The sequence below is a fragment of the Oncorhynchus keta genome, chromosome 26, assembly GCF_023373465.1.
Source record: "Oncorhynchus keta strain PuntledgeMale-10-30-2019 chromosome 26, Oket_V2, whole genome shotgun sequence".
Taxonomy (NCBI): domain Eukaryota; kingdom Metazoa; phylum Chordata; class Actinopteri; order Salmoniformes; family Salmonidae; genus Oncorhynchus; species Oncorhynchus keta.
In genome coordinates, this window is record NC_068446.1 from 45,373,021 (window position 1) to 45,517,199 (window position 144,179).

At 46.5% G+C, this 144,179-nt stretch overlaps 1 protein-coding gene and 2 long non-coding RNA genes across 6 annotated transcripts; 1 reads left to right on the forward strand and 2 right to left on the reverse strand.

The window, feature by feature from the left end:
- Positions 1–3,387: 3,387 nt before the first annotated feature.
- On the reverse strand, positions 3,388–110,741 carry tle3a (TLE family member 3, transcriptional corepressor a). Of its 2 annotated transcripts, XM_052481084.1 has the most exons (20): positions 110,592–110,741; positions 108,791–108,897; positions 103,328–103,391; positions 91,894–91,938; positions 57,908–57,970; positions 54,555–54,659; positions 41,148–41,340; positions 40,572–40,582; positions 33,014–33,130; positions 28,344–28,394; positions 23,320–23,466; positions 19,434–19,566; positions 17,587–17,735; positions 13,380–13,450; positions 12,906–13,155; positions 12,136–12,383; positions 9,069–9,216; positions 8,020–8,170; positions 6,611–6,687; positions 3,388–4,051 (listed from the first exon to the last, which is right to left on the reverse strand). In XM_052481084.1, the coding sequence occupies exons 1-20, from the start codon at positions 110,613–110,615 to the stop codon at positions 3,944–3,946; spliced, it is 2,262 nt and encodes a 753-aa protein (XP_052337044.1). In that variant the 5' UTR covers positions 110,616–110,741; the 3' UTR covers positions 3,388–3,943. The 2 variants fall into 2 exon arrangements, with proteins under 2 accessions (XP_052337044.1, XP_052337045.1); XM_052481085.1 differs by lacking the exon at positions 40,572–40,582 and having other exon boundaries at positions 41,125–41,340; positions 54,585–54,659.
- Positions 23,479–26,918, reverse strand: LOC127912182 (uncharacterized). 2 transcript variants are annotated; one of them, XR_008081302.1, is made up of 5 exons: positions 26,678–26,918; positions 25,583–25,635; positions 25,360–25,398; positions 25,229–25,242; positions 23,479–25,161 (listed from the first exon to the last, which is right to left on the reverse strand). It is a non-coding gene; the product is annotated as an uncharacterized LOC127912182 (long non-coding RNA). The 2 variants fall into 2 exon arrangements; XR_008081303.1 differs by lacking the exon at positions 26,678–26,918 and adding an exon at positions 26,455–26,499.
- Positions 34,960–36,205, forward strand: LOC127912181 (uncharacterized). Of its 2 annotated transcripts, none has more exons than XR_008081300.1 (4): positions 34,960–35,464; positions 35,680–35,805; positions 35,932–35,994; positions 36,079–36,205. It is a non-coding gene; the product is annotated as an uncharacterized LOC127912181 (long non-coding RNA). The 2 variants fall into 2 exon arrangements; XR_008081301.1 differs by having other exon boundaries at positions 35,932–35,973.
- Positions 110,742–144,179: the final 33,438 nt, after the last annotated feature.

Here is a 144,179-nt window from a genome sequence, read left to right on the forward strand (position 1 = left end):
CCATCTCTACTCCTGGTCTGGTCTGGTCACAGCTCCATCTCTACTACTCTATACAGGGTCCTGGTCTGGTCACAGCTCCATCTCTACTACTCTATACAGGGTCCTGGTCTGGTCACAGCTCCATCTCTACTACTCTATACAGGGTCCTGGTCTGGTCACAGCTCCATCTCTACTACTCTATACAGGGTCCTGGTCTGGTCCTACAGGGTCCTGGTCTGGTCACAGCTCCATCTCTACTACTCTATACAGGGTCCTGGTCTGGTCACAGCTCCATCTCTACTACTCTATACAGGGTCCTGGTCTGGTCACAGCTCCATCTCTACTACTCTATACAGGGTCCTGGTCTGGTCTGGTCACAGCTCCATCTCTACTACTCTATACAGGGTCCTGGTCTGGTCACAGCTCCATCTCTACTACTCTATACAGGGTCCTGGTCTGGGTCACAGCTCCATCTCTACTACTCTATACAGGGTCTGGTCTGGTCTGGTCACAGCTCCATCTCTACTACTCTATACAGGGCTCCATCTCCTACTCTATACAGGGTCCTGGTCTGGTCACAGCTCCATCTCTACTACTCTATACAGGGTCCTGGTCTGGTCACAGCTCCATCTCTACTACTCTATACAGGGTCCTGGTCTGGTCACAGCTCCATCTCTACTACTCTATACAGGGTCCTGGTCTGGTCACAGCTCCATCTCTACTACTCTATACAGGGTCCTGGTCTGGTCACAGCTCCATCTCTACTACTCTATACAGGGTCCTGGTCTGGTCACAGACAGGGGTATTGTATGCTACAATCCACTAGATATTATGTTTCACGTGTTCCTCTCGTGCTTTGTTCAGTGCTCCAGTAGAAATGTAATTTTCTACGGGGGAGGGGGGGGTTAGATTATATCGTAATTACATTTCAGGAAAAGGTCAGGCTGGAAAAAGATCAAAAGAAAATAAAATATATAAATATACACCTTTTTATAAAGATCTTCATCGTCCTGAGAGAGGGAGAGAGGGGGAGAGAGAGAGACAGAGAGAGAGAGAGACAGAGAGAGACAGAGAGAGAGAGAGACAGAGAGAGACAGAGAGAGAGAGAGACAGAGAGAGAGAGAGAGAGAGAGAGAGAGAGAGAGAGACAGAGAGAGACAGAGACAGAGACAGAGAGAGACAGAGACAGAGACACACAGAGAGAGACACACAGAGAGAGAGACACAGAGAGAGAGAGGGAGAGAGAGAGAGACACAGAGAGAGAGAGAGAGAGAGAGAGAGAGAGAGAGAGAGAGAGAGGGAGAGAGGGAGAGAGAGAGAGGGAGAAGAGAGAGAGAGAGAGAGAGAGAGAGAGAGAGAGAGAGAGAGAGAGAGAGGAGAGGGAGAGAGGGAGAGAGAGAGGGAGAGAGAGGGAGAGAGAGAGAGGGAGAGAGAGAGAGGAGAGAGAGAGAGAGAGGGAGAGAGAGAGAGAGAGAGAGAGAGAGGAGAGAGAGAGGAGAGAGACACAGAGAGAGACAGAGACAGAGAGAGAGAGAGAGAGAGAGAGAGAGAGAGAGAGAGAGAGGGAGAGAGAGAGGGAGAGAGAGAGAGAGAGAGAGAGACACACAGAGAGAGAGGAGAGAGAGAGAGAGAGACACAGAGAGACAAGAGAGAGAGAGAGAGAGAGACACAGAGAGAGGAGAGAGAGAGAGAGGAGAGAGAGGAGAGAGAGAGAGAGAGACACAGAGGAGAGAGAGGGGAGAGAGAGGAAGAGAGAGAGAGGGAGAGAGAGGGAGAGAGAGAGGGAGAGTGGAGAGAGAGAGAGGGAGAGGGAGAGAGAGAGGGGAGAGAGGCAGAGAGAGAGAGAGAGAGGAGAGAGAGAGAGAGAGAGAGAGAGGGAGGGAGAGAGAGAGAGAGAGAGAGAGAGGCAGAGAGAGAGGGAGAGAGGCAGAGAGAGAGGGAGAGAGGCAGAGAGAGAGAGGGAGAGATCCAAGGAGAGCACAGAACATGTTTCATTGTTTAAATGTAACCTTTATTTAACCAGGCAAGAACAAACTCTTATTTACAAATGACAGCCTACTCCCCCCAGCCAAACTCGGACGATGCCGCCCTATAGGACTCCCAATCACGGCCCAGATGTGACAGTCTGGGATTCGAACCAGGGACTGTAGTGACTCCTCTAGCACTGAGATGCAGTGCCTTAGACCTCTGTGCCACTCGGGAGCCCAAATACATGCAGACAGAACCAATCACACAGGCAGAACCAGAGAGAGTGAATCTGGACACCAGAAAACAAAGGCCTTTTATTCCGCCGTCATGTACACCAGCTAAACTACTATGTACATTTGTAAACACATTTGACTAAACACAGGCTGCTTTTTCACGCTGAGTCAAACTGAACCTCGAACCTCTCTCCTCTGTACCCCTCTCTTGCCGCAGAGACACATAAAACAAATAGTGATTGAAAAACAATATTTTTCTTCTTCTCTCACTTCCTCTGGAGCTGCTTTAACTCGTTCCTTAGTCCTGACAAGGGAGGGCTGGCAGAGCCAACAGTCTGGTCACGTTTGGCCCAACTCAGCCCCGGCCCGGCCCTCCTACCCAGGTCAGCGAAGCGTCCCAGATAGCCGGGGGGCTGTGGGCCAGCAGACTCCAGAACGTCTGTCTGTGTGAGGGAGGATGGAGTCATCCAGTGTTCCTGAGCATGATGAGGTCCTCCACTCCACAATAATCCCATCTGAGGTCCTCCACTCCACCATAATCCCATTTGAGGTCCTCCACTCCACCAAAATCCCATCTGAGGTCCTCTACTCCACCATAATCCTATTTGAGGTCCTCCAATCCACCATAATCCTATCTGAGGTCCTCCACTCCACCAAAATCCCATCTGAGGTCCTCCACTCCACCAAAATCCCATCTGAGGTCCTCCACTCCACCATAATCCTATTTGAGGTCCTCCAATCCACCATAATCCCATCTGAGGTCCTCCAATCCACCATAATCCCATCTGAGGTCCTCCACTCCACCATAATCCCATCTGAGGTCCTCCACTCCACCATAATCCCATCTGAGGTCCTCCACTCCACCATAATCCCATCTGAGGTTCTCCAATCCACCATAATCCCATCTGAGGTTCTCCACTCCACCATAATCCCATCTGAGGTTCTCCAATCCACCATAATCCCATCTGAGGTCCTCCACTCCACCATAATCCCATCTGAGGTCCTCCACTCCACCATAATCCCATCTGAGGTCCTCCAATCCACCATAATCCCATTTGAGGTCCTCCACTCCACCATAATCCTATTTGAGGTCCTCCACTCCACCATAATCCCATCTGAGGTCCTCCACTCCACCATAATCCCATCTGAGGTCCTCCACTCCACCATAATCCTATTTGAGGTCCTCCACTCCACCATAATCCCATTTGAGGTCCTCCACTCCACCATAATCCCATCTGAGGTCCTCCACTCCACCATAATCCCATCTGAGGTCCTCCACTCCACCATAATCCCATTTGAGGTCCTCCACTCCACCACAATCCCATTTGAGGTCCTCCACTCCACCATAATCCCATCTGAGGTCCTCCACTCCACCATAATCCCATCTGAGGTCCTCCACTCCACCATAATCCCATCTGAGGTCCTCCACTCCACCATAATCCCATCTGAGGTCCTCTACTCCACCATAATCCCATCTGAGGTCCTCTACTCCACCATAATCCCATCTGAGGTCCTCCAATCCACCATAATCCCATCTGAGGTCCTCCACTCCACCATAATCCCATCTGAGGTCCTCTACTCCACCATAATCCCATCTGAGGTCCTCTACTCCACCATAATCCCATCTGAGGTCCTCCACTCCACCATAATCCCATCTGAGGTCCTCCACTCCACCATAATCCCATCTGAGGTCCTCCACTCCACCATAATCCCATCTGAGGTCCTCCACTCCACCATAATCCCATCTGTCCGTGCGTCTGTCTCTAGTAGATGACCTCGTAGACAGTAGCCTTCTTGTCCCCGGAGCCTGTGATGATGTACTTGTCGTCTGCTGAGATGTCACAGCTCAGGACTGACGAAGACTCCTTCGACTGTATGGGGGGGGGGATACAATACAACACATATTTAGTCACTTTCACTCTCTCAAACCAACGTTTAAAGTGGACAGCAGACCACAATGCTATATGTCGTGACTTAGATTTGACAGATGTCTAGAACTATTTCACACTCTCCCAAGCCTTATGTGTGTTTCAATACATGTAAACTGTTTCCATTGGGGAAAAAGGACGGCTGACTAAACCCAGCCAGGGTTCATCTTTAGAACTGTTGGATTCTGGGTGAAACTTGGAAAAGTGTTATACTCAGAAGCATTGTATATAAAGGAGTGATAGAGACTGGTTGGTACATCAGTAATACTATAGTATCTGAGGGGAGATAGAGACTGGTTGGTACATCAGTAATACTATAGTATCTGAGGGGTGATAGAGACTGGTTGGTACATCAGTAATACTATAGTATCTGAGGGGTGATAGAGACTGGTTGGTACATCAGTAATACTATAGTATCTGAGGGGTGATAGAGACTGGTTGGTACATCAGTAATACTATAGTATCTGAGGGGGGATAGAGACTGGTTGGTACATCAGTAATACTATAGTATCTGAGGGGTGATAGAGACTGGTTGGTACATCAGTAATACTATAGTATCTGAGGGGGGATAGAGACTGGTTGGTACATCAGTAATACTATAGTATCTGAGGGGTGATAGAGACTGGTTGTAGTAATACTATAGTATCTGAGGGGAGATAGAGACTGGTTGTAGTAATACTATAGTATCTGAGGGGAGATAGAGACTGGTTGTAGTAATACTATAGTATCTGAGGGGAGATGGAGACTGGTTGTAGTAATACTATAGTATCTGAGGGGTGATAGAGACTGGTTGTAGTAATACTATAGTATCTGAGGGGAGATAGAGACTGGTTGTAGTAATACTATAGTATCTGAGGGGAGATGGAGACTGGTTGTAGTAATACTATAGTATCTGAGGGGTGATAGAGACTGGTTGGTACATCAGTAATACTATAGTATCTGAGGGGTGATAGAGACTGGTTGTAGTAATACTATAGTATCTGAGGGGAGATAGAGACTGGTTGTAGTAATACTATAGTATCTGAGGGGTGATAGAGACTGGTTGGTACATCAGTAATACTACAGTATCTGAGGGGTGATAGAGACTGGTTGGTACATCAGTAATACTATAGTATCTGAGGGGAGATAGAGACTGGTTGTAGTAATACTATAGTATCTGAGGGGAGATAGAGACTGGTTGGTACATCAGTAATACTATAGTATCTGAGGGGTGATAGAGACTGGTTGGTACATCAGTAATACTATAGTATCTGAGGGGAGATAGAGACTGGTTGTAGTAATACTATAGTATCTGAGGGGAGATAGAGACTGGTTGTAGTAATACTATAGTATCTGAGGGGTGACAGAGACTGGTTGGTACATCAGTAATACTATAGTATCTGAGGGGAGATAGAGACTGGTTGTAGTAATACTATAGTATCTGAGGGGAGATAGAGACTGGTTGTAGTAATACTATAGTATCTGAGGGGTGATAGAGACTGGTTGGTACATCAGTAATACTATAGTATCTGAGGGGAGATAGAGACTGGTTGTAGTAATACTATAGTATCTGAGGGGAGATAGAGACTGGTTGGTACATCAGTAATACTATAGTATCTGAGGGGAGATAGAGACTGGTTGTAGTAATACTATAGTATCTGAGGGGAGATAGAGATTGGTTGTAGTAATACTATAGTATCTGAGGGGTGATAGAGACTGGTTGGTACATCAGTAATACTATAGTATCTGAGGGGAGATAGAGACTGGTTGTAGTAATACTATAGTATCTGAGGGGAGATAGAGACTGGTTGTAGTAATACTATAGTATCTGAGGGGTGATAGAGACTGGTTGGTACATCAGTAATACTATAGTATCTGAGGGGAGATAGAGACTGGTTGTAGTAATACTATAGTATCTGAGGGGTGATAGAGACTGGTTGGTACATCAGTAATACTATAGTATCTGAGGGGTGATAGAGACTGGTTGGTACATCAGTAATACTATAGTATCTGAGGGGTGATAGAGACTGGTTGATACATCAGTAATACTATAGTATCTGAGGGGTGATAGAGACTGGTTGGTACATCAGAAATACTATAGTATCTGAGGGGTGATAGAGACTGGTTGGTACATCAGTAATACTATAGTATCTGAGGGGTGATAGAGACTGGTTGGTACATCAGAAATACTATAGTATCTGAGGGGTGATAGAGACTGGTTGGTACATCAGTAATACTATAGTATCTGAGGGGGGATAGAGACTGGTTGTAGTAATACTATAGTATCTGAGGGGTGATAGAGACTGGTTGGTACATCAGTAATACTATAGTATCTGAGGGGTGACAGAGACACACACACACACACACACACACACACACACACACACACACACACACACACACACACACACACACACACACACACACACACACACACACACACACACACACACACACACACACACACACACACACACACACACACCTTGTCCTGTGCTCTAGTGTATTGATCAGTATACGTACCTGGAATATACTGGCTCCATATGGAGTCCTCCAGGCATTCAGCAGGTTGTCCTTCCCTGTAGACACAAACCATTTACCTGGAGGGTGGAGGAGAGGAGGGAGAGGGAGAGGGAGAGGAGGGAGGGAGAGGGAGAGGAGGGAGTGAGGGAGGTAGAGACGGAGGGAGAGAGAGGAGGGAGGGAGGTAGAGACGGAGGGAGAGGGAGAGAGAGGAGGGAGGGAGGTAGAGACAGAGGGAGGGAGGGAGGGAGGGAGGGAGGGAGGGGAGGGAGGGAGGGAGGGAGGGAGGGAGGGAGGTAGAGACGGAGGGAGAAGGAGAGAGGGGTGAGGGAGGTAGAGATAGAGGGAGAGGGAGAAGGAGAGAGAGAGGGAGGTAGAGATGGAGGGAGAGGGAAAGAGAGAGGGAGAAGGAGAGAGAGGAGGGAGGGAGGTAGAGATGGAGGGAGAGGGAAAGAGAGAGGGAGAAGGAGAGAGAGGAGGGAGGGAGGTAGAGATGGAGGGAGAGGGAAAGAGAGAGGGAGAAGGAGAGAGAGGAGGGAGGGAGGTAGAGATGGAGGGAGAGGGAAAGAGAGAGGGAGAAGGAGAGAGAGGAGGGAGGGAGGTAGAGATGGAGGGAGAGGGAGAGAGAGAGGAGGGAGGGAGAGGAGGGAGGGAGAGGGGTGTGGGAGGTAGAGACGGAGGGAGAGGGAGAGAGAGAGGAGGGAGGGAGAGGGAAGAGAGAGGAGGGAGGTAGAGACGGAGGGAGAAGGAGAGAGAGGGGTGAGGGAGGTAGAGATAGAGGGAGAGGGAGAAGGAGAGAGAGAGGGAGGTAGAGATGGAGGGAGAGGGAAAGAGAGAGGGAGAAGGAGACAGAGAGGAGGGAGGGAGGTAGAGATGGAGGGAGAAGGAGAGAGGGGAGAGGGGGGAGGTAGAGAAGGAGAGAGAGGGGTGAGGGAGGTAGAGATGGAGGGAGAGGGAGAAGGAGAGAGAGAGGGAGGTAGAGAGAGGGAGAAGGAGAGAGAGGGGTGAGGGAGGTAGAGACGGAGGGAGAGAGAGGGGGAGGGAGAAGGAGAGAGGGGTGAGGGAGGTAGAGATGGAGGGAGAGAGAGGGGGAGGGAGGTAGAGATGGAGGGAGATCAGGAAATAGCAACTGATGGAACAGTCACACCTTCACAATGCAGATAACAAGGTGGATAAGGACTAAGTCAAGTCGCCCCCAACCCAACTGGACTGGTATGTTCTCCTCCATCGTCCTTTTCAGCAACGTACCAGCCACTATGTAACCAGGTCAGCCCAGTACAACTTGGCAAAGTAGTGTGTGTTTTCAGTCAGGGCCGTTTGTACTGTGGGTGTGTGTGTGTGTGTGTGTGTGTGTGTGTGTGTGTGTGTGTGTGTGTGTGTGTGTGTGTGTGTGTGTGTGTGTGTTCTTACCGCAGTTAGCGAACTTGAGGGAGAGGACACAGCTCTCGTGGAGATGTAGCTGGTATTTGTCAGGCTTGGTGTGGTGAAGGACCTCTACATTACTGCTCTCCATCCCTACAGCCAACCATTCTCCTGTCGGACAGTATCCTAGAGAGAAGATCTGGGGGGGACGACTGGTCTCTATTAATACATTCCCCTGTCAGACAGTATCCTAGAGAGAAGATCTGGAGGGGGGACGACTGGTCTCTATTAATACATTCCCCTGTCGGACAGTATCCTAGAGAGAAGATCTGGAGAGGGGGGGACTGGTCTCTATTAATACATTCCCCTGTCAGACAGTATCCTAGAGAGAAGATCTGGAGGGGGGGGGGACTGGTCTCTATTAATACATTCCCCTGTCGGACAGTATCCTAGAGAGAAGATCTGGAGGGGGGACTGGTCTCTATTAATACATTCCCTGTCGGACAGTATCCTAGAGAAGATCTGGAGGGGGGACTGGTCTCTATTAATACATTCCCTGTCGGACAGTATCCTAGAGAGAAGATCTGGAGGGGGGGGGGACTGGTCTCTATTAATACATTCCCCTGTCGGACAGTATCCTAGAGAGAAGATCTGGGGGGGACTGGTCAGTATTAATACCATCCCCTGTCGGACAGTATCCTAGAGAAGATCTGGAGGGGGACTGGTCTCTATTAATACATTTGGACTCTGAATATGCTGAGCTTTTTTAAAACATTTTATTTTTATTTTTACAAGGAGCACATGTATCGCCTAAGTTGAAAAATGTATAAACACACAAAGATATTTAGGACCACAATGAAAAAATATTTGAGTTAATAAATCTAGAATCCTTCATTTTTTCCTTGGCACACTGGTGCTCCTAAATGAAAGTTACAGCTCTCTGAATATTTAGACACAAATGCACATAAAATGGTCACACTGTAGGGTTCTTGGTTTGAGGGTTTATAAGCCTTACTCAAAAGGCACAACGGCAGTAGGTAGACACTGGGATTTTGATACCAGTGTGTGTGTCTGTGTGTGTGTGTGAGAGAGCGTACCTGTGAGGTGAAGTCGTGCTGCTGTAGTTGTCGTCCCTCTCTCAGGTCCCAGGAGCGTACCGTGTTATCCAGACCTCCTGTCCACAGCTTGGTCCCATCGTGAGAGATATCTATACAGCTGGCCCCGTCCGTATGGCCCTGGAACTGTCTGTGAGAAACCACAAATGTTTTTTATTTATACAAAGCACGTCCTTATAAACCATGTATGTACAGATTATGTCCTTACAGACCGTGTCCTAAACCCACTGGTAGTCTCATATGTCCTTACAGACCGTGTCCTAAACCCACTGGTAGTCTCATATGTCCTTACAGACCGTGTCCTAAACCCACTGGTAGTCTCATATGTCCTTACAGACCGTGTCCTAAACCCACTGGTAGTCTCATATGTCCTTACAGACCGTGTCCTAAACCCACTGGTAGTCTCATATGTCCTTACAGACCGTGTCCTAAACCCACTGGTAGTCTCATATGTCCTTACAGACCGTGTCCTAAACCCACTGGTAGTCTCATATGTCCTTACAGACCGTGTCTTTACCACTAAACACCTGCAGACACAACCACTGGTAGTCTCATATATCCTAGGGGTCATGCCGGTTTAGCCCACTAGGGGTCATGCCGGTTTAGCCCACTAGGGGTCATGCCGGTTTAGCCCACTAGGGGTCATGCCGGTTTAGCCCACTAGGGGTCATGCCGGTTTAGCCCACTAGGGGTCATGCCGGTTTAGCCCACTAGGGGTCATGCCGGTTTAGCCCACTAGGGGTCATGCCGGTTTAGCCCACTAGGGGTCATGCCGGTTTAGCCCACTAGGGGTCATACCGGTTTAGCCCACTAGGGGTCATACCGGTTTAGCCCACTAGGGTCATACCGGTTTAGCCCACTAGGTAACATACCGGTTTAGCCCACTAGGGGTCATACCGGTTTAGCCCACTAGGGGTCATACCGGTTTAGCCCACTAGGGGTCATACCGGTTTAGCCCACTAGGGAACATACCGGTTTAGCCCACTAGGGGTCATACCGGTTTAGCCCACTAGGGTCATACCGGTTTAGCCCACTAGGGTCATACCGGTTTAGCCCACTAGGGAACATACCGGTTTAGCCCACTAGGGGTCATACCGGTTTAGCCCACTAGGGGTCATGCCGGTTTAGCCCACTAGGGGTCATACCGGTTTAGCCCACTAGGGGTCATACCGGTTTAGCCCACTAGGGTCATACCGGTTTAGCCCACTAGGGAACATACCGGTTTAGCCCACTAGGGGTCATACCGGTTTAGCCCACTAGGGGTCATACCGGTTTAGCCTACTAGGGGTCATACCGGTTTAGCCCACTAGGGGTCATACCGGTTTAGCCCACTAGGGGTCATACCGGTTTAGCCCACTAGAGGTCATACCGGTTTAGCCCACTAGGGGTCATACCGGTTTAGCCCACTAGGGAACATCCCCTATCATTTCCTTGTAACCATCTCTACTTTGTTTGTTTATGTATTTCTGTGATTATTTAGTTAGTTAATAAATAAATGATTTAAGACAACTGATGTATGGATGACTCATAGTGAAGACTGGGTTCGTGCAGATAACCAACCATTTACCACGTTTGGAATGAGACTTAACATGAGGTAAAGAATAATTAATGAATTAGAAGACTAATTGATATTAAGATATTAAAATATCTGAAGTTATATTAGGAGAATTATAACTTTGTAATCTGAATATTTTCCTTGGTGCCCCGACTTCCTAGTTTAATTACATTTACATGATTAGTTTAATCACGTAATAATAATTACAGAGAATTGATTTGATAAAATAACAGTCTTCATTTTAATGATGCCATTTTAATGATGATTTCTCTCTGCAGGCGGTGCCAAAGCCTACTCTCCTTGATGTTATCATGATGATAGGTATCAGTCTGGTGTTCTCTGTAATGACCTCAGTGATCACTGTTTACCAGCCTGTGTTCGTAATGGCTGCTCAGTGAAACGACCTGTCCTGATTTGTCATAGACGCTTGCTAAAAAAAACGGTAAAATGGTATAGAATCAGCTTGATCCCCTCTGTCGAAGACGCTTTGACCTTCTTTTCTGATATTTTCAGTGGTAATTGTTAAGAAACACGCCCCCATAAAGAAAATGAGAATTAAAAAAAGGTTCAGCCCCTGGTTCGACTGTGACCTAAAGAACTGCATTTGGCGAAAGGCTCGGCACACGCATACTCAAGCTGACTGGCTATCGTTCAGGAAAATGAGAAATAAGTCAGGAGATCCGGAAGGCCAAAGTTAGTTACTTTAAGAAGCAGTTCTCTCTCTGTGGGTCTAACCCAAAGAAGTTCTGGAAAACGGTTAAAGACCCTCCTCCTCACAGCTGCCCATGTCCCTTAATGTTGATGATGTGGTTGTTACTAACAAGAAGCACATGGCTGAGCTCTTTAATCACCACAACTAGTTTTAATGACTACAACCTAAGTGTATGTAAACTAGTTTTAATGACTCCAACCTGAGTGGATGTAAACTAGTTTTAATGACTCCAACCTAAGTGTGTGTAAACTAGTTTTAATGACTCCAACCTGAGTGTATGTAAACTAGTTTTAATGACCCCAACCTAAGTGGATGTAAACTAGTTTTAATGACCCCAACCTAAGTGTATGTAAACTAGTTTTAATGACTCCTAACCCAGTGGATGTAAACTCCAACCTCAGTGTATGTAAACTAGTTTTAATGACTCCAACCTAAGTGTATGTAAACTAGTTTTAATGAGTCCAACCTAAGTGTATGTAAACTAGTTCTAATGACTCCTAACCTCAGTGTATGTAAACTTCAGACTTCAACTGTATCTGTATTCTAGTCATGAATAACTTATACAAAAAATAAATCTGTATTATGTGTGTATTGGTTTTCTTTATTGCTAGGTATTATTACTAGGTATTATTACTGCACTGTTGGAGCTAGAAACACAAACATTAAGTTGCACCTGCAAGAGTGTGTACGTGACCAATAAACGTTGAATTTAATGCGCTCAGAAACTCCCACATATCAGTAGAAGCCACAAACACATCCCCAGCCATCCCATCTTCTCCTACCTGACGAGAGTCTGGTTGTGCAGGTCCCAGACGGCGATGTTCCCATCACTGCAACAGGAGAAACAGACCTTGGCGTCTGGGGAGATGGCGAGGGCGTAGCAGGCCGGGGCGGAGGACGTCAGCTCAGCCTTGATACGAGGCGTCTGGGAGGCCAGATCCCAGATGGTTAAAGTACTGGCCTCTCCTCCTACGATCAGGGTACGACCGTCAGGGAGCAGCTTACAGGAACGGATGTAGTTATCCCTGTTCTGGTAGACAAGAGGAAACAGACTAATCAATACACAACACCACAGGTCAAGAAAGAAAGAAAGAAAGAAAGAAAGAAAGAAAGAAAGAAAGACAGAAAGACAGACAGAGACAGACAGACAGACAGACAGACAGAGACAAACAGACAGACAGAGACAAACAGACAGACAGAGACACAGAAACAGACAGACAGACAGACAGAAAGACAGACAGACAGACAGACAGACAGAAAGACAAACAGACAGACAGACAGACAGACAGACAGACAGACAGACAGACAGACAGACAGACAGACAGACAGACAGTATAATATTGTCCTCACCAGACAGTCTAGTTGAGAGACAGGACTCTTGCTGCCCGGCTGAATGATGTCCTAGATATTCCATAGTATTATATAGTATTATATAGTATAATATTGTCCTCACCAGACAGTCTAGTTGAGAGACAGGACTCTTGTTGACTGGCTGATGTCCTAGATATTCCATAGTATTATATAGTATTATATAGTATTATATTGTCCTCACCAGACAGTCTAGTTGAGAGACAGGACTCTTGCTGCCCGGCTGGCTGATGTCCCAGATCTTGACACAGCCCTTCCCTCCTGTATAGACGTGTCTGGTTGGGTTGGATATAGTGACGGCACACACCACCTCGCCGTGGCTCAGCGTGTTGATCTGACGGGCGTGCCGGGGAATCCCCGGGCCTATCAGGGCGTCCGGAGGGAACGGTACCGGCTGCATCTGGCCGTCCGCACTCACGTGGAAGGAGTAGGCTCTGGAAGATGAGACATAGGCTCTCGTTAGTATATGGTACTCAGAGAGACAGACAGACTAAGAGCAGAAACCAGAGTGTATATGGTACTCAGAGAGACAGACAGACTAAGAGCAGAACCCAGAGTGTACATGGTACTCAGAGAGACAGACAGACTAAGAGCAGAACCCAGAGTGTATATGGTACTCAGAGAGACAGACAGACTAAGAGCAGAACTCGGTACTCACGGTTTTCCTCCAGATATAGACGTGAGACTGGCTGGAAGACCCGGTCTCATGTGGGGATGAGGATCAAATCCCTGCAACAGAACAAACACAGGGACAACATACTAACATACATACTACGCAACATACTCTGTACATAACATACAGAGTAGCCTTGAAGAGAAGCAGGCCTCCCTCCATGGACAGCCTGGTGAAGTCAATGGTAGAAAGGAGATGGGTGGAAGCACCGTTTAAATCAGTAACGCCTCGCAAACACGTCAAAACCAATCAAATGCCCTGCTTGGGCGGAGCTCCAAAGGTGCCCACTCATATAATGTGTTCAAACAGAGACGGTGTAATGCCTTCATCAACAGGAAGTTGGGTATAGACCTCATCAACAGGAAGTTGGGTATAGACCTCATCAACAGGAAGTTGGGTATAGACCTCATCAACAGGATGTCGGGTATAGACCTCATCAACAGGATGTCGGGTATAGACCTCATCAACAGGATGTCGGGTATAGACCTCATCAACTGGATGTTGGGTATAGACCTCATCAACAGGACATCGGGTATAGACCTCATCAACAGGATGTTGGGTATAGGCCTCATCAGATGGATGTTGGGTATAGACCTCATCAACAGGATGTTGGGTATAGACCTCATCAGATGGATGTTGAGAATAGACCTCATCGGATGGAAGTTGGGTATAGACCTCATCAACTGGATGTTGGGTATAGACCTCATCAACAGGATGTTGGGTATAGACCTCATCAACAGGATGTCGGGTATAGACCTCATCAACAGGATGTCGGGTATAGACCTCATCAACAGGATGTCGGGTATAGACCTCATCAACAGGATGTCGGGTATAGACCTCATCAGATGGATGTCGGGTATAGACCTCATCAACAGGATGTCGGGTATAGACCTCATCAACAGGATGTCGGGTATAGACCTCATCAACAGGATGTCGGGTATAGACCTCATCAACAGGATGTCGGGTATAGACCTCATCAACAGGATGTAGGTTATAGACCTCATCAACAGGATGTTGGGTATAGACCTCATAAACAGGAAGTTGGGTATAGACCCCAACAGGATGTCGGGTATAGACCTCATCAACTGGATGTTGGGTATAGACCTCATCAACTGGATGTTGGGTATAGACCTCATCAGATGGATGTTGGGAATAGACCTCATCAGATGGATGTTGGGAATAGACCTCATCAGATGGATGTTGGGTATAGACCTCATCAACTGGATGTTGGGTATAGACCTCATCAACAGGAAGTTGGGTATAGACCCCAACAGGATGTTGGGTATAGACCTCATCAACTGGATGTTGGGTATAGACCTCATCAGATGGAAGTTGGGTATAGACCTCATCAGATGGAAGTTGGGTATAGACCTCATCAGATGGATGTTGGGTATAGACCTCATCAGATGGATGTTGGGTATAGACCTCATCAACAGGACGTCGGGTATAGACCTCATCAACAGGAAGTCGGGTATAGACCTCATCAACAGGATGTTGGGTATAGACCTCATCAAATGGATGTTGGGTATAGACCTCATCAACAGGATGTTGGGTATAGACCTCATCAACAGGATGTTGGGTATAGACCTCATCAACTGGATGTTGGGTATAGACCTCATCAACTGGATGTTGGCTATAGACCTCATCAGATGGATGTTGGGTATTGACCTCATCAGATGGAAGTTGGGTATAGACCTCATCAACAGGACGTTGGGTATAGACCTCATCAGATGGATGTTGGGTATTGACCTCATCAGATGGATGTTGGGTATTGACCTCATCAGATGGAAGTTGGGTATAGAACTCATCAACAGGACGTTGGGTATAGACCTCATCAGATGGATGTTGGGTGGGTATTGACCTCATCAGATGGAAGTTGGGTATAGACCTCAGATGGAAGTTGGGTATAGACCTCATCAGATGGAAGTTGGGTATAGACCTCATCAGATGGAAGTTGGGTATAGACCTCATCAGATGGAAGTTGGGTATAGACCTCATCAACAGGACGTTGGGTATAGACCTCATCAACAGGATGTTGGGTATAGACCTCATCAACTGGATGTTGGGTATAGACCTCATCAACTGGATGTTGGGTATAGACCTCATCAACAGGATGTTGGGTATAGACCTCATCAACAGGATGTTGGGTATAGACCTCATCAGATGGATGTTGGGTATAGATCTCATCAGATGGAAGTTGGGTATAGACCTCATCAACAGGATGTCGGGTATAGACCTCATAAACAGGATGTCGGGTATAGACCTCATCAACAGGAAGTCGGGTATAGACCTCATCAACAGGATGTCGGGTATAGACCTCATCAACAGGATGTAGGTTATAGACCTCATCAACAGGATGTTGGGTATAGACCTCATCAACTGGATGTTGGGTATAGACCTCATCAACTGGATGTTGGCTATAGACCTCATCAGATGGAAGTTGGGTATAGACCTCATCAACAGGACGTTGGGTATAGACCTCATCAACAGGACGTTGGCTATAGACCTCATCAGATGGATGTTGGGTATAGACCTCATCAGATGGATGTTGGGAATAGACCTCATCAACTGGATGTTGGGTATAGACCTCATCAACTGGATGTTGGGTATAGACCTCATCAGATGGATGTTGGGAATAGACCTCATCAGATGGATGTTGGGAATAGACCTCATCAGATGGATGTTGGGTATAGACCTCATCAGATGGATGTTGGGTATAGACCTCATCAACAGGACGTCGGGTATAGACCTCATCAACAGGAAGTCGGGTATAGACCTCATCAACAGGATGTTGGGTATAGACCTCATCAACAGGATGTTGGGTATAGACCTCATCAACTGGATGTTGGGTATAGACCTCATCAACTGGATGTTGGCTATAGACCTCATCAGATGGATGTTGGGTATTGACCTCATCAGATGGAAGTTGGGTATAGACCTCATCAACAGGACGTTGGGTATAGACCTCATCAGATGGATGTTGGGTATTGACCTCATCAGATGGAAGTTGGGTATAGACCTCATCAGATGGAAGTTGGGTATAGACCTCATCAGATGGAAGTTGGGTATAGACCTCATCAGATGGAAGTTGGGTATAGACCTCATCAGATGGAAGTTGGGTATAGACCTCATCAGATGGATGTTGGGTATTGACCTCATCAGATGGAAGTTGGGTATAGACCTCATCAACAGGACGTTGGGTATAGACCTCATCAGATGGATGTTGGGTATAGACCTCATCAGATGGAAGTTGGGTATAGACCTCATCAGATGGAAGTTGGGTATAGACCTCATCAGATGGAAGTTGGGTATAGACCTCATCAGATGGAAGTTGGGTATAGACCTCATCAACAGGATGTTGGGTATAGACCTCATCAACTGGATGTTGGGTATAGACCTCATCAACTGGATGTTGGGTATAGACCTCATCAACAGGATGTTGGGTATAGACCTCATCAACAGGATGTTGGGTATAGACCTCATCAGATGGAAGTTGGGTATAGACCTCATCAGATGGAAGTTGGGTATAGACCTCATCAACAGGATGTTGGGTATAGACCTCATCAGATGGAAGTTGGGTATAGACCTCATCAGATGGAAGTTGGGTATAGACCTCATCAACAGGACGTTGGGTATAGACCAACTTCTGGATAAATCATTTTTACTACAGGTTTTCTTCCATTTTCTGCAATAAGTCTGCATTTTCTGAACAAGTCTCCAAATATGTTCCTATCTGGTCGTAAAAACAGAACATAATTTTTTTCTACGGGCGTGTGGGTGGGAGGGCTGTTGAAAGGCAAGATCCAATAAAAATGTAGCTGCTGGAATCCAGCTGCTCACTCTTAACAGTTTTGGCTAAAAAAAAACAAAAAAATTCTCCACACCTCCAAAAAGGAGACGTGAAGACAACGTAATTTTGGGAGATTTTGAGCAACATGAGACGAAAAACACCTACAACAAAAAAACAAAAAAAAACTAAAAGATTCAACATCATAAGAACCTCTACGATGACTCACACAAACCCACACCGAGATAGATAGGGACGCTAGGGATCAGCGTCCGGGTAATCTCTGGTAGTGAAGTGAGCTGTATCATAGTCCTGTCACTGCTTCACTCCCTGGCTACGCTGATGCTCTTCCTCCACGACAATATCCGTCTCGGGCCTCCTCTTCGCGTGTGTAGTGTATCTCACCATGGGCGTTCGTCCGTACGCTGCAACGGCAGCGCTCATCTGAGGGGAGAGGTGCAGTCCTGCGTAGACACCAGGGCTGGTCAGACCTCCGTTCATCTCAGGATGATGACCCATCATAACGAAGGGAGGGTACAGGGGAGTCCTCAGAGCTGTTGGAGAGGAGGAGGATGAGGATGAGGATGAGGAGGAGGAGGATGAGGAGGATGAGGATGAGGAGGAGGATGAGGAGGAGGATGAGGAGGAGGATAATTACCATCATATTACTGTTGTTGTTGTTGATGACGTTATGAATATACAGTATGTTTGGTATTATATATTGTCATGTGTCACGATCATTCTTTCATCCAAAATGGTTGAACTCAACTATAGTTTTGACAAAATTCCCAGAAGTTCGTAAGACCCTGGACAATTAGACAAAGCCCCCAGTCTGCAATACGTTAGTTCTTTACTCAGAGAACGTTCTGAAGTTAAAAAATAAAACATTGAAAATGAACTGAAATGAAAATACTATTAAATACACCCCAGGTCTCAGCAGAGGACAGAGAGAGGTGGAACACATTACTAATAAATACACCCCAGGTCTCAGCAGAGGACAGAGAGGTGGAACACATTACTAATAAATACACCCCATGTCTCAGCAGAGGACAGAGAGAGGTGGAACACATTACTAATAAATACACCCCAGGTCTCAGCAGAGGACAGAGAGAGGTGGAACACATTACTAATAAATACACCCCAGGTCACAGCAGAGGACAGAGAAGTGGAACACATTACTAATAAATAGGTCTAATAAATACACCCCAGGTCTCAGCAGAGGACAGAGAGAGGTGAAACACATTACTAATAAATACACCCCAGGTCTCAGCAGAGGACAGAGAGAGGTGAAACACATTACTAATAAATACACCCCAGGTCTCAGCAGAGGACAGAGAGATGTGGAACACATTACTAATAAATACACCCCAGGTCTCAGCAGAGGACAGAGAGAGGTGGAACACATTACTAATAAATACACCCCAGGTCTCAGCAGAGGACAGAGAGAGGTGAAACACATTACTAATAAATACACCCCAGGTCACAGCAGAGGACAGAGAGAGGTGAAACACATTACTAATAAATACACCCCAGGTCTCAGCAGAGGACAGAGAGAGGTGAAACACATTACTAATAAATACACCCCAGGTCTCAGCAGAGGACAGAGAGAGGTGAAACACATTACTAATAAATACACCCCAGGTCACAGCAGAGGACAGAGAGAGGTGGAACACATTACTAATAAATACACCCCAGGTCACAGCAGAGGACAGAGAGATGTATTTTATTTAACCTTTATTTAACTAGGCAAGTCAGTTAATTAAGAACAAATTCTTATTTACAATTGACGTCCTACACCGGCCAAACCCGGACGACGCTGGGCCAATTGGGATCCGCTCTACGGGACTACCAATCACGGCCAGATGTGATACAGCCTGGAATTGAACCTGGAACTATAGTGACATCTCTTGCACTGAGATACAGTGCCTTAGACCGCTGCGCCACTCGGAAGCCAACAGAAGAAATATAATTGTGCCGGCCAAAGCCCTTGGCTTCCTGAGAGGCCTGATGCCTCGTGGGTGTGAGAGCAGCAGCACTAACACACAGGCTCCATGCCAAAACAAATAGGCACTATTGTCATGACATAAACCATACAGAAACAGAAGGAGAGAGAGACACAGAGGGAGCCACACACTCAGTCACAGTAGAGAGAGAGAGAGAGAGAGACACACAGAGGGAGCCACACACTCAGTCACAGTAGAGAGAGAGTTTGGGATGCAGGCAGAGATTGCCAGTGAGAATGCAGTACTAACCTAGAGCCTCCATGCCAGGGGGTTTGCCCAGGATGGGCCGCAGCCCAGGAGTGGTGGAGGTGCCTGGGGTGGGGGCGTCGCTACGAGGGGTGGGGGTGGTCGACTTCAGGCCTGGAATTGATGACTTGTCATTCTGCACAAGAGGAGAGAGAGAGGGGGAGGGACGGAGAGAGGAAGATGGAGGGAGAGGGATAGATAGAGAAATGGGGAGAGATTAACAAATGTGGGCCCGCCAACTGATTTGCAGTCACTCTTCAGTGGCTTTAACTGTCTGTTTCCCTGTCCTGTCTGTTTCCCTGTCCTGTCTGTTACCCTGTCCTGTCTGTTTCCCTGTCCTGTCTGTTTCCCTGTCCTGTCTGTTACCCTGTCCTGTCTGTTACCCTGTCCTGTCTGTTTCCCTGTCCTGTCTGTTTCCCAGTCCTGTCTGTTACCCTGTCCTGTCTGTTTCCCTGTCCTGTCTGTTTCCCAGTCCTGTCTGTTACCCAGTCCTGTCTGTTTCCCTGTCCTGTCTGTTACCCAGTCCTGTCTGTTACCCAGTCCTGTCTGTTTCCCTGTCCTGTCTGTTTCCCAGTCCTGTCTGTTTTTCCCAGTCCTGTCTGTTTTACCCAGTCCTGTCTGTTTCCCTGTCCTGTCTGTTTCCCTGTCCTGTTTGTTTCCCAGTCCTGTCTGTTTCCCCCTGTCCTGTCTGTTTCCCTGTCCTGTCTGTTTCCCAGTCCTGTCTGTTTCACCCAGTCCTGTCTGTTTCCCTGTCCTGTCTGTTTCCCTGTCCTGTCTGTTACCCAGTCCTGTCTGTGTCCCAGTCCTGTCTGTTTCACCCAGTCCTGTCTGTTTCCCAGTCCTGTCTGTTTCCCCCTGTCCTGTCTGTTTCCCTGTCCTGTCTGTTTCCCAGTCCTGTCTGTTTCCCCCTGTCCTGTCTGTTTCCCTGCCCTGTCTGTTTCCCTGTCCTGTCTGTTTCCCTGTCCTGTCTGTTTCACTGTCTGTTTCCCCTTGTCCTGTCTGTTTCCCAGTCCTGTCTGTTTCCCTGTCCTGTCTGTTTCCCTGTCCTGTCTGTTTCCCTGTCTGTTTCCCTGTCTGTTTCCCTGTCCTGTCTGTTTCCCTGTCCTGTCTGTTTCCCTGTCCAGTCTGTTTCCCTGTCCTGTCTGCTTCCCAGTCTGTTTCTCTGTCCTGTCTGTTTCCCAGTCCTGTCTGTTTCCCAGTCCTGTCTGTTTCCCAGTCCTGTCTGTTTCCCCCATTCCTGTCTGTTTCCCTGTCTGTTTCCCTGTCCTGTCTGTTTCCCAGTCCTGTCTGTTTCCCAGTCCTGACTGTTTCCCCCATTCATGTCTGTTTCCCATTCCTGTCTGTTTCCCTGTCCTGTCTGTTTCCCTGTCTGTTTCCCCCAGTCCTGTCTGTTTCCCCCATTCCTGTCTGTTTCCCAGTCCAGTCTGTTTCCCAGTCCAGTCTGTTTCCCAGTCCAGTCTGTTTCCCAGTCCAGTCTGTTTCCCAGTCCAGTCTGTTTCCCTGTCCTGTCTGTTTCCCTGTCCTGTCTGTTTCCCCCAGTCCTGTCTGTTTCCCAGTCCTGTCTGTTTCCCAGTCCTGTCTGTTTCCCAGTCCTGTCTGTTACCCTGTCCTGTCTGTTTCCCAGTCTGTTTCCCTGTCCTGTCTGTTACCCTGTCCTGTCTGTTTCCCTGTCCTGTCTGTTTCCCCCAGTCCTGTCTTTTTCCCTGTCTGTTTCCCCCTGTCCTGTCTGTTACCTTGTCCTGTCTGTTTCCCAGTCCTGTCTGTTACCCTGTCCTGTCTGTTACCCAGTCCTGTCTGTTTCCCAGTCCTGTCTGTTTCCCAGTCCCAGTCCTGTCTGTTACCCTGTCCTGTCTGTTACCCAGTCCTGTCTGTTTCCCAGTCCTGTCTGTTTCCCCCAGTCCTGTCTGTTTCCCCCAGTCCTGTCTGTTTCCCAGTCCTGTCTGTTACCCTGTCCTGTCTGTTTCCCAGTCTGTTTCCCTGTCCTGTGGTCCTTCTGTAGCTCAGTTGGTAGAGCATGCTGCTTGTAACGCCAGGGTAGTGGGTTCAATTCCCGGGACCACCCATACGTAGAATGTATGCACACATGACTGTAAGTCGCTTTGGATAAAAGCGTCTGCTAAATGGCATATATTATTATTATTATATATTATTATTATATCATATATTACTGTCTGTTTCCCAGTCCTGTCTGTTTCCCAGTGCTGTCTGTTTCCCAGTCCTGTCTGTTTCCCCCAGTCCTGTCTGTTTCCCAGTCCTGTCTGTTACCCAGTCCTGTCTGTTTCCCAGTCCTGTCTGTTTCCCCCAGTCCTGTCTGTTTCCCAGTCCTGTCTGTTACCCAGTCCTGTCTGTTTCCCAGTTCTGTCTGTTTCCCCCTGTCCTGTCTGTTTCCCAGTCCTGTCTGTTTCCCAGTGCTGTCTGTTTCCCAGTCCTGTCTGTTTCCCCCAGTCCTGTCTGTTTCCCAGTCCTGTCTGTTTCCCAGTCCTGTCTGTTACCCAGTCCTGTCTGTTTCCCAGTCCTGTCTGTTTCCCCCAGTCCTGTCTGTTTCCCCCAGTCCTGTCTGTTTCCCCCAGTCCTGTCTGTTTCCCTGTCCTGTCTATTTCCCAGTCCTGTCTGTTTCCCAGTCCTGTCTGTTTCCCCCTGTCCTGTCTGTTTCCCCCAGTCCTGTCTGTTTCCCCCAGTCCTGTCTGTTTCCCTGTCCTGTCTGTTACCCTGTCCTGTCTGTTACCCTGTCCTGTCTGTTTCCTAGTCCTGTCTGTTTCCCCCAGTCCTGTCTGTTTCCCCCTGTCCTGTCTGTTTCCCCCTGTCCTGTCTGTTTCCCCCAGTCCTGTCTGTTTCCTGTCCCCCAGTCCTGTCTGTTTCCCCCAGTCCTGTCTGTTTCCCAGTCCTGTCTGTTACCCAGTCCTGTCTGTTTCCCAGTCCTGTCTGTTTCCCCCAGTCCTGTCTGTTTCCCCCAGTCCTGTCTGTTTCCCAGTCCTGTCTGTTTCCCTGTCCTGTCTATTTCCCAGTCCTGTCCGTTTCCCAGTCCTGTCTGTTTCCCCCTGTCCTGTCTGTTTCCCCCAGTCCTGTCTATTTCCCCCAGTCCTGTCTGTTTCCCTGTCCTGTCTGTTACCCTGTCCTGTCTGTTACCCTGTCCTGTCTGTTTCCTAGTCCTGTCTGTTTCCCCCTGTCCTGTCTGTTTCCCAGTCCTGTCTGTTTCCCAGTCCTGTCTGTTTCCCAGTCCTGTCTGTTTCCCAGTCCTGTCTGTTTCCCCCAGTCCTGTCTGTTTCCCAGTCCTGTCTGTTTCCCAGTCCTGTCTGTTTCCCAGTCCTGTCTGTTTCCCCCAGTCCTGTCTGTTTCCCAGTCCTGTCTGTTTCCCCCAGTCCTGTCTGTTTCTCAGTCCTGTCTGTTTCCCTGTCCTGTCTATTTCCCAGTCCTGTCTGTTTCCCAGTCCTGTCTGTTTCCCCCTGTCCTGTCTGTTTCCCCCAGTCCTGTCTGTTTCCCTGTCCTGTCTGTTACCCTGTCCTGTCTGTTTCGTAGTCCTGTCTGTTTCCCCCGTCCTGTCTGTTTCCCCCATTCCTGTCTGTTTCCCCCATTCCTGTCTGTTTCCCTGTCCTGTCTGTTACCAGTAGATGACTGTACATCAGCCAGAGAGAGGAGAGGTAATATGTAGCGAGGCTCCTGTCTTCTAGTTGCTGTAGAATCAGATTCTCGGTCTCTAACAGCTCACTGGATTCAACTAACCCAACATGTTATACTTACATATTTATGCCCTGTGAACAGAGTATTTGGGATTTCTTAGTGTCTCGGTCAAACGTATGTTGGGAATTTGATTCCATTTGGGAAGCAGTTTAAATTAATCTCAATTAATTAATTATTTATTTATTTATTACTATTATTATTAGTTCCTTACATGGTTTTCCTTGTTCTTGGAGGAGGGCGTGCTACTGGACGACGCTACAGAGGCGGGGCTGGTGGGCGTGTCCTTCTGGGGGCGGGGCTTACCGATGCCATTCCCCTCGGGCGAGTGAGCGGGACTAGCCCGAGGGGTAGCGGGGTCCTGGAGTAAACAAACAAATAAACAAACAATCACTCTGAGGACACGCCTCAGTAACTATGGAAACACACTTACAGGACAAACCACGCCCACTAACATCCAGCAACCACACCCCTTATTGTACTAAGTCACTAAGACGTACCGGGGATACAGTAAAGTTGAAGTGGGAAGTTTACATACACCTTTCGCCAAATACATTTAAACTCATTTTTTCACAATTCCTGACATTTAATCCCAGTAAAAATCCCCTGTCTTAGGTCAGTTAGGATCACCACTTTATTTTAAGAATGTGAAATGTCAGAATAATAGCAGAGAGAATGATTTATTTCAGCTTTTATTTCTTTATTCACATTCCCAGTGGGTCAGAAGTTTACATACACTCAAATAGTATTTGGTAGCATTGCCTTTAAATTGTTTAACTTGGGTCAAACGTTTCAGGTAGCCTTCCACAAGCTTCCCACAATAAATTGGGTGAATTTTAGCCAAATCCTCCTGACAGAGCTGGTGTAACTGAATCAGGTTTGTGGGCCTCCTTGCTCGCACACACTTTTTCAGTTCTGCCCACAAATGATCTACAGGATTGAGGTCAGGGCTTTGTGATGGCCACTACATAACCTTGACTTTGATGTCCTTACGCCATTTTGCCACAACTTTGGAAGTATGCTTGGGGTCATTGTCCATTTGGAAGACCCATTTGTGACCAAGCTTTAACTTCCTGTCTGATGTCTTGAGATGTTGCTTCAATATATCCACAACATTTTCCTGCCTCATGATGCCATCTATTTTGTGAAGTGCACCATTCCCTCCTGCAGCAAAGCACCCCCACAACGTAATGTTGCCACCCCCGTGCTTCACGGTTGGGATGGTGTTCTTTGGCTTGCAAGCCTCCCCCTTTTTCCTCCAAACATAACGATGGTCATTATGGCCAAACGGTTCTATTTTTGTTTAATCAGACCAGAGGACATTTCTCCAAAAAGTACGATCTTTGTCCCCATGTGCAGTTGCAAACCGTAGTCTGGCTTTTTTATGGCGGTTTTGGAGCAGTGGCTTCTTCCTTGTTGAGCGGCTTTTCAGGTTATGTCGATATATGACTCATTTTACTGTGGATATAGATAATTTTGTACCTGTTTCCTCCAGCATCTTCACAAGGTCCTTTGCTGTTGTTCTGGCATTGATTTGCACTTTTCACACCAAAGTACGTTCATCTCTAGGAGACAGAACGCGTCTCCTTCCTGAGTGGTATGACGGCTGTGTAGTCCCATGGTGTTTATACTTGCGTACTATTGTTTGTATAGATGAACGTGGTACCTTGTTTGGATATTGCTCCCAAAGAAGAAACCAGACTTGTCGAGGTCTTGGCTGATTTCTTCGATTTTCCCATGATGTCAAGCAAAGAGTCACTGAGTTTGAAGGTAGGTCTTAAAATACATCCACAGGTACACCTCCAATTGACTCAGAGACTTAATTTGGCTAAACATCTGTAAACAAAGTCAAGTAAAGTAAACAGACAGAGTGCGGAGTATTACACCTGTATGTTGTTATTAGTATAGACTACTGAGAAATACACCTGTATGTTGTTATTAGTATAGACTACTGAGTATTACACCTGTAGTATTACACCTGTATGTTGTTATGAGTAGAGACTACTGAGTATTACACCTGTATGTTGTTATTAGTATAGACTACTGAGTATTACACCTGTATGTTGTTATGAGTAGAGACTACTGAGTATTACACCTGTAGTATTACACCTGTAGTATTACACCTGTATTAATACACCTGTATGTTGTTATTAGTATAGACTACTGAGTATTACACCTGTATGTTGTTATTAGTATAGACTACTGAGTATTACACCTGTATGTTGTTATTAGTATAGACTACTGAGTATTACACCTGTATGTTGTTATGAGTAGAGACTACTGAGTATTACACCTGTAGTATTACACCTGTATTAATACACCTGTATGTTGTTATTAGTATAGGCTACTGAGTATTACACCTGTATGTTGTTATTAGTAGAGACTACTGAGTATTACACCTGTATGTTGTAATTAGTATAGACTACTGAGTATTACACCTGTATGTTGTTATTAGTATAGACTACTGAGTATTACACCTGTATGTTGTTATGAGTAGAGACTACTGAGTATTACACCTGTAGTATTACACCTGTATTAATACACCTGTATGATGTTATTAGTATAGACTACTGAGTATTACACCTGTATGTTGTTATTAGTAGAGACTACTGAGTATTACACCTGTATGTTGTAATTAGTATAGACTACTGAGTATTACACCTGTATGTTGTTATTAGTAGAGACTACTGAGTATTACACCTGTATGTTGTTATTAGTATAGACTACTGAGTATTACACCTGTAGTAATACACCTGTAGTAATACACCTGTAGTATTACACCTGTGGTATTACACCTGTAGTTATACACCTGTAGTAATACACCTGTAGTAATACACCTGTAGTATTACACCTGTAGTATTACACCTGTAGTAATACACCTGTAGTAATACACCTGTAGTATTACACCTGTAGTAATACACCTGTAGTAATACACCTGTAGTATTACACCTGTAGTATTACACCTGTAGTAATACACCTGTAGTAATACACCTGTAGTATTACACCTGTAGTAATACACCTGTAGTAATACACCTGTAGTAATACACCTGTAGTAATACACCTGTAGTATTACACCTGTAGTATTACACCTGTAGTATTACACCTGTAGTAATACACCTGCAGTATTACACCTGTAGTATTACACCTGTAGTATTACACCTGTAGTATTACACCTGTAGTAATACACCTGTAGTAATACACCTGTAGTATTACACCTGTAGTAATACACCTGTAGTATTACACCTGTAGTAATACACCTGTAGTAATACACCTGTATGTTGTTATTAGTATAGACTACTGAGTATTACACCTGTATGTTGTTATTAGTATAGACTACTGAGTATTACACCTGTAGTATTACACCTGTATTAATACACCTGTATGTTGTTATTAGTATAGGCTACTGAGTATTACACCTGTATGTTGTTATTAGTAGAGACTACTGAGTATTACACCTGTATGTTGTTATTAGTATAGACTACTGAGTATTACACCTGTATGTTGTTATTAGTATAGACTACTGAGTATTACACCTGTATGTTGTTATGAGTAGAGACTACTGAGTATTACACCTGTAGTATTACACCTGTATTAATACACCTGTATGTTGTTATTAGTATAGACTACTGAGTATTACACCTGTATGTTGTTATTAGTAGAGACTACTGAGTATTACACCTGTATGTTGTTATTAGTATAGACTACTGAGTATTACACCTGTATGTTGTTATTAGTAGAGACTACTGAGTATTACACCTGTATGTTGTTATTAGTATAGACTACTGAGTATTACACCTGTAGTATTACACCTGTAGTATTACACCTGTAGTATTACACCTGTAGTAATACACCTGTAGTAATACACCTGTAGTAATACACCTGTAGTAATACACCTGTAGTATTACACCTGTAGTATTACACCTGTAGTATTACACCTGTAGTATTACACATGTAGTATTACACCTGTAGTAATACACCTGTAGTAATACACCTGTAGTAATACACCTGTAGTAATACACCTGTAGTATTACACCTGTAGTAATACACCTGTAGTAATACACCTGTAGTATTACACCTGTAGTAATACACCTGTAGTAATACACCTGTAGTAATACACCTGTAGTAATACACCTGTAGTATTACACCTGTAGTAATACACCTGTAGTAATACACCTGTAGTAATACACCTGTAGTATTACACCTGTAGTATTACACCTGTAGTAATACACCTGTAGTAATACACCTGTAGTATTACACCTGTAGTAATACACCTGTAGTATTACACCTGTAGTAATACACCTGTAGTAATACACCTGTAGTAATACACCTATAGTAATACACCTGTAGTATTACACCTGTAGTAATACACCTGTAGTAATACACCTGTAGTAATACACCTGTAGTAATACACCTGTAGTATTACACCTGTAGTATTACACCTGTAGTATTACACCTGTAGTAATACACCTGTAGTAATACACCTGTAGTAATACACCTGTAGTATTACACCTGTAGTATTACACCTGTAGTAATACACCTGTAGTATTACACCTGTAGTATTACACCTGTAGTAATACACCTGTAGTAATACACCTGTAGTATTACACCTGTAGTATTACACCTGTAGTAATACACCTGTAGTAATACACCTGTAGTAATACACCTGTAGTAATACACCTGTAGTATTACACCTGTAGTAATACACCTGTAGTAATACACCTGTAGTAATACACCTGTAGTATTACACCTGTAGTATTACACCTGTAGTAATACACCTGTAGTAATACACCTGTAGTAATACACCTGTAGTATTACACCTGTAGTATTACACCTGTAGTAATACACCTGTAGTAATACACCTGTAGTAATACACCTGTAGTAATACACCTGTAGTATTACACCTGTAGTAATACACCTGTAGTATTACACCTGTAGTAATACACCTGTAGTAATACACCTGTAGTAATACACCTGTAGTAATACACCTGTAGTATTACACCTGTAGTAATACACCTGTAGTAATACACCTGTAGTAATACACCTGTAGTAATACACCTGTAGTAATACACCTGTAGTATTACACCTGTAGTAATACACCTGTAGTATTACACCTGTAGTAATACACCTGTAGTAATACACCTGTAGTAATACACCTGTAGTAATACACCTGTAGTAATACACCTGTACTATTACACCTGTAGTAATACACCTGTAGTAATACACCTGTATGTTGCTCACCTCATTGGACACATCTACGACCAGGTCATCACTCTTTTCTCCATCACTGTCCTATAGAGAGGAACATTGGAGAAACAGTCAACATGACATGATACACCTTTCTATAAACCAGCACATCTACAGCCTTCATACCAATCCATTATGTCTATCTACAGCCTTCATACCAATCCATTATGTCTATCTACAGCCTTCATACCAATCCATTATGTCTATCTACAGCCTTCATACCAATCCATTATGTCTATCAACAGCCTTCATACCAATCCATTATGTCTATCTACAGCCTTCATACCAATCCATTGTGTCTATCTACAGCCTTCATACCAATCCATTATGTCTATCTACAGCCTTCATACCAATCCATTGTGTCTATCTACAGCCTTCATACCAATCCATTATGTCTATCTACAGCCTTCATACCAATCCATTATGTCTATCTACAGCCTTCATACCAATCCATTGTGTCTATCTACAGCCTTCATACCAATCCATTATGTCTATCTACAGCCTTCATACCAATCCATTATGTCTATCTACAGCCTTCATACCAATCCATTGTGTCTATCTACAGCCTTCATACCAATCCATTATGTCTATCTACAGCCTTCATACCAATCCATTATGTCTATCTACAGCCTTCATACCAATCCATTATGTCTATCTACAGCCTTCATACCAATCCATTATGTCTATCTACAGCCTTCATACCAATCCATTGTGTCTATCTACAGCCTTCATACCAATCCATTATGTCTATCTACAGCCTTCATACCAATCCATTATGTCTATCTACAGCCTTCATACCAATCCATTATGTCTATCTACAGCCTTCATACCAATCCATTATGTCTATCTACAGCCTTCATACCAATCCATTATGTCTATCAACAGCCTTCATACCAATCCATTATGTCTATCTACAGCCTTCATACCAATCCATTATGTCTATCTACAGCCTTCATACCAATCCATTGTGTCTATCTACAGCCTTCATACCAATCCATTGTGTCTATCTACAGCCTTCATACCAATCCATTATGTCTATCTACAGCCTTCATACCAATCCATTGTGTCTATCTACAGCCTTCATACCAATCCATTATGTCTATCTACAGCCTTCACACCAATCCATTGTGTCTATCTACAGCCTTCATACCAATCCATTATGTCTATCTACAGCCTTCATACCAATCCATTATGTCTATCTACAGCCTTCATACCAATCCATTATGTCTATCAACAGCCTTCATACCAATCCATTATGTCTATCTACAGCCTTCACACCAATCCATTGTGTCTATCTACAGCCTTCATACCAATCCATTATGTCTATCTACAGCCTTCATACCAATCCATTATGTCTATCTACAGCCTTCATACCAATCCATTATGTCTATCTACAGCCTTCATACCAATCCATTATGTCTATCTACAGCCTTCATACCAATCCATTATGTCTATCTACAGCCTTCATACCAATCCATTATGTCTATCTACAGCCTTCATACCAATCCATTATGTCTATCAACAGCCTTCATACCAATCCATTATGTCTATCTACAGCCTTCATACCAATCCATTATGTCTATCAACAGCCTTCATACCAATCCATTGTGTCTATCTACAGCCTTCATACCAATCCATTATGTCTATCTACAGCCTTCATACCAATCCATTGTGTCTATCTACAGCCTTCATACCAATCCATTATGTCTATCTACAGCCTTCATACCAATCCATTGTGTCTATCAACAGCCTTCATACCAATCCATTATGTCTATCTACAGCCTTCATACCAATCCATTATGTCTATCTACAGCCTTCATACCAATCCATTATGTCTATCAACAGCCTTCATACCAATCCATTGTGTCTATCTACAGCCTTCATACCAATCCATTGTGTCTATCTACAGCCTTCATACCAATCCATTATGTCTATCTACAGCCTTCATACCAATCCATTGTGTCTATCTACAGCCTTCATACCAATCCATTATGTCTATCTACAGCCTTCATACCAATCCATTGTGTCTATCAACAGCCTTCATACCAATCCATTATGTCTATCAACAGCCTTCATACCAATCCATTGTGTCTATCAACAGCCTTCATACCAATCCATTGTGTCTATCTACAGCCTTCATACCACCAATCCATTGTGTCTATCTACAGCCTTCATACCAATCCATTGTGTCTATCAACAGCCTTCATACCAATCCATTATGTCTATCTACAGCCTTCATACCAATCCATTATGTCTATCTACAGCCTTCATACCAATCCATTATGTCTATCTACAGCCTTCATACCAATCCATTATGTCTATCTACAGCCTTCATACCAATCCATTATGTCTATCTACAGCCTTCATACCAATCCATTATGTCTATCTACAGCCTTCATACCAATCCATTGTGTCTATCTACAGCCTTCATACCAATCCATTATGTCTATCTACAGCCTTCATACCAATCCATTATGTCTATCTACAGCCTTCACACCAATCCATTATGTCTATCTACAGCCTTCATACCAATCCATTGTGTCTATCTACAGCCTTCATACCAATCCATTATGTCTATCTACAGCCTTCATACCAATCCATTATGTCTATCTACAGCCTTCATACCAATCCATTATGTCTATCTACAGCCTTCATACCAATCCATTATGTCTATCAACAGCCTTCATACCAATTCATTGTGTCTATCTACAGCCTTCATACCAATCCATTGTGTCTATCTACAGCCTTCATACCAATTCATTGTGTCTATCTACAGCCTTCATACCAATCCATTATGTCTATCTACAGCCTTCATACCAATCCATTATGTCTATCAACAGCCTTCATACCAATCCATTGTGTCTATCAACAGCCTTCATACCAATCCATTGTGTCTATCTACAGCCTTCATACCAATCCATTGTGTCTATCAACAGCCTTCATACCAATCCATTATGTCTATCAACAGCCTTCATACCAATCCATTGTGTCTATCTACAGCCTTCATACCAATCCATTATGTCTATCTACAGCCTTCATACCAATCCATTATGTCTATCAACAGCCTTCATACCAATCCATTATGTCTATCTACAGCCTTCATACCAATCCATTATGTCTATCTACAGCCTTCATACCAATCCATTATGTCTATCTACAGCCTTCATACCAATCCATTGTGTCTATCTACAGCCTTCATACCAATCCATTGTGTCTATCTACAGCCTTCATACCAATCCATTGTGTCTATCTACAGCCTTCATACCAATCCATTATGTCTATCTACAGCCTTCATACCAATCCATTGTGTCTATCTACAGCCTTCATACCAATCCATTGTGTCTATCTACAGCCTTCATACCAATCCATTGTGTCTATCTACAGCCTTCATACCAATCCATTATGTCTATCTACAGCCTTCACACCTATCCATTGTGTCTATCTACAGCCTTCATACCAATCCATTGTGTCTATCTACAGCCTTCATACCAATCCATTATGTCTATCTACAGCCTTCATACCAATCCATTATGTCTATCAACAGCCTTCATACCAATCCATTATGTCTATCAACAGCCTTCATACCAATCCATTATGTCTATCTACAGCCTTCATACCAATCCATTATGTCTATCTACAGCCTTCATACCAATCCATTATGTCTATCTACAGCCTTCATACCAATCCATTGTGTCTATCTACAGCCTTCATACCAATCCATTGTGTCTATCAACAGCCTTCATACCAATCCATTGTGTCTATCAACAGCCTTCATACCAATCCATTGTGTCTATCTACAGCCTTCATACCAATCCATTGTGTCTATCTACAGCCTTCATACCAATCCATTATGTCTATCTACAGCCTTCATACCAATCCATTGTGTCTATCTACAGCCTTCATACCAATCCATTGTGTCTATCTACAGCCTTCATACCAATCCATTATGTCTATCTACAGCCTTCATACCAATCCATTGTGTCTATCTACAGCCTTCATACCAATCCATTATGTCTATCAACAGCCTTCATACCAATCCATTATGTCTATCTACAGCCTTCATACCAATCCATTGTGTCTATCTACAGCCTTCATACCAATCCATTGTGTCTATCTACAGCCTTCATACCAATCCATTGTGTCTATCTACAGCCTTCATACCAATCCATTGTGTCTATCTACAGCCTTCATACCAATCCATTATGTCTATCTACAGCCTTCATACCAATCCATTGTGTCTATCTACAGCCTTCATACCAATCCATTGTGTCTATCTACAGCCTTCATACCAATCCATTGTGTCTATCTACAGCCTTCATACCAATCCATTGTGTCTATCTACAGCCTTCATACCAATCCATTGTGTCTATCAACAGCCTTCATACCAATCCATTGTGTCTATCAACAGCCTTCATACCAATCCATTATGTCTATCAACAGCCTTCACACCTATCCATTGTGTCTATCAATCTACCCTAGCCCCTGAGCACTACTGTAGATCTGACGATTGGATTGGTGTAAACAATGTGGTCATAGAGCCATCTTGCCCTCTGATAGGCCAGCTGGAATTGTTTCCATATTGCTTACCCCCTAATTCAGCCCTCTCAGATCTAGTGCCTAGGGGGCAAGGAGCTAGGAGCTAAGGGTGGATATATGGGACTTACGTATCTGCTCATACTGTCCTTCTCGTCCACTTTGCGTTTCTTAGAGTCCAGACTGTAGTCGGAGGAGCTGTGTTTCTCACTGGCTGTTCTCAGGCTGTCGGTCGGGGAAACGTTATTCTGGAAGAAATAATATATATATATATATTTAAAAAACATATAGCACATACATAACATCCCAAGTGATAATTCTGTCTTTAAAATATGTTAATTCCATCGCTGTTCCCACTTTGACAGCAAGTTAATCTTCTTTCTATAAAATGATTAACGAGAGATTTGTACTATAAAGGGAAATGACTGGTCGTTTCACTCTGTTGCCACAGGGATTAACACCACAGGAAGCCTAGTAGTTCAAGCGTTGGGCCAGTAACCCAAATGTTGCTGGATCGAATCCCCAAAAAACGGACATGGTAAGAAAAAGGAACATAGACAACCCACCCCAACTCACACCCTGACCATACTAACACAAAGACATAATAAAAGACAACCCACCCAACTCCAGCTGTCAATCGTTGTCCCTGATTGAGAACCATATTTAGGGAGCCTGTTTTCTATTGTGTTTCGTGGGTGATTGTTTTCTGTTGTGTGTCTGCACCAGCCAGAACTGTTTCGGTCGTTTCTCTTTGTAATTTTGTTATTTCCGTGTTCTAATAAGAATGGACACACACCACGCTACAAATTGGTCCGATCTATCTTACTCCTCATCAGAGGAAGACGAAAACCCACTATCGTTCTGCACCTGGTAGTTAACCCACTTGGGTGCCGAAGACGTCGATTATGGCAGCACCCCTACACCTTGCCCTCCTTGGGAACAGCAAGCCCCATCCCTGTCTCCTACACCCAGGCTGCTGTGGTCAGAAAGAGAGGTCATAAATTCCTGGAGGAGATGATCTCCTCATGGCCACAGTATAGAGACAGAGTGAAGTTTCATGGAGAACAAAGGAATTTCTTCCACCTCACAGAACTTGAGGTACGAACAACATTTATGTTCCGGAGAAAGTATAAAAGATCGGTGAAGAATCCAGCTATGAACTGGTCCGTTTGGTGAAGCTCATGGGAGACGGTTGTGGCCACATTACCATAACGCTGTTTATATAATAGCCTCAGATATGAGGTTTACATCTAATTGTTGTATAAGATGAATGAGTGAGTATGATACTGTTTGTAAAATTATGTAACTCCAATTCCCTTTTGAGTTTAACTAAATCAGAGGACCGCCCCTGAGCCCAGTTAGGGTCGAACATCCTGGGACAGGCCCTGTCCTGCAACTCCTGAATAAAACCGAACTTTGAGAATTTCTCAACAGACCATGTTTCCCTAAATCACGGGAGGACAAAGTTTGTAGACCATTGCTGAATTTTTTAACCACGTGGTTAAACTTAGACTATCGATACCAACAGAATAAGAACAAGTCTTTGATACTAATTACTAGTCTGCAGCTAGGAATTTGGTATCATTGAACGCGAAGAACGACAACCGCCGAAACATCTAATCTATAACGACATGAATGAATGTTACTCTGAACTATCCATTCTAACCATGACAGAGAGGGCGGACAAACTCTCCAACAGAAACAAACTCTTCAACAGAGACGCCGACGACACACTGAGCGTAAACATATGTATTGATTGCAATTATTCTCGAATGAGTGAGCGTTCATGTGCAAAGGATTAGCATTTCAAATGTTATAATTATCAACTGTGTGTTGTCTTATCGCAGTCGACCCCCACCTCCCTTTAAAGTCCGATGTGTTTTCTTTCTCTCTCTCTCTGTTTTAAATATCTCTCATGCCAATATCATGCAGTTTGGAGAGGATGTTGAGTCAAGCCTCTCTCTCTCTCTCAAAATGTTCGGATCTAACCCACAGCTCTGATCATGTCCCTCTGTAGTAGTTTGTTGTTGGGGGGGGACAAGAGGGAGGGGGGAAGGCTTCTGAAAACAAGCTGCCTTTAGTCTGGGATTGGAACAGAATGTAATTGAACCAGAATGACAATCTATAACAAAGATTTAATAATTCACAAAACCGTAATACTACAGGGATATCCCCCCGGCCTGCAGGCGTACAACATCTTGTATTACTGAGAGTCTGGACGTTTGGTATCGTTTCTAAAAGCACATTACTTAGGGTGTTTTTTGGCACTTTGGTTGATGTTTTATTCGAGCTGCAGAACACAGGGATGAGGGGAAAACTTCTCCTTTAAGGTCTACCACTTCTCCTTTAAGGTCTACCACTTCTCCTTTAAGGTCTACCACTTCTCCTTTAAGGTCTACCACTTCTCCTTTAAGGTCTACCACTTCTCCTTTAAGGTCTACCACTTCTCCTTTAAGGTCTACCACTTCTCCTTTAAGGTCTACCACTTCTCCTTTAAGGTCTACCACTTCTCCTTTAAGGTCTACCACTTCTCCTTTAAGGTCTACCACTTCTCCTTTAAGGTCTACCACTTCTCCTTTAAGGTCTACCACTTCAAGGTCTACCACTTCTCCTTTAAGGTCTACCACTTCTAATAATAATAATAATAATATAATATATGCCATTTAGCAGACGCTTTTATCCAAAGCGACTTACAGTCATGTGTGCATACATTCTACGTATGGGTGGTCCCGGGAATCGAACCCACTACCCTGGCGTTACAAGCGCCATGCTCTACCAACTGAGCTTCTCCTTTAAGGTCTACCACTTCTCCTTTAAGGTCTACCACTTCTCCTTTAAGGTCTACCACTTCTCCTTTAAGGTCTACCACTTCTCCTTTAAGGTCTACCACTTCTCCTTTAAGGTCTACCACTTCTCCTTTAAGGTCTACCACTTCTCCTTTTAGGTCTACCACTTCTCCTTTAAGGTCTACCACTTCTCCTTTAAGGTCTACCTCTTCTCCTTTAAGGTCTACCACTTCTCCTTTAAGGTATACCACTTCTCCTTTAAGGTCTACCACTTCTCCTTTAAGGTCTACCACTTCTCCTTTAAGGTCTACCACTTCTCCTTTAAGGTCTACCACTTCTCCTTTAAGGTCTACCACTTCTCCTTTAAGGCCCACCACTTCTCCTTTAAGGCCTACCACTTCTCCTTTAAGGTCTACCACTTCTCCTTTAAGGAATCATGTTGTAACGATTTTACTGAGTTCCAGTTCATATAAGGAAATCAGTCCAATTTAAATAATTTCATTAGGCCCCTAATCTATGGATTTTATGACAGGGAAGGGGCGCAGCCGTGGGTGGACCTGGGAGGGCATAGCCCCACCCACTGAGGAGCCAGGCCCAACCAATCAGAATAAGTCCGGGTTACTGGTCTCAGAATGATCCAGCAGGAGAAGAAGCCGGATGTGGAGGTCCTGGGGAGGCGTGGTTACACGTGTCCTGAGGTTGTGAGGCCGGGTTTTGCACAACCAAAGTATTTCTACACAAACTGTGTCAGAAACCGTCTCAGGGAAGCTCATCTGTGTGCTCGTCGTCCTCACCGGGGTCGTGACCTGACTGCAGTTCAGCATCGTAACTAACTTCAGTGGGGTATTGCTCACCTTCGATGGCCAATGGCAACGCTGGAGAAATGTGCTCTTCACGGATGAATCCCGGTTTCAACTGACAGACATGTCACCCATTGAGCATGTTTGGGATGCTCTGGATCGACATGTTGGACAGCGTGTTCCAATTCCTCCATACTCACCAGACATGTCACCCATTGAGCATGTTTGGGATGCTCTGGATCTACGTGCAGGACAGCGTGTTCCAGTTCCTCCATACTCACCAGACATGTCACCCATTGAGCATGTTTGGGATGCTCTGGATCGACATGTTGGACAGCGTGTTCCAATTCCTCCATACTCACCAGACATGTCACCCATTGAGCATGTTTGGGATGCTCTGGATCTACGTGCAGGACAGCGTGTTCCAGTTCCTCCATACTCACCAGACATGTCACCCATTGAGCATGTTTGGGATGCTCTGGATCGACATGTACGACACCGTGTTCCAGTTCCCATTAATATCCAGCAACTTCACACAGCAGTTGAAGAGGAGTGGGACAACATTCCACAGACCACAATCAACAGCCTGATCAACTCTATGAGAAGGAGACGTGTGGTGCTGCCTGAGGCAAATGATGGTAACACCAGATACTGACTGGTTTTCTGATCCACACCAGATACTGACTGGTTCTCTGATCCACACCAGATACTGACTGGTTTTCTGATCCACACCAGATACTGACTGGTTTTCTGATCCACACCAGATACTGACTGGTTTTCTGATCCACACCAGATACTGACTGGTTTTCTGATCCACACCAGATACTGACTGGTTTTCTGATCCACACCAGATACTGACTGGTTTTCTGATCCACACCAGATACTGACTGGTTTTCTGATCCACACCAGATACTGACTGGTTTTCTGATCCACACCAGATACTGACTGGTTCTGATCCACTCCCCTACCTTTTTGTTTTAAAGGTATCTGTGACCAACAGATGCATATCTGTATTCCCAGTCGTGTGAAATTGATTTATAATTATAATTATACGAACTGTAACTCAGTGAAATCTTTTGAAATTGTTTCATGTTGTGTTTATATTTTTGTTCAGTGTTTCGATTCAATGAAAATAGTAAATACTACGCATACTCATTATCTTGTAGTACAAAACAACAAAAAAAAGAGATTGAATTTGGCAAAACTCACCGTGCTCTCTGCCACATCCAGGAGAGATGGCAATCAGTGATGACCAGCCAAGAAAAGAAAAACAAGTCAGTTGGCGTATCAAAACACAAGATTAGACTGCAGGGCAGAACTCCTTTATCAGAATAGCTGTTCGAGCCAATCACAGCCTGAGAACGTACCAGCTCATTACCCAGAGAGAATTGTATAAAGGCTGTGCTTTCCTCTTAACGAGCTCGTGAGGAGTAAATATTTATTCTGTAAATAATACTCCTCACTTAGGCAACTTCATTCTGTAAATAATACTCACTCAGGCAACTATACTACTCATCACTTAGGCAACTATACTACTCATCACTTAGGCAACTATACTACTCATCACTTAGGCAACTATACTACTCATCACTTAGGCAACTATACTACTCATCACTTAGGCAACTATACTACTCATCACTTAGGCAACTTCATTCTGTAAATAATACTCATCACTTAGGCAACTATACTACTCATCACTCAGGCAACTCCTTATACAGAAGTAGTAAGGCTTCTAGAAGACTCCTGATACAGAAGTAGTAAGGCTTCTAGAAGACTCCTGATACAGAAGTAGTAAGGCTTCTAGAAGACTCCTGATACAGAAGTAGTAATGCTTCTAGAAGACTCCTGATTCAGAAGTAGTAAGGCTTCTAGAAGACTCCTGATACAGAAGTAGTAAGGCTTCTAGAAGACTCCTGATACAGAAGTAGTAAGGCTTCTAGAAGACTCCTGATACAGAAGTAGTAAGGCTTCTAGAAGACTCCTGATACAGAAGTAGTAAGGCTTCTAGAAGACTCCTGATTCAGAAGTAGTAGGGCTTCTAGAAGACTCCTGATACAGAAGTAGCTTCTAGAAGACTCCTGATACAGAAGTAGTAAGGCTTCTAGAAGACTCCTTATACAGAAGTAGTAAGGCTTCTAGAAGACTCCTGATTCAGAAGTAGTAGGGCTTCTAGAAGACTCCTGATACAGAAGTAGCTTCTAGAAGACTCCTGATACAGAAGTAGTAAGGCTTCTAGAAGACTCCTTATACAGAAGTAGTAAGGCTTCTAGAAGACTCCTGATACAGAAGTAGTAAGGCTTCTAGAAGACTCCTGATTCAGAAGTAGTAAGGCTTCTAGAAGACTCCTTATACAGAAGTAGTAAGGCTTCTAGAAGACTCCTGATTCAGAAGTAGTAAGGCTTCTAGAAGACTCCTGATACAGAAGTAGCTTCTAGAAGACTCCTGATACAGAAGTAGCTTCTAGAAGCCTCCTGATTCAGAAGTAGTAAGGCTTCTAGAAGACTCATGATACAGAAGTAGTAAGGCTTCTAGAAGACTCCTTATACAGAAGTAGTAAGGCTTCTAGAAGACTCCTGATTCAGAAGTAGTAAGGCTTCTAGAAGACTCCTGATACAGAAGTAGCTTCTAGAAGACTCCTGATACAGAAGTAGCTTCTAGAAGCCTCCTGATTCAGAAGTAGTAAGGCTTCTAGAAGACTCCTGATACAGAAGTAGTAAGGCTTCAAGAAGACTCCTGATACAGAAGTAGTAAGGCTTCTAGAAGACTCCTGGTACAGAAGTAGCTTCTAGAAGACTCCTGATACAGAAGTAGTAAGGCTTCTAGAAGACTCCTGATACAGAAGTAGCTTCTAGAAGACTCCTGATACAGAAGTAGTAAGGCTTCTAGAAGACTCCTGATACAGAAGTAGTAAGGCTTCGAGAAGACTCCTGATATAGAAGTAGTAAGGCTTCTAGAAGACTCCTGATACAGAAGTAGCTTCTAGAAGACTCCTGATACAGAAGTAGCTTCTAGAAGACTCCTGATACAGAAGTAGTAAGGCTTCTAGAAGACTCCTTATACAGAAGTAGTAAGGCTTCTAGAAGACTCATGATACAGAAGTAGTAAGGCTTCTAGAAGACTCCTTATACAGAAGTAGTAAGGCTTCTAGAAGACTCCTGATTCAGAAGTAGTAAGGCTTCTAGAAGACTCCTGATACAGAAGTAGCTTCTAGAAGACTCCTGATACAGAAGTAGCTTCTAGAAGCCTCCTGATTCAGAAGTAGTAAGGCTTCTAGAAGACTCATGATACAGAAGTCGTAGGGCTTCTAGAAGACTCCTGATACAGAAGTAGTAATGCTTCTAGAAGACTCCTGATACAGAAGTAGTACGGCTTCTAGAAGACTCCTGATACAGAAGTAGTAAGGCTTCTAGAAGAATCCTGATACAGAAGTAGTAAGGCTTCTAGAAGCCTCCTGATTCAGAAGTAGTAAGGCTTCTAGAAGACTCCTGATACAGAAGTAGTAAGGCTTCAAGAAGACTCCTGATACAGAAGTAGTAAGGCTTCTAGAAGACTCCTGGTACAGAAGTAGCTTCTAGAAGACTCCTGATACAGAAGTAGTAAGGCTTCTAGAAGACTCCTGATACAGAAGTAGCTTCTAGAAGACTCCTGATACAGAAGTAGTAAGGCTTCTAGAAGACTCCTGATACAGAAGTAGTAAGGCTTCGAGAAGACTCCTGATATAGAAGTAGTAAGGCTTCTAGAAGACTCCTGATACAGAAGTAGCTTCTAGAAGACTCCTGATACAGAAGTAGTAAGGCTTCTAGAAGACTCCTGATTCAGAAGTAGTAATGCTTCTAGAAGACTCCTGATACAGAAGTAACTTCTAGAAGACTCCTGATACAGAAGTAGCTTCTAGAAGACTCCTGATACAGAAGTAGTACGGCTTCTAGAAGACTCCTGATACAGAATTAGCTTCTAGAAGACTCCTGATACAGAAGTAGTAAGGCTTCTAGAAGACTCCTGATACAGAAGTAGCTTCTAGAAGACTCCTGATACAGAAGTAGTAATGCTTCTAGAAGACTCCTGATACAGAAGTAGTAATGCTTCTAGAAGACTCCTGATACAGAAGTAGCTTCTAGAAGAATCCTGATACAGAAGTAGTAAGGCTTCTAGAAGACTCCTGATACAGAAGTAGTAATGCTTCTAGAAGACTCCTGATACAGAAGTAGTACGGCTTCTAGAAGACTCCTGATACAGAAGTAGTAAGGCTTCTAGAAGACTCCTGATACAGAAGTAGTAAGGCTTCTAGAAGACTCCTGATACAGAAGTAGTAATGCTTCTAGAAGACTCCCGATACAGAAGTAGTAAGGCTTCAAGAAGACTCCTGATACAGAAGTAGTAAGGCTTCTAGAAGACTCCCGATACAGAAGTAGTAAGGCTTCTAGAAGACTCCTGATACAGAAGTAGTAAGGCTTCTAGAAGACTCCTGATACAGAAGTAGTAAGGCTTCTAGAAGACTCCTGATACAGAAGTAGTAAGGCTTCTAGAAGACTCCTGATACAGAAGTAGTAAGGCTTCTAGAAGACTCCTGATACAGAAGTAGTAAGGCTTCTAGAAGACTCCTGATACAGAAGTAGTAAGGCTTCTAGAAGACTCCTGATACAGAAGTAGTAAGGCTTCTAGAAGACTCCTTTCATCACCTCTGTGTTCCACGTCGTGATGATTCTTCTCATCCTTAACAGGGAGGTTAGCCTGGCTCCCCAGAGCTCCCAGGGCCAGCAGCCCAGACCCTGGGATTATCCCAGGAGGCTGGAGCCCGGAGGGGTGGGGGGCCAGGAGGGGAGGACCACCATGGGCTGCCTGGGACAGGTGCTGAGCCTGGAGCTGTTGCTGCTGTAGATGGGGGGCAGAGACGGAGCAAGAAGAGGACAAGTGGGTCAGAGGGTAAGAGAAGAGAGAGACGCCGTACACTAACCACTAACCACAGAACTACAGGATCTCTGTAACACAAACTGCTGTAGGTTTCCCCAGAGGATTCATTACTATAGTAGTATATATATATATATTTGCACAGATCTAGACTCAAGTCACTCGTTAAAAGAGGAAAAGTTCTTCAAGTTACAAATTGCATCCATTCAGTCATAGAACACGATCAAACATAGTTAATTAAAAATAATTGTTTTTACTTTGTGGCCGGCTGTTGGTCCAGTTTGCGGTGATAAGATAGTAATTTGCCTACGACAGGCTTTAGGGAAAACATAACTACGTTTAACCAAATGTACTTTAGAAACCCCAGCCACTAAACACACAGGCTGATCACTTAAACCGGGACTATTTGACCAGCACGGAGAGATATTAACATGTTAACAGGCCTATAGCTGTCTAGGATAAGAGTGGATGGACAGAGCTGTATCCATCACAGTGCTCTTCTATTTCCATACCAGGCTATGGAGCCAATAAGTCAGGTTTAACCAGGCTATGGAGCCAATAAGTCAGGTTTAACCAGGCTATAGAGAGATTAGATATTAACACATTAACACGTCTATAGACGTCTGGATCTGAGAGCAACAGAGCTATATCCCCCTCTCAGTGCTACAGAGCCACGCCCCTCTCAGTGCTACAGAGCCACAACCCTCTCAGTGCTACAGAGCCACAACCCTCTCAGTGCTACAGAGCCACGGCCCTCTCAGTGCTACAGAGCCACGGCCCTCTCAGTGCTACAGAGCCACGGCCCTCTCAGTGCTACAGAGCCACGCCCCTCTCAGTGCTACAGAGCCACGCCCCTCTCAGTGCTACAGAGCCACACCCCTCTCAGTGCTACAGAGCCACGCCCCTCTCAGTGCTACAGAGCCACGCCCTCTCAGTGCTACAGAGCCACAACCCTCTCAGTGCTACAGAGCCACGCCCCTCTCAGTGCTACAGAGCCACACCCCTCTCAGTGCTACAGAGCTACGCCCCTCTCAGTGCTACAGAGCCACGCCCCTCTCAGTGCTACAGAGCCACGCCCCTCTCAGTGCTACAGAGCCACGCCCCTCTCAGTGCTACAGAGCCACGCCCCTCTCAGTGCTACAGAGCCACACCCCTCTCAGTGCTACAGAGCCACACCCCTCTCAGTGCTACAGAGCCACGCCCCTCTCAGTGCTACAGAGCCACATCCCTCTCAGTGCTACAGAGCCACGCCCCTCTCAGTGCTACAGAGCCACGCCCCTCTCAGTGCTACAGAGCCACGCCCCTCTCAGTGCTACAGAGCCACGCCCCTCTCAGTGCTACAGAGCTATATCCCTCTCAGTGCTACAGAGCCACAACCCTCTCAGTGCTACAGAGCCACAACCCTCTCAGTGCTACAGAGCCACGACCCTCTCAGTGCTACAGAGCCACAACCCTCTCAGTGCTACAGAGCTATATCCCTCTCAGTGCTACAGACCTATATCCCCCTCTCAGTGCTACAGACCTATATCCCCCTCTCAGTGCTACAGAGCCACAACCCTCTCAGTGCTACAGAGCCACAACCCTCTCAGTGCTACAGAGCCACAACCCTCTCAGTGCTACAGAGCCACAGCCCTCTCAGTGCTACAGAGCCACAACCCTCTCAGTGCTACAGAGCCACAACCCTCTCAGTGCTACAGACCTATATCCCCCTCTCAGTGCTACAGAGCCACGCCCCTCTCAGTGCTACAGACCTATATCCCCCTCTCAGTGCTACAGACCTATATCCCCCTCTCAGTGCTACAGAGCCACAACCCTCTCAGTGCTACAGAGCCACAACCCTCTCAGTGCTACAGAGCCACAACCCTCTCAGTGCTACAGACCTATATCCCCCTCTCAGTGCTACAGAGCCACAACCCTCTCAGTGCTACAGACCTATATCCCCCTCTCAGTGCTACAGACCTATATCCCCCTCTCAGTGCTACAGAGCCACGCCCCTCTCAGTGCTACAGAGCCACGCCCCTCTCAGTGCTACAGAGCCACGCCCCTCTCAGTGCTACAGAGCCACGGCCCTCTCAGTGCTACAGAGCCACGGCCCTCTCAGTGCTACAGAGCCACAACCCTCTCAGTGCTACAGAGCCACGCCCCTCTCAGTGCTACAGAGCCACACCCCTCTCAGTGCTACAGAGCCACACCCCTCTCAGTGCTACAGAGCCACGCCCCTCTCAGTGCTACAGAGCCATACCCCTCTCAGTGCTACAGAGCCACGCCCCTCTCAGTGCTACAGAGCCACGCCCCTCTCAGTGCTACAGAGCCACGCCCCTCTCAGTGCTACAGAGCCACGCCCCTCTCAGTGCTACAGAGCCACGCCCCTCTCAGTGCTACAGAGCCACGCCCCTCAGTGCTACAGAGCCACAACCCTCTCAGTGCTACAGAGCTACGCCCCTCTCAGTGCTACAGAGCCACGCCCCTCTCAGTGCTACAGAGCCACGCCCCTCTCAGTGCTACAGAGCCACGCCCCTCTCAGTGCTACAGAGCCACCCCCCTCTCAGTGCTACAGAGCCACGCCCCTCTCAGTGCTACAGAGCCACGCCCCTCTCAGTGCTACAGAGCCACGCCCCTCTCAGTGCTACAGAGCCACGCCCCTCTCAGTGCTACAGAGCCACGCCCCTCTCAGTGCTACAGAGCCACGCCCCTCTCAGTGCTACAGAGCCACGCCCCTCTCAGTGCTACAGAGCCACAACCCTCTCAGTGCTACAGAGCTACACCCCTCTCAGTGCTACAGAGCCACACCCCTCTCAGTGCTACAGAGCCACACCCCTCTCAGTGCTACAGAGCCACACCCCTCTCAGTGCTACAGAGCTACGCCCCACTCAGTGCTACAGAGCCACACCCCTCTCAGTGCTACAGAGCCACGCCCCTCTCAGTGCTACAGAGCCACGCCCCTCTCAGTGCTACAGAGCCACAACCCTCTCAGTGCTACAGAGCTACACCCCTCTCAGTGCTACAGAGCCACGCCCCTCTCAGTGCTACAGAGCCACGCCCCTCTCAGTGCTACAGAGCCACACCCCTCTCAGTGCTACAGAGCCACGCCCCTCTCAGTGCTACAGAGCCACGCCCCTCTCAGTGCTAGAGCCACACCCCTCTCAGTGCTACAGAGCCACACCCCTCTCAGTGCTACAGAGCCACGCCCCTCTCAGTGCTACAGAGCCACACCCCTCTCAGTGCTACAGAGCCACACCCCTCTCAGTGCTACAGAGCCACACCCCTCTCAGTGCTACAGAGCCACACCCCTCTCAGTGCTACAGAGCCACACCCCTCTCAGTGCTACAGAGCCACAACCCTCTCAGTGCTACAGAGCCACGCCCCTCTCAGTGCTACAGAGCCACAACCCTCTGTGCTACAGAGCCACGCCCCTCTCAGTGCTACAGAGCCACACCCCTCTCAGTGCTACAGAGCCACACCCCTCTCAGTGCTACAGAGCCACACCCCTCTCAGTGCTACAGAGCCACACCCCTCTCAGTGCTACAGAGCCACGCCCCTCTCAGTGCTACAGAGCCACGCCCCTCTCAGTGCTACAGAGCCACAACCCTCTCAGTGCTACAGAGCCACACCCCTCTCAGTGCTACAGAGCCACACCCCTCTCAGTGCTACAGAGCCACACCCCTACAGAGCCACACCCCTCTCAGTGCTACAGAGCCACACCCCTCTCAGTGCTACAGAGCCACGCCCCTCTCAGTGCTACAGAGCCACGCCCTCTCAGTGCTACAGAGCCACGCCCCTCTCAGTGCTACAGAGCCACGCCCCTCTCAGTGCTACAGAGCCACGCCCCTCTCAGTGCTACAGAGCCACACCCTCTCAGTGCTACAGAGCTACGCACCTCTCGGTGCTACAGAGCCACGCCCCTCTCAGTGCTACAGAGCCACGCCCCTCTCAGTGCTACAGAGCCACGCCCCTCTCAGTGCTACAGAGCCACACCCCTCTCAGTGCTACAGAGCTAAGCCCCTCTCAGCGCTACAGAGCTACGCCCCTCTCAGTGCTACAGAGCTACGCCCCTCTAAGTGCTACAGAGCCACACCCCTCTCAGTGCTACAGAGCTACGCCCCTCTCAGTGCTACAGAGCCACACCCCTCTCAGTGCTACAGAGCCACACCCCTCTCAGTGCTACAGAGCCACGCCCCTCTCAGTGCTACAGAGCCACACCCCTCTCGGTGCTACAGAGCCACACCCCTCTCGGTGCTACAGAGCCACACCCCTCTCGGTGCTACAGAGCCACACCCCTCTCAGTGCTACAGAGCCACACCCCTCTCAGTGCTACAGAGCCACGCCCCTCTCAGTGCTACAGAGCCACAACCCTCTCAGTGCTACAGAGCCACGCCCCTCTCAGTGCTACAGAGCCACAACCCTCTGTGCTACAGAGCCATGCCCCTCTCAGTGCTACAGAGCCACACCCCTCTCAGTGCTACAGAGCCACGCCCTCTCAGTGCTACAGAGCCACACCCCTCTCAGTGCTACAGAGCCACACCCCTCTCAGTGCTACAGAGCCACGCCCCTCTCAGTGCTACAGAGCCACGCCCTCTCAGTGCTACAGAGCCACAACCCTCTCAGTGCTACAGAACCACACCCCTCTCAGTGCTACAGAGCCACACCCCTCTCAGTGCTACAGAGCCACACCCCTACAGAGCCACACCCCTCTCAGTGCTACAGAGCCACACCCCTCTCAGTGCTACAGAGCCACGCCCCTCTCAGTGCTACAGAGCCACGCCCCTCTCAGTGCTACAGAGCCACGCCCCTCTCAGTGCTACAGAGCCACGCCCCTCTCAGTGCTACAGAGCCACACCCCTCTCGGTGCTACAGAGCCACGCCCCTCTCAGTGCTACAGAGCCACGCCCCTCTCAGTGCTACAGAGCCACACCCCTCTCAGTGCTACAGAGCTAAGCCCCTCTCAGCGCTACAGAGCTACGCCCCTCTCAGCGCTACAGAGCTACGCCCCTCTCAGTGCTACAGAGCCACACCCCTCTCAGTGCTACAGAGCTACGCCCCTCTCAGTGCTACAGAGCCACACCCTCTCAGTGCTACAGAGCCACACCCCTCTTAGTGTTACAGAGCCACGCCCCTCTCAGTGCTACAGAGCCACACCCCTCTCAGTGCTACAGAGCCACACCCCTCTCAGTGCTACAGAGCCACCCCCCTCTCAGTGCTACAGAGCCACACCCTCTCAGTGCTACAGAGCCACACCCCTCTCAGTGCTACAGAGCCACGCCCCTCTCAGTGCTACAGAGCCACAACCCTCTCAGTGCTACAGAGCCACGCCCCTCTCAGTGCTACAGAGCCACACCCCTCTCAGTGCTACAGAGCTACGCCCCTCTCAGTGCTACAGAGCCACACCCCTCTCAGTGCTACAGAGCCACACCCCTCTCAGTGCTACAGAGCCACGCCCTCTCAGTGCTACAGAGCCACGCCCCTCTCAGTGCTACAGAGCCACACCCCTCTCAGTGCTACAGAGCCACGCCCCTCTCAGTGCTACAGAGCCACAACCCTCTGTGCTACAGAGCCACGCCCCTCTCAGTGCTACAGAGCCACACCCCTCTCAGTGCTACAGAGCCACGCCCCTCTCAGTGCTACAGAGCCACACCCCTCTCAGTGCTACAGAGCCACACCCCTCTCAGTGCTACAGAGCCACGCCCCTCTCAGTGCTACAGAGCCACGCCCCTCTCAGTGCTACAGAGCCACAACCCTCTCAGTGCTACAGAGCCACACCCCTCTCAGTGCTACAGAGCCACACCCCTCTCAGTGCTACAGAGCCACACCCCCTACAGAGCCACACCCCTCTCAGTGCTACAGAGCCACACCCCTCTCAGTGCTACAGAGCCACGCCCCTCTCAGTGCTACAGAGCCACGCCCCTCTCAGTGCTACAGAGCCACGCCCCTCTCAGTGCTACAGAGCCACACCCCTCTCGGTGCTACAGAGCCACGCCCCTCTCAGTGCTACAGAGCCACGCCCCTCTCAGTGCTACAGAGCCACACCCCTATCAGTGCTACAGAGCTAAGCCCCTCTCAGCGCTACAGAGCCACGCCCCTCTCAGTGCTACAGAGCTACGCCCCTCTCAGTGCTACAGAGCCACACCCCTCTCAGTGCTACAGAGCCACACCCCTCTCAGTGCTACAGAGCCACACCCCTCTCAGTGCTACAGAGCCACACCCCTCTCAGTGCTACAGAGCCACACCCCTCTCAGTGCTACAGAGCCACACCCCTCTCGGTGCTACAGAGCCACACCCCTCTCGGTGCTACAGAGCCACACCCCTCTCGGTGCTACAGAGCCACACCCCTCTCAGTGCTACAGAGCCACACCCCTCTCAGTGCTACAGAGCCACACCCCTCTCAGTGCTACAGAGCCACACCCCTCTCAGTGCTACAGAGCCACGCCCCTCTCAGTGCTACAGAGCCACAACCCTCTCAGTGCTACAGAGCCACGCCCCTCTCAGTGCTACAGAGCCACACCCCTCTCAGTGCTACAGAGCTACGCCCCTCTCAGTGCTACAGAGCCACACCCCTCTCGGTGCTACAGAGCCACGCCCCTCTCAGTGCTACAGAGCCACCCCCCTCTCAGTGCTACAGAGCCACGCCCCTCTCGGTGCTACAGAGCCACACCCTCTCGGTGCTACAGAGCCACACCCTCTCAGTGCTACAGAGCTACGCCCCTCTCAGTGCTACAGAGCCACACCCCTCTCAGTGCTACAGAGCCACACCCCTCTCAGTGCTACAGAGCCACACCCCTCTCAGTGCTACAGAGCCACACCCCTCTCAGTGCTACAGAGCCACACCCCTCTCAGTGCTACAGAGCCACACCCCTCTCAGTGCTACAGAGCCACACCCCTCTCAGTGCTACAGAGCCACGCCCCTCTCAGTGCTACAGAGCCACACCCCTCTCAGTGCTACAGAGCTACGCCCCTCTCGGTGCTACAGAGCCACGCCCCTCTCAGTGCTACAGAGCCACACCCCTCTCGGTGCTACAGAGCCACGCCCCTCTCGGTGCTTAACCAACACAAAAACATCCTATGCCGTTCTGCATTAGCATCGAACAGCCCCCGTGATATGCAGCTGTTCAGGGAAGCTAGAAACCATTATATACACAGGCAGTTAGAAAGGTTTATAATCTTTATGGAAGGCTGGACGGTCCCAAATGTCTCTAATAACGTTTTAATCATTTTGCACCCGATGCTAATTTTAGCCATTTTAATGTGACTGTAAAAGTGTACTAACTTTATTCCCGCATAACGAAAATTCAATTTTAAAAAAATAATTTTAATTGCATAACATTTTCAAAGTTTAATGTTTTTTGTGTGATTGGTTAAATTGGGTTACCTTTTAATCAATGAATGTGGTGGAAATTTACACTAACAGGTACTGCACACGCTAACAGGTACTGCCCACACTAACAGGTACTGCCCACACACTAACAGGTACTGCTACACACTAACAGGTACTGCCCACACTAACAGGTACTGCCCACACTAACAGGTACTGCTACACACTAACAGGTACTGCCCACACTAACAGGTACTGCCCACACTAACAGGTACTGCTACACACTAACAGGTACTGCTACACACTAACAGGTACTGCTACACACTAACAGGTACTGCCCACACTAACAGGTACTGCTACAAACTAACAGGTACTGCTACACACTAACAGGTACTGCTACACACTAACAGGTACTGCACACGCTAACAGGTACTGCCCACACTAACAGGTACTGCCCACACACTAACAGGTACTGCTACACACTAACAGGTACTGCCCACACTAACAGGTACTGCTACACACTAACAGGTACTGCTCCACACTAACAGGTACTGCCCACACTAACAGGTACTGCCCACACTAACAGGTACTGCTACACACTAACAGGTACTGCCCACACTAACAGGTACTGCCCACACACTAACAGGTACTGCCCACACTAACAGGTACTGCCCACACACTAACAGGTACTGCTACACACTAACAGGTACTGCACACACTAACAGGTACTGCCCACACACTAACAGGTACTGCTACACACTAACAGGTACTGCTACACACTAACAGGTACTGCTACACACTAACAGGTACTGCACACACTAACAGGTACTGCTACACACTAACAGGTACTGCCCACACTAACAGGTACTGCCCACACTAACAGGTACTGCCCACACACTAACAGGTACTGCCCACACTAACAGGTACTGCCCACACTAACAGGTACTGCTACACACTAACAGGTACTGCTACACACTAACAGGTACTGCCCACACACTAACAGGTACTGCCACACACTAACAGGTACTGCCCACACTAACAGGTACTGCCCACACTAACAGGTACTGCCCACACTAACAGGTACTGCCCACACTAACAGGTACTGCCCACACTAACAGGTACTGCCCACACTAACAGGTACTGCCCACACACTAACAGGTACTGCTACACACTAACAGGTACTGCCCACACTAACAGGTACTGCCCACACTAACAGGTACTGCCACACACTAACAGGTACTGCCCACACTAACAGGTACTGCCCACACTAACAGGTACTGCTACACACTAACAGGTACTGCTACACACTAACAGGTACTGCCCACACACTAACAGGTACTGCCCACACTAACAGGTACACACTAACAGGTACTGCCCACACTAACAGGTACTGCCCACACTAACAGGTACTGCCCACACTAACAGGTACTGCTACACACTAACAGGTACTGCCACACACTAACAGGTACTGCCCACACTAACAGGTACTGCCCACACTAACAGGTACTGCCCACACTAACAGGTACTGCCCACACTAACAGGTACTGCCCACACACTAACAGGTACTGCCCACACTAACAGGTACTGCTACACACTAACAGGTACTGCTACACACTAACAGGTACTGCTACACACTAACAGGTACTGCCCACACTAACAGGTACTGCTACACACTAACAGGTACTGCCCACACTAACAGGTACTGCTACACACTAACAGGTACTGCCACACACTAACAGGTACTGCTACACACTAACAGGTACTGCCCACACTAACAGGTACTGCTACACAATAACAGGTACTGCCCACACTAACAGGTACTGCCCACACACTAACAGGTACTGCCCACACACTAACAGGTACTGCTACACACTAACAGGTACTGCCCACATACTAACAGGTACTGCTACACACTAACAGGTACTGCCCAGACACTAACAGGTACTGCTACACACTAACAGGTACTGCTACACACTAACAGGTACTGCACACACTAACAGGTACTGCCCACACTAACAGGTACTGCCCACACTAACAGGTACTGCTACACACTAACAGGTACTGCCCACACTAACAGGTACTGCCCACACTAACAGGTACTGCTACACACTAACAGGTACTGCTACACACAAACAGGTACTGCCCACACATACACTAACAGGTACTGCTACAAACTAACAGGTACTATTACTAAAGGTACTTAACACTAACAGGTACTTACTAAATGTACTGATTAATATTATATATTACTAAAGGTACTGATTAATATTATATATTACTAAAGGTGTGATTACATAACAGGTATACATACTAACAGGTACTGCTACACACTAACAGGTACTGTGACATTAATAGATATATTACTAAAGGATTAATATACTGCACACATAACAGGTACTGCCCACACTAAATGGTGATTAATACTATATATTACTAAATGTACACATTAATAGGTATATATTACTAAAGGATTAATATTATATATTACTAAAGGTGATTAATACTAACAGGTACTGCTACATATATTAATAAATGGTGATTAATATTATATATTACTAAATGTGTGATTAATATTATATATTACTAAATGTGTGATTAATATGATATATTACTAAATGTGTGATTAATATTATATATTACTAAATGTGTGATTAATATATATATTACTAAATGTGTGATTAATATGATATATTACTAAATGTGTGATTAATATGATATATTACTAAATGTGTGATTAATATGATATATTACTAAATGTGTGATTAATATTATATATTACTATAATGTGTGATTAATATTATATATTACTAAATGTGTGATTAATATTATATATTACTAAATGTGTGATTAATATTATATATTACTAAATGTGTGATTAATATTATATATTACTAAATGTGTGATTAATATGATATATTACTAAATGTGTGATTAATATGATATATTACTAAATGTGTGATTAATATGATATATTACTAAATGTGTGATTAATATGATATATTACTAAATGTGTGATTAATATGATATATTACTAAATGTGTGATTAATATGACATATTACTAAATGTGTGATTAATATGACATATTACTAAATGTGTGATTAATATGATATATTACTAAATGTGTGATTAATATGATATATTACTAAATGTGTGATTAATATGATATATTACTAAATGTGTGATTAATATGATATATTACTAAATGTGTGATTAATATGATATATTACTAAATGTGTGATTAATATGATATATTACTAAATGTGTGATTAATATGATATATTACTAAATGTGTGATTAATATGATATATTACTAAATGTGTGATTAATATGATATATTACTAAATGTGTGATTAATATGATATATTACTAAATGTGTGATTAATATGATATATTACTAAATGTGTGATTAATATGATATATTACTAAATGTGTGATTAATATGATATATTACTAAATGTGTGATTAATATGATATATTACTAAATGTGTGATTAATATTATATATTACTAAATGTGTGATTAATATGATATATTACTAAATGTGTGATTAATATGATATATTACTAAATGTGTGATTAATATGATATATTACTAAATGTGTGATTAATATGATATATTACTAAATGTGTGATTAATATGATATATTACTAAATGTGTGATTAATATGATATATTACTAAATGTGTGATTAATATGATATATTACTAAATGTGTGATTAATATGATATATTACTAAATGTGTGATTAATATTATATATTACTAAATGTGTGATTAATATTATATATTACTAAATGTGTGATTAATATTATATATTACTAAATGTGTGATTAATATTATATATTACTAAATGTGTGATTAATATGATATATTACTAAATGTGTGATTAATATGATATATTACTAAATGTGTGATTAATATGATATATTACTAAATGTGTGATTAATATTATATATTACTAAATGTGTGATTAATATTATATATTACTAAATGTGTGATTAATATTATATATTACTAAATGTGTGATTAATATTATATATTACTAAATGTGTGATTAATATTATATATTACTAAATGTGTGATTAATATTATATATTACTAAATGTGTGATTAATATTATATATTACTAAATGTGTGATTAATATTATATATTACTAAATGTGTGATTAATATTATATATTACTAAATGTGTGATTAATATTATATATTACTAAATGTGTGATTAATATTATATATTACTAAATGTGTGATTAATATTATATATTACTAAATGTGTGATTAATATTATATATTACTAAATGTGTGATTAATATTATATATTACTAAATGTGTGATTAATATTATATATTACTAAATGTGTGATTAATATTATATATTACTAAATGTGTGATTAATATTATATATTACTAAATGTGTGATTAATATTATATATTACTAAATGTGTGATTAATATTATATATTACTAAATGTGTGATTAATATGATATATTACTAAATGTGTGATTAATATGATATATTACTAAATGTGTGATTAATATTATATATTACTAAATGTGTGATTAATATTATATATTACTAAATGTGTGATTAATATTATATATTACTAAATGTGTGATTAATATTATATATTACTAAATGTGTGATTAATATTATATATTACTAAATGTGTGATTAATATTATATATTACTAAATGTGTGATTAATATTATATATTACTAAATGTGTGATTAATATTATATATTACTAAATGTGTGATTATTATTATATATTACTAAATGTGTGATTAATATTATATATTACTAAATGTGTGATTAATATTATATATTACTAAATGTGTGATTAATATTATATATTACTAAATGTGTGATTAATATTATATATTACTAAATGTGTGATTAATATTATATATTACTAAATGTGTGATTATTATTATATATTACTAAATGTGTGATTAATATTATATATTACTAAATGTGTGATTAATATTATATATTACTAAATGTGTGATTAATATTATATATTACTAAATGTGTGATTAATATGATATATTACTAAATGTGTGATTAATATGATATATTACTAAATGTGTGATTAATATGATATATTACTAAATGTGTGATTAATATGATATATTACTAAATGTGTGATTAATATGATATATTACTAAATGTGTGATTAATATGATATATTACTAAATGTGTGATTAATATGATATATTACTAAATGTGTGATTAATATGATATATTACTAAATGTGTGATTAATATGATATATTACTAAATGTGTGATTAATATGATATATTACTAAATGTGTGATTAATATGATATATTACTAAATGTGTGATTAATATGATATATTACTAAATGTGTGATTAATATGATATATTACTAAATGTGTGATTAATATGATATATTACTAAATGTGTGATTAATATGATATATTACTAAATGTGTGATTAATATTATATATTACTAAATGTGTGATTAATATTATATATTACTAAATGTGTGATTAATATGACATATTACTAAATGTGTGATTAATATTATATATTACTAAATGTGTGATTAATATGATATATTACTAAATGTGTGATTAATATTATATATTACTAAATGTGTGATTAATATTATATATTAATAAATGTGTGATTAATATTACTCTGTGATCATGTGTAATTCACCGTGTCTGCTAACCGGTGAAACTGTTGTCAGGCCAGCAGCTTTTAGGTACTTTTAGACTAGACTGTTAGGGTAGTGGGTGGTCAGTACAGTAGGTAGTCACGTTAATGCAGATTTGTCCTAGCTGGTGTTTATTAAATGAAGATTTTAAAAAAATAATAATAATAATAATTTAAAAGAAGAAAGTTTACACACGGTGAGGGGCAGATTGGGAAGCCCACGTACCCCGATGGTGGCATTGAGCTCAGTCATGGTGACCTGTTTAGCTCGGTCTACTGCCTGGGCTACCTGCTGTTGGTGCTATAGGGGGGGGGAGGGGAGAGAAGCAGAGGGAACAGTTAGGACACTTCATTTATATTGACAGCTCTAGGGTTGTGAAATTCCCTGCTTTTTCTAGAAAATGTAATTCTTACTCCCATCCGAGAATTTTACAACCCTACAGTTGTAAATAACAAACAGAGTTGACCAATCATGGGTCTCATCTTCCCCACACACAATAACACACTTTACAATCAAAACAACACACTTTACAATCACAACAACACACTTTACAATCACAACAACACACTTTACAATCACAACACACACTTTACTTTCAACAACACACTTTACATTCACAATAACACACTTTACAATCACATTAACACACTTTACTTTACATTCACAATAACACACTTTACTTTACATTCACAATAACACACTTTACAATCACAATAACACACTTTACAATCACAATAACACACTTTCACAACAACAACATCAGAACAACACACTTTACAATTAACACACTTTCACAATAACACACTTTACAATCACATTAACACACTTTTACTTTACACTTTACAACAATAACACACTTTACATTCAATAACACACTTTACAATCACAAAACACACTTTACAATCACAACAACACACTTTACAATCACAACAACACACTTTACAATCACAACAACACACTTTACAATCACAACAACACACTTTACAATCACAACAACACACTTTACAATCACAACACACACTTTACTTTCAACAACACACTTTACATTCACAATAACACACTTTACAATCACAACAACACACTTTACAATCACAATAACACACTTTACAATCACAACAACACACTTTACAATCACAATAACACACTTTACATTCAATAACACACTTTACAATCACAACAACACACTTTACAATCACAACAACACACTTTACAATCACAACAACACACTTTACAATCACAACAACACACTTTACAATCACAACAACACACTTTACAATCACAATAACACACTTTACATTCACAATAACACACTTTACAATCACAACAACACACTTTACAATCACAACACACTTTACAATCACAACAACACACTTTACAATCACAACAACACACTTTACAATCACAACAACACACTTTACAATCAACAACACACTTTACAATCACAACAACACACTTTACAATCACAACAACACACTTTACAATCACAATAACACACTTTACAATCACAACAACACACTTTACAATCACAACAACACACTTTACAATCACAATAACACACTTTACAATCACAACAACACACTTTACAATCACAACAACACACTTTACAATCACAACAACACACTTTACAATCACAACACATACTTTACTTTCAACAATACACTTTACATTCACAATAACACACTTTACATTCAATAACACACTTTACAATCACAACAACACACTTTACAATCAACAACACACTTTACATCACAACACACTTTACAATCACAACAACACACTTTACAATCACAACAACACACTTTACAATCACAACAACACACTTTACACATCTTTACAACAACACACTTTACAATCACAACAACACACTTTACAATCACAACAACACACTTTACAATCACAACAACACTTTACAATCACAACAACACACTTTACAATCACAACAACACACTTTACAATCACAACAACACACTTTACAATCACAACAACACACTTTACAATCACAACAACACACTTTACAATCACAACAACACACTTTACAATCACAACAACACACTTTACAATCACAACAACACACTTTACAATCACAACAACACACTTTACAATCACAACAACACACTTTACAATCACAACAACACACTTTACAATCACAACAACACACTTTACAATCACAACAACACACTTTACAATCACAACAACACACTTTACTTTACAATCACAACAACACACTTTACAATCACAACAACACACTTTACACTTTTCAATAACACACTTTACAATCACAACAACACACTTTACAATCACAACAACACACTTTACAATCACAACAACACACTTTACAATCACAACAACACACTTTACAATCACAACAACACACTTTACAATCACAACAACACACTTTACAATCACAACAACACACTTTACAACAACAACACACTTTACAATCACAACAACACACAATTTACAATCACAACAACACACTTTACAATCTTTACAACAACACACTTTACAATCACAACAACACACTTTACAATCACAACAACACACTTTACAATCACAACAACACACTTTACAATCACAATAACACACTTTACAATCACAATAACACACTTTACAATCACAATAACACTTTACAATCACAATTAACTTTCAACAATACACTTTACATTCACAATAACACACTTTACATTCAATAACACACTTTACAATCACAACAACACACTTTACAATCACACCAACACACTTTACAATCACAATAACACACTTTACAATCACAATAACACACTTTACAATCACAACAACACACTTTACAATCACAACAACACACTTTACAATCACAACAACACACTTTACAATCACAACAACACACTTTACAATCACAACAACACACTTTACAATCACAACAACACACTTTACAATCACAACAACACACTTTACAATCACAACACATACTTTACTTTCAACAATACACTTTACATTCACAATAACACACTTTACATTCAATAACACACTTTACAATCACAACAACACACTTTACAATCACAACAACACACTTTACAATCACAACAACACACTTTACAATCACAACAACACACTTTACAATCACAATAACACACTTTACAATCACAACAACACACTTTACAATCACAATAACACACTTTACAATCACAACAACACACTTTACAATCACAATAACACACTTTACAATCACAACAACACACTTTACAATCACAACAACACACTTTACAATCACAACAACACACTTTACAATCACATTCTAGATGACAAAAGATAGATTGTGTTTTGAACAATTAAAAACATTTTTTTTTTAAACAAGACCATTTAATTCACACAAGTGGATAAACTTGAATTAGGGACAAGTGCCATACACAATTATTCAAAAGCATCTAACCTTGTTCAGACAGTACGACAGTGTCATCCTGACTAAATATGCACAATGACCAGCTCTACGTGGTCCCCTCTAACTTCAGACACTCCACAGTGTGACACGAGAAACCCCCAAAAAAGGCCATTTTAAAAAACACACTCACCTCTTGTGACAGGAAAGGCATAATTTGAGCTAGAATCGCGTTGAGCCGCTTGGCGATCTCGGTCTGGGAAAAAAAACACAAAAAGAGGACGAAATTCCAATTTAGAAAGCTGTAAAAGTACATAGATAGTAGAATGTATTCGTTCCTGTCGGTACGCTGATGTTTACAGTGATTATGGACAATTACTGCTGCGGGCGGAGAGAGAGAGAGACAGAGAAAAGAGAGAGAGAGAGAGGCGGTAGTGCTTGACTCAACATCCTCTCCAAACTGCATGATATTGACATGAGAGATATTTAAAACATTACACACAGAAAGAGGGGCAGCGAGAGAGAGAGGGGTGGGAGAGAGAGAGGAGGGGGGAGAGATAGAGAGAGGAGCGTAGGGGAGAGAGAGAGGAGGGGAGGGGAGAGATAGAGGAGGGGAGAGAGAGCGAGAGAGAGAGAGAGGGGAGAGAGAGCGAGAGAGAGAGAGGAGGGGAGGGGAGAGAGAGCGAGAGAGAGAGGGGAGAGAGAGCGAGAGAGAGAGAGGGGAGAGAGAGCGAGAGAGAGAGAGGAGGGGAGAGAGAGAGAGATAGAGGAGAGAGAGGGGGGAGAGAGAGAGAGAGAGAGAGGGGAGAGAGAGAGAGAGAGAGAGAGAGAGAGAGAGAGAGAGAGAGAGGAGAGAGAGAGAGAGGGGGGAGAGCGAGAGAAAGAGAGAGGGGAGAGAGAGAGAGAGGGAGAGAGAGAGAGAGAGAGAGAGAGAGAGAGAGAGAGAGAGAGAGAGAGAGAGAGAGAGAGAGAGAGAGAGAGGGGGAATGAGAGGGGGTGGGAGAGCGAGAGCGAGGAGAGAGAAAGAGAGAGAAAGAGAGAGGGGAGAGAGGAGAGGGGGGTGGATGGAGGAGCAGTGAGAACAGCTGGACTGACTGACTGACTGACTAAATGATGAGTGAGTCCTCTCCTCTCCTCTCCACTCCTCACCTCACCTCTCCTCACCTCACCTCACCTCACCTCACCTCACCTCTCCTCTCCTCTCCTCTCCTCTCCACTCCACTCCACTCCACTCCACTCCACTCCACTCCACTCCACTCCACTCTCCTCTCCTCTCCTCTCCACTCCTCTCCACTCCTCTCCACTGTAGACAAGAGGGGAAACGAGGAGGCAGGTGGTGTGTGTCTCTTTCACTCCAAGTGGCTGAACTCCTTCCTCTGACTGTTTCATCTACCTTGTCAAATGTCTGTTAACTGACTAACCACACTACTTACATTTATAGTTTGACCAAATGACCCAGAACATCATTACACATCAGGGTATTTCAGATTGCAAACTGGGTCTGGAGAGTCAACCCTGTCTGTCAGTCAACCCTTTCTAAAGGTCTGTCAGTCAACCCTTTCTAAAGGTCTGGCTGGCAGTCAACCCTATCTAAAGGTCTGTCAGTCAACCCTTTCTAAAGGTCTGTCAGTCAACCCTTTCTAAAGGTCTGGCAGTCAACCCTTTCTAAAGGTCTGGCTGGCAGTCAACCCTTTCTAAAGGTCTGGCTGGCAGTCAACCCTTTCTAAAGGTCTGTCAGTCAACCCTTTCTAAAGGTCTGTCAGTCAACCCTTTCTAAAGGTCTGGCTGGCAGTCAACCCTATCTAAAGGTCTGGCTGGCAGTCAACCCTCTCTGGCAGTCAACCCTCTCTGGCAGTCAACCCTCTCTGGCAGTCAACCCTACCTAAAGGTCTGGCTGGCAGTCAACCCTATCTAAATGTCTGGCTGGCAGTCAACCCTCTCTGTCAGTCAACCCTATCTAAATGTCTGGCTGGCAGTCAACCCTCTCTGTCAGTCAACCCTTTCTAAAGGTCTGGCTGGCAGTCAACCCTTTCTAAAGGTCTTGCTGCCAGTCAACCCTTTCTAAAGGTCTGGCTGGCAGTCAACCCTTTCTAAAGGTCTGGCTGGCAGTCAAGCCTATCTAAAGGTCTGGCTGGCAGTCATCCCTCTCTGGCAGTCAACCCTCTCTGGCAGTCAACCCTATCTAAAGGTCTGGCTGGCAGTCAACCCTCTCTGGCAGTCAACCCTATCTAAAGGTCTGGCTGGTAGTCAACCCTATCTAAAGGTCTGGTTGGCAGTCAACCCTATCTATAGGTCTGGCTGGCAGTCAACCCTTTCTAAAGGTCTGGCTGGCAGTCAACCCTCTCTGGCAGTCAACCATCTCTGGTAGTCAATCCTCTCTGGTAGTCAACCCTCTCTAAAGGTCTGGCTGGTAGTCAACCCTTTCTAGTGGTCAACCCTCTCAGGCGGTCAACCCTCTCTAGTGGTCAACCCTCTCTAGTGGTCAACCCTTTCTAAATGTCTGTCTGGCAGTCAACCCTTTCTAAAGGTCTGTCAGTCAACCCTTTCTAAATGTCTGGCTGGCAGTCAACTCTCTCTACAGGTCTGGCTGGTAGTCAACCCTTTCTGGCAGTCAACCCTTTCTGGCAGTCAACCCTTTCTAAAGGTCTGGCTGGTAGTCAACCCTTTCTAGTGGTCAACCCTCTCTGGCGGTCAACCCTCTCTAGTGGTCAACCCTCTCTAATGGTCAACCCTTTCTAAAGGTCTGGCTGTCAACCCTCTCTCGTGGTCAACCCTCTCTAGTGGTCAACCCTCTCTAGTGGTCAACCCTCTGGCGGTCAATGCGCTCTAGTGGTCAACCCTCTCTAGTGGTCAAACCCTCTAGTGGTCAAACCTCTCTAGTGGTCTAGTGGTCAAACCTCTCTAGTGGTCAACCCTCTCTAGTGGTCAAACCTCTAGTGGTCAAACCTCTAGTGGTCAACCCTCTCTAGTGGTCAAACCTCTAGTGGTCAAACCTCTCTAGTGGTCAACCCTCTAGTGGTCAACCCTCTCTAGTGGTCAACCCTCTCTAGTGGTCAACCCTCTGGTGGTCAACCCTCTCTAGTGGTCAACCCTCTCTAGTGGTCAACCCTTTCTAATGGTCAACCCTCTCTAGTGGTCAACCCTCTCTAGTGGTCAACCCTCTCTGGCGGTCAACCCTCTCGTGTTCAACCCTCTCTAGTGGTCAACCCTCTCTAGTGGTCAACCCACTCTGTTGGTCAACCCTCTCTAGTGGTCAACCCTCTCTAGTGGTCAACCCTCTCTAGTGGTCAACCCTCTGGCGGTCAATGCGCTCTAGTGGTCAACCCTCTCTAGTGGTCAACCCTCTGGCGGTCAACCCTCTCTAGTGGTCAACCCACTCTGGTGGTCAACCCTCTCTGGTGGTCAACCCTTTCTAATGGTCAACCCTCTCTAGTGGTCAAGCCTCTCTAGTGGTCAACCTCTCTGGCGATCAACCCTCTCTGGCGATCAACCCTCTCTAGTGGTCAATCCTCTCTGGTGGTCAACCCTCTCTGGTGGTCAACCCTCTCTAGTGGTCAACCCTTTCTAATGGTCAACCCTCTCTAGTGGTCAACCCTCTCTAGTGGTCAACCCTCTCTGGCGGTCAACCCTCTCGTGTTCAACCCTCTCTAGTGGTCAACCCTTTCTAAAGGTCTGCAAGTTGATTATCAGATGTGCTGATTCTGCACAGTAGTATCTCAAACATGCACAGTGTTTAAGTGTGGTCTTTGGCCTCTCTGTTCAGACAGTAGCAGTCAGTCAGCCAGACAATATTATCTCTGTTCAGACAGTAGCAGTCAGTCAGCCAGACAATATTATCTCTGTTCAGACAGTAGCAGTCAGTCAGCCAGACAATATTATCTCTGTCCAGACAGTAGCAGTCAGTCAGCCAGACAATATTATCTCTGTTCAGACAGTAGCAGTCAGTCAGCCAGACAATATTATCTCTGTCCAGACAGTAGCAGTCAGTCAGCCAGACAATATTATCTCTGTTCAGACAGTAGCAGTCAGTCAGCCAGACAATATTATCTCTGTTCAGACAGTAGCAGTCAGTCAGCCAGACAATATTATCTCTGTTCAGACAGTAGCAGTCAGTCAGCCAGACAATATTATCTCTGTCCAGACAGTAGCAGTCAGTCAGCCAGACAATATTATCTCTGTTCAGACAGTAGCAGTCAGTCAGCCAGACAATATTATCTCTGTTCAGACAGTAGCAGTCAGTCAGCCAGACAATATTATCTCTGTCCAGACAGTAGCAGTCAGTCAGCCAGACAATATTATCTCTGTCCAGACAGTAGCAGTCAGTCAGCCAGACAATATTATCTCTGTCCAGACAGTAGCAGTCAGTCAGCCAGACAATATTATCTCTGTCCAGACAGTAGCAGTCAGTCAGCCAGACAATATTATCTCTGTCCAGACAGTAGCAGTCAGTCAGCCAGACAATATTATCTCTGTCCAGACAGTAGCAGTCAGTCAGCCAGACAATATTATCTCTGTCCAGACAGTAGCAGTCAGTCAGCCAGACAATATTATCTCTGTCCAGACAGTAGCAGTCAGTCAACCAGACAATATTATCTCTGTCCAGACAGTAGCAGTCAGTCAGCCAGACAATATTATCTCTGTCCAGACAGTAGCAGTCAGTCAGCCAGACTATAATATCTCTGTTCAGACAGTAGCAGTCAGTCAGCCAGACAATATTATCTCTGTTCAGACAGTAGCAGTCAGTCAGCCAGACAATATTATCTCTGTCCAGACAGTAGCAGTCAGTCAGCCAGGCAATATTATCTCTGTCCAGACAGTAGCAGTCAGTCAGCCAGACAATATTATCTCTGTCCAGACAGTAGCAGTCAGTCAGCCAGACAATATTATCTCTGTCCAGACAGTAGCAGTCAGTCAGCCAGACAATATTATCTCTGTCCAGACAGTAGCAGTCAGTCAGCCAGACAATATTATCTCTGTCCAGACAGTAGCAGTCAGTCAGCCAGACAATATTATCTCTGTCCAGACAGTAGCAGCCAGTCAGCCAGACAATATTATCTATGTTCTCCTCATACTGTACTGTCTTCAGTCATCATATTTATCTAGTCAGCCAGACAATATGGTCCTTCTGTAGCTCAGTTGGTAGAGCATGGCGCTTGTAACGCCAGGTTAGTGGGTTCGATTCCGGGACCACCCATACTGTAGAATGTATGCACACATGACTGTAAGTCGCTTTGGATAAAAGCGTCTGCTAAATGGCATATATTATTATTATATATTAATATTATCTCTGTTCTCCTCATACTGTACTGTGTTCAGTCATCCTATTTAGCTAGGCTAGGCTGCCTAAGTATGCTACAGAGTTGTCTGACTAAATCATTTGACTAGTTCTTCAAAACAGATAAGGAATACATTCAGGAAGTGTATCTGTATCTCTCGTTGTTGTGTTGTGTACATTCCACTCTCACAGGGTCTGAGTGTATCTGATCTAATGTACCAGGTGTACAAGCGTATCTTTGTGAGTCGCTGACCCAACGGCAGGAAGTCAAGAGACAAACTTAAGAACACAGATTTTTGGACAGATTTCGGCAAGTGAAACCTCTCAAAGCCAGAAAAGAAATGGATTATGGTTGTAGTTAATTACCACGTTTCTGCCATGAACTATGGTGATGATTTGCTAAAAATGAAAACTACAACTCCCTTCGGCCCAGCGTCACACATAGTTCTTGACTTGAATTCTCTCTAGAGAATAAGCACGTTTGGTTCACAAAAAAAACGAAATGGTCAATTGGGTATTTACTAACCCGAAAAGAAAGAAAGAAAGAAAGAGAGAGAGGGAGAGTACATAGTGGCAGAATACCTGACCACTGTGACTGGCCCTAAACAGAGAGTACACAGTGGCAGAATACCTGACCACTGTGACTGGCCCTAAACAGAGAGTACACAGTGGCAGAATACCTGACCACTGTGACTGACCCTAAACAGAGAGGACACAGTGGCAGAATACCTGACCACTGTGACTGACCCTAAACAGAGACCACTGTGACTGACACAGTGGCAGAATACCTGACCACTGTGACTGACCCTAAACAGAGAGTACACAGTGGCAGAATACCTGACCACTGTGACTGACCCTAAACAGAGAGTACACAGTGGCAGAATACCTGACCACTGTGACTGACCCTAAACAGAGAGTGGCAGAATACCTGACCACTGTGACTGGCCCTAAACAGAGAGTACACAGTGGCAGAATACCTGACCACTGTGACTGACCCTAAACAGAGAGACACAGTGGCAGAATACCTGACCACTGTGACTGGCCCTAAACAGAGTACACAGTGGCAGAATACCTGACCACTGTGACTGGCCCTAAACAGAGAGTGGCAGAATACCTGACCACTGTGACTGGCCCTAAACAGAGAGTACACAGTGGCAGAATACCTGACCACTGTGACTGACCCTAAACAGAGAGAGTGGCAGAATACCTGACCACTGTGACTGACCCTAAACAGAGAGTACACAGTGGCAGAATACCTGACCACTGTGACTGGCCCTAAACAGAGAGGACACAGTGGCAGAATACCTGACCACTGTGACTGACCCTAAACAGAGTACACAGTGGCAGAATACCTGACCACTGTGACTGGCCCTAAACAGAGAGTACACAGTGGCAGAATACCTGACCACTGTGACTGACCCTAAACAGAGAGTGGCAGAATACCTGACCACTGTGACTGGCCCTAAACAGAGAGAACACAGTGGCAGAATACCTGACCACTGTGACTGACCCTAAACAGAGAGTGGCAGAATACCTGACCACTGTGACTGACCCTAAACAGAGAGTACACTAGTGGCAGAATACCTGACCACTGTGACTGACCCTAAACAAACAGAATACCTGACCAGAGTAAACAGAGAGTGGCAGAATACCTGACCACTGTGACTGACCCTAAACAGAGAGTACATAGTGGCAGAATACCTGACCACTGTGACTGGCCCTAAACAGAGTACATAGTGGCAGAATACCTGACCACTGTGACTGGCCCTAAACAGAGAGAACACAGTGGCAGAATACCTGACCACTGTGACTGACCCTAAACAGAGAGTACATAGTGGCAGAATACCTGACCACTGTAACTGGCCCTAAACAGAGTACACAGTGGCAGAATACCTGACCACTGTGACTGACCCTAAACAGAGAGTACACAGTGGCAGAATACCTGACCACTGTGACTGACCCAAACAGAAAGCTTTGACTATGTACATAGTGGCAGAATACCTATTGACCACTGTAGGCAGACATGGCCTCAAGAGAAACAGCCATGAGTCACTGCCCACAGTGGAAACAGAGCTGCACTTCCTGACCACTGTGACTGACCCTAAACAGAGACATATTTCCCTCAGATACACAGTCCACAAAGAATACCAATTTTGACCACTGTGACTGACTCTAAGCAGCAAGATTTGTACACAGTGGCAGAAAAGGTCAACCAGTGAAGAACACCACCATTATAAATACAACCCATATTTATGCTTATTTACACCTTGTTGTACTTTACATTCGCAGATACCTACATCACTGTATACAGACATAATATGACATTTGAAAGGTCTTCTGTAAACATGGCTCATTTCACTTTTGTTCTATTCTCTACTCACTTTCCTTGACAATGTTAACACATCTTTCAGAGTGGCAGTTACTACCTGATTCCATATGTGTTATTTCATAGTTTTGACCTCTTCACTGTTGATTTTACATTGTAGAAAATAGTAAAAAATAGAGATAAACCTTGAATGAGTAGGTTTGTCCAAACATTTGACCGGTTGTCTGTGTGTCTGTGTGTGTCTGGATCTAAACATCCTGACATGCCGCCCCTGGTGGTAAGGGTAGGTAACAACACATCTTCCACGCTGATCCTCAACACTGCCCCTCAAACAGTGTTCAGCCCCAGCCTGTGTGTGTCAGAACATCCTGACATGCCGCCCCTGGTGAGGGTAGATAACAAACATCTTCCACGCTGATCCTCAACAGGGGCAGAGTGTTCAGCCCCAGCCTGTGTGTGTCTGGATCCTGAACATGTGACATGCCGCCCCTGGTGGTAAGGGTAGGTAACAACACATCTTCCACACTGATCCTCAACATAGGGTGTGCGTGTTCAGCCCCAGCCTGTGTGTGTCTGATCCTGAACATTTGACATGCCGCCCCTGGTGGTAAGGGTAGGTAACAACACATCTGCCACGCTACATAGTGATCCTGCAGAATACCTGATAACCACATCTGACTGGCCCTTCTGGTAAACACATCTTCCACGTGACTCAACACTGGGGCAGGGTGCGTGTTCAGCCCCAGCCTGTGTCTGGATCCTGAACATCCTGACATGCCGCCCCCTGGTGGTAAGGGTAGGTAACAACACATCTGCCACGCTGATCCTCAACACTGCCCCTCCGGGACGTGTTCAGCCCCAGCCTGTGTGTGTCTGGATCCTGAACACACAGTGGTGGTAAGGGTACCTGACCACATCTGACGCTGACCCTCAACACAGTGTGTTCAGCCCCAGCCTAGTGTGTCTGGATCCTGAACATCCTGACACCACTGGTGGTAAGGGTAGGTAACAACACATCTTCCACGCTGATCCTCAACACTGGGGCCCTCAGTTCAGCCCCAGCCTGTGTGTGTCTGAATCCTGAACATCCTGACATGCCGCCCTGGTGGTAAGGGTAGGTAAACATCTGCCACGCTGATCCTCAACACTGGGGCAGGGTACCTGTTCAGCCCCAGCCTGTGTGTCTGGATCCTGAACATCCTGACATGCCGCCCCCTGGTGGTAAGGGTAGGTAACAACACATCTGCCACGCTGATCCTCAACACTGGGGCCCCCTCAGGGGTGCGTGTTCAGCCCCAGCCTGTGTGTGTCAGATTTTTTATTTATTTTATTTCACTTTATTTAACCAGGTAGGCTAGTTGAGAACAAGTTCTCATTTGCAACTGTACCTGGCCAAGATAAAGCATAGCAGTGTGAACAGACAACACAGAGTTACACATGGAGTAAACAATTAGCAAGTCAATAACACAGTAGAAAAAAATGGGCAGTCTATATACAATGTGTGCAAAAGGCATGAGGAGTAGGCGAATAATACAATTTTGACCATTGGTGTGTGACTGGCATGTACAGGTAAACAGCGAATAATGCAAAGAGCAGAAAAGTAAATAAATAAAAAAACAGTATAAAAACAGTATGGGAATGAGGTAGGTGAAAAAGGGTGAGCTATTTACTATAGACTAACAGCTGCAGCGATCGGTACGGATAGCTGATGAAGTTGGAGAGGGAGATAAAAGTCCTGACTTCCACTTTGTCACAGGCAGCAGAGTACTGGAACGAAAGGCGGCCAAATGAGGTGTTGGCTTTAGGGATGATCAGTGAGAACACTGCTGGAGCGCCACGGATGGGTTTGCCACTGACCAGTGAACTGAGATAAGGCGGAGCTTTACCTAGCATGGCAGAGATGACCTGAGCCACTGGGTCTGGCCCTATGTAACAGAGAGCATACACAGTGGTGGGTGGGCATGTAACAAAACGGATGGCACTGTGATAGACTGCATCCAGTTTGCTAGAGTGTTGGAAGCCATTTTGTAGATGACTCAAGTCGAGGATCTAGGATAGGTTTTACTAGGGTAAGCCCTCAGTGAAGGAGGCTTTGTTCGGAATAGAAAGCCGACCTGGATTTGATTTTTGATTGAGATGTTTGTGAGTCTGAGAGTTTGCAGTCTAGCCAGACATCCTAGGTACTTATAGATGCCGAACCATCCAGGGTGGTGATGTAGTCGGGCATGCGGGTGCAGGCACATCTGAAAAGCATGCATTTGGTTTTATCCGTTTCAGAGCAGTTGGAGGCCACGGAAGGGTGCTGTATGGCATTGCCTCGCCTGAGGTTGTAGCACAGTGTCTGGATCGTGAACATCCTAGAATGCCGCCCCCTAGAGGTGGTCAGGGTAGGTAGCAAGAGCAACATCATTGCCAGAGAAAAGATCCTCAATTGAACTGGGGCCCCTGCCAGAGGGTGCAGCATGCCTCTGATTTGACACACTGAACTCTGTCTGCAAAGTGTCTGGATCCAGGAACAGTCATCCGACATGCCGCCCCTGGTGGTAAGGGTAGGTAACAACACATCTGCCACGCTGATCCTCAACACTGGGGCCCCTCAGGGGTGCGTGTTCAGCCCCAGCCTGTGTGTGTCTGGATCCTGAACATCCTGACATGCCGCCCCCTGGTGGTAAGGGTAGGTAACAACACATCTGCCACGCTGATCCTCAACACTGGGGCCCCTCAGGGGTGCGTGTTCAGCCCCAGCCTGTGTGTGTCTGGATCGTGAACATCCTGACATGCCGCCCCCTGGTGGTAAGGGTAGGTAACAACACATCTGCCACGCTGATCCTCAACACTGGGGCCCCTCAGGGGTGCGTGTTCAGCCCCAGCCTGTGTGTGTCTGGATCCTGAACATCCTGACATGCCGCCCCCTGGTGGTAAGGGTAGGTAACAACACATCTGCCACGCTGATCCTCAACACTGGGGCCCCTCAGGGGTGCGTGTTCAGCCCCAGCCTGTGTGTGTGAGCAGAGCAGGTCCGTTGTAGCCTTTAGAGTTTTCACATGGTTCTCCGCCACCTTGTGGACTGGTTACGCTACTATGTTAAAAAAAAAACATTACAATTTAAAAACAACTCCGCAGCAACAACTTGTTAAAAACCCAGGGGAGAACCCTAACCATGCTGCTTGACAGATCTGCTGTAATTAATCATCTGAGTACCTGCAATAATTAATAATCTGAGTACCAGTCTGTAATTAATAATCTGAGTACCAGTCTGTAATTAATAATCTGAGTACCAGTCTGTAATTAATCAATCTGAGTACCAGTCTGTAATTAATCAATCTGAGTACCAGTCTGTAATTAATAATCTGAGTACCAGTCTGTAATTAATAATCTGAGTACCAGCCTGTAATTAACACATCCGAGGACCAGCCTGTAATTAATAGATCTGAGTACGTCTGTAATTAATCATCTGAGTACCAGTCTGTAATTAATCAATCTGAGAACCAGTCTGTAATTAACTAATCTGAGTACCAGTCTGTAATTAACCGATCTGAGTACCAGTCTGTAATTAACCCATCTGAGTACCAGTCTGTAAATAACACATCCGAGGACCAGTCTGTAATTAATAATCTGAGTACCAGCCGATGTGAGTAAGACCTTTAAACAGGTCAACATTCACAAGGCCGCAGGGCCAGACAGATTACCAGGACGTGTACTCCGAGCATGACCTGACCAACTAGCAAGTGTCTTCACTGACATTTTCAAACAATCCCTGACTGAGTCTGTAATACCTACATGTTTCAAGCAGAACACCATAATCCATGTGCCCAAGAACACAAAGGCAAACTCTCTAAATGACTACCGACCCGGAGCACTCACGTCTGTAGCCATGAAGTGCTTTGAAAGGCTGCTCACGGCTCACATCAACACCATTATCCCAGAAATCCTAGACCCACTCCAATTTGCATACCGCCCAAACAGATCCACAGATGACGCAATCTCTATTGCACTCCACACTGCCCTTTCCCACCTGGACAAAAGGAACACTTTTGTGAGAATGCTGTTCATTGACTACAGCTCAACACCATAGTGCCCTCAAAGCTCATCACTAAACTAAGGATCCTGGGACTTATACACCTCCCTCTGCAACTGGATCCTGGACTTCCTGACGGGCCGTCCACAGGTGGTAAGGGTAGGTAACAACGCATCCGTCACGCTGATCCTCAACACGGGGGCACCTCAGGGGTGCGTGCTCAGTCCCCTCCTGTACTCCCTGTTCAGCCATGACTGCGTGACCATGCACGCCTCCAACTCAATCATCAAGTTTGCAGATGACACAACAGTAGTGGGATTTATTACCAACAACGACGAGACAGCTTACAGGGAGTTGGTGAGGGCACACGGAGTGTGGTGTCAGGAAAACAACCTCTCACTCAACGTCAACAAAACAAAGGACATGATCGTGGACTTCAGGAAACAGCAGAGGGCGCACCCCCCTATCCACATCGATGGGACAGTGGTGGAGAAGGTGGAAAGTTGTAAGTTCCTCTGCGTGCACATCACAGACAAACTGAATTGGTCCACCCACACAGACAGCGTGGAGAAGAAGGCGCAATAGCGCCTCTTCAACCTCAGGATGCTGAAGAAATGTTGCTTGTCACCTAAAACCCTCACAAACTTCTACAGATGCACAATTGAGAGCATCCTGTCACCTGATACTGCAACTGCACCACCCTCAACCACAAGGCTCTCCAGAGGGTGGTGCGGTCAGCCCAACGCATCACCGGAGGCAAACTACCTGCCCTCCAGGAGACACACAGCACCCGATGTCACAGGAAGGCCATAAAGATCATCAAGGACAACAACCACCCGAGCCACAGCCTGTTCACCCCACTACCATCCAGAAGGCGAGGTCAGTACAGGTGCATCAAAGCTGGGACCGAGAGACTGAAAAACAGCTTCTATCGCAAGGCCATCAGACTGTTAAACAGCAATCACTAACTCAGAGAGGCTGCTGCCAACACACTCAAATCATTGGCCACTTTAACAAATGTATCACTAGTCCCTTTAAACAATGCCACTTAATATAATGTTTTTCATTCCCTACATTACTCATATCACATGTATATACTGTATTTTATACCATCTACTGCACCTTTCCTATGGCCGCTCGGCCATCGCTCACCCATACGCGTACATGTACATAATCATTCAACCCTTTAGATTTGTGTGTATGAGGTAGTTGTTGGGGAATTGTTAGATATTACTGCACTGTCGGACATAGAAGCACAAGCATTTCACTACACTCGCATTAACATCTGCTAACCATTGTGTATGTGACCAATAACATCTGCTAACCATTGTGTATGTGACCAATCCAATTTCATTTGACTTTAATTCAATGATGACGAGATACTTCAGCTGTAGCTGGTATCAGTTGTCCTCCGTGTTTACAGTTGAGTCAACTTCAGCACTGTTCAAAAGTTTAGACTCATTTTGTAACAACAGCCTGTGTAGAAATCGTCATTGTCACGCTCTGTTTTAGTATAGAAAACATTCTGCTCGTCCCCAGTCATATGAAAATGACGCAGCACTGCATGAAATCTGTTTTATAAAAAGGGTTTTTAAAATGAAACACTGTGTAATAAAATCACTGCGTGAACCCAATAATGGAGACCTCTTCACTGCTACCGTTTGTCCGCGGCGGGCTGCGATTCATCAACCTTTGCCACGCGATTCATCAATCTTTGCCAAGCTACTTTGCCACGCGATGCTTACAAAAGGAAGAACAGGTTCTAAAACGGCTTATCTAAGGCTCTAGTCTGAGTCAGGATAAACAGCTTATCTAAGGCTCTAGTCTGAGTCAGGGTAAACAGCTTATCTAAGGCTCTAGTCTGAGTCAGGGTAAAATCAGGGTAAGTCAGGGTAAAAGGCTAAGGCTCTAGTCTGAGTAAACAGCTTATCTAAAGCTCTAGTCTGAGTCAGGGTAAACAGCTTATCTAAGGCTCTAGTCTGAGTCAGGGTAAACAGCTTATCTAAGGCTCTAGTCTGAGTCAGGGTAAAGGGCTTATCTAAGGCTCTAGTCTGAGTCAGGGTAAACAGCTTATCTAAGGCTCTAGTCTGAGTCAGGGTAAACAGCTTATCTAAGGCTCTAGTCTGAGTCAGGGTAAACAGCTTATCTAAGGCTCTAGTCTGAGTAAACAGAGTATCTAAGGCTCTAGTCTGAGTCAGGGTAAAGGGTGGGCGTGTTCTCTGCTATCCACCATGTTTCAGTTATTATCTGGGGTATAGAGAAGGGTCACTTGTTTATTTTTCCCCCAAGCGTTCAGGGAGAATCAGGTAAAATCATTTATTTTAATGAAGGGAGGGCCATCCATGTTATTTTCAGAGAGGTCAGATTTTCTACAAGGTATCACTCGTTCTAAATAAGGCCCAGTCTCTCATCCGTTATTACTAAACATCATCATCATTAAAAGAGCCTACCTAAAAGATGACATGAGTCTCTCTCTCAACAGAACACTACGACACACTCAAGCCCTGGTGAAATGTATCCTTTTGAGTTCCGTCAGAGTGTTCCGATGTTCCGAGGCCTTTTGAGTTCCGTCACAGTGTTCCGATGTTCCGAGGCCTTTTGAGTTCCGTCAGAGTGTTCCGATGTTCCGAGGCCTTCTGACAAATCCCGTCAAATGACTGGGCTTTATCCCTCCAAACAGGCACTACATTATACAAATCACCAGCTTTACCGTGCGTGATGTTTCTCTTTAAGCTGATGAATGAATACATGGGATGAGGAAGAAGGCTATTCTAGCTGCAGTATCTGTGTCATATAACGGTCAGCGGTTCCAGGTATTTGCTCTCTCTGCCCGCTATTGCAGCTTTCTATCTAAAAGGTCCATTTAGCCAGCCGCTCTTCTATCTAAAGGTCCATTTAGCCAACCGCTCTTCTATCTAAAGGTCCATTTAGCCAACCGCTCTTCTATCTAAAGGTCCATTTAGCCAACCGCTCTTCCATCTAAAGGTCCATTTAGCCAACCGCTCTTCTATCTAAAGGTCCATTTAGCCAGCCGCTCTTCTATCTAAAGGTCCATTTAGCCAACCGCTCTTCTATCTAAAAGGTCCATTTAGCCAACCGCTCTTCTATCTAAAGGTCCATTTAGCCAACCGCTCTTCTATCTAAAGGTCCATTTAGCCAACCGCTCTTCTATCTAAAGGTCCATTTAAGCTCTTCTATCTAAAGGTCCATTTAGCCAACCGCTCTTCTATCTAAAGGTCCATTTAGCCAGCCGCTCTTCTATCTAAAGGTCCATTTAGCCAGCCGCTCTTCTATCTAAAGGTCCATTTAGCCAGCCGCTCTTCTATCTAAAGGTCCATTTAGCCAGCCGCTCTTCTATCTAAAGGTCCATTTAGCCAGCCGCTCTTCTATCTAAAGGTCCATTTAGCCAGCCGCTCTTCTATCTAAAGGTCCATTTAGCCAACCGCTCTTCTATCTAAAGGTCCATTTAGCCAGCCGCTCTTCTATCTAAAGGTCCATTTAGCCAGCCGCTCTTCTATCTAAAGGTCCATTTAGCCAACCGCTCTTCTATCTAAAGGTCCATTTAGCCAACCGCTCTTCCGCTCTTCTATCTAAAGGTCCATTTAGCCAACCGCTCTTCTATCTAAAGGTCCATTTAGCTATCTAAAGGTCCATTTAGCCTCTTCTATCTAAAGGTCCATTTAGCCAACCGCTCTTCTATCTAAAGGTCCATTTAGCCAACCGCTCTTCTATCTAAAGGTCCATTTCCATTTAGTCCATTTAGCCAGCCGCTCTTCCATCTAAAGGTCCATTTAGCCAGCCGCTCTTCTATCTAAAGGTCCATTTAGCCAGCCGCTCTTCTATCTAAAGGTCCATTTAGCCAGCCGCTCTTCTATCTAAAGGTCCATTTAGCCAACCGCTCTTCTATCTAAAGGTCCATTTAGCCAGCCGCTCTTCTATCTAAAGGTCCATTTAGCCAACCGCTCTTCTATCTAAAAGGTCCATTTAGCCAGCCGCTCTTCTATCTAAAGGTCCATTTAGCCAGCCGCTCTTCTATCTAAAGGTCCATTTAGCCAACCGCTCTTCTATCTAAAGGTCCATTTAGCCAACCACTCTCCTATCTAAAGGTCCATTTAGCCAACCGCTCTTCTATCTAAAGCTCCATTTAGCCAACCGCTCTTCTATCTAAAGGTTAATTTAGTGTCTATTGTGCATTAGATTGAGGCCGGCACGACCCTTCCCTCTTGACATGACACACCAATCACCCTGGCTCTGCTCTGCCCACTGCTAATGTCACTGCTGTTCAGAGAGCTAACATAGAATCTCCCATCGGCTGCCCAACGTATTTCTGCTACCCGGGGTAATAAATAATAAGACAGTCTGGCCTGTACCTGGTCTGACTGCAGAGTGTGTGTGTGTCTGTGTTTGTGTGTCTGTGTTCAACATTTTCCCTGGGTCGAACTGAGGCGTCATAAATTCCACAGATGATCTGGCTCTGCCGGTGTGTTCTCCTGTGCTCAGTAGAAAGCCCGAGACCTCTTAGAGCTGCTGACTCGTTGTCATTTCACACCCGGGAAGGGGAGGGAGGCATTTTCAAGTCACACCAGTTCAGCTTTATTTTTGAAAGCCATTCCCTGCCAAATAATGGGGGGGCAGTTCCAGGCACCACATACAGCTGGAACTGCTGCATTTGCCCCCCATAATGCACTCTGACCTGCAACTGTGTTTTTTTTTTTTTACACACGTACGCACACACACAATCTGAGCGGAGTTTCTGTTCCGTCTGTGTGTCATGCTGCCAGCTGATCTGATCAACCCACATGAAGCCAGTTCCTCCCCTTATTCTTCTCCTCCTCCTCCTCCTCCTTCTCCTCCCCAATAATAACAACAAGAAACTGTTAGAGGAATGGATTTCCTCAGATAACCCTCTGCCTACTTCCTCTTCCTTTCTTCCCCCCCCCTCCTCCTCCTCCTCCTCCTTTTCCCTACTTCCTCTTCCTCCTCCTGTTCCTTTCTTCCCCCCTCCCCCTCCTCCTCCTGTTCCTTTCTTCCTCCCCCTGTTCCTTTCTTCCTCCTCCTCCTCCTCCTCTTCCTTTTCCCTACTTCCTCTTCCTCCTCCTGTTCCTTTATTCCTCCCCCTCCTCCTCCTCCTCCTCCTTTTCCCTACTTCCTCTTCCTCCTCCTGTTCCTTTCTTCCTCCCCCTCCTCCTCCTGTTCCTTTCTTCCTCCTCCTCCTCCTCCTGTTCCTTTCTTCCTCCTCCTCCTCCTCCTCCTCCTCCTCCTCTTCCTTTCTTCCTCCCCCTCCTCCTCCTCTTCCTTTCTTCCTCCCCCTCCTCCTCCTCTTCCTTTCTTCCTCCCCCTCCTCCTCCTCTTCCTTTCTTCCTCCTCCTCCTCTTCCTCCTCCTCCTGTGTAAACAGCTGCAGGATTGGAGCCTTAGAAGCTCTGTTGAATTACTAACACTGTGTTCAGGTGGTTAGTGCTTCCTCCTCCTCCTCTTCCTCTTGCTCCCTCGTCACTGTGCCTTAGAAGCTCTGTTTAATTACTAACACTGTGTTCAGGTGGTTAGTGCTTCCTCCTCCTCCTCTTCCTCTTGCTCCCTCGTCACTGTGCCTTAGAAGCTCTGTTTAATTACTAACACTGTGTTCAGGTGGTTAGTGCTTCCTCCTCCTCCTCTTCCTCTTGCTCCCTCGTCACTGTGCCTTAGAAGCTCTGTTTAATTACTAACACTGTGTTCAGGTGGTTAGTGCTTCCTCCTCCTCCTCTTCCTCTTGCTCCCTCGTCACTGTGCCTTAGAAGCTCTGTTTAATTACTAACACTGTGTTCAGGTGGTTAGTGCTTCCTCCTCCTCCTCTTCCTCTTGCTCCTCGTCACTGTGCCTTAGAAGCTCTGTTTAATTACTAACACTGTGTTCAGGTGGTTAGTGCTTCCTCCTCCTCCTCTTCCTCTTGCTCCCTCGTCACTGTGCCTTAGAAGCTCTGTTTAATTACTAACACTGTGTTCAGGTGGTTAGTGCTTCCTCCTCCTCCTCTTCCTCTTGCTCCCTCGTCACTGTGCCTTAGAAGCTCTGTTTAATTACTAACACTGTGTTCAGGTGGTTAGTGCTTCCTCCTCCTCCTCTTCCTCTTGCTCCCTCGTCACTGTGCCTTAGAAGCTCTGTTTAATTACTAACACTGTGTTCAGGTGGTTAGTGCTTCCTCCTCCTCCTCTTCCTCTTGCTCCCTCGTCACTGTGCCTTAGAAGCTCTGTTTAATTACTAACACTGTGTTCAGGTGGTTAGTGCTTCCTCCTCCTCCTCTTCCTCTTGCTCCCTCGTCACTGTGCCTTAGAAGCTCTGTTTAATTACTAACACTGTGTTCAGGTGGTTAGTGCTTCCTCCTCCTCCTCTTCCTCTTGCTCCCTCGTCACTGTGCCTTAGAAGCTCTGTTTAATTACTAACACTGTGTTCAGGTGGTTAGTGCTTCCTCCTCCTCCTGTTCCTCTTGCTCCCTCTCACTGTCCTCCTAACACTGTGTTCAGGTGGTTAGTGCTTCCTCCTCCTCCTCCTCTTGCTCCCCTCACTGTGCCTTTCTGTTTCAGGTTGAGGCCTGGTCACTGTGCCTTGATGTTTAATTACTAACACTGTGTTCAGGTGGTTAGTGCTTCCATCAGTTCCTCTGTCTCGTTGAGGCTCTCTTAATTTAACACTGTGTTCAGTCAGCCTGTTCCTCTTCCTCCCTCGTCACTGTGCATGAAGCTCGTTTAATTTAACCTGTTTAAACAGGGCCTGGCTGTGTTCATCCTTCCTCCTCCTCCCCTCCCTCACTGTGCCTTAGAAGCTCCCACTGTGTTCTAGTGCTTCCCTCCTCCTCTTCCTCTTGCCCCTCTCACTGTGCCTTAGAAGCTCTGTTTAATTACTAACACTGTGTTCAGGTGGTTAGTGCTTCCTCCTCCTCCCTTCCTCTTGCCCCTCGTCCTGTGCCTTAGAAGCTCTGTTTAATTACTAACACTGTGTTCAGGTGGTTAGTGCTTCCTCCTCCTCCTCTTCCTCTTGCTCCTCGTCACTGTGCCTTAGAAGCTCTGTTTAATTACTAACACTGTGTTCAGGTGGTTAGTGCTTCCTCCCCCCTCTTCCTCTTGCTCCCTCACTGTGCCTTAGAAGCTCTGTTTAATTACTAACACTGTGTTCCTTCCTCCTCTCCTGTTCCTCTTGCTCCCTCTCACTGTGCCTTAGAAGCTCTGTTTAATTACTAACACTGTGTTCAGGTGGTTAGGCTTCCTCCTCCTCCTCTTCCTCTTGCTCCCTCGTCACTGTGCCTTAGAAGCTCTGTTTAATTACTAACACTGTGTTCAGGTGGTTAGTGCTTCCTCCCTCCTCCTGTTCCTCTTGCTCCTCGTCACTGTGCCTTAGAAGCTCTGTTTAATTACTAACACTGTGTTCAGGTGGTTAGTGCTTCCTCCTCCCCTCTTCCTCTTGCCCCGTCACTGTGCCTTAGAAGCTCTGTTTAATTACTAACACTGTGTTCAGGTGGTTAGTGCTTCCCCTCCTCCTCCTCCTCTTGCTCCCTCGTCACTGTGCCTTAGAAGCTCTGTTTAATTACTAACACTGTGTTCAGTGCTTCCTCCTCCTCCTCTTCCTCTTGCTCCCCTCGTCACCCTGTTTAATTACTAACACTGTGTTCACCCCTCCCCTCTTCCTCTTGCCCCCTCGTCACTGTGCCTTAGAAGCTCTGTTTAATTACTAACACTGTGTTCAGGTGGTTAGGGCTTCTCCCCTCCCTTCCTCTTGCTCCCTTAGAAGCTCTGTTTAATTACTAACACCTGCTTCCTCTCCTCTTCCTCCCTCCCAACTCTGTTTAATTACTAACACTCCCCCTCCTCCTCCTCCCCCAGGTTCCTGATGAATAATTCAGTCAGCTTCCATCAGCTCTGTCCCTTCATTAAAGTCAGTCAGCCCCTAAATGCATGAAGTCGATTAACCTGTTTAAACAGGGCCTGGCTTGTCATCCCCTCTACCCCCCTCACCTCCCCCTCCCTCACCTCCCCCTCTACCCCTCCCTCACCTCCCCCTCCCACCCCTCCCTCACCTCCCCCTCCCAACCCTCCCCCTCTCCCCCTCCCCCTCTCCCCCCTCCCCTCACCTCCCCTCCCACCCCTCCCCTCACCTCCTCTACCCCTCCTCACCCCCTCCCTCACCTCCCCCAACCCTCCCCCTCTCCCCCTCCCTCACCTCCCCCTCCACCCCTCTCCATCCCCCAACCTCCCTCTCCCCCTCCCTCACCACCACTCCCTCACCTCCCCCTCCAGCTACATCCAGCCCTTTCAATAGAAACAGTCCAGGCCTAATACATAAACTACCAGAGAGAGGGCTTTACCCCCGGGCTTCCTGTAACGAACTACAAGAGGAGAGGGCTTTACCCCCGGGCTTCCTGTAATGAACTACTAGAGGAGAGGGCTTTACCCCTGGGGTTCCTGTAACGAACTACTAGAGGAGAGGGCTTTACCCCCGAAGTTCCTGTAATGAACTACTAGAGGAGAGGGCTTTACCCCCGGGGTTCCTGTAACGAACTACTAGAGGAGAGGGCTTTACCCCCGGGGTTCCTGTAACGAACTACTAGAGGAGAGGGCTTTACCCCCGGGGTTCCTGTAATGAACTACCAGAGGAGAGGGCTTTACCCCCGGGGTTCCTGTAATGAACTACTAGAGGAGAGGGCTTTACCCCCGGGGTTCCTGTAATGAACTACCAGAGGAGAGGGCTTTACCCCCGGGGTTCCTGTAATGAACTACCAGAGGAGAGGGCTTTACCCCCGGGGTTCCTGTAATGAACTACTAGAGGAGAGGGCTTTACCCCCGGGGTTCCTGTAATGAACTACCAGAGGAGAGGGCTTTACCCCCGGGGTTCCTGTAATGAACTACCAGAGGAGAGGGCTTTACCCCCGGGGTTCCTGTAATGAACTACTAGAGGAGAGGGCTTTACCCCCGGGGTTCCTGTAATGAACTACCAGAGGAGAGGGCTTTACCCCCGGGGTTCCTGTAATGAACTACTAGAGGAGAAGGCTTTACCCCCGGGGTTCCTGTAATGAACTACCAGAGGAGAGGGCTTTACCCCGGGGTTCCTGTAATGAACTACTAGAGGAGAGGGCTTTACCCCCGGGGTTCCTGTAATGAACTACTAGAGGAGAGGGCTTTACCCCCCCGGGGTTCCTGTAATGAACTACCAGAGGAGAGGGCTTTACCCCCGGGGTTCCTGTAATGAACTACTAGAGGAGAGGGCTGATCACCTGACACACACCCCCCCTGCCTTTAATCTCATTAAAGCGGTCTGACCTCACGGCTGACTTCGTGCCACTTTGCTAATCTCCAAACAAAGGCTGTGTGTGTGTGTGTGTGTGTGTGTGTGTGTGTGTGTGTGTGTGTGTGTGTGTGTGTGTGTGTGTGTGTGTGTGTGTCTCTCCAGATATGGTAAGTGAACCCAGGTCTTGTCACCGATTCCCAACTCAGCTAACAAGACAAGAATGTCTCCCGTTCCTCCCTCTCCCCTCTCCCGTTCCTCCCTCTTCCCTCTCCAGTTCCTCCCTCTCCCCTCTCCCGTTCCTCCCTCTCCCCTCTCCAGTTCCTCCCCTCTTCCCTCTCCAGTTCCTCCCTCTCCAGTTCCTCCCTCTCCAGTTCCTCCCTCTCCAGTTCCTCCCTCTCCAGTTCCTCCCCTCTCCAGTTCCTCCCCTCTCCAGTTCCTCCCCTCTCCAGTTCCTCCCCTCTCCAGTTCCTCCCTCTCCAGTTCCTCCCTCTCCAGTTCCTCCCTCTTCCCTCTCCAGTTCCTCCCTCTCCAGTTCCTCCCTCTCCAGTGCCTCCTCTCCCTCTCCAGTTCCTCCCTCTCCAGTTCCTCCCCTCTCCAGTTCCTCCCTCTCCAGTTCCTCCCCTCTCCAGTTCCTCCCTCTCCCCTCTCCAGTTCCTCCCTCTCCCCTCTCCAGTTCCTCCCTCCAGTTCCTCCCTCTCCAGTTCCTCCCCAGTTCCTCCCTCTCCAGTTCCTCCCTCTCTCCAGTTCCTCCCTCCAGTTCCTCCCTCTCCAGTTCCTCCCCTCTCCAGTTCCTCCCCTCTCCAGTTCCTCCCCTCTCCAGTTCCTCCCTCTCCAGTTTCCTCCAGTTCCTCCCCTCCAGTTCCTCCCTCTCCAGTTCCTCCCTCTCCAGTTCCTCCCTCTCCAGTTCCTCCCTCTCCAGTTCCTCCCTCTCCAGTTTCCTCCAGTTCCCCCTCTCCAGTTCCTCCTCTCCAGTTCCTCCCTCTCCAGTTCCTCCCTCCCCTCTCCAGTTCCTCCCCTCTCCAGTTCCTCCCTCTCCAGTTCCTCCCTCTCCAGTTCCTCCCTCTCCAGTTCCTCCCTCTCCAGTTCCTCCCTCTCCAGTTCCTCCCCTCTCCAGTTCCTCCCCTCTCCAGTTCCTCCCTCTCCAGTTCCTCCCTCTCCAGTTCCTCCCCCTCTCCAGTTCCTCCCCTCTCCAGTTCCTCCCTCTTCCCTCTCCAGTTCCTCCCTCTCCAGTTCCTCCCTCTCCAGTTCCTCCCTCTCCAGTTCCTCCCTCTCCAGTTCCTCCCTCTCCAGTTCCTCCCTCTCCAGTTCCTCCCTCTCCAGTTCCTCCCTCTCCCTCTCCAGTTCCTCCCTCTCCAGTTCCTCCCTCTCCAGTTCCTCCCTCTCCCCTCTCCAGTTCCTCCCTCTCCAGTTCCTCCCTCTCCCCTCTCCAGTTCCTCCCTCTCCAGTTCCTCCCTCTCCAGTTCCTCCCTCTTCCCTCTCCAGTTCCTCCCCTCTCCAGTTCCTCCCTCTCCAGTTCCTCCCTCTCCAGTTCCTCCCTCTCCAGTTCCTCCCTCTCCAGTTCCTCCCTCTTCCCTCTCCAGTTCCTCCCTCTCCAGTTCCTCCCCTCTCCAGTTCCTCCCCTCTCCAGTTCCTCCCTCTCCAGTTCCTCCCTCTCCAGTTCCTCCCCTCTCCAGTTCCTCCCTCTCCCTCTCCAGTTCCTCCCTCTCCAGTTCCTCCCTCTCCCTCTCCAGTTCCTCCCTCTCCCCTCTCCAGTTCCTCCCTCTCCCCTCTCCAGTTCCTCCCTCTCCCTCTCCAGTTCCTCCCTCTCCAGTTCCTCCCTCTCCAGTTCCTCCCTCTCCCCTCTCCAGTTCCTCCCTCTTCCCTCTCCAGTTCCCTCCCTCTCCAGTTTCCTCTCCCTCTCCAGTTCCTCCCCTCCAGTTCCTCCCTCTCCAGTTTCCCTCTCCCCTCTCCAGTTCCTCCCTCTTCCTCTCCAGTTCCTCCCTCTCCAGTTCCTCAGTTCCTCCCTCTTCCCTCTCCAGTTCCTCCCTCTCCCCTCTCCAGTTCCTCCCTCTCCAGTTCCTCCCTCTCCAGTTCCTCCCCTCTCCCTCTCCAGTTCCTCCCTCCCTCTCCAGTTCCTCCCTCTCCAGTTCCTCCCTCTTCCCTCCAGTTCCTCCCCTCTCCAGTTCCTCCCTCTCCAGTTCCTCCCCTCTCCAGTTCCTCCCCCAGTTCCTCCCTCCAGTTCCTCCCTCTCCAGTTCCTCCCTCTCCAGTTCCTCCCTCTCCAGTTCCTCCCTCTTCCCTCTCCAGTTCCTCCCTCTCCAGTTCCTCCCTCTCCAGTTCCTCCCTCTCCCCTCTCCAGTTCCTCCCTCTCCCCTCTCCAGTTCCTCCCTCTCCAGTTCCTCCCTCTCCAGTTCCTCCAGTTCCTCCCCTCTCCAGGTCCTCCCCCCTCTCCAGTTCCTCCCCTCTCCAGTTCCTCCCTCTTCTCTCCAGTTCCTCCCTCTCCAGTTCCTCCCTCTCCCCTCTCCAGTTCCTCCCTCCTCCCCTCTCCAGTTCCTCCCTCTCCAGTTCCTCCCTCTCCAGTTCCTCCAGTTCCTCCCCTCTCCAGTTCCTCCCCTCTCCAGTTCCTCCCCTCTCCAGTCCTCCCCTCTCCAGTTCCTCCCCTCTCCAGTTCCTCCCTCTCCAGTACCTCCCCTCTCCAGTTTCTCCCTCTCCCGTTCCTCCCTCTCCCGTTCCTCCCTCTCCCGTTCCTCCCTCTCCCCTCTCCAGTTCCTCCCTCTTCCCTCTCCAGTTCCTCCCCTCTCCCCTCTCCAGTTCCTCCCCTCTCCAGTTCCTCCCTCTCCAGTTCCTCCCTCTCCAGTTCCTCCCTCTCCCCTCTCCAGTTCCTCCCTCTTCCCTCTCCAGTTCCTCCCTCTCCAGTTCCTCCCTCTCCCTCTCCAGTTCCTCCCTCTCCAGTTCCTCCCCCCTCCCTCTCCAGTTCCTCCCTCTCCAGTTCCTCCCTCTTCCCTCTCCAGTTCCTCCCTCTCCCCTCTCCAGTTCCTCCCTCTCCAGTTCCTCCCTCTCCCCTCTCCAGTTCCTCCCTCTCCAGTTCCTCCTCTCCCTCTCCAGTTCCTCCCTCTCCAGTTCCTCCCTCTCCAGTTCCTCCCCTCCCTCTCCAGTTCCTCCCTCTCCAGTTCCTCCCTCTCCAGTTCCTCCCTCTCCAGTTCCTCCCCTCCAGTTCCTCCCCTCTCCAGTTCCTCCCCTCTCCAGTTCCCCCCTCTCCAGTTCCTCCCTCTCCAGTTCTTCCCTCTCCAGTTCTTCCCTCTCCAGTTCCTCCCTCTCCAGTTCCTCCCTCTCCAGTTCCTCCCTCTCCAGTTCTTCCCTCTCCAGTTCTTCCCTCTCCAGTTCCTCCCTCTCCAGTTCCTCCCTCTTCCCTCTCCAGTTCCTCCCTCTCCCCTCTCCAGTTCCTCCCTCTCCCCTCTCCAGTTCCTCCCTCTCCAGTTCCTCCCTCTCCAGTTCCTCCCTCTCCCCTCTCCAGTTCTTCCCTCTCCAGTTCCTCCCTCTCCAGTTCCTCCCCTCTCCAGTTCCTCCCCTCTCCAGTTCCTCCCCTCTCCAGTTCCCCCCTCTCCAGTTCCTCCCTCTCCCCTCTCCAGTTCCTCCCTCTCCAGTTCTTCCCTCTCCAGTTCCTCCCTCTCCAGTTCCTCCCTCTCCAGTTCCTCCCTCTCCAGTTCTTCCCTCTCCAGTTCTTCCCTCTCCAGTTCTTCCCTCTCCTGTTCTTTCCTCTCCTGTTCTTTCCTCTCCAGTTCCTCCCTCTCCAGTTCCTCCCTCTCCCGTTCCTCCCTCTCCCCTCTCCAGTTCCTCCCTCTCCCCTCTCCAGTTCCTCCCTCTCCAGTTCCTCCCTCTCCCCTCTCCAGTTCCTCCCTCTCCAGTTCCTCGCTCTCCCCTCTCCAGTTCTTCCCTCTCCAGTTCTTCCCTCTCCAGTTCTTCCCTCTCCAGTTCCTCCCTCTCCAGTTCCTCCCTCTCCAGTTCCTCCCTCTCCAGTTCTTCCCTCTCCAGTTCTTCCCTCTCCAGTTCCTCCCTCTCCAGTTCCTCCCTCTCCAGTTCCTCCCTCTCCAGTTCCTCCCTCTCCAGTTCCCCCTCTCCAGTTCCTCCCTCTCCAGTTCCTCTCCAGTTCCTCCCTCTCCAGTTCCTTCTTCCCTCTCCAGTTTCCTCCCTCTCCAGTCCCTCTCAGTTCTCCCTCTCCAGTTCCTCCCTCTCCAGTTCCTCCCTCTCCAGTTCCTCCCTCTCCCCTCTCCAGTTCCTCCCTCTCCAGTTCCTCCCTCTCCAGTTCCTCCCCTCTCCAGTTTCCCCCCCTCTCCAGTTCCTCCCTCTCCCCTCTCCAGTTCCTCCCTCTCCAATTCTTCCCTCTCCAGTTCTTCCCTCTCCAATTCTTCCCTCTCCAATTCTTCCCTCTCCAGTTCTTCCCTCTCCAGTTCTTCCCTCTCCAGTTCTTCCCTCTCCAGTTCTTCCCTCTCCAGTTCTTCCCTCTCCAGTTCTTCCCTCTCCAGTTCTTCCCTCTCCAGTTCCTCCCTCTCCAGTTCCCCCCTCTCCAGTTCCTCCTCTCAGTTCCCCTCTCCAGTTCCTCCCCTCTCCCTCTCCAGTTCCTCCCTCTCCCTCTCCAGTTCCTCCCTCTCCCCTCTCCAGTTCCTCCCTCTCCAGTTCCTCCCTCTCCCTCTCCAGTTCTCCCCTCTCCAGTTCCTCCCTCTCCAGTTCCTCTTCCCTCTCCAGTTCCTTCCCTCTCCAGTTCTTCCCTCTCCAGTTCCTCCCTCTCCAGTTCCTTCCCTCTCCAGTTCCTCCCTCTCCAGTTCCTCCCTCTCCAGTTCCTCCCTCTCCAGTTCCTCCCCCTCTCCAGTTCCCCCTCTCCAGTTCCTCCCTCTCCCCCTCTCCAGTTCCTCCCTCTCCCCTCTCTCCAGTTCCTCCCTCTCCCCTCTCCAGTTCCTCCCTCTCCAGTTCTTCCCTCTCCAGTTCTTCCCTCTCCAGTTCTTCCCTCTCCAGTTCTTCCCTCTCCAGTTCTTCCCTCTCCAGTTCTTCCCTCTCCAGTTCCTCCCTCTCCAGTTCCTCCCCTCTCCAGTTCCTCCCCTCTCCAGTTCCCCTCTCTCCAGTTCCTCCCTCTCCCCTCTCTCCAGTTCCTCCCTCTCCCCTCTCCAGTTCCTCCCTCTCCCCTCTCCAGTTCCTCCCTCTCCAGTTCTTCCCTCTCCAGTTCTTCCCTCTCCAGTTCTTCCCTCTCCAGTTCTTCCCTCTCCAGTTCTTCCCTCTCCAGTTCCTCCCTCTCCAGTTCTTCCCTCTCCAGTTCCTCCCTCTCCAGTTCCTCCCTCTCCTCCCCTCAGTTCCCCTCTCCTCCAGTTCTCCCCTCCCCTCTCCCTCTCCAGTTCCTCCCTCTCCCCTCTCCAGTTCCTCCCTCTCCCCTCCCTCTCCAGTTCCTCCCTCTCCCCCTCTCCAGTTCCTCCCTCTCCCCTCTCTCCAGTTCCTCCCTCTCCCCTCTCTCCAGTTCCTCCCTCTCCCCTCTCTCCAGTTCCTCCCTCTCCCCTCTCTCCAGTTCCTCCCTCTCCCCTCTCTCCAGTTCCTCCCTCTCCCCTCTCCAGTTCCTCCCTCTCCCTCTCCAGTTCCTCCCTCTCCCCTCTCCAGTTCTCCCCTCTCCAGTTCTTCCCTCTCCAGTTCTTCCCTCTCCAGTTCTTCCCTCTCCAGTTCTTCCCTCTCCAGTTCTTCCCTCTCCAGTTCCTCCCTCTCCAGTTCCTCCCTCTCCAGTTCCTCCCTCTCCAGTTCCTCCCTCTCCAGTTCCTCCCCTCTCCAGTTCCTCCCTCTCCAGTTCCTCCCTCTCCCCTCTCTCCAGTTCCTCCCTCTCCCCTCTCTCCAGTTCCTCCCTCTCCAGTTCCTCCCTCTCCAGTTCCTCCCTCTCCAGTTCTTCCCTCTCCAGTTCTTCCCTCTCCAGTTCTTCCCTCTCCAGTTCCTCCCTCTCCCCTCTCCTCCCTCTCCCCTCTCCAGTTCCTCCCTCTCCCCTCTCCAGTTCCTCCCTCTCCCCTCTCCAGTTCCTCCCTCTCCCTCTCCAGTTCCTCCCTCTCCCCCTCTCCCCTCTCCAGTTCCTCCCTCTCCCCTCTCCAGTTCCTCCCTCTCCCCTCTCCAGTTCCTCCCTCTCCAGTTCCTCCCTCTCCCCTCTCCAGTTCCTCCCTCTCCAGTTCCTCCATCAACACATAATGACAAAGTGAGGTTTAGATGTTTTTTTCTTCTAAAATTTATTGAATTTGAAATACAGAAATACTTAATTTAAAGAAGTATTCAAACCCAAGTCAATACACGTTATAATCACCTTTGGCAGTGCTTAAGTCTCTAAGAGTGATTACAGCTGGGAGTCTTTCTGGGTCAGTCTCTAAGAGCAATTACAGCTGTGAGTCTTTCTGGGTCAGTCTCTAAGAGCAATTACAGCTGGGAGTCTTTCTGGGTCAGTCTCTAAGAGTGATGACAGCTGTGAGTCTTTCACCTGGATTGTAGAATATTATTCTTTTTAAAATTTGTATTAAAGCCCTGTCAAGTTGGTTGTTGATCATAGACATGTTCAATTTTCAAGTCGATTTTAAGTGAAAACTATGCATCGACATTTTTGGCCGATACCGATATCTAATATTGTACTTGGCAAACACAAAAAACTGATATGAAACGTTTTAGAGACCTTCTAATCATCCCAGTAAATAGTTAACACACACACACACACACAGAGGTCTAAGACACGGCATCTCAGTGCAAGAGGCGTCACTACAGTCCCTGGTTCGAATCCAGGCTGTATCACACCCGGCCATGATTGGGAGTCAGCTCACGATTGGCCCAGCGTCGTCTGGGTTTGGCCGGGGTCGTCTGGGTATGGCCGGGGTCGGCCGGTGTCGTCTGGGTATGGCCGGGGTCGGCCGGGGTCGTCTGGGTTTGGCCGGGGTCGTCTGGGTTTGGCCGGGGTCGTCTGGGTTTGGCCGGGGTCGTCTGGGTTTGGCCGGGGTCGGCCGGGGTCATCTGGGTATGGCCGGGGTCGTCTGGGTTTGGCCGGGGCCGTCTGGGTTTGGCCGGGGTCGTCTGGGTTTGGCCGGGGTCGTCTGGGTTTGGCCGGGGTCGTCTGGGTTTGGCCGTCATTGTGAATAATAATTTGTTCTTAACTGACTTGACTTGTTAAATAAAAAAGTTACACACTGACCAAAAATCCTCTCTTTTTGGTCAATAAAATAGAACTGTTTGGCCATAATGACCATCGTTATGTTTGGAGGAAAAAGGGGGAGGCTTGCAAGCCGAAGAACACCATCCCAACCGTGAAGCAAGGGGGTGGCAGCATCATGTTGTGGGGGTGCTTTGCTGCAGGAGGGACTGGTGCACTTCACAAAATAGATGGCTTCATGAGGCAGGAAAATTATGTGGATATATTGAAGCAACATCTCAAGATATCAGACAGGAAGTTAAAGCTTGGTCACAAATGGTTCTTCCAAATGGACAATGACCCCAAACATACTTCCAAAGTTGTGGCAAAATGGCTTAAGGACAACAAAGTCAAGCTATTGGAGTGGCCATCACAAAGCCCTGACCTCAATCCTATAGAACATTTGTGGGCAGAACTGAAAAAGCGTGTGTGAGCAAGGAGGCCCACAAACCTGATTCAGTTACACCAGCTCTGTCAGGAGAAATGGGACAAAACTTAACGAGGGAAGCTTGTGGAACGCTACCCGAAACGTTTGACCCAAGTTAAACAATGTAAAAGGCAATGCTACCAAATACTATTTGAGTGTATGTAAACTTCTGACCCACTGGGAATGTGATGAAATAAATAAAAGCTGAAATAAATCATTCTCTCTACTATTATTCTGACATTTCACATTCTTAAAATAAAGTGTTGATCCTAACTGACCTAAAACAGGGACTTTTTACTAGGATTAAATGTCAGGAATTGTGAAAAGCTGAGTTTAAATGTATTTGGCGAAAGGTGTATGTAAACTTCCGACTTCAACTGTACTGTATCCCGGTACGTCTTAGTGACTTAGTACAATAAGGGGTGTGGTTGCTGGATGTTAGTGGGCGTGGTTTGTCCTGTAAGTGTGTTTCCATAGTTACTTAGCATCGAGCATGGTGGCAAACACAGTAAGGAGAGAATTCCACTGAATCGCTTGTTCAACAGCCTGTATGGGCAGTTTCCTGCTTCCTGGGTCAAACTGTTGTCAAGGGCAACTGTTTCATCCGCCAATGTGGGCCAGTAAAGAACCTCGTCGGAGAAAAGGGGCCGTCTTCACTCCATAGATACCAGCACTAACATCACACACTGGCTGCTAGCCACCTGGTTAGCTTAGCATTGGCGAAGTCAGAATGGGCATGTGTACTCACTCCACTGTCATGTGACAGAATCGGTAAAATTAGGAATTAGAATACGAATTCTACACTGAACAACAACAAAAAATAATATGAGCTGAAAAGAAAAAGATCCCAGAAATGTTCCACACATAAAGCTCAAATTGTGTGCATTTGATTTACATCTCTGTCAGTTTTCTTGCGTTTCAACGTTTCAATGCCATGACAGAGAGAGAGAGGCCTGCTGCAGACAGAGAGAGGCCTGCTGCAGACAGAGAGAGGCCTGCTGCAGACAGACAGACAGACAGACAGAGGCCTGCTGCAGACAGACAGAGAGAGGCCTGCTGCAGACAGACAGAGAGAGGCCTGCTGCAGACAGACAGAGAGGCCTGCTGCAGACAGACAGAGAGGCCTGCTGCAGACAGAGAGAGGCCTGCTGCAGACAGACAGACAGAGAGAGGCCTGCTGCAGACAGACAGACAGAGAGAGGCCTGCTGCAGACAGACAGACAGAGAGAGGCCTGCTGCAGACAGACAGAGAGAGGCCTGCTGCAGACAGACAGAGAGAGGCCTGCTGCAGACAGACAGAGAGAGGCCTGCTGCAGACAGACAGAGAGAGGCCTGCTGCAGACAGACAGAGAGAGGCCTGCTGCAGACAGACAGAGAGAGGCCTGCTGCAGACAGACAGACAGAGGCCTGCTGCAGACAGAGAGACAGACAGAGGCCTGCTGCAGACAGACAGAGAGACAGACAGACAGAGGCCTGCTGCAGACAGACAGAGAGAGGCCTGCTGCAGACAGACAGAGAGAGGCCTGCTGCAGACAGACAGAGAGAGGCCTGCTGCAGACAGACAGAGAGAGGCCTGCTGCAGACAGAGAGAGGCCTGCTGCAGACAGAGAGAGGCCTGCTGCAGACAGAGAGGGAGGGGCCTGCTGCAGACAGACAGACAGACAGAGAGAGGCCTGCTGCAGACAGACAGACAGACAGAGAGAGGCCTGCTGCAGACAGAGAGACAGAGAGAGGCCTGCTGCAGACAGAGAGAGGCCTGCTGCAGACAGAGAGGGGCCTGCTGCAGACAGAGAGAGGCCTGCTGCAGACAGAGAGGGGCCTGCTGCAGACAGAGAGGGGCCTGCTGCAGACAGAGAGAGGCCTGCTGCAGACAGACAGACAGAGAGAGGCCTGCTGCAGACAGAGAGACAGAGAGAGGCCTGCTGCAGACAGAGAGGGGCCTGCTGACAGACAGACAGAGAGAGGCCTGCTGCAGACAGAGAGGGGCCTGCTGCAGACAGAGAGAGGCCTGCTGCAGACAAAGAGAGGCCTGCTGCAGACAGACAGACAGAGAGAGGCCTGCTGCAGACAGAGAGACAGAGAGAGGCCTGCTGCAGACAGAGAGGGGCCTGCTGCAGACAGAGAGAGGCCTGCTGCAGACAGAGAGAGGCCTGCTGCAGACAGAGAGACAGAGAGAGGCCTGCTGCAGACAGAGAGGGGCCTGCTGCAGACAGAGAGGGGCCTGCTGCAGACAGAGAGGGGCCTGCTGCAGACAGAGAGAGGCCTGCTGCAGACAGAGAGAGGCCTGCTGCAGACAGAGAGACAGAGAGAGGCCTGCTGCAGACAGAGAGGGGCCTGCTGCAGACAGACAGACAGAGAGAGGCCTGCTGCAGACAGAGAGAGGCCTGCTGCAGACAGAGAGGGGCCTGCTGCAGACAGAGAGGGGCCTGCTGCAGACAGAGAGAGGCCTGCTGCAGACAGAGAGGGGCCTGCTGCAGACAGACAGACAGAGAGAGGCCTGCTGCAGACAGAGAGGGGCCTGCTGCAGACAGAGAGGGGCCTGCTGCAGACAGAGAGAGGCCTGCTGCAGACAGAGAGAGGCCTGCTGCAGACAGAGAGAGGCCTGCTGCAGACAGAGAGAGGCCTGCTGCAGACAGAGAGAGGCCTGCTGCAGACAGAGAGAGGCCTGCTGCAGACAGAGAGACAGAGAGAGGCCTGCTGCAGACAGAGAGGGGCCTGCTGCAGACAGACAGACAGAGAGAGGCCTGCTGCAGACAGAGAGGGGCCTGCTGCAGACAGAGAGAGGCCTGCTGCAGACAGAGAGAGGCCTGCTGCAGACAGACAGACAGAGAGAGGCCTGCTGCAGACAGACAGACAGAGAGAGGCCTGCTGCAGACAGAGAGAGGCCTGCTGCAGACAGAGAGGGGCCTGCTGCAGACAGAGAGAGGCCTGCTGCAGACAGAGAGGGGCCTGCTGCAGACAGACAGACAGAGAGAGGCCTGCTGCAGACAGAGAGGGGCCTGCTGCAGACAGAGAGGGGCCTGCTGCAGACAGAGAGGGGCCTGCTGCAGACAGAGAGAGGCCTGCTGCAGACAGAGAGAGGCCTGCTGCAGACAGAGAGAGGCCTGCTGCAGACAGAGAGAGGCCTGCTGCAGACCGTTGATAAACTAATTTCACCAGTCAGTTGTTTTGAATGAGAGCTTACTAAATGTGTTCATGTTTAAAACATGTTCTCAAATGCCATTGAAATGGCAGCAGTGGTATGAGAACCAGCACATTGACTTTCCTCAGTAGGAAATCCTCCACGAGCCGACTGTGCAAATCAGACTCAGCATACTCATGGGGCTGACAGCGCTGGTCCAAATGTCAGTCGTGAAGCCAATAGCAGTGACGCCCATAGCAGTGACGCCCATAGCAGTGACGCCAATAGCAGTGAAGCCAATAGCAGTGACGCCCATAGCAGTGACGCCCATAGCAGTGACGCCCATAGCAGTGACGCCCATAGCAGTGACGCCAATAGCAGTGAAGCCAATAGCAGTGACGCCCATAGCAGTGACGCCCATAGCAGTGACGCCAATAGCAGTGACGCCCATAGCAGTGACGCCCATAGCAGTGACGCCCATAGCAGTGACGCCCATAGCAGTGACGCCAATAGCAGTGAAGCCAATAGCAGTGACGCCCATAGCAGTGACGCCCATAGCAGTGACGCCCATAGCAGTGACGCCCATAGCAGTGACGCCCATAGCAGTGACGCCCATAGCAGTGACGCCCATAGCAAGTAGCTCGTGGCGTTTCAACAATACTGTGTAACTCCGGTACGTCTGAAAAAATAAATTGTACCGGTCCTCGACCAGTCGGTGGAAGCCATCATCACCCACGACGGAGAACGGTTGATTGTCGAGGGCAATGAATTATGTTCACCGATATATCCCTAGTTAAAACTGTAACTAAATCAACTCTTGGGAAGCAACTCCAGTGTATATTTGGTCTTGTGGTTTTGGTACCGAAAGGTGAATGTGTCTCCCAGTGTCTGTTGGAAAGCAGACAGAACCAGCAGACAGAACCAGCAGACAGAACCAGCAGACAGAACCAGCAGACAGAACCAGCAGACAGAACCAGCAGACAGAACCAGCAGACAGAACCAGCAGACAGAACCAGCAGACAGAACCAACAGACAGAACCAGCAGACAGAACCAGCAGACAGAACCAGCAGACAGAACCAGCAGACAGAACCAGCAGACAGAACCAGCAGACAGAACCAGATGATGATGGTACTCAGTGATGGGTTGTGTTTTGCCCAAAACACTTTGTATTCTGGACAAAGAGTTCATTTCTCTGCCACATGTTTTGCCGTTTTACATTAGTGCCACGTTGCAAACAGGATGCAAGTTTTGGAAAATGTTTATTCTCTACAGGCTTCCTTCTTTTCACTCTGTCATTTAGGTTAGTATTGTGGACTAACTACAAGGTTGTTGATCCATCCTCAGTTTTCTCCTATCACAGCCATTTAACTCTGTAACTGTTTTAAAGTCTCCATTGGCCTCATAATGAAATCCCTGAGCAGTTTCCTTCCTCTCCGGCAACTGAGTTAGGAAGGACGCCTGTCTCTTTGTAGTGACTGGGTTTATTGATACACCATCGAAAGTGTAATTAATAACTTCACCATGCTCAATGGGATATTCCATGTCTGCTTTTTAGTTTTTTACTCATCTACCAATCGGTGCCCTTCTTTGAGGCATTGGAAAACCTCCCTGGTCTTTGTGGTTGAATCTGTGTTTGAAATTCACTGCTCAACTGATAATGGTATGTGTGAGATACAGAGATGAGGTAGACATTCATAAATCATGTTAACCACTATTATTGCACACAGAGTGAGTCCATGCTACTTATTACGTTATTATTTGTTCAGTAAATGTTTACTCCTGAACTTATTTAGGCTTGACATGACGCTGGGTTTGAATACTTATTGACTCAAGACATTTCAGCTTTTAATTTTTAAGGAATTTTGTAAAAATGTCTAAAAACATAATTCCACTTTGACAGTATGGGGTATTGTGATGTCATTATGGGGTATTGCGATGTCATTATGGGGTATTGTGATGTCATTATAGGGTATTGCGATGTCATTATGGGGTATTGCGATGTCATTATGGGGTATTGCGATGTCATTATGGGGTATTGCGATGTCATTATGGGGTATTCCGATGTCATTTTGGGGTATTGCGATGTCATTATGGGGTATTGTGATGTCATTATAGGGTATTGCGATGTCATTATGGGGTATTGCGATGTCATTATGGGGTATTGTGATGTCATTATAGGGTATTGCGATGTCATTATAGGGTATTGCGATGTCATTATGGGGTATTGTGATGTCACTATAGGGTATTGCAATGTCATTATGGGGTATTGTGATGTCACTATAGGGTATTGCGATGTCATTATGGGGTATTGTGATGTCATTATAGGGTATTGCGATGTCATTATGGGGTATTGTGATGTCATTATAGGGTATTGTGTGAGTAGACCAGTAACACAACATCTAATACATTTTCAAATTCAGACTAACAACAAAATGTGGAAACATTCAAGGGTGGTGTGAATACTGTCAGAAGGCTCTGTACAGCCAACTGAACAGACCATTTTACCCAGCATACAGTGCAGTGACTATGCATTGTTACTGCACCGTAATCCCTGGCAGACCATCACAAAGGAGGAGTGGTAGTGATGGTGACATACCTGTTTCTGCATCTCTATGTTGAGCCCATAGGACATCTCGTAATACTGCAACAGAAGAGGAAACGTCATGATTATTTTAACTAAAACGATACGAAATGCCACCATATTCCCTACAGATGGAACCATATTCCCTACAGTCACTACAGATGGAACCATATTCCATACAGTCACTACAGATGGACCCATATTCACTACAGTCACTACAGATGGACCCATATTCCATACAGTCACTACAGATGGACCCATATTCACTACAGCCACTACAGATGGATCCATATTCCATACAGTCACTACAGATGGACCCATATTCACTACAGCCACTACAGATGGATCCATATTCCATACAGTCACTACAGATGGACCCATATTCACTACAGTCACTACAGATGGACCCATATTCCATACAGTCACTACAGATGGACCCATATTCACTACAGCCACTACAGATGGATCCATATTCCATACAGTCACTACAGATGGACCCATATTCACTACAGCCACTACAGATGGATCCATATTCCCTACAGATGGAACCATATTCACTACAGCCACTACAGATGGAACCATATTCCATACAGTCACTACAGATGGAGATATATTCACTACAGCCACTACAGATGGAACCATATTCCATACAGTCACTACAGATGGAGATATATTCACTACAGCCACTACAGATGGAACCATATTCCATACAGTCACTACAGATGGAGATATATTCACTACAGCCACTACAGATGGATACATATTCCCTACAGTCACTACAGATGGACCCATATTCACTACAGCCACTACAGATGGATCCATATTCCCTACAGATGGAACCATATTCACTACAGCCACTACAGATGGAACCATATTCCATACAGTCACTACAGATGGAGATATATTCACTACAGCCACTACAGATGGATCCATATTCCCTACAGATGGAACCATATTCCCTACAGATGGAACCATATTCCCTACAGATGGAACCATATTCCCTACAGATGGAACCATATTCCCTACAGTCACTACAGATGGAACCATATTCACTACAGCCACTACAGATGGATCCATATTCCCTACAGATGGAACCATATTCCCTACAGTCACTACAGATGGAACATATTCCATACAGTCACTACACATGGAACCATATTCCATACAGTCACTACACATGGAACCATATTCCATACAGTCACTACACATGGAACCATATTCCATACAGTCACTACACATGGAACCATATATCATACAGTCACTACACATGGAACCATATTCCATACAGTCACTACAGATACCCCCTCTAGCACCAGGGTCAGCTGTACCCCCTCTAGCACCAGGGTCAGCTGTACCCCCTCTAGCACCAGGGTCAGCTGTACCCCCTCTAGCACCAGGGTCAGCTGTACCCCCTCTAGCACCAGGGTCAGCTGTACCCCCTCTAGCACCAGGGTCAGCTGTACCCCCTCTAGCACCAGGGTCAGCTGTACCCCCTCTAGCACCAGGGTCAGCTGTACACCCTCTAGCACCAGGGTCAGCTGTACCCCCTCTAGCACCAGGGTCAGCTGTACCCCCTCTAGCACCAGGGTCAGCTGGTATGTTGTTTTGTTGCCATCATTATAAGCCTGCCACACACACACACACACACACACACACACACTACTCTTTCTTTAACCCTCTTACATATAAAACCTTATTTGTTCATCTAAAATTGTGAATAACTCACCACATGTTAATAAGTGTGCCTGAAAGGATGCACACAACTCTGCAATGTTGGGTTGTATATTAGAGAGAGTCTCCGTCTTAAATCATTTCCCACACACAGTCTGTGTCTGTATTTAGTTTTTATGCTAGTGAGGGCCGATAATCCACTCTCACATAGGTACGTGGTTGCAAAGGGCATCAGTGTCTTAACAGCGCGATTTGCCAAGGCAGGATACTCTGAGCGCATCCCTATCCAGAAATCTGGCAGTGGCTTCTGAATAAATTACATTTTTACAGAACCGCTTGTTGCAATTTCAATGAGTCTCTCTTGTTCAGATATCGGTAAGTGGACTGGAGGCAGGGCATGATATCGGTAAGTGGACTGGAGGCAGGGCATGATATCGGTAAGTGGACTGGAGGCAGGGCATGATATCGGTAAGTGGACTGGAGGCAGGGCATGATATCGGTAAGTGGACTGGAGGCAGGGCATGATATCGGTAAGTGGACTGGAGGCAGGGCATGATATCGGTAAGTGGACTGGAGGCAGGGCATGATATCGGTAAGTGGACTGGAGGCAGGGCATGATATCGGTAAGTGGACTGGAGGCAGGGCATGATATCGGTAAGTGGACTGGAGGCAGGGCATGATATCGGAGTGGACTGGAGGCAGGGCATGATATCGGTAAGTGGACTGGAGGCAGGGCATGATATCGGTAAGTGGACTGGAGGCAGGGCATGATATCGGTAAGTGGACTGGAGGCAGGGCATGATATCGGTAAGTGGACTGGAGGCAGGGCATGATATCGGTAAGTGGACTGGAGGCAGGGCATGATATCGGTAAGTGGACTGGAGGCAGGGCATGATATCGGTAAGTGGACTGGAGGCAGGGCATGATATCGGTAAGTGGACTGGAGGCAGGGCATGATATCGGTAAGTGGACTGGAGGCAGGGCATGATATCGGTAAGTGGACTGGAGGCAGGGCATGATATCGGTAAGTGGACTGGAGGCAGGGCATGATATCGGTAAGTGGACTGGAGGCAGGGCATGATATCGGTAAGTGGACTGGAGGCAGGGCATGATATCGGTAAGTGGACTGGAGGCAGGGCATGATATCGGTAAGTGGACTGGAGGCAGGGCATGATATCGGTAAGTGGACTGGAGGCAGGGCATGATATCGGTAAGTGGACTGGAGGCAGGGCATGATATCGGTAAGTGGACTGGAGGCAGGGCATGATATCGGTAAGTGGACTGGAGGCAGGGCATGATATCGGTAAGTGGACTGGAGGCAGGGCATGATATCGGTAAGTGGACTGGAGGCAGGGCATGATATCGGTAAGTGGACTGGAGGCAGGGCATGATATCGGTAAGTGGACTGGAGGCAGGGCATGATATCGGTAAGTGGACTGGAGGCAGGGCATGATATCGGTAAGTGGACTGGAGGCAGGGCATGATACGGTAAGTGGACTGGAGGCAGGGCATGATATCGGTAAGTGGACTGGAGGCAGGGCATGATATCGGTAAGTGGACTGGAGGCAGGGCTGATATCGAATAAGTGGACTGGAGGCAGGGCATGATATCGGTAAGTGGACTGGAGGCAGGGCATGATATCGGTAAGTGGACTGGAGGCAGGGCATGATATTAAGTGGACTGGAGGCAGGGCATGATATCGGTAAGTGGACTGGAAAGGGCATGATATCGGTAAGTGGACTGGAGGCAGGGCATTTTATCGGTAAGTGACTGGAGTGGACTGGAGGCAGGGCATGATATCGGTAAGTGGACTGGAGGCAGGGCATGATATCGGTAAGTGGACTGGAGGCAGGGCATGATATTAAGTGGACTGGAGGCAGGGCATGATATCGGTAAGTGGACTGGAGGCAGGGCATCCAGATGGATCTGGTAAGTGGACTGGAGGCAGGGCATGATATCATTTTAAGTGGACTGGAGGCAGGGCATGATATCGGTAAGTGGACTGGAGGCAGGGCATGAGTCGGTAAGTGGACTGGTTCAGGGCATGATATCGGTAAGTGGACTGGAGGCAGGGCATGATATCGGTAAGTGGACTGGAGGCAGGGCATGATATCGGTAAGTGGACTGGAGGCAGGGCATGATATCGGTAAGTGGACTGGAGGCAGGGCATGATATCGGTAAGTGGACTGGAGGCAGGGCATGATATCGGTAAGTGGACTGGAGGCAGGGCATGATATCGGTAAGTGGACTGGAGGCAGGGCATGATATCGGTAAGTGGACTGGAGGCAGGGCATGATATCGGTAAGTGGACTGGAGGCAGGGCATGAAAGGGATAAATGAATCCAGTTGTTTGCGTCATCCGATTCGGGAAAGTACCTGCTTAAATTGAGCGCTCAACTCACTCAGGTGCTTCGCTATGTCACATTTGACATTGTCCGTAAGCTTGAGTCCATTTGCACACAAAAGAATCATACAATGATGGAAAGACCTGTGTGTTGTCCTTGTTAATGCAGACAGAGAAGTGCTCCAACTTCTTAATCATAGCCTCAATTGTGTCCTGCACATTGAATATAGTTGCGGAGAGTTCCTGTAATCCTAGATTCAGATCATTCGGGTGAGAAAAAACATCACCCAGATAGACCAGTCGTGTGAGAAACTCGTCATCATGCCAGCGGTCAGACAAGTGAACAATATGGTCAGTAAGGAAAACTTTAAGCTCGTCTCTCAATTAAACAAAAAAAAAACCTGTCAATACTTTGCCCCTTGATAACCAACTTCTTCTGTATGTTGTAAAAGCGTTACATGGTCGCTGCCCATATCATTGCATAATGCAGAAAATACATGAGGGTTCAGGGGCATCGCTTTAACAAAGTTAACCATTTTCACTGTTGTGTCCAAAACATCTTTCAAGCCGTCAGGCATTCCCTTGGCAGCAAGAGCCTCTCGGTGGATGTTGCAGTGTACCCAAGAAGCTCTAGGTTGATTCTGCAGTCTACCCAAGAGCCTCTCGGGGGATGCTGTAGTGTACCCAAGAGCCTCTCGGTGGATGTTGCAGTGTACCCAAGAGCCTCTAGGTTGATTCTGCAGTGTACCCAAGAGCCTCTAGGTTGATTCTGCAGTCTACCCAAGAGCCTCTCGGGGGATGCTGTAGTGTACCCAAGAGCCTCTTGGTGGATGCTGTAGTGTACCCAAAAGCCTCTAGGTTGATTCTGCAGTCTACCCAAGAGCCTCTCGGGGGATGCTGTAGTGTACCCAAGAGCCTCTCGGTGGATGCTGTAGTGTACCCAAAAGCCTCTAGGTTGATTCTGCAGTCTACCCAAGAGCCTCTCGGGGGATGCTGTAGTGTACCCAAGAGCCTCTAGGTTGATTCTGCAGTCTACCCAAGAGCCTCTTGGTGGATGCTGTAGTGTACCCAAGAGCCTCTAGGTTGATTCTGCAGTCTACCCAAGAGCCTCTCGGGGGATGCTGTAGTGTACCCAAGAGCCTCTCGTTTGGTGCTGCAGTGTACCCAAGAGCCTCTCGGTTGGTGCTGTAGTGTACCCAAGAGCCTCTCGGTTGGTGCTGTAGTGTACCCAAGAGCCTCTCGGTTGGTGCTGCAGTGTACCCAAGAGCCTCTTGGTGGATGCTGTAGTGTACCCAAGAGCCTCTAGGTTGATTCTGCAGTCTACCCAAGAGCCTCTAGGGGGATGCTGTAGTGTACCCAAGAGCCTCTCGTTTGGTGCTGCAGTGTACCCAAGAGCCTCTCGGTTGGTGCTGTAGTGTACCCAAGAGCCTCTCGGTTGGTGCTGTAGTGTACCCAAGAGCCTCTCGGTTGGTGCTGTAGTGTACCCAAGAGCCTCTAGGGGGATGCTGTAGTGTACCCAAGAGCCTCTCGTTTGGTGCTGCAGTGTACCCAAGAGCCTCTCTGTTGGTGCTGCAGTCTACCCAAGAGCCTCTCGGTTGGTGCTGCAGTCTACCCAAGAGCCTCTCGGTTGGTGCTGCAGTCTACCCAAGAGCCTCTCTGTTGGTGCTGCAGTCTACCCAAGAGCCTCTAGGGGGATGCTGCAGTCTACCCAAGAGCCTCTAGGGGGATGCTGCAGTCTACCCAAGAGCCTCTGGGGGATGCTGCAGTCAGACCCAAGAGCCTCTAGGGGATGCTGCAGTCACCCAAGAGCCTCTAGGGGGATGCTGCAGTCTACCCAAGTCTGGCCTCTGGGGGATGCTGCAGTCTATTCCCAAGAGCCTCTGGGGGATTGCAGTCGACCCAAGAGCCTCTGGGGATGCTAGCAGTCTACCCAAGAGCCTCCAGGGGATGCTGCAGTCTACCCAAGAGCCTCTAGGGGGATGCTGCAGTCTACCCAAGAGCCTCTAGGGGGATGCTGCAGTCTACCCAGAGCCTCTAGGGGATGCTGCAGTCTACCCAAGAGCCTCTAGGGGGATGCTGCAGTCTACCCAAGAGCCTCTCGGGGGATGCTGCAGTCTACCCAAGAGCCTCTCAGTGGATGCTGCAGTGTACCCAAGAGCCTCTCGGTGGATGCTGCAGTGTACCCAAGAGCCTCTAGGTGGATGCTGCAGTCTACCCAAGAGCCTCTAGGGGGATGCTGCAGTCTACCCAAGAGCCTCTAGGGGGATGCTGCAGTCTACCCAAGAGCCTCTAGGGGGATGCTGCAGTCTACCCAAGAGCCTCTAGGGGGATGCTGCAGTCTACCCAAGAGCCTCTAGGTGGATGCTGCAGTCTACCCAAGAGCCTCTAGGGGGATGCTGCAGTCTACCCAAGAGCCTCTAGGGGGATGCTGCAGTCTACCCAAGAGCCTCTAGGGGGATGCTGCAGTCTACCCAAGAGCCTCTAGGGGGATGCTGCAGTCTACCCAAGAGCCTCTAGGGGGATGCTGCAGTCTACCCAAGAGCCTCTAGGGGGATGCTGCAGTCTACCCAAGAGCCTCTAGGGGGATGCTGCAGTCTACCCAAGAGCCTCTAGGGGGATGCTGCAGTCTACCCAAGAGCCTCTAGGGGGATGCTGCAGTCTACCCAAGAGCCTCTAGGGGGATGCTGCAGTGTACCCAAGAGCCTCTAGGGGGATGCTGCAGTGTACCCAAGAGCCTCTAGGGGGATGCTGCAGTCTACCCAAGAGCCTCTAGGGGGATGCTGCTGTGTACCCAAATGGCGTCGGGAGCAACTGCTTGCAGGCGCGTTACCACTCCACTATGTCTCCCTGTCATGGCTTTTACACCATCAGTACAGATAACAACACATCTTGACCACCAAAGTCCATTAGATGTCACAAAGCTGTCCAGTACTTTAAAAATATCCTCTCCTGTTGTCCTGGTGTCCTGGTTTCCAGTGGTTTGCAGAAGAGGATGCCTTCCTTAATTGACCCCCCCCGTAAACATAACAGACATATACCAGGAGCTGTGCCAGGCCCACCATGTCTGTTGACTCATCCAGCTGTAACAGACATATACCAGGAGCTGTGCCAGGCCCACCACGTCTGTTGACTCATCCAGCTGTAACAGACATATACCAGGAGCTGTGCCACGTCTGTTGACTCATCCAGCGCTAACAGACATATACCAGGAGCTGTGCCCGGCCTGTTGACTCATCCAGCTGTAACAGACATATACCAGGAGTATATCCCAGCCACTCAGTAGTATGGAGTATATCCCAGCCACTCAGTAGTATGGAGTATATCCCAGCCACTCAGTAGTATGGAGTATATCCCAGCCACTCAGTAGTATGGAGTATATCCCAGCCACTCAGTAGTATGGAGTATATCCCAGCCACTCAGTAGTATGGAGTATATCCCAGCCACTCAGTAGTATGGAGTATATCCCAGCCACTCAGTAGTATGGAGTATATCCCAGCCACTCAGTAGTATGGAGTATATCCCAGCCACTCAGTAGTATGGAGTATATCCCAGCCACTCAGTAGTATGGAGTATATCCCAGCCACTCAGTAGTATGGAGTATATCCCAGCCACTCAGTAGCCTTCCACAAGCTTCCCACAATAAGTTGGGTGAATTTTGGCCCATTCCTTCTGACAGAGCTGGTGTAACTGAGTCAGGTTTGTATGCCTCCTTGCTCGCAGACGCTTTTTCAGTTCTGCCCACACATTTTCTACAGGATTGAGGTCAGGGCTTTGTGATGGCCACTCCAATAGCTTGACTTTGTTGTCCTTAAGCCATTTTGCCACAACTTTGGAAGTATGCTTGGGGTCATTGCCCATGTGAAAGACTCATTTGTGACCAAGCTTTAACTTCCTGTCTGATGTCTTGAGATGTTCCTTCAATATATCCACAACATTTTCCTTCCTCATGATGCCATCTATTTTGTGAAGTGCACCAGTCCCTCCTGCAGCAAAGCACCCCCACAACATGATGCTGCCACCCCAGTGCTTCACGGTTGGGATGGTGTTCTTCGGGTTGCAAAGCCTCCCCCTTTGTCCTCCAAACATAATGATTGTCATTATGGCCAAACAGTTCTATTTTTGTTTCATCAGACCAGAGGACATTTCTCAAAAAAGTACGATCTTTGTCCCCATGTGCAGTTGCAACCCGTAGTCTGGCTTTTTTATGGCGGTTTTGGAGCAGTGGCTTCTTCCTTGCTGAGCGGCCTTTCAGGTTAAGTCGATATAGGACTCGTTTTACTGTGGATATAGATACTTTTGTACCCGTTTCCTCCAGCATCTTCACAAGGTCCTTTGCTGTTGTTCTGGGATTGATTTGCACTTTTCTCACTAAAGTACGTTCATCTCTAGGAGACAGAACGAGTCTCCTTCCTGAGCGGTGTGACGACTGCGTGGTCCCATGGTGTTTATACTTGGTGCTATTGTTTGTACAGATGATCGTGGTACCTTCAGGCGTTTGGAAATTGCTCCCAAGGATGAACCAGACTTGTGGAGGTCTACAATTGATTTTTTGAGGTCTTTTGATTTTCCCATGATGTCAAGCAAAGAGGCACTGAGTTTGAAGGTAGGCCTTGAAATACATCCACAGGTACACCTCCAATTGACTCAAATGATGATGTCAATTAGCCTATCAGAAGCTTCTAAAGACATGACATAATTTTCTGGAATTGTCCAAGCTGTTTAAAGGCACAGTCAACTTAGTGTATGTAAACTTCTGACCCCCTGGAATTGTGATACAGTGAATTATTAGTGAAATAATCTGTCTGTAAACATTTGTTGGAAAAATGAATTGCGTCTTGCACAAAGTAGATGTCCTAACTGACTTGCCAAAACTATAGTTTGTCAACAAGAAATGTGTGGAGTGGTTGAAAAACGAGTTTTAATGACTCCAACCTCAGTGTATGTAAACTTCTGACTTCAACTGTATCAACCACAGGCACAACACACACCCCTATCAACCACAGGCACAACACACACCCCTATCAACCACAGGCACAACACACACCCCTATCAACCACAGGCACAACACACACCCCTATCAACCAGCTACCGGGCGGCACCGGCGAGACCGGTTTCTACCACAAGCCATAACACTCCTGAACAGCTAATCAAAGGGCTTCCCAGACCCTCTTTTACACTGCTGCTACTCTCTGTTTATAATCTATGCATAGTCACTTTAATAACTCTACCTACAAGTATATATTACCTGAATTACCTCGACTAACCTGTGTCCCCCACACATTGACTCTGTACCGGTACCCCCTGTATATAGCCTCCACATTGACTCTGTACCGTAATACCCTGTATATAGCCTCCACATTGACTCTGTACCGTAATACCCTGTATATAGCCTCCACATTGACTCTGTACCGTGACACCCTGTATATAGCCTCCACATTGACTCTGTACCCTAACACCCTGTATATAGTCTCCACATTGACTCTGTACCGTAATACCCTGTATATAGCCTCCACATTGACTCTGTACCGTAACACCCTGTATATAGCCTCCACATTGACTCTGTACCGTAATACCCTGTATATAGCCTCCACATTGACTCTGTACCGGTACCCCCTGTATATAGCCTCCACATTGACTCTGTACCGGTACCCCCTGTATATAGCCTCCACATTGACTCTGTACCGGTACCCCCTGTATAGAGCCTCCACATTGACTCTGTACCGGTACCCCCTGTATAGAGCCTCCACATTGACTCTGTACCGGTACCCCCTGTAAAGAGCCTCCACATTGACTCTGTACCGGTACACCCTGTATATAGCCTCCACATTGACTCTGTACCGGTACCCCCTGTATAGAGCCTCCACATTGACTCTGTACTGGTACCCCCTGTATATAGCCTCCACATTGACTCTGTACCGGTACCCCTGTATATAGCCTCCACATTGACTCTGTACCGGTACCCCTGTATATAGCCTCCACATTGACTCTGTACCGGTACCCCTGTATATAGCCTCCACATTGACTCTGTACCGGTACCCCCTGTATAGAGCCTCCACATTGACTCTGTACCGGTACACCCTGTATATAGCCTCCACATTGACTCTGTACCAGTACCCCCTGTATATAGCCTCCACATTGACTCTGTACCGGTACCCCCTGTATAGAGCCTCCACATTGACTCTGTACCGGTACACCCTGTATATAGCCTCCACATTGACTCTGTACCAGTACCCCCTGTATATAGCCTCCACATTGACTCTGTACCGGTACCCCCTGTATATAGCCTCCACATTGACTCTGTAGGTACACCCTGTATATAGCCTCCACATTGACTCTGTACCGGTACCCCTGTATATAGCCTCCACTAGTCTAAAGGTATTTCTGTAAAGTACCCCTGTATATAGCCTCCACATTGACTCTGTACAGGTACACCCTGTATATAGCCTCCACATTGACTCTGTACCGGTACACCCTGTATATAGCCTCCACATTGACTCTTCTGGTCCCCTGTATATAGCCTCCACATTGACTCTGTACCGGTACCCCTGTATAGAGCCTCCACATTGACTCTGTAAAGTACACCCTGCATTTATATAGCCTCCACATTGACTCTGTACCGGTACCCCCAGTATATAGCCTCACATTGACTCTGTACTTTTGGTACCCCCTGTATAGAGCCTCACAGTGACTCTGTACCGGTACACCCTGTATAGAGCCTCCACATTGACTCTGTACCGGTCACCCCTGTATATAGTCTCCACATTGACTCTGTAAAGTCAACCCCCTGTATAGAGCCTCCACATTGACTCTGTACCGGTACACCCTGTATAGAGCCTCCACATTGACTAGGGGTACACCCTGTATATAGCCTCCACATTGACTCTGTACCGGTACCCCCTGTATAGAGCCTCCACATTGACTCTGTACTGTTACCCCCTGTATATAGTCTCCACATTGACTCTGTACCGGTACCCCCTGTATATAGCCTCCACATTGACTCTGTACTGTTACCCCCTGTATATAGCCTCCACATTGACTCTGTACCGGTGCCCCTGTATATAGCCTCCACATTGACTCTGTACCGGTACCCCCTGTATATAGTCTCCACATTGACTCTGTACTGGTACCCCCTGTATATAGCCTCCACATTGACTCTGTACCGTAATACCCTGTATATAGCCTCCACATTGACTCTGTACCGGTACCCCCACACATTGTTTAAGGGCTTGTAAGTCAGCATTTCACAGTAAAGTCAACACCTGTTGTATTCAGCATGCAACAAATAACTTTTGATTTGAGCCACACACACACGCACACACACACACACACACACACACACACACACACAAAGGTACATGAAAACCAGAGGTTTAAGATAATGCCTCAACAAGCCTGTTCATTCAGAATCTTAATGATCTCCTCTTGTTCTCTTACCATGACATAGTGACGTTGCATCTCTGTCTTCTCATTGGACAGCTTGTCGTACTCCACCTTAAGACTTTAAACAGGGAGACAAGGTGTCAATTTACAGGCGTCTCTCTGGTCTAAAGTAGTGTACTATATAGGGAATAGGGCTCTGGTCTAAAGTTGTGTACTATATAGGGAATAGGGCTCTGGTCTAAAGTTGTGTACTATATAGGGAATAGGGCTCTGGTCTAAAGTAGTGTACTATATAGGGAATAGGGCTCTGGTCTAAAGTAGTACCACTATATAGGGAATAGGGCTCTGGTCTAAAGTTGTGTACTATATAGGGAATAGGGCTCTGGTCTAAAGTAGTGCACTATATAGGGTGCCAGCCCAGGTCTAAAGTAGTGCACTATATAGGGTGCCAGCCCAGGTCTAAAGTAGTGCACTATATAGGGAATAGGGTTCTATAGGGCTCTGGTCTAAAGTAGTGCACTATATAGGGAATAGGGTTCTATAGGGTTCTGGTCTAAAGTAGTGCACTATGTAGGGAATAGGGTTCTATAGGGTTCTGGTCTAAAGTAGTGCACTATGTAGGGAATAGGGTTCTATAGGGTTCTGGTCCAAAGTAGTGCACTATATAGGGAATAGGGTTCTATAGGACTCTGGTCTAAAGTAGTGCACTATAGAGAGAATAGGGTTCTATAAGGCTCTAGTCTAAAGTAGTGCACTATATAGAGAATAGGGTTCTATAGGGCTCTGGTCTAAACTAGTGCACTATATAGGGAATAGGGTTCTATAGGGTTCTGGTCTAAAGTAGTGCACTATGTAGGGAATAGGGTTCTATAGGGTTCTGGTCCAAAGTAGTGCACTATATAGGGAATAGGGCTCTGGTCTAACGTAGTGTACTATATAGGGAATAGGGTTCCATAGGGCTCTGGTCTAAAGTAGTGCACTATATAGGGAATAGGGTTCTATAGGGCTCTGATCTAAAGTAGTGCACTATATAGGGAATAGGGCTCTGGTCTAAAGTAGTGTACTATATAGGGAATAGGGTTCCATAGGGCTCTGGTGTAAAGTAGTGCACTATATAGGGAATAGGGCTCTGGTCTAAAGTAGTGCACTATATAGGGAATAGGGCTCTGGTCTAAAGTAGTGCACTATATAGGGAATAGGGCTCTGGTCTAAAGTAGTGCACTATATAGGGTGCCAGCCCAGGTCTAAAGTAGTGCACTATATAGGGTGCCAGCCCAGGTCTAAAGTAGTGCACTATATAGGGAATAGGGTTCTATAGGGCTCTGGTCTAAAGTAGTGCACTATATAGGGAATAGGGTTCTATAGGGTTCTGGTCTAAAGTAGTGCACTATGTAGGGAATAGGGTTCTATAGGGTTCTGGTCCAAAGTAGTGCACTATATAGGGAATAGGGTTCTATAGGGCTCTGGTCTAAAGTAGTGCACTATATAGGGAATAGGGTTCTATAGGACTCTGGTCTAAAGTAGTGCACCATATAGAGAATAGGGTTCTATAGGGCTCTGGTCTAAAGTAGTGCACTATATAGGGAATAGGGTTCTATAGGGTTCTGGTCCAAAGTAGTGCACTATATAGGGAATAGGGCACTGGTCTAAAGTAGTGTACTATATAGGGAATAGGGCTCTGGTCTAAAGTAGTGTACTATATAGGGAATAGGGCTCTGGTCTAAAGTAGTGTACTATATAGGGAATAGGGCTCTGGTCTAAAGTAATGCACTATATAGGGGATAAGGGTTCTGGTCTAAAGTAGTGTACTATATAGGGAATAGGGTTCCATAGGGCTCTGGTCTAAAGTAGTGCACTATATAGGGAATAGGGTTCTATAGGGCTCTGGTCTAAAGTAGTGCACTATATAGGGAATAGGGCTCTGGTCTAAAGTAGTGTACTATATAGGGAATAGGTTTCCATAGGGCTCTGGTCTAAAGCAGTGCACTATCATAGGGAATAGGGCTCTGGTCTAAAGTAGTGCACTATCATAGGGAATAGGGCTCTGGTCTAAAGTAGTGCACTATATAGGGAATAGGGTTCTGGGCTAAAGTAGTGCACTATATAGGGAATAGGGCTCTGGGCTAAAGTAGTGCACTATATAGGGAATAGGGTTCTGGTCTATAGTAGTGCACTATATAGGGAATAGGGTTCTGGTCTAAAGTAGTGCACTATATAGGGAATAGGGCTCTGGTCTAAAGTAGTGTACTATATAGGGAATAGGGTTCTGGTCTAAAGTAGTGCACTATATAGGGAATAGGGTTCTGGTCTAAAGTAGTGTACTATATAGGGAATAGGGCTCTGGTCTAAAGTAGTGCACTATATAGGGAATAGGGCTCTGGTCTAAAGTAGTGTACTATATAGGGAATAGGGCTCTGGTCTAAAGTAGTGCACTATATAGGGAATAGGGGCTCTGGTCTAAAGTAGTGTACTATATAGGGAATAGGGCTCTGGTCTAAAGTAGTGTACTATATAGGGAATAGGGCTCTGGTCTAAAGTAGTGTACTATATAGGGAATAGGGTTCCATAGGGCTCTGGTCTAAAGTAGTGCACTATAATAGGGAATATGGCTCTGGTCTAAAGTAGTGCACTATATAGGGAATAGGGTTCTGGTCTATAGTAGTGCACTATATAGGGAATAGGGCTCTGGTCTAAAGTAGTGCACTATAATAGGGAATATGGCTCTGGTCTAAAGTAGTGCACTATATAGGGAATAGGGTTCTGGTCTAAAGTAGTGCACTATATAGGGAATAGGGCTCTGGGCTAAAGTAGTGTACTATATAGGGAATAGGGTTCTGGTCTATAGTAGTGCACTATATAGGGAATAGGGTTCTGGTCTAAAGTAGTGTACTATATAGGGAATAGGGCTCTGGTCTAAAGTAGTGTACTATATAGGGAATAGGGCTCTGGTCTAAAGTAGTGTACTATATAGGGAATAGGGCTCTGGTCTAAAGTAGTGCACTATATAGGGAATAGGGGCTCTGGTCTAAAGTAGTGTACTATATAGGGAATAGGGCTCTGGTCTAAAGTAGTGTACTATATAGGGAATAGGGCTCTGGTCTAAAGTAGTGTACTATATAGGGAATAGGGTTCCATAGGGCTCTGGTCTAAAGTAGTGCACTATAATAGGGAATATGGCTCTGGTCTAAAGTAGTGCACTATATAGGGAATAGGGTTCTGGTCTATAGTAGTGCACTATATAGGGAATAGGGCTCTGGGCTAAAGTAGTGCACTATATAGGGAATAGGGTTCTGGTCTATAGTAGTGCACTATATAGGGAATAGGGCTCTGGGCTAAAGTAGTGCACTATATAGGGAATAGGGTTCTGGTCTATAGTAGTGCACTATATAGGGAATAGGGTTCTGGTCTAAAGTAGTGCACTATATAGGGAATAGGGCTCTGGTCTAAAGTAGTGTACTATATAGGGAATAGGGCTCTGGTCTAAAGTAGTGTACTATATAGGGAATAGGGCTCTGGTCTAAAGTAGTGTACTATATAGGGAATAGGGCTCTGGTCTAAAGTAGTGTACTATATAGGGAATAGGGCTCTGGTCTAAAGTAGTGCACTATATAGGGAATAGGGCTCTGGTCTAAAGTAGTGTACTATATAGGGAATAGGGCTCTGGTCTAAAGTAGTGTACTATATAGGGAATAGGGCTCTGGTCTAAAGTAGTGCACTATATAGGGAATAGGGGCTCTGGTCTAAAGTAGTGTACTATATAGGGAATAGGGCTCTGGTCTAAAGTAGTGCACTATATAGGGAATAGGGGCTCTGGTCTAAAGTAGTGTACTATATAGGGAATAGGGCTCTGGTCTAAAGTAGTGCACTACATAGGCAATAGGGTCCCATTAAGGACGATCTGCCTCTTCAATAAATCACTGTCAGTCTAGTTTGAAAACACTTTACCACATTGTTGCGTTTGTCAACTTCAGCACCTTAATTTCTCTGAAAACAGCAGCAACATTGAGCGGTCAAACACAGGGCTAATTAACTCTCCTGATTCAGATGAGTTTGCAAATAATAAAAGTAGAGCCAGGTAATATGAATATAATATAATAATATAATATGAAGCGCTCTGTTCAAATCAAGTTTCGTTCCGTGTCTGTAAGAGACAATTACCACAGTGAAGATTTGGGTCGAGCTACTACCCCAGATACTGGGCCTGCAGGAACTGACTAGTTACCCCAGATACTGGGCCTGCAGGAACTGACTAGTTATCTGAGATACTGGGCCTGCAGGAACTGACTAGTTATCTGAGATACTGGGCCTGCAGGAACTGACTAGTTATCTGAGATACTGGGCCTGCAGGAACTGACTAGTTACCTGAGATACTGGGCCTGCAGGAACTGACTAGTTATCTGTGATACTGGGCCTGCAGGAACTGACTAGTTACCTGAGATACTGGGCCTGCAGGAACTGACTAGTTACCCCAGATACTGGGCCTGCAGGAACTGACTAGTTATCTGTGATACTGGGCCTGCAGGAACTGACTAGTTACCTGAGATACTGGGCCTGCAGGAACTGACTAGTTACCCCAGATACTGGGCCTGCAGGAACTGACTAGTTATCTGTGATACTGGGCCTGCAGGAACTGACTAGTTACCTGAGATACTGGGCCTGCAGGAACTGACTAGTTACCTGAGATACTGGGCCTGCAGGAACTGACTAGTTACCTGAGATACTGGGCCTGCAGGAACTGACTAGTTACCCCAGATACTGGGCCTGCAGGAACTGACTAGTTATCTGTGATACTGGGCCTGCAGGAACTGACTAGTTATCTGTGATACTGGGCCTGCAGGAACTGACTAGTTACCCCAGATACTGGGCCTGCAGGAACTGACTAGTTACCTGAGATACTGGGCCTGCAGGAACTGACTAGTTACCTGAGATACTGGGCCTGCAGGAACTGACTAGTTATCTGTGATACTGGGCCTGCAGGAACTGACTAGTTATCTGTGATACTGGGCCTGCAGGAACTGACTAGTTATCTGTGATACTGGGCCTGCAGGAACTGACTAGTTACCCCAGATACTGGGCCTGCAGGAACTGACTAGTTACCTGTGATACTGGGCCTGCAGGAACTGACTAGTTACCCCAGATACTGGGCCTGCAGGAACTGACTAGTTACCTGAGATACTGGGCCTGCAGGAACTGACTAGTTACCTGAGATACTGGGCCTGCAGGAACTGACTAGTTACCCCAGATACTGGGCCTGCAGGAACTGACTAGTTACCCCAGATACTGGGCCTGCAGGAACAGACTAGTTATCTGTGATACTGGGCCTGCAGGAACTGACTAGTTATCTGTGATACTGGGCCTGCAGGAACTGACTAGTTACCTGTGATACTGGGCCTGCAGGAACTGACTAGTTATCTGTGATACTGGGCCTGCAGGAACTGACTAGTTACCTGTGATACTGGGCCTGCAGGAACTGACTAGTTACCCCAGATACTGGGCCTGCAGGAACTGACTAGTTACCTGTGATACTGGGCCTGCAGGAACTGAAACTCGTCCTTGATCCTGTCGCAGGACTCTGCTACGGTGAACTTGAACCCAGGCTGACTCGGCTGACCATGTCCAGGTGCCTGAAACAACAAGAGGAGAACATCACATGGTCATTAGGTCATTAGAGAGATATGATGCACACGCAACAAATACAAGTTTAATCTTCACATTTATTGAAATCAATAGGCTATATTCAACCCATTATTAGGACAGGTGTGTGTATTTCAGCCCATTATTAGGACAGGTGTATGTATTTCAGCCCATTATTGGGACAGGTGTATGTATTTCAGCCCATTATTAGGACAGGTGTATGTATTTCAGCCCATCATTAGGACAGGTGTATGTATTTCAGCCCATCATTAGGACAGGTGTATGTATTTCAGCCCATCATTAGGACAGGTGTATATATATTTCAGCCCATCATTAGGACAGGTGTATATATATATTTCAGCCCATCATTAGGACAGGTGTATATCATTAGGACAGGTGTATATTTCAGCCCATCATTAGGACAGGTGTATATTTCAGCCCATCATTAGGACAGGACATGTGTATTTTTGACACTCGATTGGTCAGACTGTGTCACCGTGTCTCGTAGATTAAATGGGGCATCAGTATTTCACATTGGACGGGCAGGAGTCATAAAATATGTATTCCACCCGGTCTGCTGTTTGGCACTCTGGGGACAGTGCTGAAGTGTCTCAGATCTAGGATCAGCCCCCTCCCTCCCAGTCCATGTAATGTAATTCATAATGAAAGGCAAAACTGATCCTAGATCTGGACTTCTCCTCCGAAACACTATGTGAACACAGGATTTCATTCATAGATCTAGCTATTATTTGTGTTCCAGATTATAATGAGTGTTTGTCTACGGGTCCATCTAACATAACACTCCTAGCTACTGCGGTAGCTATGCCAAGAGTAGCGTTCTGACAAAAGGAGGGAGTGAGATTTTTTTTTTTTAACATTTTTACAAGCAGCTCCAGACGTGCAACTCTTGTAATGCCGAGCATAAACACCATCACATTCACAGCGTTTTACTTCGCGTTGATAGATGGGTTGACAGTGCCAGAGAAGAGAGGTTTGGTCTAAAACACTTTCTTTCTTTACCTCTGGAAGTCAAAAGCAGATGCCACTTTGGTTTTGTTTATGTGGGAATACAAGTTTGTAATGAAAGTTCAGGTCTGAGAACAGACAAACAGAGACTGGAGGAGAAGGTTCTAGAGCTCAACCAACAGACCCAAGAGAACACAGACAGAAACATTCTAGAACACAACCAAGAGAACACTGACAGAAATGTTCTAGAACACAACCAAGAGAACACTGACAGAAACGTTCTAGAACACAACCAAGAGAACACTGACAGAAACGTTCTAGAACACAACCAAGAGAACACTGGCAGAAACGTTCTAGAACACAACCAAGAGAACACTGACAGAAACGTTCTAGAACACAACCAAGAGAACACTGACAGAAACGTTCTAGAACACAACCAAGCACGTAAACAATCATCTCTCCAACATCACACCATTAGACACACACAAATTTGACTTCTGATACGAGTATGATAGCTAATATTGTTGTTAATGTAGCTAGCTAGCTACAGTAAGAGTGTAGCAATAATATTTCAGTCGCTTCAGTTCAAGGCAACATTATGATGAAAAATCTTTTGACAAGACAGATAGCGAGAACAAGACTCAGTTGTTGTAGGACTCTCCTTCCTTTCAAAAAAAGACAAGGATCAAAACATTAGAAAAAGGAGGCAACAACGTACGGGATGTCGGCCCTGAGGATACATCTTCAAATGGACCCTTTGTTTATCTGGATGGGAGAAGCGACAGCTTCGGGTCGTCTGGTGAAGAGACGGTCAGAGTCTGGCTGGTCTCTGCTCCTCTCAGGTGGAGGGGTGGTGGAGGAGGAGGAGGAGGAGGTGGTGGTGGACGGGGAGGTGGTGGAGGAGGTGGAGGGGGTGGTGGAGGAGGTGGTGGACAGGGAGGTGGTGGAGGAGGTGGTGGACAGGGAGGTGGTGGAGGAGGTGGAGGGGTGGTGAGGTGGTGGAGGAGGAGGTGGACAGGGAGGTGGTGGAGGAGGTGGAGGGATGGTGAGGTGGTGGAGGAGGAGGTGGTGGACGGGGAGGAGGGGGAGGAGGTGGTGGTGGAGGAGGAGGTGGTAGACAGGGAGGTGGTGGAGGAGGTGGAGGGGGAGGAGGTGGTGGTGGAGGAGGAGGTGGTGGAGGACGGGGAGGTGGTGGAGGAGGAGGAGGTGGAGGGGTGGTGAGGTGGTGGTGGAGGAGGGGGAGGAGGAGGTGGAGGGGTGGTGAGGTGGTGGAGGAGTAGGTGGTGGACGGGGAGGAGGGGGAGGAGGTGGTGGGAGGAGGAGGTGGTGGAGGGGTGGTGGTGGTGGAGGAGGTGGAGGAGGAGGGGTGGGGGAGAACTCCTCAAAATCCTTAGTTGAAGACGCGATTTAATCTGTTGGTTGAAAACAGGAGAAGGCAGATTTCAGCCCAAACTGGCTGATAAAAATAATCAGTGTGCAAAAACTGTCATAGGCTAAAAGGAAATGTAATTACAACAACGTACACATGATCATCATTAACTAGCTAACAACAGTAGTTAACATGAGATAGTGCCACATTAGTTCACACCACCAGCAGCAGTGTGTTCCACTTTCCACTTTCACAAACTTGATACAGCAACGACGGCTGGTTTAACGGGAAGTATAAACCCCCTTGTTTAGCTAGTCCAAACCTCCGCTAGTATACCCAGCGCTAGTCTCTTACCTGTGTGTTTAGTACTCAAGATGATTTGATGTCAAAAGTACACGAATCCGCTTTTAAATCCGTCCCAAAAGGAAGAGGGTGGTGGGGGGGGTCTGGATGGCGAGAAGGTTCCTGGATCAACGCAGACCACACCGGGCATCCTCTCCCGGTGCACCCTGCTTCTCTCTCGGTCTAGGACTAAGTTAGCCCATGTAATACGGTCCGGTTCAAGACGAAACGATTTCTCTAGTTTACTTACAGTACTTGAGACGTTTTTTAAAAATAAAAATAAATTGTGGAGGGGGGGGAAGATGGCTGCTGCTTTAATCCAAAGGTAATGTTCTCATGTACGTCTTCCCCCTCGAATTTGAAAACGTAGCTAACATGGTTAAACAAGAGTTACTCCTTTTCGATAATTGTCACATATCGCAGATTATCCACAGCAAGCCTTTTTGTCCACCCCCGTCCGGGTCGGTGCCACACACACACACACACACACAGGCATTCTACAGCACCGGGGCTGAAACGGTCGTGAAAGCGCGTCTCTGTCTGTCCAATCAGATTTGCTCTGAATTCTCTGATAGGCTCAGGGAGCTAAACCAGAGTTCTCTGATGGGCTCATGGGCCTATCAGAGAACGATGTCCCCACGTGGGAGCCCTCGGTTTCCACTTGAGCGTTCGTTTTGGGACGCGAGCTTTTCTCTCTCGTCAGAGGAGTCTGTTCAAATCAAAGTGACGTAGGGTAAGGACGGCCTCTGAGGGATTTAAAAGCTGATAGACATAATACTGCTTTATAGTTCATTACTGGTTACTTAATGGTTACCCGGACTATCTGCACCAACGCTATATTGCACAGCCTCTATGCATGAGGGTTATATATATATATATACCACGAAGCTATATACACACACTATATACACACACTATATACACACACTATATACACACACATGCATACTGACACAACACAAACAAACATACACACACACACTTTTACACTCGTCAAATGCTGCTGCTAATCTGTAATTTATTTTACTCTTATTATTATCTATCCTGATGTCTAGTCACTTTACCCTGCCTTCATGTACATATCTACCTCAAATACCTTATTATCATCTATCCTGATGTCACTTTACCCTGCCTTCATGTACACATCTACCTCTAATACCTTATTATTATCTATCCTGATGACTAGTCACTTCACCCTGCCTTCATGTACATATCTACCTCCAATACCTCGTACCTCTGCATTGATCTGGTACTCCCTGTATATATCTCCATATTGATCTGGTACTTCCTGTATATCGCTCCATATTGATCTGGTACTGGTACTTCCTGTATATAGCTCCACATTGATCTGGTACTTCCTGTATATAGCTCCACATTGATCTGGTACTGGTACTCCCTGTATATAGCTCCACATTAATCTGGTACTTCCTGTATATAGCTCCACATTGATCTGGTACTGGTACTCCCTGTATATAGCTCCACATTGATCTGGTACTCCCTGTATATAGCTCCATGTTGATCTGGTACTTCCTGTATATAGCTCCATGTTGATCTGGTACTTCCTGTATATCGCTCCATATTGATCTGGTACTTCCTGTATATAGCTCCACATTGATCTGGTACTCCCTGTATATAGCTCCACATTAATCTGGTACTTCCTGTATATAGCTCCACATTGATCTGGTACTGGTACTCCCTGTATATAGCTCCACATTGATCTGGTACTCCCTGTATATAGCTCCATGTTGATCTGGTACTTCCTGTATATAGCTCCATGTTGATCTGGTACTTCCTGTATATCGCTCCATATTGATCTGGTACTTCCTGTATATAGCTCCACATTGATCTGGTACTCACTGTTTATAGCTCCACATTGATCTGGTACTTCCTGTATATAGCTCCACATTGATCTGGTACTGGTACTCCCTGTATATAGCTCCATGTTGATCTGGTACTTCCTGTATATAGCTCCATGTTGATCTGGTACTTCCTGTATATAGCTCCACATTGATCTGGTACTGGTACTACCTGTATATAGCTCCACATTGATCTGGTACTTCCTGTATATCGCTCCATATTGATCTGGTACTTCCTGTATATAGCTCCATGTTGATCTGGTACTGGTACTCCCTGTATATAGCTCCACATTGATCTGGTACTTCCTGTATATAGCTCCACATTGATCTGGTACTGGTACTCCCTGTATATAGCTCCACATTAATCTGGTACTTCCTGTATATAGCTCCACATTGATCTGGTACTTGTACTCCCAGTATATAGCTCCACATTAATCTGGTACTTCCTGTATATAGCTCCACATTGATCTGGTACTGGTACTCCCTGTATATAGCTCCACATTGATCTGGTACTTCTTGTATATAGCTCCACATTGATCTGGTACTGGTACTCCCTGTATATAGCTCCACATTGATCTGGTACTTCCTGTATATAGCTCCACATTGATCTGGTACTTCCTGTATATAGCTCCACATTGATCTGGTACTTCCTGTATATAGCTCCACATTGATCTGGTACTTCCTGTATATAGCTCCACATTGATCTGGTACTTCCTGTATATAGCTCCACATTGATCTGGTACTGGTACTCCCTGTATATAGCTCCACATTGATCTGGTACTTCCTGTATATAGCTCCACATTGATCTGGTACTTCCTGTATATAGCTCCACATTGATCTGGTACTTCTTGTATATAGCTCCACATTGATCTGGTACTGGTACTCCCTGTATATAGCTCCACATTGATCTGGTACTTCCTGTATATAGCTCCATATTGATCTGGTACTCCCTGTATATAGCGCCACATTGATCTGGTACTTCCTGTATATAGCTCCACATTGATCTGGTATTACCTGTATATAGCTCCACATTGATCTGGTACTTCCTGTATATAGCTCCACATTGATCTGGTACTTCCTGTATATAGCTCCACATTGATCTGGTACTTCCTGTATATAGCTCCACATTGATCTGGTACTTCCTGTATATAGCTCCACATTGATCTGGTACTTCCTGTATATAGCTCCACATTGATCTGGTACTTCCTGTATATAGCTCCACATTGATCTGGTACTTCCTGTATATAGCTCCACATTGATCTGGTACTTCCTGTATATAGCTCCACATTGATCTGGTACTTCCTGTATATCGCTCCACATTCTTGTGTATTTTATTCCTCTTTTGCTACTATCAATCTTTGTATCATTACTTTTTAACTCTGCATCGTTGGGAAGGGTTCCTAAACAAGCATTTCACGGTTAAATCTACACCCGTTGCATTCAGCACATGTGACAAATAAAATGTTATTTTCACCGGTTTCCTCCTGTCACGTGACCAAATCGCTGGCCGGTGCAGTCAAATGGAACGCACCTAAAATGATATCTGACGTCATCCTTTTCGCCCTATCCTACATTTTTTTTGTCGACGTTATTGTAACTAGGAGAATACTAAGTCAACATACTTACTCTGCATATTCTATAGATGTGCTTAGTCTTTTTTTTTTTTTTTTTTTTGCAAGCATTTTTGAATTTGCGATATGCCATAGGCCTACATTTCAAAATATGTGCTCTCGGTTCAGAACAAACAGTTCGGCTGCGCCTGCTCATTGCCTGGGTACGGTCTGAAAGGAGTGGCACGAGAGCTAAACATCCGGTACCCAGGCTATCCTGCGAAGTGCGAACTATGTCCTTTGATGCATGTAATAGTACATTTTTTTGGGTAAATGGGTAACATCATGTGGGTAAGATTATGCAGGCGTTGTCTCATCATAATCATTGAACCATTCACGAATTTCTATTACAGTTCATCTAGCTACAAACCCTGAATACGTAATTAGCCTTATAGGCTATATAGAAAATAAATGCCTAGCCACAATGGTTCCTCATTTTTTTTCGGTTACTGAACTACCACCTGAATTTTGCTCTGCCAGGAATAACCCTGAAGTACCTCTCCGTGTGCATTTTACTAGTAAGCCCTATGGTCTCATGAGTCCTCTCAATTACCCCTGTGGATGGGCCAAGTAACCCGGTTTGAGAACGAAATACTGGCCTAATGGATATATGGTTATTATATTGCTGTTTACTAAAATGCATAGCATCTTAACAACATATAGATCAGAGTGTACATGTCAACATCTGGATGTTGCTGAGCTCGGGATGATTGTTCAAGATCTGATCTGCGTGAACGACATTTTAACAAGCTTTCGCATGCCTGAGCTCTGCACAGAGCTCCACAATTTACAGCGGCTCTGACCCACGTGGGCCCCCTTCACAGACTTTACTAGCTCCTCATCCAATCGCCGCGCAGCACTCTTACTCGCTCGATTGCTATTGGTCGGGTTGTTTCAAGCCTGTTTACGGAAGAGCAAGGCTGTCAATCAAGGCCACGCGGGGGGGTCAAAAGCACTAACAAAATGTCTGCTCCTCGGTCCAGGGTACTGCTCTGGCGGTGAATAGTGGGGTCTGCCCGGAATGGATGCTTCATTAATTATATATATATATATATAATTATCTTAGAATACCTTTCCTTTCCAGTCCAAACACTCTGTTCTTTTAGGCACTACGTGGTAATGAGAGTCTAGATTAAACAATAGTGGAGGGGGGGGGGGGGGATGAAAACACTTACTAACAAGCTGAAGTGGTGTTTGTTGTTATCTACAAGCAATTCATTAATTCAATGATCGTACATGATGGGGAATGAAATCAACATATTCTGTTCATGTAATACGACGATATGACGTTCCGCAAACAGTCAAATGAGCAACAGAATCATTCAGGTGCGATCGTGTCAGTCGGAACATGCATAGAGTATTACGTAAAGCCACGTGATAAGTAATATGTATTCAGTTGATAGGCTATGTTTACATAATGTCATGTATAATGAAAAGGTCATGAATTCATTGTAAAGTATTGTGGTACGTCGTCCTTCTTCAACCGACACTAAACAAAAACTTCTACATCAGGCCTTTTCAAATCAAACTTTGATTTGAAGTACAAACTATCAAAATTACAGTTTGAATCTCTCGCTATATATATATATATATAATCAAATCAAATTTCGATATGACAATGACTGAACACAATTGTCCAAATTTGATTTGATTCTCAGCAACAAGTAAAGGGCTGTGGGATATGTGTGATATTTCCAAGGTAGAGAGAAGAAGAACTGGTCTGTGAGAAATTCGAGCAGTATTGTACACAGGCTAATCTTTCACAGGCTACCGCCCACATGCCTTTCAATAGAGAGGAGGAAGTCCACTGTGTGCAGCTTACCCTGCACTAACATAAATAACATGAGCACGTCTACTTCTACTAAGCTTCTCAGTAAAGCAATACAATCAAGTAAGCCCCCCCCCCCGATGAAAAGTGCTGAAAATAACCCACGTTAACATACGTAAATAACATAACATAACATAGCTTAAATCAAATCCAAATCAAATGTATTTATATAGCCCTTCGTATCTCAAAGTGCTGTACAGAAACCCAGTCTAAAACCCCAAACAGCAAGCAATGCAGGTGTAGAAGCACGGTGGCTAGGAAAAACTCCCTAGAAAGGCCTACACCTAGGAAGAAACCTAGAGAGGAACCAGGCTGGGGTGGCCAGTCCTCTTCTGGCTGTGCCGGGTGGAGATTATAACAGAACATGGCCAAGATGTTCAAATGTTCATAAATGACCAGCATGGTCCAATAATAATAAGGCAGAACAGTTGAAACTGGAGCAGCAGCACGGCCAGGTGGTCCTGAGGCATGGTCCTAGGACTCAGGTCCTCCGAGAGAGAGAAAGAAAGAGAGAAAGAGAGAGAGAATTAGAGAGAGCACACTTAACTTCACACAGGACACCGAATAGGACAGGAGAAGTACTCCAAATATAACAAACTGACCCTAGCCCCCCGACACATAAACTACTGCAGCATAAATACTGGAGGCTGAGACAGGAGGGGTCAGGAGACACTGTGTAATGTAATGTAATGCTTTGTAGGTTAGCAGTAAAACCTTGAAATCAGCCATTGCTTTGACAGGAAGCCAGTGTAGGGAGGCTAGCACTGGAGTAACATGATCAAATTTTGGGGTTCTAGTCAGGATTCTAGCAGCCGTATTTAGCACTAACTGAAGTTTATTTAGTGCTTTATCCAGGTAGCCGGAAAGTAGAGCATTGCAGTAGTCTAACCTAGAAGTGACAAAAGAATGGATACATTTTTCTGCATCATTTTTGGACAGAAAGTTTCTGATTTTTGCAATGTTACGTAGATGGAAAAAAGCTGTCCTTGAAATGGTCTTGATATGTTCTTCAAAAGAGAGATCAGGGTCCAGAGTAACGCCGAGGTCCTTCACAGTTTTATTTGAGACGACTGTACAACCATTAAGATTAATTGTCAGATTCAGAAGATCTCTTTGTTTCTTGGGACCTAGAACAAGCATCTCTGTTTTGTCCGAGTTTAAAAGTAGAAAGTTTGCAGCCATCCACTTCCTTATGTCTGAAACACATGCTTCTAGCAAGGTCAATTTTGGGGCTTCACCATGTTTCATTGAAATGTACAGCTGTGTGTCATCCGCATAGCAGTGAAAGTTAACATTATGTTTTCGAATGACATCCCCAAAAGGTAAAATATATAGTGAAAACAATAGTGGTCCTAAAACGGAACCTTGAGGAACACCGAAATTTACAGTTGATTTGTCATTTACCACCTTCACAAGTGCAGTCTCAGTGCTATGAGGGGTCTAAAACCAGACTGTAGCATGTCGTATACATTGTTTGTCTTCAGGAAGGCAGTGAGTTGCTGCGCAACAGCATTTTCAAAAATAATTGAGAGGAATGGAAGATTCGATAAAGGCCGATAGTTTTTTATATTTTCTGGGTCAAGGTTTGGCTCTTTCAAGAGAGGCTTTATTACTGCCACTTTTAGTGAGTTTGGTACACATCCGGTGGATAGAGAGCCGTTCATTATGTTCAACATAGGAGGGCCAAGCACAGGAAACAGCTCTTTCAGTAGTTTAGTTGGAATAGGGTCCAGTATGCAGTATGCAGTATGCAGCTTGACGGTTTAGAGGCCATGATTATTTTCATCATTGCGTCAAGAGATATAGTACTAAAACACTTGAGCGTCTCTCTTGATCCTAGGTCCTGGCAGAGTTGTGCAGACTCAGGACAACTGAGCTTTGAAGGAATACACTGATTTAAAGAGGAGTCCGTAATTTGCTTTCTAATAATCATGATCTTTTCCTCAAAGAAGTTCATGAATTTATCACTGCTAAAGTGAAAGTCATCCTCTCTTGAGGAATGCTGCTTTTTAGTCAGCTTTGCGACAGTATCGAAAAGGAATTTCGGATTGTTCTTATTTTCCTCAATTAAGTTAGAAAAATAGGATGATCGAGCAGCAGTAAGGGCTCTTCGGTACTGCACGGTACCGTCTTTCCAAGCTAGTCGGAAGACTTCCAGTTTGGTGTGGCGCCATTTCCGTTCCAATTTTCTGGAAGCTTGCTTCAGAGCTCGGGTATTTTCTGTGTACCAGGGAGCTAGTTTCTTATGAGAAATGTTTTTAGTTTTTAGGGGTGCAACTGCATCTAGGGTATTGCGCAAGGTTAAATTGAGTTCCTCAGTTGGGTGGTTAACTGATTTTTGTCCTCTGGCGTCCTTGAGTAGACAGAGGGAATCTGGAAGGACATGAAGGAATATTTGTGTTGTCTGTGAATTTATAGCACGACTTTTGATGTTCCTTGGTTGGGGTCTGAGCAGATTATTTGTTGCAATTGCAAACGTAATAAAATGGTGGTCCGATAGTCCAGGATTATGAGGAAAAACATTCATATCCAGAACATTTATTTCATGGGACAAAACTAGGTCCAGCGTATGACTGTGACAGTGAGTGGGTCCAGAGACATGTTGGACAAAACCCACTGAGTCGATGATGGCACCAAAAGCCTTGTGGAGTGGGTCTGTGGACTTTTCCATGTGAATATTAAAGTCACCAAAGATTAGAATATTATCTGCTATGACTACAAGGTCCGATAGGAATTCAGGGAACTCAGTGAGAAACGCTGTATATGGCCCAGGAGGCCTGTAAACAGTAGCTATAAAAAGTGATTGAGTAGGCTGCATAGATTTCATGACTAGAAGCTCAAAAGACGAAAACGTCATTTTTTTTGTAAATTGACATTTGCTATCGTAAATTTTAGCAACACCTCCGCCTTTACGGGATGCACGGGGGATATGGTCACTAGTGTAGCCAGAAGGTGAGGCCTCATTTAACACAGTAAATTCATCAGGCTTAAGCCATGTTTCAGTCAGGCCAATCACATCAAGATTATGATCAGTGATTAGTTCATTGACTATAATTGCCTTTGAAGTAAGGGATCTAACATTAAGTAGCCCTATTTTGAGATGTGAGGTATCATGATCTCTTTCAATAATGACAGGAATGGAGGAGGTCTTTATCCTAGTGAGATTGCTATGGCGAACACAGCCATGTTTAGTTTTGCCCAACCTAGGTCGAGGCACAGACACGGTCTCAATGGTGATAGCTGAACTGACAACACTGACTGTGCTAGTGGCAGACTCCACTATGCTGGCAGGCTGGCTAACAGCCTGCTGCCTGGCCTACACCCTATTTCATTGTGGAGCTAGAGGAGTTAGAGCCCTGTCTATGTTGGTAGATAAGATGAGAGCACCCCTCCAGCTAGGATGGAGTCCGTCACTCCTCAGCAGGTCAGGCTTGGTCCTGTTTGTGGGTGAGTCCCAGAAAGAGGGCCAATTATCTACAAATTCTATCTTTTGGGAGGGGCAGAAAACAGTTTTCAACCAGCGATTGAGTTGTGAGACTCTGCTAACTGGGAGGGGGCCAGAGCTCATCACTCCCCTAACTGGGAGGGGGCCAGAGACAATTACTCGATGCCGACACATCTTTCTAGCTGATTTACACGCAGAAGCTATGTTGCGCTTGGTGATCTCTGACTGTTTCATCCTAACATTGTTGGTGCCGACGTGGATAACAATATCTCTATACTCTCTACACTCGCCAGTTTTAGCTTTAGCCAACACCATCTTCAGATTAGCCTTAACGTCGGTAGCCCTGCCCCCTGGTAAACAGTGTATGATCGCTGGATGATTCGTTTTAAGTCTAATACTGCGGGTAATGGAGTCGCCAATGACTAGGGTTTTCCATTAGTCAGAGCTAATGGTGGGAAGCTTCGGCGTCTCAATGGTGGGAAGCTTCGGCGTCTCAGACCCCGTAACGGGAGGAGTAGAGACCAGAGAAGACTCGGCCTCTGACTCCGAATCGCTGCTTAATGGGGAAAACCGGTTGAAAGTTTCTGTCGGCTGAATGAGCGACACCGGTTGAGCGTTCCTACAGCATTTCCTTCCAGAAACCGTGAGAAAGTTGTCCGGCTGCGGGGACTGTGCCAGGGGATTTATACTACTATCTGTACTTACTGGTGGCACAGACACTGTTTCATCCTTTCCTACTCTGAAATTGCCCTTGCCTAACGATTGCGTCTGAAGCTGGGCTTGTAGCACAGCTATCCTCGCCGTAAGGCGATCGTTCTCCTGTACATTATGAGTACAGCGACTGCAATTAGAAGGCATCATGTTAATGTTACGACTTAGTTTCGGCTGTTGGAGGTCCTGACGAACCACGTCCAGATAAAGCGCCCGGAGTGAAAAAGTTGAGGGAAAAAAACTCAAATATAAACGGTAATTAAAAAGTAAAAACCGTAAAGTTGTCAGGTAGCAAAATAGGTTGGCAACAAAACGCACAGCAACTCGAAAACAAGCCAGCAAGTTGTGACCGGAAATGGCGTGATCTCTCAAGAAGTGTCACAAAGTCAATAACTTGCTTGTAACAGATGACATTCATATTCTATCTCTGAAACTCACTTAGTTAATACCTTTGATGATACAGTGGTAGCAAGACATGGTTATAACATCTACAGAAAAGACAGAAATGCCAAAGGTGGAGGTGTTGCTGTTTATATTCAGAACCACATTCCTGTAAAGCTTAGAGAGGATCTCATGTTCAATACTGTTGAAGTAATCTGGCTACAGGTTCATCTGCCTCAACCTAAAGCCCATTCTGATGGGAAGCTGCAATAGACCACCTAGTGCACACAGTCAGTGTCTGGGTAATGTGTGAAATGCTTGATAAATGTATGTGATTTGAACAAAGAGGTATATTTTCTGGGTGATTTAAATATTGACTGGCTTTAATCAAGCTGCCCACTCAAGAAAAAGTTTCAAACTGTAACCAGTGCCTGCAACCTGGTTTAGTTTACCAGTCAACCTACCAGGGTAGTTACAAACAGCACAGGAATTAAATCATCAATACGTATTGATCACATCTTTACTAATGCTGCAAACATTTGCTTGAAAGCAGTATCCAAATCCATAGGATGTAGTGATCACAATATAGTAGCCATATCTAGGAAAACCACAGTTCCAAAGGCTGGGCCTAATATAGTGTATAAGAGGTCAGGCTGGGTCTAATATAGTGTATAAGAGGTCAGGCTGGGCCTAATATAGTGTATAAGAGGTCAGGCTGGGCCTAATATAGTGTATAAGAGGTCAGGCTGGGCCTAATATAGTGTATAAGAGGTCAGACTGGGTCTAATATAGTGTATAAGAGGTCAGACTGGGTCTAATATAGTGTATGAGAGGTCAGGCTGGGCCTAATATAGTGTATAAGAGGTCAGGCTGGGCCTAATATAGTGTATAAGAGGTCAGACTGGGTCTAATATAGTGTATGAGAGGTCAGGCTGGGCCTAATATAGTGTATAAGAGGTCAGGCTGGGCCTAATATAGTGTATAAGAGGTCAGGCTGGGCCTAATATAGTGTATAAGAGGTCAGGCTGGGCCTAATATAGTGTACAAGAGGTCAGGCTGGGTCTAATATAGTGTACAAGAGGTCAGGCTGGGCCTAATATCGTGTATAAGAGGTCAGGCTGGGCCTAATATAGTGTATGAGAGGTCAGGCTGGGCCTAATATAGTGTATAAGAGGTCAGGCTGGGCATAATATAGTGTATAAGAGGTCAGGCTGGGCCTAATATAGTGTATAAGAGGTCATACAATACGTTTTGTAGTGAATCATATGTTGTTGATGTAAATAACATTTGTTGGTCTGTAGTTTGTAATGAGGAGCAACCATACGCTGCTGGTCTGTATTTTGTAATGAGGAGCAACCAGACGCTGCTGGTCTGTAGTTTGTAATGAGGAGCAACCAGATGCTGCTGGTCTGTGGTGTGTAATGAGGAGCAACCAGACGCTGTTGGTCTGTGGTGTGTAATGAGGAGCAACCAGACGCTGCTGGTCTGTGGTGTGTAATGAGGAGCAACCAGACGCTGCTGGTCTGTGGTGTGTAATGAGGAGCAACCAGACGCTGCTGGTCTGTGGTGTGTAATGAGGAGCAACCAGACACTGCTGGTCTGTGGTGTGTAATGAGGAGCAACCAGACGCTGCTGGTCTGTGGTGAGTAATGAGGAGCAACCAGACGCTGCTGGTCTGTGGTGTGTAATGAGGAGCAACCAGACACTGCTGGTCTGTGGTGTGTAATGAGGAGCAACCAGACGCTGCTGGTCTGTGGTGTGTAATGAGGAGCAACCAGACGCTGCTGGTCTGTGGTGTGTAATGAGGAGCAACCAGACACTGCTGGTCTGTAGTTTGTAATGAGGAGCAACCAGACGCTGCTGGTCTGTGGTGTGTAATGAGGAGCAACCAGACGCTGCTGGTCTGTGGTGTGTAATGAGGAGCAACCAGACACTGCTGGTCTGTGGTGTGTAATGAGGAGCAACCAGACGCTGCTGGTCTGTGGTGTGTAATGAGGAGCAACCAGACGCTGCTGGTCTGTGGTGTGTAATGAGGAGCAACCAGACGCTGCTGGTCTGTGGTGTGTAATGAGGAGCAACCAGACGCTGCTGGTCTGTGGTGTGTAATGAGAAGCAACCAGACGCTGCACTTGACACATTTATGAACTTCCTTATCCCAGTTACTAATAAGCAGGTACCCATTAAGAAAATGAAAGTAAAAACTGTTACATCCCCTGTGGATTGATGAGGAATTGAAAAATTGGTTGAGAGTGACGAGGTAAAAGGAATGGCAAGTAAAGTCTGGCTGCACAAACAATTGGCAGACGTACTGCAAATTGAGAAATCATGTGACTAAACTGAATAAAAAGAACAAGAAACAACACTATGAAATAAAGATAAATGACACGAAGATATTGAAAAGCTTTGGAGCACCTTATATTACATTTTGGGAACCAAGGCTCAGCTCCATCATTCATTGAATCAGATCAGTTCTTTCATCACAACAACAACAAAAAAGTGAGTGTGGAAGAGGTGAGAAAATTATCAACAACGACAAGCCGCCATGGTTTGACAACCGGGATGGAAAATTACTGAGGATAATAGCGGACGATATTGCCACATTTTTTTATTTTAAGCCTACTAGAAAGTGTGTGCCCTCAGGCCTGGAGGGAAGCTAAAGTTATTCCTCTACCTAAGAATAGTAAAGCCCTCTTTACTGGCTCAAACAGCTGATCAATCAGCCTGTTACCAACCCTTAGTAAAGTTTAGGAAAAAATTGTGTTTGACCAGATATATTTCACAGTAAAAAATTGACGACAGACTTTCAGCCCACTTATAGGGAAATTCAACAAGGACAGCACTTACACAAATGACTGATGATTGGCTGAGAAAAATTATGATGATGATATCCTGATAAAATGATTGTGTGGGCTGTTTTGCTCGACTTCAGTGCGGCTTTTGACATTATCGATCATGTAAATAGTAAAGCCCTCTTTACTGACTCAAATAGCTGACCAATCAGCCTGTTTACCAACCCTTAGTAAAAAAAAAATGTGAATGTGTCTGACCAGTTATAATGGTATTTCGCAATGAATAAATTGACGACAGACTTTCAGCACGCTTACAGACGACATTCAACAAGCACAGCACTTACATAAATTACGGATGATTGGCGAAATTGAGAGAAATTGATGCTTAAAAAGATTGTGAGGGCTATTTTGTTAGACTTCAGTGCAGCTTTTGACATTATCGATCATAGTCTGCTGCTGGAAAAACATATGTGTTATGGCTTCACACCCATAATGTAGATAATAAATGTAGATAATGTAGATAAACAGTTACCTGTAACAGAACACAGAGGGTGTTCTTTAATGGTAGCCTCTCCAACAAAATCCTTTGTAGAATCAGGAATTCCCCAGGGCAGCTGTCTAGGCCCCTTACTTTCTTCAATCTTTACTAACGTCATGCCGCTGGCTTTGAGTAAATCCAGTGTGTCTATGTATACTGATGACTCAACACTATTACACGTCAGCTACTACAGCGACTGAAATGACTGCAACACTTAACAAAGAGATGCAGTCAGTTTCAGAACGGGTGGCAAGGAATATGTTAGTCCTAAATATTTCCAAAACTTTAAGCATTGTATTTGTGACAAATTATTCACTAAACCTTTAAACTTATAATAAATGTTGAAATTGAGCAAGTTGAGGTGACTAAACTGCTTGGAGTTACCCTAGATTGTAAACTGTCTTGGTCAAAGCATACTGATACAACAGTAGCTAAGATGGGGAGAAGATAAAGCACTGCTCTACCTTCTTAACAACACTATCAACAAGGCAGGTCCTACAGACCCTAGTTTCTACCTTCTTAACAACACTATCAACAAGGCAGGTCCTACAGGCCCTAGTTTCTACCTTCTTAACAACACTATCAACAAGGCAGGTCCTACAGGCCCTAGTTTATACCTTCTTAACAACACTATCAACCTGGCTGATCCTACAGGTCCTAGTTTCTACCTTCTTAACAACACAATCAACAAGGCAGATCCTACAGGCCCTAGTTTCTACCTTCTTAACAACACTATCAACAAGGCAGGTCCTACAGGCCCTAGTTTCTACCTTCTTAACAACACCATCAACAAGGCAGATCCTACAGGTCCTAGTTTCTACCTTCTAAACAGCACTATCAACAAGGCAGGTCCTACAGGCCCTAGTTTCTACCTTCTTAACAACACTATCAACAAGGCTGATCCTACAGGTCCTAGTTTCTACCTTCTTAACAACACAATCAACAAGGCAGATCCTACAGGCCCTAGTTTCTACCTTCTTAACAACACTATCAACAAGGCAGGTCCTACAGGCCCTAGTTTATACCTTCTTAACAACACTATCAACAACGCAGGTCCTACAGGCCCTAGTTTCTACCTTCTTTACAACACTATCAACAAGGCAGGTCCTAAAGGCCCTATTTTCTACCTTCTTAACAACACTATCAACAAGGCAGGTCCTACAGGCCCTAGTTTCTATCTCCTTAACAGCACTATCAACAAGGCAGGTCCTACAGGCCCTAGTTTCTACCTTCTTAACAACACTATCAACAAGGCAGGTCCTACAGGCCTTAGTTTTGTTGCACCTGGACTACTGTTCAGTCGTGTGGTCAGGTGCCACAAAGAGGGACTTAGGAAAATTGCAATGGGCTCAGAACAGGGCAGCACAGCTGGCCTTTGGATGTACACAGAGAGCTAACATTAATAATATCCATGTTAATCTCTTCTGGCTCAAAGTGGAGGAGAGATTGACTTCATCACTGCTTGTATTTATGAGAGGTATTGACATGTTGAATGTACCGAGCAGCTGTCTGTTTGAACTACTGGCACACAGCTTGGACAGACTGTGAAGCAATACAAACATAGACACGGGCACATGCGTACACAGACAATAACATACGCACTATACACACACGTACAGATGGATTTTGTACTGTAGATATGTGGTATTGGTGGAGTAGGGGCCTGAGGGCACACAGTGTGTTGTAAAATCTGTGAATGTATTGTAATTTTTTTTAAATTATGTAAGCTGCCTTGATTTTGCTGGACCCTTGGCAGGAACTAATGGGGATTGATAATAAACCCCAGGAAGAGTAGCTGGTGCCTTGGCAGGCACTAATGGGGATCCATAATAAACCCCAGGAAGAGTAGCTGGTGCCTTGGCAGGCACTAATGGGGATCCATAATAAACCCCAGGAAGAGTAGCTGCTGCCTTGGCAGGCACTAATGGGGATCCATAATAAACCCCAGGAAGAGTAGCTGCTGCCTTGGCAGGAACTAATGGGGATCGATAATAATCCCCAGGAAGAGTAGCTGCTGCCTTGGTAGGAACTAATGGGGATCCATAATAAACCCCAGGAAGAGTAGATGCTGCCTTGGCCTGAAATAATGGGGATCCATAATAAATGCAAATACAAAAAAATATTTGATATACAGTTGAGAGGCTATATACAGTAGAGGGGCTATATACAGTAGAGGGGCTATATACAGTAGAGAGGCTATATACAGTAGAGAGAGGCTATATACAGTAGAGAGGCTATACACAGTAGAGAGGCTATATACAGTAGAGGGGCTATAACAGTAGAGAGGCTATATACAGTAGAGAGGCTATATACAGTAGAGAGGCTATATACAGTAGAGGGGCTATATACAGTAGAGAGGTTATATACAGTAGAGAGGCTATATACAGTAGAGGCTATATACAGTAGAGGCTATATACAGTAGAGGCTATATACAGTAGAGAGGCTATATACAGTAGAGGGGCTATATACAGTAGAGAGGCTATATACAGTAGAGAGGTTATATACAGTAGAGAGGCTATATACAGTAGAGGGGCTATATACAGTAGAGAGGCTATATACAGTAGAGAGGTTATATACAGTAGAGACGCAATATACAGTTGAGAGGCTATATACAGTAGAGGGGCTATATACAGTAGAGGGGCTATATACAGTAGAGAGGCTATATACAGTAGAGGGGCTATATACAGTAGAGAGGCTATATACAGTAGAGAGGCTATATACAGTAGAGAGGCTATACACAGTAGAGAGGCTATATACAGTAGAGGGGCTATAACAGTAGAGAGGCTATATACAGTAGAGAGGCTATATACAGTAGAGAGGCTATATACAGTAGAGGGGCTATATACAGTAGAGAGGTTATATACAGTAGAGGCTATATACAGTAGAGAGGCTATATACAGTAGAGGGGCTATATACAGTAGAGGGGCTATATACAGTAGAGAGGCTATACACAGTAGAGAGGCTATATACAGTAGAGAGGCTATATACAGTAGAGGGGCTATATACAGTAGAGGGGCTATAACAGTAGAGAGGCTATATCACATTGTTTGATTTTTAAGTAATTAATTTGCATTTTATTGCATGACAGAAGTATTTGATCACCTACCAACCAGTAAGAATTCCAGCTCTGACAGACCTGTTAGTTTTTCTTTAAGAATCCCTCCTGTTATTAACTGAACCTGTTTGAACTCGTTACCTATATATAATAATAATAATATATGCCATTTAGCTGACGCTTTTATAGCGACTTACAGTCATGTGTGCATACATTCTGAGGACCCATGCCAAATGCTCTACCAACTTTACCAGATCTGAGGACCCATGCCAAATCTTTTCAGTCTCCCGAGCGGGAATAAGTTTTGTTGTGTCCTCTTCACGACTGTCTTGGTGTGTTTGGACCATGTTAGTTTGTTGGTGATGTGGACACCAAGGAACTTGAAGCTCTCAACCTGTTCCACTACAGCCCTGTCGATGAGTGGGGGCGTCTCCCTCTCATCTCCTTTGTCTTGGTTACATTGAGTGATAGGTTGTTATTCTGGCACCACCCGGCCAGGTCTCTGACCTCCTCCCTGTAGGCTGTCTCATTGTTGTTGGTGATCAGGCCTACCACTGTTGTGTCGTCTGCAAACTTAATGATAGTGTTGGGTGAACAGGGAGCACAGGAGGGGACTGAGCACGCACCCCTGAGGGGCTCCAGTGTTGAGGATCAGCGTGGTGATCAGCGTGTTGAGGATCAGCGTGGTGGATGTGTTGCCTGTTAATAGATCCAGATGGATCTATTCTTGCAATTTGTAGTCTATGACAATTTGTAAGTCGCTCTGGATAAGAGCGTCTGCTAAATGACTTAAATGTAAATGTAAATGTATGACCTTTCAGATTGACATATGATCATTTTTCACAAAGTAGTTTAGATGTAGTGAACTACTTTTTCAAAGTATCTTTACTTATGTAAACTATATATTTCTTAAGGTTAGCTTTAGTGTAGTTTAACCTCTTCCAGTATGAAGTAATTGGTAGCTTGGTAAACTATATTTTCAGAGTAGATTCCCCAACACTGCTAATCACAAACCTTTCGAGTAAAAATAAATAAATATCCAAAACAACATTTAATCCTTATTAAAAGTGAGATTGAATTACCAAATCCTTTCCCTATCCGGAGGATCAGAAACTCAATTGTAACATTTAATGCTATCCGAATGAGGGAAGTCCTAGCAGATTACTTTTGGAAAAACTGGCCCCAGATCGAACGCTCTCTCTCCATCAACGTTGTTGTCACTCTAATCCAGTTTGTTAAGTGGTTGATTTGTTTAAAAAAATAATAATAATAATAAACTCTTTAGGACTAATGAGTTTTTAAATCAGGAATATGGTTCATCATTACATTCACATGATATGGTAATGACTTCACATGACTTGGTAGCCTACTAGGCTAAAATAGGACTGTGGGAACCATCAATAGACAAAAAGGTACAACGTCTAGCGATCTAAATGACACAATTAGAAAACACTCTGCCGCTGCTCACATACGGTAGTGTGGGCGATGGGTGTTGCTAGGTGACTACAAAGTGTTTACATTCCTTATTCTCTGAGGTGTTCTAGTATTGTAGGACAGACTTGTAGATTTCGTATGATTGTCTGCTATGTATAAAGGCATTACAATTCATATTTTCAGAACTACATACTGTAGTATTATCCCCTTATACAGTGGGGAGAACAAGTATTTGATACACTGCCGATTTTGCACACACATACATATATATACTGTATATATATATATACAGGTGTCATATAGTACCTTATATATAGTACCTTATAGACATCTCTCGCGAGGCCATAAAGATTTTATTATTAGACTGTCATTTCAGGCCTCATTTTTAGATGCTGTGATTTCAGCATGTCATTTCAGAGCTTCCATTCACACCGAGAGGAGCATTCATTATGTCCTCTCAGATAGGCCTACTGTCATTTCAGAGCTTCCATTCACACCGAGAGGAGCATTCATTATGTCCTCTCAGATAGGCCTACTGTCATTTCAGAGCTTCCATTCACACCGAGAGGAGCATTCATTATGTCCTCTCAGATAGGCCTACTGTCATTTCAGAGTTTCCATTCACACCGAGAGGAGCATTCATTATGTCCTCTCAGATAGGCCTACTGTCATTTCAGAGCTTCCATTCACACCGAGAGGAGCATTCATTATGTCCTCTCAGATAGGCCTACTGTCATTTCAGAGCTTCCATTCACACCGTGAGGAGCATTCATTATGTCCTCTCAGATAGGCCTACTGTCATTTCAGAGCTTCCATTCACACTGTGAGGAGCATTCATTATGTCCTCTCAGATAGGCCTACTGTCATTTCAGAGCTTCCATTCACACCGAGAGGAGCATTCATTATGTCCTCTCAGATAGGCCTACTGTCATTTCAGAGCTTCCATTCACACCGAGAGGAGCATTCATTATGTCCTCTCAGATAGGCCTACTGTCATTTCAGAGCTTCCATCACCCTTTCCTATTCCCTGCCTGTCACACAGTAATATAGCTCTTCTTGTCCAGGGTGAATTGACTGCACACAAGTGCTTCCACCAGCTGTTGACTTCACACACGTTAGCTCCTCCAGCTAGCTCTGTTAGCTCCTCCACACGTTAGCTCCTCCAGCTAGCTCCGTTAGCTCCTCCACACGTTAGCTCCTCCAGCTAGCTCTGTTAGCTCCTCCAGCTAGCTCTGTTAGCTCCTCCACACGTTAGCTCCTTCACACGTTAGCTCCTCCACACATTAGCTCCTCCACACTTTAGCTCCTCCAGCTAGCTCCATTAGCTCCTCCACACGTTAGCTCCTCCAGCTAGCTCCGTTAGCTCCCCACACGTTAGCTCCTTCACACGTTAGCTCCTTCACACTTTAGCTCCTCCACACGTTAGCTCCTTCACACGTTAGCTCCTCCACACGTTAGCTCCTCCACACTTTATCTCCTCCAGCTAGCTCCATTAGCTCCTCCACACGTTAGCTCCTCCAGCTAGCTCCGTTAGCTCCTCCACACGTTAGCTCCTCCACACGTTAGCTCCTCCAGCTAGCTCTGTTCAGTTATTTATTATAAATATGAACACGTACCACGCTGTGCTTTGGTCCTCATCTCCTTCCACCACAGACGGTCGCTACACGAGTTAAATGAAACAGAGTAAGTTGTTTACGTGACTACTCTGCCTGCTACAATAATCCGTTTTGTGTTATTAGCGTGTATGTAAATATACACAGTGAACCCATGTCACAAACAATATATATATATATATATATATATATATATATATATATACTGTATATACAGTTGAAGTCCGAAGTTTGCATACACTTAGGTTGGAGTCATTAAAACTCGTTTTTCAACCACTCCACACATTTCTTGATAACGAACTATAGTTTTGGCAAGTCGGTAAGGACATCTACTTTGTGCATGACACAAGTCATTTTTACAACAACCGGCTGAGAGACAACAGAGACAACAGTACTGATTCTAACTACAGCTCCTCTCTCCTAGAGACAACAGTACTGATTCTAACTACAGCTCCTCTCTCCTAGAGACAACAGTACTGATTTTAACTACAGCTCCTCTCTCCTAGAGACAACAGTACTGATTCTAACTACAGCTCATCTCTCCTAGAGACAACAGTACTGATTCTAACTACAGCTCCTCTCTCCTAGAGACAACAGTACTGATTCTAACTACAGCTCATCTCTCCTAGAGACAACAGTACTGATTCTAACTACAGCTCCTCTCTCCTAGAGACAACAGTACTGATTCTAACTACAGCTCCTCTCCCCTAGAGACAACAGTACTGATTCTAACTACAGCTCCTCTCTCCTACAGACAGCAGTACTGATTCTAACTATAGCTCCTCTCTCCTAGAGACAACAGTACTGATTCTAACTACAGCTCCTCTCTCCTAGAGACAACAGTACTGATTCTAACTACAGCTCCTCTCTCCTTGAGACAACAGTACTGATTCTAACTACAGCTCCTCTCTCCTAGAGACAACAGTACTGATTCTAACTACAGCTCCTCTCTCCTAGAGACAACAGTACTGATTCTAACTACAGCTCCTCTCTCCTAGAGACAACAGTACTGATTCTAACTACAGCTCCTCTCTCCTAGAGACAACAGTACTGATTCTAACTACAGCTCCTCTCTCCTAGAGACAACAGTACTGATTCTAACTACAGCTCATCTCTCCTAGAGACAACAGTACTGATTCTAACTACAGCTCCTCTCTCCTAGAGACAACAGTACTGATTCTAACTACAGCTCCTCTCTCCTAGAGACAACAGTACTGATTCTAACTACAGCTCCTCTCTCCTAGAGACAACAGTACTGATTCTAACTACAGCTCCTCTCTCCTAGAGACAACAGTACTGATTCTAACTACAGCTCCTCTCTCCTAGAGACAACAGTACTGATTCTAACTACAGCTCCTCTCTCCTAGAGACAACAGTACTGATTCTAACTACAGCTCCTCTCTCCTTGAGACAACAGTACTGATTCTAACTACAGCTCCTCTCTCCCAGAGACAACAGTACTGATTCTAACTACAGCTCCTCTCTCCTAGAGACAACAGAGGCTCAGTGACCTGGTTCTCCTACTAACACCTGGCCCCGCCACCAGACTGTCCATCAGTAGCAGTGAGTTTGATCTAAAATAGTCTAGAGCGTTCTGTCCACTAGCATCAATAACACACCACCCACCACAGTTTAGAGCAGTGGTCACCAACCGGCCGATCACCAAACAAAAAATACAAGGATAAAGTCTCGCGTTTCTATTATTATTTAAATATTTTTGTCGCGCTGTTGGCAGTAGGTGCTCTTGATTCAGCAGGCCCAGAGAGCAAATCAAGTGCACCGATAGGTACTACCTCCTGGCCAATCAGGTAGCTCGGATCACCGCGTCTGCACAGTTTCCTCGAGCCAAAGACTGTAAAAAACAACAAAGAAACCTCAAAATGACAAAAGTTGATACTGTGAGATTACAAAGACAAAACACTGTCACCACTGATATTAGACTGAGATTACAAAGAGCTGCTGGTTTTTAAAAATGAGGCAGTTCGTGTTTAAGTTGTTACTCAACACCGTCAATACTGTCAGCACTTTCAACACCGTCAACACTGTCAACACTTTCAACACCGTTAACACTTTCAACACTGTCAACCCTGTCAACACCGTCAGCACTTTCAACACCGTCAACACTGTCAACACTTTCAACACCGTTAACACTTTCAACACTGTCAACCCTGTCAACACCGTCAGCACTTTCAACACCGTCAACACTGTCAACACTTTCAACACCGTTAACACTTTCAACACTGTCAACCCTGTCAACACCGTCAGCACTTTCAACACCGTCAACACTGTCAACACTTTCAACACCGTTAACACTTTCAACACTGTCAACCCTGTCAACACCGTCAGCACTTTCAACACTGTCACCACTTTCAATCCTGTCAACACCATCAGCACTTTCATTCAACACTGTCAACACCGTCAACACTTTCAACACTGTCAACACTTTCAACACTTTCAACACTGTCATCACTTTCAACACTGTCAACCCTGTCAACACTTTCAACACTGTCAACACTTTCAACACTGTCAACACTGTCAAAACTTTCAACACTTTCAACACTTTCAACACTGTCAACAGCGTCAGCACTTTCAACACTGTCAACACTTTCAACACTGTCAACACTGTCAACACTTTCAACCCTGTCAACACCGTCAGCACTTTCAACACTGTCAACACTTTCAACCCTGTCAACACCGTCAGCACTTTCAACACTGTCACCACTTTCAATCCTGTCAACACCATCAGCACTTTCAACACTGTCAACAGCGTCAGCACTTTCAACACTGTCAACACCGTCAACACTTTCAAACCTGTCAACACCGTCAACACTTTCAACACCGTCAACACTTTCAACACTGTCAACACTGTCAACACCGTCAACACTTTCAAACCTGTCAACAGCGTCAACACTGTCAGCACTTTCAACACTTTCAACACTTTCAACACTTTCAACACTGTCAACACTGTCAACACTTTCAACGCTGTCAACACTGTCAACACCGTCAACACTGTCAACACTGTCAACACTGTCAACACTTTCAACGCTGTCAACACTGTCAACACTGTCAACACCGTCAACACTTTCAAACCTGTCAACAGCGTCAACACTGTCAGCACTTTCAACACTTTCAACACTTTCAACACTTTCAACACTCAACACTGTCAACACTTTCAACGCTGTCAACACTGTCAACACTGTCAACACTGTCAACACTGTCAACACTTTCAACACTGTCAACACTTTCAACGCTGTCAACACTTTCAACACTGTCAACACCGTCAACACTGTCAACACTGTCAACACTGTCAACACTTTCAACGCTGTCAACACTTTCAACGCTGTCAGCACTTTCAACACTTTCAACACTGTCAACACTGTAAAGACCGTCAACACTGTCAACACTGTCAACACTGTCAACACTTTCAACGCTGTCAACACTTTCAACGCTGTCAGCACTTTCAACACTTTCAACACTGTCAACACCGTCAACACTTTCAACACTTTCAACACTGTCAAGCCATAAAATGCGCGTTCTCCCTACTGTGCTTCTGTAATAGTGAGTATTGCAAAGTGTTCCGATAAGCTTGTGTTGTTATTATTAGATTATTAAAGACTTGGGTCTTTGTTTTAATATCTTTCTCTGGTCGTAGGAGTAACGACAGGAATTGATGCATGAGGCAGAAATAATGTGGTGTCGACCTAAATTCTGCCATCAGCTGGAAGACTGGCCCCTTTTCTCAGCAGAGGGAAGGAAGAGCAGAGGAACACACACACACACACACACACACACACACACACACACACACACACACACACACACACACACACACACAGGTTAAAAACATCACACACACACAGGGTAAAAACATCACACACACACACACACACACACACACACACACACACACACACACACACACACACACACACACACACACACACACACACACACACACACACACACACACACACACACACACACACACACACACACAGGGTAAAAACATCACACAAGAGCCACAATTACAGCCCTCAAACATGAAAAGTCATTTTTTTTTTACTGAGTTCCTGTTTTTAATCGTTGGAACTACGTGCTGTTTGGCTCTGGGTAGGATAAACAAACATTTGAGGGTTTGGTCTGGATACGAGTAGATAGGCGGTGGGAGGGGAGGGGAGAGGAGAGAAGAGAAGAGAAGAGAAGAGAAGAGAAGAGAAGAGAAGAGAAGAGAAGAGGGGCGGAGAGAAGAGAAGAGAAGAGAAGAGAAGAGAAGAGAAGAGAAGAGAAGAGAAGAGAAGAGGGGCGGAGAGAGAAGAGGGGAGAGGAGAGAAGAGGGGAGAGGAGAGAAGAGAAGAGAAGAGAAGAGGGGAGGGGAGAAGAGGGGAGGGGAGAGGAGCGGAAGGGAGAGGAGGAGATAAGAGCAGAGAGGAGAGAAGAGGGGAGCAGAGAGGTGAGGGGAGGAGAGAGGAGAGAAGAGGAGAGGGGAGGAGAGAGGAGAAAAGAGTAGAGAGGAGAGAGGAGAGAAGAGGGGATGGGGAGAGAAGAGGGGATGAGGGGATGGGGAGAGAAGAGGGGATGGGGAGAGGAGGAGAGAAGAGGGGAGCAGAGAGGTGAGGTGAGGAGAGGAGAGAAGAGGAGAGGGGAGTAGAGAGGAGAGAAGAGGAGAGGGGAGGAGAGAGGAGAGAAGAGGGGATGGGGGAGGGGAGCAGAGAGGGGAGTAGAGAGAAGAGAAGAGGGTAGGGGAGAGGAGATAAGAGGGGATGGGGAGGGGAGCAGAGAGGGGAGTAGAGAGGAGAGAAGAGGGGAGGAGAGAGGAGGAGAGAGGAGAGAAGAGGGGAGGAGAGAGGAGAGAAGAGGGGATGGGGGAGGGGAGGAGAGTGGCTTCAGGGGCTCCGGCTAAGTTGATTTCTGCATGAGTGTGCCCCTTTCATGGATCTAGAAGGGGGTGACTGCCCGGGTCAGAGGGGTTGGCTGGGGTCAGAGGGGGTGGCTGCCCAGTGCAGGGGGGCTGCCCAGTGTAGAGGGGTGGCTGCCTGGGTCAGAGGGGGTGGCTGCCTGGGTCAGAGGGGTGGCTGCCTGGATCAGAGGGGGTGGCTGCCTGGGTCAGAGGGGGTGGCTGCCTGGGTCAGAGGGGTTGGCTGCCTGGGTCAGAGGGGGTGGCTGGGGTCAGAGGGGGTGGCTGCCCAGTGCAGAGGGGTGGCTGCCTGGGTCAGAGGGGGTGGCTGCCTGGGTCAGAGGGGGTGGCTGCCTGGGTCAGAGGGGGTGGCTGGGGTCAGAGGGGTGGCTGCCTGGGTCAGAGGGGGGCGCCCAGTGTAGAGGGGGGCTGCCCAGTGTAGACGGGGGGCTGCCAGGGTCAGAGGGGGGCGCCCAGTGTAGAGGGCGGGGGGGTCTACCCAGTGTAGGGTGGTGAGGGAGTGTGAGGGTGGTGAGGGAGTATGTGGGTGGTGAGGGAGCGTGTGGGTGGTGAGGGAACGTGTGAGTGGTGAGGGAGCGTGTGGGTGGGTGGTGTGGTGAGGGAGCACATGGGTTGGTGGTGAGGGAGCGTGAGAGTGGGTGGTGACGGAGCATGTGGGTGGTGAAGGTGGTGAAGGAGCGTGTGTGTGGTGAGGGAGCATGTGGGTGGTGAGGGAGCGTGAGGGTGGGTGGTGAGGGAGCATGTGGGTGGTGAGGGAGCGTGTGGGTGGGTGGTGAGGGAGCATGTGGGTGGTGAGGGAGCGTGTGGGTGGGTGGTGAGGGAGCGTGTGGGTGGGTGGTGAGGGAGCGTGTGGGTGGGTGGTGAGGGAGCCTGTGGGTGGTGAGGGAGTCTGTGGGTAGGTGGTGAGGGAGCCTGTGGGTGGGTGGTGAGGAAGCCTGTGGGTGGTGAGGGAGCCTGTGGGTGGTGAGGGAGCCTGTGGGTGGTGAGGGAGCCTGTGGGTGGGTGGTGAGGGAGCCTGTGGGTGGTGAGGGAGCCGGTGGGTGGTGAGGGAGCCTGTGGGTGGGTGGTGAGGGAGCCTGTGGGTGGGTGGTGAGGGAGCCTGTGGGTGGGTGGTGAGGGAGCCTGTGAGTGGGTGGTGAGGGAGCATGTGGGTGGTGAGGAAGTCTGTGGGTGGGTGGTGATGGAGCCTGTGGGTGGTAAGGGAGCCTGTGGGTGGTGAAGGAGCCTGTGGGTGGGTGGTGAGGGAGCCTGTGGGTGGTGAGGGAGCCTGTGGGTGGGTGGTGAGGGAGCCTGTGGGTGGGTGGTGAGGGATCATGTGGGTGGTGAGGGAGCATGTGGGTGGGTGGTGAGGGAGCCTGTGGGTGGTGAGGGAGCCTGTGGGTGGGTGGTGAGGGAGCCTGTGGGTGGATGGTGAGGGAGCCTGTGGGTGGTGAGGGAGCATGTGGGTGGTGAGGGAGCATGTGGGTTGTGAGGGAGCCTGTGGGTGGTGAGGGAGCCTGTGGGTGGTGAGGGAGCCTGTGGGTGGGTGGTGAGGGAGCCTGTGGGTTGTGAGGGAGCCTGTGGGTGGTGAGGGAGCCTGTGGGTGGTGAGGGAGCCTGTGGGTGGGTGGTGAGGGAGCCTGTGGGTGGTGAGGGAGCCTGTGGGTGGGTGGTGAGGGAGCCTGTGGGTGGGTGGTGAGGGAGCCTGTGGGTGGGTGGTGAGGGAGCCTGTGGGTGGGTGGTGAGGGAGCATGTGGGTGGTGAGGGAGCCTGTGGGTGGTGAGGAGCCTGTGGGTGGGTGGTGAGGGAGCCTGTGGGTGTGGTGAGGGAGCATGTGGGTGGTGAGGGAGCCTGTGGGTGGTGAGGGAGCCTGTGGGTGGGTGGTGAGGAGCCTGTGGGTGGGTGGTGAGGGAGCCTGTGGGTGGTGAGGGAGCCTGTGCGTGGGTGGTGAGGGAGCCTGTGGGTGGGTGGTGAGGGAGCCTGTGGGTGGGTGGTGAGGGAGCCTGTGGGTGGGTGGTGAGGGAGCCTGTGGGTGGGTGGTGAGGGAGCCTGTGGGTGGTGAGGGAGCCTGTGGGTGGGTGGTGAGGGAGCCTGTGGGTGGTGAGGGAGCATGTGGGTGGTGAGGGAGCATGTGGGTGGTGAGGGAGCCTGTTCCGGTACCCCCTGTTATTTTGTTGTTCTACACCTGTTTGGCCCCGCCCATTCCTTGGATGGTGAAGAGCATCATCAACACTGAAGTAATGAATCGTCATGATTATCACCTGTGGTAGGCGGAGGGAAACCTACCAAAAAACAATTAGGCAACAACAAATTCAATCCCTTTTAGACAATTTCCTGGGTAAAACGTTCCACTGTAATAGTGAAGGTGTAAACTTGGCAGTAGAAAACCTAAACAGTATATTTGACCTCTCAGCTTCCCTATCAAATCTAAAAATGTCAAGCAGACATAAGAAAATTAATGAACAACAATAACAAATCGCTTGATGAAGAATGAAAAATCCTAAGAAAGAAAGTGCGAAACCTGTCCAACCAAAAACATAGAGACCCAGAAAACCTGAGTCTACGCCTTCTCTATGGTGAATCACTAAAACAATACAGAAATACACTACGGAAAAAGAAGGAGCAGCACGTCAGCAATCAGCTCAATGCAATTGAAGAATCCATTGACTCTAACCACTTCTGGGAAAATTGGAAAACTTTAAACAGTCTACAACAATAAGAGTTATCTATCCAAAATGGAGATGTATGGGTAAACCACTTCTCCAATATTTGTGTCTCTATAACAAGGAAACATTTACATGATCAAATACAACTCTTAGAATCAACTATTAAAGATAGTTTAAGAGACTACCAAAACACACCGGATTCTCCAATTACCTTGAATGAGTTACAGGACAAATGGTATCCTAAATTAAAATCAAATATACAGACCACAAATTCCAATTAGCTATACTTAAACTCTTTAACATCATCCTCAGCTCAGGCATCTTCCCCAATATTTGGAACCAAGGACTGATCAACCCAATTTGACCCCAGTAACAACCATGGGATATGCGCCAACAGCAACCTTGGGAAAATCCTCTGCATGCTCGTCCATTTCCTCAGCAAAAACAATGTACTGAGCAAATGTCAAATTGTCTTTTTACCAAATTACCGTACAACAGACCACGTATTCACCCTGCACACCCGAATTGACAACAAACCAAACAAACCAAAACAAAGGCAAAGTCTTCTCATGCTTTGTTGATTTCAAAAAAGCATTCGACTCAATCTGGCATGAGTGTCTGCTATACAAACTGATGGAAAGTGGTGTTATAAACGACATTATAAAATCCATGTACACAAACAACAAGTGTGCGGTTAAAATTGGCAAAAAACACACATTTCTTCACACGGGGTCGTGGGGTTAGACAGGGATGCAGCTTAAGCCCCACCCTCTTCAACATATATATCAACGAATTGGCGCGTGCACTAGAAAAGTCTGCAGCACCCGGCCTCACCCTACTAGAATATGAAGTCAAATGTCGACTGTACATCCCAATAAATACAATACACCCCAAGAAATACAATACACCCCAAGAAATACAATACAATACACCCCAAGAAATACAATACAATACACATTGTATAACACCCACCCACGGGGCATTGTATAACACACACCCACCCACGGGGCATTATATAACACACACCCACCCACGGGGCATTGTATAACACCCACCCACCCACGGGGCATTGTATAACACACACCCACCCACGGGTCATTGTATAACACACACCCACCCACGGCCAGCTGGGTAATGTTGGCTAGTGTTAGCTAGTGATAGTTAGTGACAGTGATTCACATGCTAGGCCTATTTGAAACATTGCCTGGCCACATTTACCCACTTTGCCCAAAGTTTAGAACAACTGAACATAATTCATAATGATTTTCATTTCCTGTTAGTACGTTTTGGAGGCAAAGATATTAGTTTTAGTATGGTTTTAGTTTTTCCAAACGGGCTTATTAATTCTTTAATATTAGTTTACACACACTGTCTGTTTTTAAAGGCCTGTCAACGTAATCAACAGCTACAGTGTTGGCTTCAGTGGCGACATCCTGACACACACACACACACACACACTCCGTATCTGAAGCGATGCCACAAACCACCAACCACAGTCAGCAGCACAGCTTCTCTCTGACTGACTTCAAACATGAAGGAGGAAGTTGGAATAACATTTAAGCTTGTGGTGTGTGTGTGTGTGTGTGTGTGTGTGTGTGTGTGTGTGTGTGTGTGTGTGTGTGTGTGTGTGTGTGTGTGTGTGTGTGTGTGTGTGTGTGTGTGTGTGTGTGTGTGTGTGTGTGTGTGTGTGTGTGTGTGTGTGTGTGTGTGTGTGTGTGTGTGTGTGTGTGTGTGTGTGTGTGTGTGTGTGTGTGTGTGTGTGTGTGTGTGTGTGTGTGTGTGTGTGTGTGTGTGTGTGTGTGTGTGTGTGTGTGTGTGTGTGTGTGTGTGTGTGTGTGTGTGTGTGTGTGTGTGTGTGTGTGTGTGTGTGTGTGTGTGTGTGTGTGTGTGTGTGTGTGTGTGTGTGTGTGTGTGTGTGTGTGTGTGTGTGTGTGTGTGTGTGTGTGTGTGTGTGTGTGTGTGTGTGTGTGTGTGTGTGTGTGTGTGTGTGTGTGTGTGTGTGTGTGTGTGTGTGTGTGTGTGTGTGTGTGTGTGTGTGTGTGTGTGTGTGTGTGTGTGTGTGTGTGTGTGTGTGTGTGTGTGTGTGTGTGTGTGTGTGTGTGTGTGTGTGTGTGTGTGTGTGTTGTGTGGTGGGCGATGGCTTCTCCCGACATGTCCCAGCTGCTGGCAGACTGATGTAATGTGAGGAAGAGAAGAGAGGATTTATCACAGGGCTTGTAGCGTTGAAAACCATAACCACACACACACGTTGTCTTGGCTTTGTGTGAAAATAATACATCCAGGACGACAGGATCTTTCTAAAACGGAGCTCTTTATTAGCCAGCTATAACATGCATGTTCATGTACGTGACGCCGGCCATGATGAACTGCAATGACCTCACGACCTGGGTGGTCTTAACCAATCATAGCGCACTATGAAATGACAGATAGAATGCCAAAAAATATGAATATTACATCACTCTATAATCACACATATTTTCAAGCTTTTCTTTTGAATTCTGTAGTTTGAACTCGATGTAACTAACCATGGACACTGGATCATCATAACAGACTCAGCAACAATGTTTCAACGTTCTGCTACTTTTAGAACCAACCTCGTCAACATAACAGACTCAGCAACAATGTTTCAACGTTCTGCTACGTTTAGAACCAACCTCGTCAACATAACAGACTCAGCAACAATGTTTCAACGTTCTGCTACGTTTAGAACCAACCTCGTCAACATAACAGACTCAGCAACAATGTTTCAACGTTCTGCTACGTTTAGAACCAACCTCGTCAACATAACAGACTCAGCAACAATGTTTCAACGTTCTGCTACGTTTAGAACCAACCTCGTCAACATAACAGACTCAGCAACAATGTTTCAACGTTCTGCTACGTTTAGAACCAACCTCGTCAACATAACAGACTCAGCAACAATGTTTCAACGTTCTGCTACGTTTAGAACCAACCTCGTCAACATAACAGACTCAGCAACAATGTTTCAACGTTCTGCTACTTTTAGAACCAACCTCGTCAACATAACAGACTCTGCAACAATGTTTCAACGTTCTGCTACTTTTAGAACCAACCTCGTCAACATAACAGACTCTGCAACAATGTTTCAACGTTCTGCTACTTTTAGAACCAACCTCGTCAACATAACAGACTCAGCAACAATGTTTCAATGTTCTGCTACGTTTAGAACCAACCTCGTCAACATAACAGACTCAGCAACAATGTTTCAACGTTCTGCTACTTTTAGAACCAACCTCGTCAACATAACAGACTCAGCAACAATGTTTCAACGTTGTGCTACGTTTAGAACCAACCTCGTCAACATCTCAGCTTGTCACTGTTACAATGCAATAGCCAAAACATTTCAAGTTAACTTTTCAGTAACAACTTGATGGTCTGGAACTCTTTTAGGGCAGCGATCCGCCTACAACCCCTTTGACATTTCACAGGTCTAGGAGAACTCTAGGCTTGCCCTCTCTTTTCCTGTCCTTGTGTGTTATGAAGCTGATCATGCTTTTGTGTCTGTCAACAGGTCTTGCGTGTGGCCTTGCAGATAAGTATGGTGTGTGTTAAGTCCATGACGGCATCTCGGCAGTGTGCTGTTCCGGCATGTTCAGTTGGTGATGACCACCACTCCTTCTGCAGTGGAGCGGACGTGATATGAACGTGATATGAACGTGATATGGACGTGATATGGACGTGATATGGACGTGATATGACGTGATATGAACGTGATATGGACGTGATATGGACTTGATATGGACGTGATATGGACGTGATATGGACGTGATATGGACTTGATATGGACGTGATATGGACGTGATATGGACGTGATATGGACGTGATATGGACGTGATTTGAACGTGATATGGACGTGATATGAACGTGATATGGACGTGATATGGACGTGATATGAACGTGATATGAACGTGATATGGACGTGATATGGACGTGATATGGACGCGATATGGACGCGATATGGACGTGATATGGATGTGATATGGACGTGATTTGAACGTGATTTGAACGTGATATGGACGTGATATGGACGTGATATGGACGTGATATGGACGTGATATGAACGTGATATGAACGTGATATGAACGTTCAGTGTCAGCTGCCTGGATGGTTGACTGCTGGCTCCCGGATAGTGAAGGCAGTGGTCTAGCTGACCTGTCACCTCGTTTCGTGTTGCTTTCTCTGTGCACATGTTGCATGCACTTCCATGTAGTTGACTCTGGTTGGCGCTGGGAAGGTTTCAGGGAAGTCTGTGACTCATTAACAGCTGGGCTGGCAGAGCCCCACCCATTTAGCTAAAAAATTTTTTTTAGAGCAACAGCAGTCAGTCAACCAGCCAGCCAGCTAGTCAAACAGCCAGTCAGTCAGTCAACCAGTCAGTCAGCCAGAAGGCCAGTCAACCAGTCAGTCAACCAGTCAGTCAGCCAGACAGCCAGTCAACCAGTCAGCCAGCCAGTCAACCAGCCAGTCAGTCAGTCAACCAGTCAGTCAGCCAGACAGCCAGTCAACCAGTCAACCAGCCAGTCAGCCAGCCAGCCAGTCAACCAGCCAGTCAGTCAGTCAACCAGTCAGTCAGCCAGACAGCCAGTCAACCAGTCAGCCAGCCAGTCAATCAGCCAGTCAGTCAGCCAGACAGCCAGTCTACCAGTCAGCCAGCCAATCAGCCAGTCAACCAGTCAGCCAGTCAGCCAGTCAGTCAGTCAACCAGTCAGCCAGCCAGTCAGCCAGTCAATCAGCCAGTCAGTCAGCCAGTCAGAGCAGACAGACAGCCAGTCAGCCAGTCAATCAGCCAGTCAGTCAGCCAGTCAGAGCAGACAGACAGCCAGTCAACCAGTCAGTCAGTCAGCCAGTCAGAGCAGACAGACAGCCAGTCAGCCAGTCAGCCAGTCAGCCAGTCAGAGCAGACAGACAGCCAGTCAGCCAGTCAATCAGCCAGTCAATCAGCCAGTCAGCCAGTCAAAGCAGACAGACAGCCAGTCAGAGCAGACAGACAGCCAGTCAGAGCAGACAGACAGCCAGTCAGAGCAGACAGACAGCCAGTCAGAGCAGACAGACAGCCAGTCAGCCAGTCAGAGCAGACAGACAGCCAGTCAGTCAGCCAGTCAGAGCAGACAGACAGCCAGTCAGAGCAGACAGACAGCCAGTTAGTCAGCCAGTCAGCCAGCCAGACAGCCAGCCAGCCAGTCAGCCAGTCAGAGCAGACAGACAGCCAGTCAGAGCAGACAGACAGCCAGTCAGAGCAGACAGACAGCCAGTCAGAGCAGACAGACAGCCAGTCAGACAGCCAGCCAGCCAGCCAGCCAGTCAGAGCAGACAGACTGCCAGTCAGAGCAGACAGACAGCCAGTCAGAGCAGACAGACAGCCAGTCAGAGCAGACAGACAGCCAGTCAGCCAGTCAGAGCAGACAGACAGCCAGTCAGTCAGCCAGTCAGAGCAGACAGACAGCCAGTCAGAGCAGACAGACAGCCAGTCAGTCAGTCAGCCAGTCAGCCAGCCAGACAGCCAGCCAGCCAGTCAGCCAATCAGAGCAGACAGACAGCCAGTCAGAGCAGACAGACAGCCAGTCAGAGCAGACAGACAGCCAGTCAGAGCAGACAGACAGCCAGTCAGCCAGTCAGAGCAGACAGACAGCCAGTCAGAGCAGACAGACAGCCAGTCAGTCAGCCAGACAGACAGCAAGCCAGCCAGTCAGCCAGTCAGAGCAGACAGACAGCCAGTCAGAGCAGACAGACAGCCAGTCAGAGCAGTCAGACAGCC

Coding starts and splice junctions, on each gene's coding strand:
- tle3a (XM_052481084.1), bottom strand. CDS start 110,615: ATGTATCCTCAGGGCCGACATCCC. Junction 108,898..110,591: donor ATCCTCAGGGCCGACATCCC/GTACGTTGTTGC, acceptor TTGTTGTTTCAG/GCACCTGGACATGGTCAGCC. Junction 13,156..13,379: donor TCTATATCTGGAGGAAAACC/GTGAGTACCGAG, acceptor CTCATCTTCCAG/AGCCTACTCCTTCCACGTGA.